Below are 144179 nucleotides of genomic sequence, written 5' to 3'. Positions count from 1 at the left end.
GGAGTTAAACAACTTCTAAGACACCTCCCAGCCAGAAAGTTTATATTCTTTGTTTACACAGAGGAAAAACCACACTGATTAGCATTATACCACATATAAATCCAGTGTTTAATTCTTTCATCAAGAAATAAGTAACTTCACCATAAAAGAAATGCAAATCAAAACAACATTGAGATATCACCTCACCCTAGTTAGAATGCTATTATCAAGAACTCTAATAACAACAGATGCTGGAGGGGATGTGGACAGAAGGGAACCTTACTACATTGTTGGTGGGAATGTAAACTTGCTCAACCACTTTGGAAAGCAGTATGGAGGATCCTCAAAAGACTTCACATAGAGCTCCCCTATGACCCAGCAATCCCACTTTTGGGCATTTACCCAAATGATCACAAATGACACCACAATAAAGCTACCAGCACAACTATGTTTATTGCAGCATTATTTACCATAGCTAAGATATGGAACTAACCCAAATGTCCCTCAGTAGATGAATGAATCAAGAAAATGTGGTATATATACACAATGGAATTCTGTGCCTCCATCAGAAAGAATGACATTGCTCCATTTGTTAGGAAATGGAAAGACTTGGAAATGGAAAGACTTCTATTAAGTGAAGTAAGCCAGGCCCAAAGAAACATAGGTCCCATGGTTTCCCTAATTTGCAATAACTAGTATATGTCTGAGTCAAGCAGAAAAGGTCAGATAAGTTGATGTTAAGGGAATGAACCCCAAGATAAGTATTTATTTTTTTTTTCATGCAATTGTTTCTAACATATTTATAATATTATTTCTATGTTGCTTTGTATGTCGCTCCCCCATGGTATAACCCCTGCTTTCAGTGTATTTGATGTTGGTATAATTAGTGGAGGGGAAGGGCAAAAACAAATTGTTTAACTAGGGATACAGGTGGACGCATTGCAACAATGAGATGTACAAGTCCTTATGTCAAAAAATGAACTTTACAACTTTGGTGGGGCGGAGAGGATCGGATGGGGGGAGGTGTTGGGGTTATGGGAAGGGGAAACAAAGAGAAGGAAACAATGCTTGATAAGAAATGTACTTGTTATCTTGCCCATGTAATTGTAACTCCTCTGTACAGCATTTTCACAATAAAAAAATAAAAATAAAATAATAAAATAAATAAAAATAAAAATAATAAAAGAAATAAGTAACTTCTTGCTTCTTAGTGTATTTCCCAAAGCAATATGGATAATGAATTCCTGTAAAACAACCTGAATGCTGGATGAATAGGAAAGCAGAGAGATGACAAATGGATTACAAGCTCTTCTTTATTTACAGTTGTAGACTCTCTTGATGGATGGTGACTTGGCTTTGGAGAAAGGCCAGTATTATTATATGTGATTATCAATACAAGGGCTTACACGTATGTGTCATTCTGTTAATTTGTGGAGATAAAACATTAAGTGTGTTAACTGACTCAGGAAACTTAAAAATGTGTAAGCAGGCATAGAGTATTTAAAAATAATCCACTCTTTTCAATAGACACTTAAGTTGTAATTTTCAAGTATAATTGGTTCATTCGATTTTTAAAAACCACTGGAAATGTCACTTCTAGGAAGGTTTCAATAAAATGAGAAACAGAAGAGGTGAGGAATAAATTTTTTAGAGAAAAGTTCCCAAGGAGTATTATTTAGGCATTTAACTTCCTACCAGTGCCGTAAGCACCCAACCTGACAAAATCTGCAGGCAAGGAAAACACTTAAAGACATTGCCAAAGGTCATGACCAGGGAAATACTTTGAGAAATGTGGTCCACAACGTAAATTTATTTGTAATCGTTAGCCTATTTTCTTTTTTCCACAACTACTACTAAGCATGCACACAGGCAGGCACCCACACATAATGCACACATACACACAACATACTACATTCCCACACACAACATATGCCCATCTACAATACCTTCCTAATACACACTCATAGAACTTTTCAGACTCTCAGTAGGCTACCAAAATAACAGAATAAGGAACATTAAACACAAGCAAAAATATCAAAAGGAAATATTTGCAATGATAATGGGATGGTAACTTGATGATATGAGATGTTTCTTTTTCCTCTGCAAGAGGAAACAATGGGAGAAACACAAAGGAAAAATGAAGCACTGAACTCATGACTCTGAAGCCCCAGCACCTTGGATCCTAGTGTAAACAATAGCTTTGCAGGAGTACTCAGCTAGCCAGTTTTTCCTAGTATCCAGAGAAAACATAGAGAAGACAGTAGGAAATTCTTCAAAGAAAGTAAAACAACGGAGTAGAATGTAGAACGTCTACATCTTATTCATGCCAAGAACAAGAGTCCTCATGTAGGAGGAGAGGAAAGCATTAGTACTTCTAAAATAAGCTTAAATAACAACGTAGTAAAGACATTGTATGTATCTGTACAACCATCACTGGAAGAAAAATTATGAAAATATTCATAATCTCAAATTCTCCCTGTAACCACTATAGATTAGACTAAACTTTATATACACAATTAGGGTGGAAGCATAATGTACTTTTTCTTTTCTTTTTTTTTTGGTCATGGGGCTTGAACTCTGGGCCTGGGCGCTGTCCCTCAGCTCTTCAGTTCAAAGCTAGCACTCTACCACTTGAGCTATAGGGCTACTTCTGGTTTTCTGGTGGTTTATTGGAGATAAGAGTCTCATGGACTTTCCTGCCTGGGCTGGCTTTGAACCTTGATCCTCAGATCTCAGCCTCCTGAGTAGCTATGATTACAGGCCTGAGCCACCAGCACCCATCTACATAGTTTCTTTTTTATGTAGCATCTTTAATTAAGTATAATTATGTTGAAAATTTCCCATGTTTTGCTATCAATATTTCCTTCCTTTTTATTGCTAAATGGTCTTTCAATTATTAATACACCATAATTTCTTTATTCACCTGTTGGTGGACATTTCGATTGCTTTTTTAAAGCTATTACTAATGCCTATTATGCACATTCAAGAGTCAGTATATAGAGACACATGCTTTCATTTATCTTGGGAAAATATTTAGGAAAATATTTATGATGATTAGGCTATCTTGTAGATATATGTTTAAGAAACTACCAAACTATTTCCCAGTGTACTTGCACAGAATGACATTTCCATCAGTAGTATACAAGCTTTCCAGTTGCTCCACATCCTTGTAAACACAGTATTGTCATTTTAACATTTTGAAGTGCTTGCTTGTAAGTGTGTAGTAGTATCTCATTACTATTTTAGTTTGCATTTTACTGTTGGCTAGTGCTGCTGAGAAAGTTGATAGGCTAGTCATATATTTACATTTTCAGTCAGATGTTTGCCAGTCATAAACTTTCTCTGGCTAAGTATCTGCTCAAATCTTTATCAATTTGTTAGCCATCCTTTCTATATTCTGAGTAAAAATGGTCAGATAATGTGATACGCAAATGATTTCTCACAGGCTATGAGTTTTGTTTCATGCCTTTAAACAAAAATAATACTTTGCACTTATTTTCAATCGCATATACTAAAATACATAAAATATAATACTTCATTATGATGCTTTCATAGGTGGATATGTTATCCAATTCAGTTCATATTTACCCCACATCGCCAGCCCTTACACCCACACCCCTCTTGCTGGTGTCCTTCCTGTCCTTCAATAGCTCACCTTCTACTTTCATGTTATTCTTTTAGAGTCCACATGTAACAGAAAGTCGATACTTAGCTTCTTGAATTCACTTACTTTTCTTGTGAAGACTATATGTAACAAAAACTTCTGAAAAGAAATTGCTTCTTTGTTTTCTTTGGTTGAAAATGGTCCTGGTGGAACCAAGGATCTTGCCTATGTTTGGCAAATATTCAACTACTGAGCTACACTCTAACCCCCTTTAAAAAAATTTTAGCCATAAATTTGCAAACTTATCCAGCTTTATCTCAAAATTCTGATAGTCTTGCCTCAGTAGAACCTCTACTCTCTCTAGTAATTGAGATTACAGGTGTGTACAACTGACTTGAAAATGTTGATTTAGTATATCTTGTCTAGTGTTTTCATTATTCCATGTACAAAAGCATATGCAAAGTCCATTCCTCCAATATGTCTAGAATTACACTTTCATTGTTTTAATACCTTAAATTTGATTGTAATAATTGGCCAATATATTGTGGTAGTATTTGGGATTGTATGTTTTCAAATAATGGGTGCTCTTCCTCAAATGACAATATCTAGAAACTCCCATTTATTTAGAACTCTAGGCCAGGATTTCAATATACTGAACTATCTGTAGAAAGAAAAAAGCACAGAAGCATTTGCCCACATATTTCCATGCCCCTAAAAATCTGATGAATCAAATACCCTGAGACTTAGTCCCATATGACTGTTATACATGGCTGCTCACTTTTTGCTTTTCTCGTCACCTGCTGAGACTCAGCATCTAGAAGTACAAACTTCAGTGAATCTTCCATTCCTAAGAAAATTCTCTCCTTCTCTTCAACCAATTTTAAATTCAGGCACACCAAGCAAGGAGAGCTCAGGAGGCTAAACATAAGAAATAATTTTCTCTAATTTGGAATTGTATGAAAAAAGATTCTACAATTGGAAAGCAAACTGTTGATAAATTACATTAGTTCTTCTTAACTTGCTTCTATTTTTCCTGACAGGAGTATTTTTCTTTAAAAAAAATTTTGTTTTATTATAAAGGTGATGTACAGAGGGGTCACAGTTACATGTCAGGTAATGAGTACATTTCTTTTAGAATAGTGTTATCCTCTTCCTCATTTTCTCTCACTTTTTCTGTTTTTAGTATATATTTTTATAGTAAAGATAGTATACAGAGGGGTTACAGTTACATGAGTATGGTAATGAGTACATTTCCTATCTAGCATTGTTATCTCCTCCTTTGTTTTTCCCCACAATCCCTTCCCTTAGTATTTTTCCTTTATTGAGATCATTTTGTCTTTTTTTCATTTCGCTCCTGTTTTTGTTTTTTAGACAAAGCCATGATCAATAAACAATTTCAAGGTAGAAGAGAGGAAGATGACTTGTCCAGGGCAGAAAGCCTCATGCTCAGCCTGCTCAGCCTGCACATGGAGCCCAGCAGTGCACCCACAGTCAATTGGCTTACTATTCCTTACAACAAATAGAATGAATCTCCATAGAAAAATAAGAAGCATCCTTCTGTTGAGAACTTTCTATTTTAAACATTTTACAGTCTCTGATATTACATGGCTGCCATTACCATGTTATTATAAGTCACAATATTTCCACTATTCATAAATTATAAATTGCAGTCATTTCATGCCAGACAATGGTATACTTTCAGATAGATCAAAAAAGTGTTCTCTATCTTTAAAAATGTTGAGTCTTTACAAACATAATCAGTTACTTGGTTACTTGACAGACCTCCTGAGTAGTACAGGCTCTATTTTTAAACTTTTTGTAACCCAAACTTTATTTTTTAGAGATTTGCAATAAAAATACTTCAAGGGCTATTTTTCTAAGGTTGGTTAGGACCAAGAAAAACTCTGGTGTTAACTTTTATTAAAACCTTCCACCATTAGGAATGAGAATTTGTATCTTTCCATCCTCATTTCCTTTCTTTTTTATATTGCATTCCAATTTATTTATTTAGTTATTTTTATTATCAAACATTGTTGCCTCTTCCTTAGTTTCCCCTTACCATTCCTGCCCTCCCAACATAACGTCTTGCACATCTCATTGTTGCAATGGGTCCACCTGTATCTCTGTTTAAACAATTTGTTTTTTCCCTTCCCCTTCCCAAATTATACCAACATCAAATACAGTGAAAACAGGGGTTATACCATGGGGGAGGAACATACAAAGCAACAAAAAAATCACCTTATAAATATGTTAGAAACAATAGCAAGAAAGAAAAACAATTTGAGTTCATATTTTGGGGGTTCATTTCACCTAACATCACCTCATTTCCTTTCTTTAAAAAGGCTTTATTGTTATTATTAAGGTGAAGTACAGAGGGATTACAATTACATAAGTCAGGTAAAGAGTACATTTCTTGCCAGGAACTGGTGGTTCATGCCTGTAATCCTTGCTACTTAGAAGGCTGAGATCTGAGCCTCTTGGTTCAGAGCCAAGCCAGGCAGGAAAGTCTGTAAGACTCTTAGCTCCATTAAACAACACAGAAAATGCTGGAAGTGGAGTGATGGCTCAAGTGGAAGAGTGTTAGCCTTGAACACAAAGCAGCTCAGGGACAGTGCCCAGGCCCTGAGTTCAAGCCCCAGGACCAGCAAAATAAATAAATAAACAAATAAACGAGTACATTTATTTTTGGACAATGCCACCTTTTCATTTGCTCTCTCACAGTTTTTTCCCTCCCATTACCACCCACAAATTATATAGTTCATTTTCAACGTAGTGTCTAGTGGGCACTGCTGTGTTTACCCTTTATCCCTCCTCTTTTGTGCCTCCTCTTGCTCTCTCAAAGACATATAAATGAACAAATTTGGAAGACCAAAAGAAAAGAAAGCAAACACAACAAATAAAAATACTCTTATTTCCATTTCCTGGAGTTCCTTTCAGTAACTATTATGCACCCAGGCCTTGTGCCTTTGTTTTCCTCTCCTAAGAGCATCTTCCTTTAGTCTCACTAAGTGTGGATGTTTAGAGTCCTGTATAATTTATCATATCATGATATATTTTAGATCTAGCTTCTGCAGATGAGAGAAAGCATGTGTCATTTGTCTAAGCTTGGCTTGACTCACCTAACATGATTTGTTCTAGGTCCATCCATTTTTCTGCAAATGGCATAATATTATTCTTTCTAATGGCTCTGTAAGCTTTCATTGTGCATAGGTACCATATTTTTTTATCTGGAGGCTATTTGGGCTGTTTCCACAATTTAGCTATTGTGAATAATGAAGACATGAACATGGAAATGCAAGTGTCTTTACGGCATCTTGGCTCATAATATGCTGGGTAGATGCCCAGGAGTGATATGGCTGAATTGCAGAGGAGATCTACATTTAATTTTTTTGAGGAACTCCAGACTGCTGTCCAGAGTGGTTGCACTACTTTACATGCCCACCAACAGTGCAATAGTGTTCCTTTTTCCCCACATCCCTGCTAACATTTTGTGTTGGAATTCAAGATGTCAGTCAAACTGGGGTAATATGTGAGTTTTTTATTTGCATTCTTTTATGGCTAGGGATGATGAGCATTTTCCTCATTTGTCTAGTTTTAATATATTTATTTTAGAGATGATATACAGAGTAGTTACAGTTATATGAGTTAGGTAATAAGTATATTTCTTTTTTGAACCATGTCTCCCCTTCCTTAACTCTGTACCAGTTTTTACCTCACATCCCCACCCACAAGATGTATAATTCATTTTCCACATCATGTCTACTGAATATATTTGTTCACCCTTTGTTCCACCTTTTCTGTGCTCCTGACCCTTCCAAAGGTAAATAAACAAACAACAAAGAAAAAAGGAAAAGACAACAGACAACAACAACAAATAAAACATCTCTTGTTTCCCTCCTCATTTTCTTTACAATCATCTCACCATGTGGACAATCACACACCTTTCAATCTTTATGTAACCAACTCTGAGCATAAGCTCCATTTATATTCTTAAAGATTAAAATCAAATTATCCTGGGATATTTAGTATTGACTATATATTCCAGGATTTTAAGAATATTTTGGTTTTTATTACACATTTCATCAATATTAACTTGCATAAAAATGCTATAACCCAGAGAAGTAACATTGCCCCTGACCTTATTCTAATGCTACCCCTAAAAAAGCAAAACTTCAACCTATGAAAATCTAGAAACTTAACCTCAAATCCACGAGAAGGGAACATACTGATTTTATTTTTATAATGGAATGAATATGCCAGAGGCTGCTGAATCCAAGGTCTGGTTTATTGGCTACCCACTCAAGTGGTTTCAGAGTTTAATTCAAATGCAGACTGTGGTGTGCAGACTTAGGCTGGGATGTCAAGGAAATATCCTGTCTAAACAAAGTTTTTAGAATGTGGCTCACATCTTTCTAACTCCTGACACTAATTTTTCTCTACTTTCTTTCTTTTTATTTTTTTAAAATTTTTTATTTTATTGTGAAAATACCGTACAGAGGGTTACAATTACATGGGCAAGGTAATGAGTACATTTCTTATCAAGCATTGTTGCCTCCTCCTTTGTTTCCCCTTCCCATCCATTCCCATCTCCCCGACCCCTAATCCCTCCTTCCCCCCTCCCCCACCCTCCAGCCAAAGTTGTAAAGTTCGTTTTGGACATAAGGCCTTATACATCTCAATGTTGCAATGAGTCCATCTGTATCCCTAGTTAAACGATTTGTTTCTGCCCTTCCCCTCCACAAATTATACCAACATCAAATACAGGGAAAACAGGGGTTATACCGTGGGGGAGGGACATACAAAGCAACAAAGAAATTATCTTATAAATGTGTTAGAAACAATCGCAAGAAAGAAAAAGAACATTTGAATCCTTTTCTTGGGGTTCATTTCGCCTAACATCAACTTATCTGACCTTTTCTGCTTGTCTCAGACATGTACTAGTTATTGCAAATAACTAGTATGGGACCTATGTTTCTTTGGGCCTGGCTTACTTCACTTAATATAATTTTTTTCCAAGTCTTCCCATTTCCTCACAAATGGGGCAATGTCATTTTTTCTGGTGAAGGCATAGAATTCTATTGTTTATGTATACTACATTTTCTTGATCCATTCATCTACTGAGGGGCATCTGGGTTGGTTCCATATCTTAGCCATGGTAAATAATGCTGCGATAAACATAGTTGTGCTGGTAGCTTTAGTATGGTCTTGTTTGTGATCATTTGGATAAATGCCCAAAAGTAGGATTGCTGGGTCACAGGGGAGTTCTATGTGGAGTCTATCTACTTTCTTTTATCTTCCTCTTGTGAAAAACTGTTGAGAATGCAGACCGCACTAGAGAACCTATCTATGGCTTTTAATCTAAACACTCTATGCTTCTCATGCTAGTATCATTTGCTTCATATACATATATTTTGAATTTTATATACTAACCAATTGTTCATACAGTATTGTGTGATAATCATTTTCTATTTTACTAAAAAGAACTTTAAATTTAATTTTTAAAAGATGCAAATATTTTTGGTATACAGAAATAACACATATTTACCTTTTTGTTTCTATTTGGAGCATCTTGCTTTTCTCCAGATACCTATTCTCAGAGCAATACAGCAATGAGTGTCTTTGATAACATATCTTTCAGTGCATATGAGTTTATTTCTAAGAGCCAAATTATTAGATATTCAACATAAAACTTTTCAGTTTCTTGATTCAAATAACCACATTTCTTTGCAGAATAGTCAAATAGAATTACATTTTTATCTTTGATATGTGAATTTTTTTCTTTCTATGTAGTTTATATTTTTGGCTTTTTTGCCCCATATAAATAGCTGAGTAGCTGCCATTTCAGGCATATGCCTCCATATCCAGTTTTTCATGTCATTTTGCTTTTTACTTCTTTTATGCAAAAGGCTCTTAAACATTGATTTATGAGCTTATTAGACATTTATAGTTCTTCTTTTGAGAACTACATATATTTTTTTTTAATTTTTTATTTACTAATGTGATTGGGCATTTTATTTTTGAACTCTTTATATAACATAATTTTCTCATTTTTTAATTTAAATTTTATTGTAAAGGTGATGTACAGAGGGCTTACAGTTATGTAAGGTAATGAGAGCACATTTCTTTTTGAACAATGTTACCCCACCCTCATTTCCTCACACTTCCCTCTCTCCCCTAGTCCCCTCTATCTCCCAAGTTGTAAAGTTCATTTCCAACATAGTGTTAATGAGTATCACCATTGAATTGGCTCACACTTTGTCCCACCATTACAGTGATTCCCCTTCCTTTCCCCAAATCAGATAAACTTATATCCAAGACAAAGGATACAGAAGTAAAAAAAAAATCCAAAACAAAACAAAATAAAACAGTGGCAACAAGAAATAAACCAACAGAAATAAAAGAAATAAAAAGAAATAACTGAAAACAGTACAATAAAAAACTATTTTCCCAGTTCTTGGAGTTCTCTTCAATTTTATTCTCTTCATTTTATTGATGCTATTGAGCCATTGTGATCCTCTCCTAAGAATATCCTCCTTTGTCTCCCTATGCAATGCTTAGATGTTTAATTTAACCAAGTCCATTTTACTATCCATTGGATTAACATGTAGATATATTCTAGTTCTCACAAATGAGGGAAACCATGCAGCCTATGGTTCTTTGGGTCTAACAGATAAAAAAAAGCTGGATAAATGGAATTGTATTAAACTGCAGAGCTTCTTCAAGTCAAAGGACATAGCTAGCAGGATAAATAGAAAACCCACAGATTGAGAGATCTTTACTATCTATATATCAGACAAGGGCCTCATATATAAAATATACTTAGAGCTCAAAAAAATCAACTCCCCCCATCAGCAAATCCTCAAAGAAACAACAACCCCATCAATAAGTGGGCTAAAGACTTAAAGAAAGACTTCTACATTGAAGAAATAAGAATGGTCCTAGACACATGAAGACATGTTCAACCTCTCTGGCCATAAAAGAAATGTAAATCAAAACAACATTGAGATTCCACTTCACCCTCATTAGAATGGCAATTATCAAGAAAACTAATGACAAATGCTAGTGGTGATGTGGCCAAAAGAGAATACTACTACATTGCTGATGGGAATGTAAACTTGTTCAACCACTCTGGAAAACAGGATGGAGGTTCTTCAAAAGACTAAACATGTTTTAGCTATGAAGCTTTTGTTTGTTGTATGCTAGTGAAGATCTTCTCTCAATCTGTGGGTTTTCTGTTGATCTTGCTAGCTTAATGTCCTTTTTCATACAGAAGCTCTGCAGTTTAATGCAATCCCATTTGTCCAAACTTTCTTTGATTTGTTGTGTTTCTGGATGTCCCTCAGTAGATGAATGGATCAAGAAAATGTGATATATATATATCTATAGATATATATATATATCTATAGATATATATATAATGGAATTCTATACCTTTATTAGAAAGAATGACACTGCCCCATTTGTTAGGGAATGGAAAGACTTGGAAAAAATTATATTGTGGAGAAAGCCAGACCCAAAGAGACATAGATCCCATGGTTTCCCTTATTTGCAATAACTAGTATATGTCTAGGATAATCTTACCAGACAAGTAGAAAAAGTCAAAAGCTATGTACATATGACCATATAAAATGATGCTAAGTGAAATGAACCCCAAGATAGGGACACAAGAGGTTTTTTTCTTTGTCACTGTTGTTTTTAATGCACTATGTGATTTTTTTTGTTTCTTTTGTGTGTTCTTCCCGCTGTGGTTTATCCCTTGTTGTCACTGTATTTAATTTTTGTACCTTGGATATTGTATATTCTTTTATCTGAATTAAGGAAGGGAATGGTAACAACAAAATGGTGAGACAACGGTCAAGGGGGGAACCAAAGCAACAGCGATACTCACAAGACAATATGTTGGAAATGATCTGTACAACTTGGGGAAAAGGGGAAAAAGTGGGAGAAAAATGAGGGAGTAACCAGTTCAACAAGAAATGTACTTATTACCTTACTTATGTAACTGTAACCCCTCTATACATTACCTTGACAATAAAAAAGGAAAGAAAGGAAAAAAAGACTAAACATAGAGCTTCCCTAGGACCGAGCAATCTCATTCCCAGGCCTTAACGCAAATGACCACAAACCAGCCTGCAATAATGTCACCAGCACAACCATGTTTGTTGCAGCATTATTTACCATAGCTAAAATATGGAACCAACCCAAATGCCCTCCAGTGAGTGAATGGATCAAGAAAATTTGGTATATATACAATTTTCTATTTTCACTTACAGTCCATCCCATGCACAGCTGGGCTAGCATGCTCAAGTAAGGCAGGCTGTGACTCAGACTCAATGCCGATAAATAAGGATTGTTTGTCAGTTGTTTGACAAATCAGAAGCTAATCAGTAAATAAATGTTTACACTGTCTAAACAATCCTTAGCTTTACTGTAAGTATTGCTAAAGATTCTTGACCACAGTAATGATTTGTGTCTCCAATGTATGCTTTGAGTTCTCTTGAGTTCATGGTACAAAGCACAGACTCAGTATTAAATTGCTAATTTCACTTGCTTTTTAACAATCTGTTTATTATTTGTGTTAAATGTTAACTGAATACTTACTCTGAACTTGTTCAGATTGATTGATGAGTACATATATATATATATATGTATGTATATATATACATATATATGAACATTTCCTAAATTAAGATTCAATACCTAAAGAGCATGCTTAAGTGAATCGTGGCTTTGCAGACAGCTGTATAGCATTACTTCTCTTGCATTTCTCTGACATTTGGGGCCATAAGTCCCCAGATGAGCATAAGTATTTCCTACTGATGAAAAATAAAGTGCAGACACTCATTAGGCAACATAAACAAGGATGCAGAATAAGTTGTGGACGAAATCAGGTCCATTCTGGAAGCACATTTTCTGAAGTCTATTCAAGCTTCTGCTCCCAAAGGCAATGACAACATGTCCATTTTGACTCATCTTCAAAACAGCCCCTATCATCCTCCTCCAACTACATTTCTTCAGCATTAAAAACTGTTTGGATTTGAATTAAAGGCATAATCAAGGACTTGTTCACCAAACAACAAATTTTAGATTTCCAAGATTTGTAAAAATATATAGATTGAATCAAAAGGAAGCCAAGAACCATAAAAGATAAGATTGGAAGATGTTCCCATTTCCTGACAACTAAAGAAGTAGAGATGCGATTGCTTTTGCTAACCCTGACATCATTTCACCACCAACCCCAATTGATGAGGATCATCTGTATGGCCATTCTGGGGGTTTCTTTAGAACTTTTATTGAGAAAAAAATAAAACAGCAGGGTTTTCTGAGTGAGAGAACGGATGACCTCAGCCCCATATTACCTCAGTGACTTCAATCAGTGAGTGTCTCCTGAACTAACAATCCCATGTTCCCATTAGATGTGAGCTTCCAGGCCCTTTCAGCCATCATATATCTGGTACATCCTTCTTATTTGACCATCACTGCGTATTTCCAAATATTACACCCACTTGTGTCCGCATTACTTCCCCTCCCCAATGGATTATTCATATGCTGATACCTTGTGATTGCTGATCACAATGCTCACTGCAAGGAGACTGGTATAGTCTCTATCTCATACTCTCGTAATTTCTCCAAGAATTAAAATGATGAGAATTGTAATAGGCTAGAAGTACAGTTGTTGAAACTTAGTCATCATAGCATTAGAAGGTGGAGGCTGATAAGATTGTAGAGTGAGCCCTCATGAACAGGATTGGTGTTTTTCTAAAAGACCACAGAAGGCCTCCCTGCCCTTTCCTCTATGTGATGCCAGCCAAGAAGTGGGCCTTCACCAGACACAAAGTCTTAGATTTCTCAGTTTCCAGAATGGGAGAAATGAATTCATGTTGCTGATAAGACACTCAGTGTAAGCTTTGGTGTTATAGCAGCTCAAGCAGATAAAGACAAGAACAAACAATACATTGGTTTAAAAAATGTACTCATTACCTGACTTTTGTAACTGTAACCCCTCTGTACAATAACTTTTTTTAAAAAACTAAAATTTTATATGTAGCTTTGATAGTTCTCAATGGCACTAGTTATGTTACAGATGTCTTTAATGACATTCAATCTTTCCTATGTAGAAATGTGTTACTTTATATAAGACCATATTCTTATAGAGGCCTGTGTATGTATTTAAAATTCTACTCACAGGAAAACTTTTCAAATATTCATGATTTGCTGGAGTTATGTTTTCTAATCTAGTCCATAAAAGTTCTTGCTAGTTAAGAAACAATTATCCTGGGAGAGAGAGCTAGGGAAGGGATGACATTGTTCAAGAAGAAATAACTTGTATAACTAACTCATCTGTACATCTCCTTTATCCTAATAATAAAAAAGAAACTAAAGAAAGAAGAAGGAATAAGCAAGGCCTGCTTCTTCTCTAAACCCCATTGGCTCAAACCCATTGTATACACTGCTGCTAGGAGGAAAGTGAAAATCTTTACCAGACAAATGACAAATCATCCTTCAGAGTGGCCTGATACTTCCCGGGCTTTCAGACTACAGTTCTCCATGAAGTTATGTAGAGATTGCTACACAGTTTCCTTAAGATGGATCGCAAGTCTTTCATCCCAGTGATATACCCCTTCCTGAACTTCGGAATTCACAAGACTCTTCCTTTACTTTCTTACCAGGATCATTCAGAATCAGGGTGAGGTTATTTTTGCCTGACTGTTGACTAAGGGAAACAAAAAAACAAAGAAACATGGATCTGACCCTTATGAAGTTATATAATACCTTAAATTCCATATCTTAACTATCATAACAACTAACAAAAATAGGGCCCCTGCTATGTCTTAGACTCTGTGCTTATCACATGGAATACTCATGTTAATATTGAAAAATCCAGAGGGGCTAGATAAATAATTAAGTAAGCTACCTGAAAGGATGCAATACATATTATAAAACAACAAAGAATGGGATTCAATGAAATACTAAATACTGAAATATTTTGTTATAAACTAAGCATGATGGTATATGCCTGTAATCCTAGCTACTTCAAGAGCAGATATCAAGAGTATCATGGTTTGAGATCCTCCCAGGCAAAAAAGTAGCAAGACCTTTTTTAATTTTTTAACAAAGAAGCTGCGTGTCGTGGTTCATGTCTGTATTTCCAGGTACTTCCATGTACTTCTTGGTACATGGAAAGCACAGGTAAAAGAAAACCTTGGTTCAAATTATCCCTAGACTAAAACTTGAAAGGGCTGAAGGCATGGATGAAATGGTAGAGCACCTGCCCAACAATGAAAAGATCTGAGTTCAAACTTCAGTGAAGTCTAATGCAAAACAAAACAACAACAATATTGTTAGAACATCAAATAAGAAATTATCAACTGTACACAGGGTGCTAACATACATTCACTGAGTATCTCCTGCTGTCCAGTCACTTTACTAAACCCTGGGAAGAACGAAGTAAGCACTGCTTTTAGTTGTATGTAGTTTGAGTCGAGCTGGAGATAAAATGCAAAGGCAACATACATTCATAAATTAAACTATAATTATAAATGACAGAATGTGTCACAAGGAAAATAACATGGCCAGTATGAAAGAAAATGAGGAGGACAATTAATTAATAAAGAGATTAGCAAGGGGATTTCAAAGAAAATGAAAAGAAGAGGAGGTATTAGTCAGTAAAGGGGTTAGGAGAGAAAGTTGCAGGCAGAGAGACAGTTTACATGAACTTAGAAAGAGGTAAAATTTTTTTGAGGGAAATCTATATGGTTTAAGCATGATAAACCAAGTTAGCAGTCGTAGGATGTAGGCCAGACAACTGAAGGTTTTCTAGGCCAGCTAAGAAGATTAAATTTCACTCTAAGGAAGGTGGGACATCATTAAAGAATTTAAAACAGGTAAAGAATAATTCCCAATAACTCTGAGTCCTTATCATATGTATAAGTAAACTTTATATAGTACTGAACACATACCCTTGACATCATTTCCAATGACTGTCTCTTATCATTGAGGATTAAAAGTCTGGCCCATCTCATTTTTTTCTTCTCTTCTTCCACACACAGTATATCCATGTCCCCAGAATTCAGTTCAGCCCCATGTTCTTCCTGCCTCATAGAATAGATGATTCTTCTAGCTTTTTGGATACTTTACTAGTATATTTTTATGATCTGTAAATTGTGGTACAAAGGAGGTACCATTTAACAGGACAGTTTGTGAATACCATGCATCTTGATCAGTGTCAACTCCTTCAAGATTCTCACCCCCACTTTGACCCACCCCTTCCCTTAGTTTTCTTAGTTTTGTAGTATATACAATGAATTTGTGACTGCATCCTCCTCCTTTTCCCCCCTTCTTTCCTCCATTCCTTCCCACTTGGCCTCAACCCCACATCTCCTGTTGGACATACAAATTTCTTGGTATTGATTGTGTTGGGCTGCCACCCTAAGGGAACTGACTTTAATTCTTACTTTCACTACCGAGTCTCCTAACACCTCTACACTAGGATGTGTCATGTGCTACATTCATGGGTGAAATTGTGGAAAAGATCAGACTTGTTGAATCTGGAAGTAACAAAGAAATAAGTGCCTTTAAGCTTACTTCTCCTTTCTATTTGGATTGAATAGATGGCATGTGCTCATTTTGGAAGAGAAATACATGAGAAAGTAGAAAAAGAGGTAAGAAGTGAAAACAAGTAGCCAGAAAGAGAGTAAGAAAAGAAATAACAGAGTGAAATAAATTTTATCCAGTCCATGTTATTTGTCTCATGAACTCAGTAGGTATTGTTATTTCCTACAAGATATTTGGTTAGGGAAAGGGAGGAGACTAAATAGTGGGAATGTCCACAAATAAGCTTCTTGTTGAACATACCTACAAAAATAATAAAGACATTGACAAGGTTATAAGCATAATGTAGGGAGTATGATCGATTCTCATAATCTCGCCATATTAGTCAGAATATTTTTATGTTATGCTATAGTGACAAACATTACAAATATGCTGTCACCAAACTTGACTTCACTGAAGGTCAAGTGAACTCAAAAACTTTCTTCTGTATGGTAACTCTACTACATCATCTCTAACATACAACCTCTTTGGTTCAGGGAAAGGGAGAAGGAAGGCTCTTTTAAGTCTATGTTCTGTGTATTTCTTCATTTTCTTTATTCCCTTATTCTTTCCACAACAGTACCTCTAGTCTCTCCAATGTTAACATCCCATGACCTTTTATCTTCTTCAGTGTTGTCCTGACAAATTGGAAAATGTTGGGAATAAACTTGATGTTCTAGGCTACATAGTAGGACCAAGTTTTCCCCCAAATTATCCTTATATTTTGTGCATATAAGCTCCATGTCTATAAAAATTCTGCTGCTACCATTATCAGGAATTATCAGAGGATCACAGACATTTTAACAAAGAAAAGTTATAAAGCCATTCCCACGGTACCAATACAAATTCCTCATTCCTTCTCTAAACTTAAAATTCATTCAAAAATACAAGATTATAAAAAGAAATAAAAACAAGTAAGCCTACTTTGTTGACACATTGTGGCTGGGATGACGTACATACAATGAGCTATATTTGGCAGAAATGTTCATTCACTTATGACTCCAGTCATTGCTCCTGGATATATTCAGTCCTTTCTTTTTCTTTTACTTCCTAATGTTCAGTCCTGGATTCAACTGGTATTTCTATCAGAGAATAGTATCTTTACTCTTCAAAGCCTTCTTTCTGGAATATCTCTGTTTGAACATATCCTTAGGCTCCACTTGTTCTAGGTCAATACTTAGAAACAATCTATACCCCTAACCCTTTTTAGAGTAACCCAAGATGGAATTAGGTATATATGAAGTATCTATCAATAAAAACCTTTTAAAGTGAACAAAATGGAGTATTGAATCAAAAGGACTTTTTGTACTGAAGATGGCTTGTGTTGACTCTTAAGGGCTGGTTGTTAGGTTCAATTTTTTTTTTCATTCATGGGATGTGAACTCTGTGCCTGGGCACTGTCCCTCAGCTCTGTAGAAATGCTCCCACTTGAGCCACAGGGCCGCTTCCGGTTTTCTGGTTGAGATAGGATCTCATGGACTTTCCTGCCCAGGCTGGCTTTGAACAGCAACCCTTAGATCTCAGCTTCCTGAGTAGCTAGGATTACAGGCGTGAGCCACCGGTGCCCAGCTGTTAGGTTCACTTTTAATGCAGAAATCGTGCAATTTGGCAAAAAGAGCCATTATAAAAAATAAAGCTATCTAAACTTACAATTATATAAACGATATTAAAATAAAGGAAATATGAACAAAAAAGTCACCATTCCTAATTACTAGACTTGTACTTGTTGCTGTTTTCTTAGGCTTATCTATATCTAGTCATCTGTATGATGGGAATCCTATATAATGATACATTACATTACTGATTTTTCTCTACTCTTCATTCAGTTCTATCAGCCATGATGAATACTTATACTAAGAAGATCAGCAAATGTTATAGATGAGAGCCCCCTCATAAAGCTATCTGCTAAACACTGACACTAACTGCAAAAGGTCGCCGTGTTTTCCACATGTAGTCAATGCAGGTAAGTATTTGAGGCAGAAGGAATATTCATAAGTACATCCGCTATTCTCAACTATTTTAAACCAGGACCCTAAATGTATCCTGAATGTATAGCTGCAAAATTGGTTCTTGTTTTCTTAAGCAAAATGGCTTATTCCAAAATTTCTGATATACCATCCAGAGTAAGTTAATGTGGGCACTGAGGCTCATTTGAAGGGGCTTTAATCTGAGTTACCAGGAAATCTTACCTGCAATCTTGTGAGAATAATAATCAACAAAGAATCATGTAGCCCCAGAAGAACTGTAATAACATTGGACTCACAAATGGAAGAAACTGCCCAAGAATGAATATAAGCTAAGAGCATAGAACCAAGAATGGTGAAATCAAAACTAGGTTCTAGACTAAGCCTTGTCTGAAAAAAAATTCTAATCTTAGACTTTATGCAAGTTCCCTTTGCCTCCACTAAGACTGATCCACTTATACAAACTAATTCCTTTGCTATATATGGTGTGAGATTTGTATCTTCAGATGAGATCATTGCAAGAAGAAAGTAAATACTCCTGACTTCTTTTCTCATGGCTTTGTGTTTCTGTGTGCCTAACGCTCAAGAAGCAGCTTCTGAAGTTTTTTTTTATTACCCACCTTTGTAACTATAAGCTAACTAACTCACCCTGTAAGTAAATAGGAGCAAGCAAAAGTGCTTAATACAAAATTTGTTTAATTGACTTTGTTTGTAAGTCAAGGAGGAATTACTCAAGTAGTGGAACAAATTCCTCTTCTTTTCTTTGTCCAAGAAAACAGCTTGAATTCATCTGTTGTTAATGTCTAAGGGGACAAGAAATGAGCCAATGTGACTTGTGAATCCAACAGTCCAGCCTCTCATCTAGAGTAGGTTCTAGTCTTCCTCTGAAATAGAGTAAAACTTAGCCTTGGTCTTCTAGCATGAACAAACACTAAGAAAATTCCTGTGAAGTTTCCTCCATAAGTAAAAAGTATGCTCTATGTTTTCAGGATATCAAATATCCTGCTTAAAATGTGCAGCCAAGATGCCTTAAAAGATCTATGCATGTGATACCGTATCCATGAAATAGTTATTTAACCATTTAACTGGACTTCTCACTGTCTGCCCAAAAACTGGGGCTGTGTATATCAATGAAAGTGTGGCAAGAGACTGTCACACTGTCACAGAATGACTTAATCCCCTGTGTGACTTAGAGGGAGACAGCTTTGGAAGCTAACAAGTCTACATGAGCAATCCTATTGAAGAAAAAAGAAATTACCCATGGAATTGTAATTATGACATGGGCTTGCTTCTTATCTATTCCCTAATTTCTTTTCTTCACATCACTGTGCATTATGCAATCTACTCTGCTTGTTTGTTTGTTTTATTTTTATGCTATTAATTTCCTTTTCATTTCCTAGAATGAAAACTCTAGGAGGGCATAGATTTTTCTCCATTGCTGCTCACTGCTGTTTATACCTAAAACAGAGCTTGATCACAACATATATTCAACAAAAACTTGAACAAATGGCTTTTAGGCTTGCCTCATGTGTCAATAAGTTCAGAAATCATAATTTAAAACTGGCTGGCAGAAAAATAGGTTCTTTTCTAAATCAAATTAAAGAAAAGATCTTGTGCTGTGCTTTAATAGCCTTCCTACAATGCCCATGACTCGCTTTACATTCTGCCCTTTCTTTCTGGAAAATTTAGGTAACTCTGAAACACTGAACATGTCAAAAGCTTGTAAGTAGCTCAGAAAAAGCAACAGCTGTAAAATATAAGGCTAAAGACTCAATACAGGAGCTCAGTATGGATGGTTTTTCATAAAATTAGGCAGTAGTGTCAATTGTCCTTTTTTTTAAATTAAGCAACCAAACTAATTCTTTTTAATTTTTAATCTTGAGCCTATTACAACTATGCATTAATCCACTCCCCATATTTCTATTGTTTCCATAAAATTTCATATATTTATTAACCAATCATTTCCAAACAAAAGTACCCTTTGTGACACGTTAAATTTGCCTCTCAAGGGAAACTTTTTAAAAATAAAAATAGGCACACTCCACAAATCCAAACTAACTGCTATTTACTTAAACCGGTAAAACAACCTTTCCCTCTCCCTTAATACCTTAACAGTAGATGAGCCTTTTTGTGTGTGGAAATTTCCCCTTCACGCTAAATTCTATTTTGCAGCTTCTCCCACTTCCAATCTTTAAAAAGAAACCCTGTGCCTTTAATAACAGAGACCTGGTGAGAGGTTTCTTTCCAAACTTGTTCCCAGACTTCCAAGAGAGGAAAACAGCTGTAACTTGAGAGCCCAGAGATCCTCAGGATATCTTTAGCCAAAGCAAAAGCTCCATATTCCCTCCCTCCCAGTCCAGGGGTTGAAACCGTATCAGAAAGCAAGCAAAAGCGCCTTGCTCTTTTTGCCACAAGCTCCATCTCCTAGGAGCAAGAGGGAACTCCCAAAAGTGTACGAGAGAGACAACCATCTGCCAGATTCCTGGATGAGTGAGCCCCCCCTCCTGGCCCCTCCGAGCTGAGACGGACTGAGAGAGAGCCAGGCAGTTCCAGCCCCAGAGCAAAGGGCCAAAGGCAGAGACAGCTGCTGCGAGGTGCATCCTCCTGCTTTGCTGCGGGGCTGTGCTACCCAGGCTCTGTTGCACAGAGCCCCATGAAGTCTGCTGGGGAGCAGGGACCCGGGTGCAGCCAGCCACTTGGGACTGAGGAGGACTCTGTTTGGGAAAGGAGGTATTGAAGCCTGAAGGGACTTGTTTTGCTTGTTCCTGGCCGGAAAAAAAAAAAAAGTCTTCTCTTGGAGAGGGAGAGTCTCTCTGGTCATCCTGAATTTCCAGAATGATGTTTCTAAAGTTGCTCTGGATAGCTTTCTTCTGCTACCTGTGTCAGGGTTATTTTGATGGCCCTCTCTACCCAGAAATGTCCAATGGGACGCTACACCATTACTTCGTTCCCGATGGGGACTACGAGGAGAATGACGACCCGGAGAAGTGCCAGCTGCTCTTCAGGGTGAGTGACCGCCGGCGCTGCTCGCAGGGGGAAGGAGGCCAGGACAGCAGCTTGCTGAGTCTCACCCTCCGAGAGGAGTTCACCGTGCTGGGTCGCCAGGTGGAGGATGCTGGGCGGGTCCTGGAGGGCATCAGCAAGAGCATCTCCTACGACCTGGATGGGGAAGAGAGCTATGGCAAGTACCTGCGGCGGGAGTCCCACCAGATTGGAGATGCCTACTCCAACTCTGACAAGTCCCTCACTGAGCTGGAAAGCAAGTTCAAGCAGGGCCAGGAGCAGGACAGTCGGCAGGAAAACAGGCTCAATGAGGATTTCTTGGGGATGCTGGTCCACACCAGATCGCTGCTGAAGGAAACACTAGACATCTCTACTGGGCTCAGAGACAAATACGAGCTGCTGGCCCTTACCATCAGGAGCCATGGGACCAGGCTAGGACGGCTGAAGAACGACTATCTGAAAGTATAATTCCCAAGGCACCGATGGGAGGCAGAAGGAACCAAATCAGTCTCCTGTTGCAAAAAGTGAAGGACAGAGAACGGGGCTAAGTTTTCCCTTCGACCAAACCTCCACCCCCTTTTTTTAAATGTCCAGATTTGCACTTTGAGAATGAAATCTGAGGTTATCTTGGGAAAAAAGGAAAGAAAAGAAAAAGTTGAGGGTCTGAGTGGTACTGATTTGTGTTTTCGTTTTGTACAATATGTACGAGGTTGTTATGACTTGAGCACTCGGAAAGAGTAGTTATCAAGGCACGCCTCCTGTCTTCCCTGGGAGGTTTGATGGTCTGCAGAGGTAACTTGTTTCAGTCACGACTCACAGGATGCATTTTTTAGGTAGACACTGATTCAAGTTTCTCCTCCTGCAGATTATGTGGAAATACCCCTAGAGCATGATGTACAACTCCATTCCACTCTTAAGAAGTCTTCTCTCTTGGGTTATAAAAGCTCAAGTGTCTGATTTTCAGCTGAGGTCCCAGGTCTTGTTCTGCTTGCGTGACAGCCCATTGCAAGTTGCTTGTTTTCTCATTTTCTTTCTTATTTATTAACCATGATCGGTGAGTTGCTTTTGCTTTTTGTACAAAGTATTGTCAAATCATTCATTGCAGGGAAATTTGCAGGATAGGTTCTCCGGGGTTTGTCTTAGCTACAGTGGCTGCATATATGAAATCTAAGCTCTTGTGGTGGCTACCAACTCTTGTGGATATGTTCACTTGTTATGTCTCATGTTGCATGTCTAGTGCCTTGTCATCTGTCAGTTACAAGGGAGCAGATTTTTGAAAACACCCCCTCAAATGCCTATGATTTAGGTTTCATAGTATTATTGCTTGGGGGGGGGTTGCTTCTTTATTGCTTATTAAAAATGTGTACTTCAAGGAGGTAATTCTTATTTTAATAACTCCTTAACTAAGCTTTATTATTCAGCCAATAAATATGTTTCCATGTAACACTGGTTTATTTCCTAATTTATGTCTTTAACTTTCATATTTCCAAATGGGGCCAATGTAATGAGAGAGGAGGATGGGGTTTCAGCCAGTTTATCTACAGCATATGCTAAAGAAGGCAGGACGAGAGTTATGTGGTTTGCCTTCCTTGCACTCACCTTTTCACAAGAAAAAAATACAAAAAAAAAAGAGATATCCTGTGTCAAAACTTTAAGTGTGATCTCTACTTGGTCTCTTTAGTACTCTATATTTCTCCAGTTTTTTTCCATAGACTCAACTGGAAAATAGATGACAAAGTTTATACCTTGTATGACCTCAAAGACACATCCATGTTCTTTAATTAATGGCATCAAGGGTAGAAATGCACTTTCTTTCATGTCTTACCCTGGCCTGTCCTCATTGTCACCTAAAAGAAGCTTTCCTTTCACACAGTCACACTCACACAAACAGGCTTACATGCATACACACACACACATATACACACACACACATACACACATATACACACTGGAAAATACATGTTCATAATCCTCTGTTCAGTGAAGAGCAAGTTTTGTTTCCTATATGTGAGGAAATCAGTTTTCTATTTCTACAAAGTGTCAAATACAATAGGGGAAACTGAGGTCCAGAAAGGCTAAAGGTCATCCTCAACCCTAGATCTTTTAGCTTTAACTATAGGACTTAACCACACTAACTCTTTTCAAGGATACAGAGATACGTGTAGCAAGAGGCCTGAACCTGTCCATGCTATTTTATTGCTTATGACCTTCCCCCAAAGTAACCTATAGAACAATAATTAAAATCAACATTTATTTTTTATTACTCAGGACCCAGAATAGCTGCCTTATAGATTTTTGTAGAAGAAAGATTTGAAGACCATGCAGTTTTCATTCTTTATTCTGAAAAAAAATGAGGACGTAATAAGAGCAGAGGCAAAAAAAAGGAATATTTTATACTCAAATAGTTGTAGTTTGGAAAAAACAAGTCCTCTTATCTCAAAAATTCTATAGTATTCAGTGTAAATCACTTAAACATAATCCATAGACAGATCAAATGCCAGCTGCTTGAATTTTGCCAGTGGTAATACGTTATTATTGGACATGTGATATGATTGAAGAACTAATATCTTCATGCATGTTAATTTCAGTCTGCTGGTGATGATTGCTTAGAGTATTATGTTAAGAAGAACTCAGAAGGCCCAGAAATAAAGAGTGCTGTCCCCAATTAGAAAACTCTCCATGAGCTGGAAAGGGAGTGGAGATACATCTGCTATAAATTTGAAAACCCTGAAATAGATTCTGTATGAGGTTCTTTCCAGAGTTAACATTCTATGATTCCTACAACCAGAACAAAATTATCTGACATTGAATCACTTCATCCAAGGGGGAAGGTACAGACAGTGATCCCATAGATGCTCATGGAAATGACCTAAAATAGCAAGTGGGAATTCCTGGGTTGGGATAGGGACAAGGAGCTCTGCTGGCCCACCATCCCAGAAGCTGGCATCAAAGGACTTTCTAACCTTCTCGAGGTAAAGAGCCAGCTTCACCCAGACCTTCCTTCTCATTCCCCCAATTATTCCACTAGATTTTGCTACTAACACAGACAAAAATTCTTCTTTAAATTAAAGTTTTTTTAAATTCTTCTTTCTCAGACAATGAAATATTTTAAGTATCTGGAGAAAACCACATACTATCCTCCCTGAGAAGTATACTTATAAATATATCCATATAATTTCCTAACTTTATTATAATTGTGGTTGTTCATATAAACTATACCAAGCACTGTGGTAAATATGTGACATTACAAAGCCTTGGAATTTCATCTACAGACCAGAAGTTTTTTTTCAATTATTTAATTTTATTGTCAAGGTGATATACAGAGGGGTTACAATCACATACATAAAGTAATGAGTACATTTCTTGTTGAACATTGTTACCCCCTCCCTTGTTTTCTCCCAAATGAACCAGAAGTTTTAAAAAGCCTTTTTGAGTTTTATTTGAAGTCAAAAGCAATTGTCATTGTTGTTACTATTTCATGAAAACAACAACAAAGCAGTTAATTTTTTGGAGAAGTTAACATTATTAAGTAAGCCAAATGCTAAGAATTGAATTACTATTGCTAAAAAGTAGAATATTAATGAAATTATGTTTCCTTCAAGAGCTATTTGCGTGGTTACAGTTCTATAGATTTCAGTGTGTGCTCCTCTGGTTGCATCACTTATGGGCCAAGAACATCATGGTAAACTGGGTATGGTGGAGCAGAGCACCTCACTTCATGACCACAGAGGAGTGGAGGGGAGGAGAGGGGATGGAAATAGACAGACAGACAGACAAACACACAGACAAGAAGAAGATATATTCCCCAAGGGCAGGATTCCATGTCCTAAATGTTCATCACCAACTAATAGCTCATCAAATTGGGAGCCAAATGATAGAGATTAATTCATGAATGAAGTCAGAGCCCAGTTGCTTCCCAAATGCCACTGTTGAATATTCCTTAGGGATCAAGCCTTTAACATGAGTCTTAAAAAGGCATTTGATATCCAAACCATAGCAGGAAGTAATATATTGTATGAAAAGAATAATACATTCACCTTGATTAGAATCGTATTTGAGATAAACTACTATGTTCATTGTTATTATTACTGATCTAATTGTTTATATAAAGGAGGGGCAGAAATACTAGGTATTTTTCTCAAGAATAAAGCCATGTGATCATTTATATGGTTCACATTTCATTCACCATTATCTAGAGAAATACATGCTTAATAAATGAGTACTGTGAACGTTTCACTGAAGCCTCTAGTATGATTCCTATAGTTGGCATTCCACTCAAGGCTAAATGCACAGCCAGTGATGTCACAGATTCTCATGGAAATGACCCAAGATGGCTAGTGGGAATTTCCAGGTAGAAAGAGGGAGAGAGGAGGGAACTGTCCTATACCTCCACACATCACTCTAGATTTACAGTTCAGACACCTATTATTATCTGACAATCAGAGATGGTTAACTCTTCTATATAATAATGTAATGCCACGTTTTGTGGGATGCATTGCTCAATACTGCAAATTCTCATCACGGTTGATGCGCATAGTATCAGATAACTATTTTGTAGGATTATAGGTATCTTTATATCTGTGATCTTTTGAAGAGAGATATCAGGCTAGGTTCAAACCAGGCCCACAGAAACTGTCAGAAGCCATCAGAAGCTAGCAGGTACATTATGCATGGCAGCACCAAGAGGCTGTCCAACAGTTCTCACACTTGGCATTGCATTGTAAACTTTTGTTTTCAACCCTGGTAAAGAAACAAGCTCATAACATGTAACAGAAGATGTGAAACTTATAGATTATGAACAATTTTAATAAATTATAAATATATCCTTGAAAATCACTAACATAGAATTATCCTAAAGGACAATGTGATCAAATTTCATTGAGACATTTTTCAAAGGCTTATTATCAAAATCTTCTTTATATAGAATATTACTTGGGTAGTAAATAGAAATGCTAATTGTGTGTTGCAAGTATTTTAACATAAAAACAAAAACAATTAAAAGCATAAGAGGTCTTGGCTACTTTAGTTTTTTCATTCTCTTGGATTCAGTATAAATGGAGAACAAGCCATTTTGACTCTAGTTAACATTTACTTTGGTGGCTTGCATATTTTACCCACACCTTTCTTTCTTGATTTTCTATGAAAAACAGAAGGTATTTTGTATGTCAACAGCTTGCTATTTATGGAAAGGAACCTGAAAGCTATGATTAAGGAGGTAATGATCTGGTGTTGGCAGTAACAGTTTGCATTTTCCAGTTGTGAAAGATTTCTGCTGCAAGCAGTTAAGGAAGTATTTTTGTGAATGTCTTGTCTCTCTTTGAACTTTGCCCAGCTCTCATCCAAAGACCAGGCAACAGGAGTGTTTCACTAGATTTTCAAAAATGTATGGGTTTTTTTGGAAACCACTCTGGGTCAGCCACAGACATTTCCCACAAGATTCTACAACAGATTAAATCATGAGGAACAGAAAACCTGATGTGATTGCTTTGCTCTGAATTGTAGTTTTGTCTAGCTAGCTATCAAGTGCCATTTTTACTTTGTCCTAGTTTCCTTCTCTCTTTTGCCTCTGCCAAGCTCTCTCTCTCTCTCTCTCTCTCTCTCTCTCTCTCTCTCTCTCTCTCTCTCTCTCTCTCTCTCTCTCTGCAGTCTATATTCACTATGAGGAGTGTGAAAAGTACAAAGAGATCTCAATTCACCCGCTTCAGTGAGAAGTCCAAGAAAATTATACAATCTTGATTTTTTTTTTGAACCTTGATCTCCTCCACCACTGAGTGGGCACATTTTAGTAGGGTTCTTGTGAAAATTAGATAAACCACATTATGGAAAGCTGTTATAATAATGCTGGGAGGAAAAGAAAAGTAACGCCACTCATCAAGAAGCTCATCTTCTTGTCAGAAGAAGGGAACACTTCATTGGTTCTTCAACTGTTAAGAAAAAGTATTTACAATAAACTATAGACTATATGTGTGTGGTTGTGTGTGTGTGTGTGTGTGTGTGTATTTCCTATGAAAATTCTTACACTGGTGTTTATACTATAGATATTTCTTCCTACTGCAGCCAGGAGACTGAGTGTTGCAGCAGGAAATAAAGAGTGCAGGATTGCTTGCCCTCTATTTCCAAATGCTAATGGTGACTTTGAAGCATGCCTTGAGCATGGTGACACACATGAAAGAAACTAAAGTATTTCCATATATGCATTTACTGTGAGACAACACCTCCAACCTCGCAATAAAACTACCAAAAACAGAGAATTAGGCTATCCATTTCTAGTACTTATTGTGCACTGGCTATATATTAACTAGGTCTTGTTCATCATGGAGAAATTGGGATTTTAGGACCATAAAACTAGAGACTCAGCCTCATTTCTGGTGACAGTTGTTAAGTGCTCTCATTGGGGAAAGCAATAAGATAACCCCAGCCGGTCACTGTGGCTGACTCCATAGTCTTCAGGATATGAATTTTCCATGGTTGATTGAACTCATTCAGGCTGTGCTTCAGCTCTGATGTAAATAGTCCTCACTGACAGTACCTGAGCACATTTACATGTGCTCTTGGTAATTCTCCAACTTGCCTGCTTCTTATTCTATATAGCCTTCTCTAAATTTCAAGCGCAGAGGTCCTATCTTAGTTGAATGAGGAGTGAGTTTAGAGCATATAGCCTCTCTGACATAACATGTGCCCAAGATATATTTGAATCTGCACCTCTTTAATGCAAAAGCAGACAATCTGCCCTAAGATATTCATACAACGATGATGATGATGATGATGATGATGATGATGATGATGATGATGATGAAGAACAGAGAGGCAAGTCTCTTCTCTAAATTAACGATGCTTTGGTTATTTAAACAACTTCTAAAATAGAACAATTTTTTAACTGTTGGCTCAAACAAAATCCCATTCAGGCTTAGAAATTGGCAAGGGCCATATTAATGATAAATGCTTATCCCATCATCACATTTTCCATAGATCATCTAATTTCCAAGAGTTTTGCCATGAAAAATAATTGCAGTGAAAACTCTGAACAGACAGTTCACATTAATGACATAATATTAATCGGATGTGAGGGTTTGCAGGCCTTTGCCACTTCCTCTGAAAAACCTGACATTAACAAAACATTTCAATCATTATTAAAAGACTATTTTTCAAAGGACGTATTAACTGATTTCTCTCGAGTCAATATTCACTGAGTTCCTAGTATGTGCAGTTTTTGTACTAGACTGAGAGAATAATGTTTTAAGAACCACAAAAGGTAACATTGTATACTATCTAATATGTTGAGGGAGCACTATTATAAGCATTTCATATATACTGAACACAGGTGTTCTGTGTGACAAGTTTTTGTTTTGTTTTTCAAAAGTTCCTCACAATGTATTCACCTACCTACCTAGAATGTCACCAGGTACCTAAGACTGCCTTTTTTTTTAACCATCCCTGATCTGCAGCTGTGCCACATTTGCAGTCCTAGCTATTAGCCTCTACTGATCTTCTCTACTCTGCAAACGTAATTCTGGAAGGACTGGAACATCTGCCAATCATGAGTGCCAGAGCATGGAGAGGTTAGCTTCAGTGATCCCAAGGGATAATTAAAACAAACTTTGAATTAAACTGAGGAGATAAGAGTGAATGCTTAAGAATCTCTAATTTCCTGAACTGAGCCAACCAACCTGAGACTGAAAGTTAAAATTTCAACATTATGTTAACCTCTGACATTCTCAGACATAATAAAACCATCCTTGCAATTGTTTCCCTAAGTAGAGATTTGGGCCCTGATAACTACTTACGCTAAGAACATGAGAGCTAGAAATAACTATAACAAACACAGATGCTGAGACATAAATAGGTGAAGAAATTTATTCTAGCATATAAATGAAATCAAAAGCCAGAGAGTGGATAAAACTACCTGATTCTCCCTCTGACATTAAACAGCCCATCAAGGAATTATGAGTTCATGCTCAAATTGATCAAATGGTGAGAGAGTTTACCTTAGGCACGCACATCCATTCAGCAAGGAATTCAAACCATAAGAAATTATTTTACATTTTATTATAAATTTAATTAACATAGAAATACATGAAAGTTGCACATATTCATGGGGTATTGCATGCTATTTGTTACATGTACATGTATGCATTGTATAGTACTCAAATTGGGTAAAATACACCTATATGTCCTCAAGTATCCCATTTCTTTATGGCAAAAACAATTTGAATCTGCATCTTTCCTATAGTTTCCTACAGTCATTCTGCTATGCAATAGCACACCAGAACTTCTAACTCCTGTGTACCTCTGACATAGGGCCCATTGCTCAACCTTTTCCCTTCCTTTCTCTCTTCTACTTTCTCAGTCTGGTAAGCACCAATCTACTCTCAACTTTCCTATCAGTCACTTAGATTCTACCTAGAAGTGAGATCATGTGGCACTTGTCTTTCTGTGCCTGGCTTATTTTTACTTTAAAGATTATCAATTCCGGGGCTTGCCTTGCATGCATGAGGCCCTGGGTTCGATTCCTCAGCACCACATAAGCAAAAAGAAAAAAGCTGGAAGTGGTGCTGTGGCTCAAGTGGTAGAGCGCTAGCCTTGAGCTGAAGAGCTGAGGGACAGCGCCCAGGCCCAGAGTTCAGGCCCCACGACCAGACCCCCCCCCCAAAAAAAAGATAATCAATTCCTTCTCAGTTGTGGGAAATGACAGGATCTCATTCTTTTCTGTGGCTGACTAGTATTCCATGATATACATGTACCACATTTTCTTCACCCATTCATTCATTGATGGACACTTGGATTCCTTTTCAATTTCTTGGATATTGTGAATAGTGGCACATCAGAAGTCAGATGTCTGTCTGACATACTTACTTCTTTTCCTTTGGATATATAACCAGTAGTGAGATGAATATGATTGCTTTGGACATTTTAAAAATATTGCTCCTTACAACCCACAATTGTAAGATGTCTTTCTAATTGTCTCTGTCTGGGACATTTTTATTTCTTTTTTTACTTCCCTTAATTGTGAACTAAAATCCTTTTTCATGTAACTTTCACCACTCAAAGGCCTACAGCCTTACTTTTCCCTTTCCCATATCAAATCAAATATCTGATAGCTCCCTTGGCCATATTCCGTACCTTTTGTTCCTCCAAGCTTTGCATGTGTGCACAACAATAACCCAGATCTCCCAGCTCTGATTTATTGCCAGAAAGAAAAGATGTGCCGTCTTTAAAAGCGCAAGCTTTGCAGATAGACAAACCCTTGGGATAAAAGGGTTTGATCATATGTTGGATTCCTTTCATGGAATCCAATATTCATGGTGCATACACACACTTTGTAAAGTTCTTGTCATAGATCAATAAATGAACCCCTACTTGTGTGCTTTGTCTGAATTCCACACTGAGTTTCCTAAAATGAAGAACTAACCCAGGGGAGATCTTGTGGGGAAGAATGTCAGAGAAAGATTCTCATGAGACCCCAAAGCTATCAGGCTAAAGAGTTTCTGGTGTGGGCCACCCTCAGCCCTTTGGGTCACCTAATGAGAATATGCTTCAGGTTCACTCCTCCTCAGTATGAGAGAAGGGCAAAGACAAGAGTCATACACACACACACAAACATGCACACACATATCCTTTTCAACTTACTCTGGATATTCTCATAAAGGTTTGACTCCATGAAAACTTGAAAGTACAAACTTATAGGTTATTTGGGGAATGAGAGAAAGTGTATTTATATCATTTTTTTCCTTCTTACGCTACAAAAATAGCTGAACAGACTTTCCTAACTCATTCCCAAACATTTCATGTTTGAGCTGAGCTCAGCCCTGGAAGTTCTCACTCTCCAGAGGGTGGCCTGAGAAAGTCATTAAAGCCAAATGAAAGTGCAGGAATGGAAGTGCAGAATGAAGATGGAAAATCAATCAGCTTTTCCTACCAGGTAATCCATCTTTCAATAACAGGAAGATGAAACCAAGAAAATCATCTCAAGGATAACATCCTTTAAATCATTTCAAGTTTAGCTTCTACTCTTTTTTCCCTCTCTCTCTTCTCTATAGAAAGGGAGAAAAATGACACGAAAAAATTTTCTAGCAATCACTTTTCAGAAGCAGTTCTTTTCTATCTTTTTGGTCAGTTGTGGGGCTTGAACTCAGGGCCTGGGTACTGTCCCTGAGCCTCTTTGTGCTCAGTGCTAGTATTCTACTACTTGAGCCACAGCTCCACATCTATCAATCACTTTTCAGTAAAACCTTTTCAAAGAGTAAAATACATGCATATTAGGAATTGAGCATGATATGAAAAGGGGTAGAAACTGGGGCTCCTGTCTGCATCCTTTAGTACATAAGACAAGTGCCCACAATGGGTAATTACCTAACCCCGTGGTGCTGAGGCTGAGAAACTGTACTAGAATATACACTATGTTAGAAAGTAGTGTCACAAGAGGGAGATTGTATTTAGACAGAGGATACTTAATATCTGTCAGGATGAGATTTCTTTTCAAAGAAATATTGTATTATTGGAGTATAGCAATATCTTCATACAAGTTCATACATTTTAGACACATATAATGTCCCCATACCTGGTTAAAAACAACCAACCCTGAAGCCCCAACCTTGCTTCAAAAAACAAAAGGCTAGATTTCTGATCTTCCCATTGATTAGGGGTTCCCTCTACAACGTGTGTAAGACAATTAAAGGGATACTCATCATCAACTTAATCAAACTCTCTGGCATGCTGGAGACAAAGCATCTGGTTGATTGATGTTTTCATTTTTTTCTCTCCGTGGTGTTAAGATGGAGGAAACATAATCATCTCTGGATGTTTACTAGTTACCAGCTGATCACAGGGTAGTTTCAACAGGTCCCAAAAGAAAAACTTACAGGCACATATCTTCAACCTAAATTTGAATGCTAAATTAAAAATGACAAACCTGAGTGTCTGCTTCATTTCTGTCTCCTTATGAATGTTCAAGTTCAAATATCCCATCTTAGCTACTTAAGTGCCTGGGAGGTGGTGGGCATGCCATCCTCCCTAAGCCAATGTGGTCTTGCTGTAGATCAGGTCTCCTTTTACATCTGTTCACAAACCTATGTACTTCTACCAGGATTCATCTACTCAGATGGACAGCATTAGATTTTTATTTCTTAACTTCATCTGTCGAGAAGGCTGACAAAAACCTTGGTTGCCCTTTTTTCCATTCCATATTCTACCCAGCTTAAGACCAGCTGATCTCACCAGTCTAACGGCTTTTCTGGAGCTCTTGTTCATGGTGATATAGTTCCAGACTATTTGTAAAGATTAGCTTACAGGATTAGGTTAAGAAGAACCATGAGGCCTTTCCAGATGATAATGGGAAAGAGTTCTGTGATCCATTAACAGTATCTTTCATAATCATTATATGAAGAGCAGTATTATGTAAACCAATTGTTTTCTTTCTTTATCCTCTCCTGACACGTATTTACACGATATACATTAACCTGATATCATTTCCTAACATATATTTTTACATCAATGCTAGACTCGAGCATAACAGTATCGAAAAACATAGACATTAGCTCTGCTTGCGTCAAAACTTAAAGTCTTCTGAAAAGGGTTATTTATTAAGCAGATACTCAGTCATCCTGAAATAAGTGTGTTGTTTGTTGTTCCACTCGTGAAGATAGGACATCTACATTTCTTCCCCTGGATCCTAAACGGCCTGTGATTTACCTTGACCAAGAGAGTGCTGTGGGGAATAACACTGGGTCAGGTTTCAACCAACACAGTAAAAGTAGAAGGCCTGCCATTTCCACTGCTATCCCCACATACTGGCAGAAGCTTGAGTTGTGAGCAGCGTTAAGTGGGACTACTGATGGAAGGGGTCATATTCAGAGACCCCTGGAAGGCAGAGGCCTTTCATGTTGAACATGCTAGAGCCAACATGGTCCCCAACTGCTACCACATGTGACGTGACCTAAGTCTTCACAGTGCAAAGCAGGAGAATCACCCGGAAGAACTAAGCCAACCCAAAGAATGGTAGAAGTCTGAATTGCTGTAATAAACCACAAACTACTTTGGGGGAGAGTCTGTTGAATAATCATTAGGTCATAGAAAGATCCTTAAATCATCAGCCTCATTCCCCTTTCTATCCCATTGTCCTATTTCATGCTATGTATAGCTCAAATTACTATCTGAAAATTCTGTTTACTTAAATTCTGTCTGTTTTTCCCTAATAGAACTGCCAGAGCAGGGACCTTATTATATTGTTTCCTGCCTACAATGTTGTTTGGCAGAAAACAGATACTCAATAAATATTCACAGAGTAAGTGAAGAGATAGGTCGATCAGATATAATTGATGCGGTAAGGGAAAAATAGATGCTGCTATGCAGTTTTGCCTATGAGTGAGGATTAGATTTGTTGAGGGAGATCAGAGAAGGGAATGCTTGTTTGAACAAAATCTGTGTTACATCTGGATGAATGTTAGGAAATGCTTTCTTTCTAGATTCTGGTCTATTGACCATTTATCTCCATTTCTCTTACCATTTATCTGTCCATTTGTCTCTCTATCTCCTGTCTCTCTGTCTCTGTCTCTGTCTGTCTCTCCCTCTCCCTCTCCTTCTCCCTCTTTCTGTCCCCTCTCTCTCTCTCTTTCTTTCACTTTCCCTCTCTCTGTGTCCCTCTCCCTCCCTCTCCCTCTCTCTCCCTCTCTCTCTCTCTGTGTCTCCCTCTCTCTCTCTCTGTCTCTCTCTTCTCTGGCAGCACTGCAGTTTGAACTCAAGGCCTGGCACTTGTCAGCCAGGTAGTCTAACACTTGAACCATCCCTCCAATTCCTTTTAAAGACTTATTTATTTTTCAGACAAGGTTTTGACATTCTTTCCACTGGGGACAGTCTTAGATTACAATCCTCCTATGCAGGCAGCTGGTATTACAGATGTGTCCTACCACACCCAGAGTGTTGGCTGAGATGAGATCTTGCCAATTCTTTTGCCTAGGCTGGAAAGGAGCCATGTTTGTCCTGATCTCTGCCTTTCGAGTTGCTGAGGTTACACCACCACCACACCCAGTATCAATTGGCCATTATTTTACAACTGATACTGTCACTTCAAACCTCCTGTGATAGCAGAGTACAATTCTGTAGTGAAGACTGGAGTGTAACTCAGTGGTAGAGCACTTATCTCATATGCAAGAGGCCTTGAGTTTAATCCCCATTACCATAGAATATTTGTAGAATAATTTGCTGAGGAACAAGCTACACATTACCTTCTTTGCCAAGTTAGAAGCCAAATCCCTGGGATTATAAAAACATTTTGCAAAAAGTCAAGCAAAGAATACAGTTCATCCATTTTTTGCCTCTGCTAGGAAACTGTATAAAATGAAAACTGCTTTCTCAATCTGAAGACCTTCTTAACAAGGATTTTTTTAAGTTCAAAAGTTTTAGTTTAAAATGCAAACTCTAAAAGGACACAATATGAACAAGTAAAGAAAAGAAAGTAAGAAAAAGAATATGAAAATGTATAGACACATTTTGGAAAAAAAAAGGAAGTTAAGGGACAGAGATGAGGAAGGAGTTTCTGAGAAATAGGTTTAGTCTTAACCAGTTGCTCTAAAATCACAGAGGAATTAAGGCACACCTAATAAAGAAAAAAATTTAATGGCTATTTCTTATTTCCAAAGCAAAGACATCAGTGGAAACTATCTTAACCAAGAGAAAGAATTCTTAACAGAGGGGACAAAGGAGAGAAAAATAGGGGAAAAAATCTCTTTTCTCCTTCCTGGGAAAGAAAAAAGCAGAAGGGGCAGAAACTCAGTGAACCCAAATCAAGCATAATATTCCATGGCTATGTGTGACTTACTGAGCAGGAAGCTGAGACACTAGCTTTGAAGCCACATATGAAGATCAGAATGAGCAAAAAATAAAACAAGAACAGAAGTCATGTCAAAGTGTGTGTGTGTGTGTGTGAGAGAGAGAGAGAGAGAGAGAGAGAGAGAGAGAGAGAGAGAGAGAGAGAGAGAGAGAAAGAAAGAGAAAGACAGAGACAGAGACAGACAGACAGACAGACATAGTAGTATCTGTGGGGAGAGTGATAGTATTAAATATTTGCATTTTCTTTCTTATATTTGTATGGACTTTTGTAAATATTTATATATACACACAAATATTCATGCATAAGTATTTACATCTTCATTTTCTGCTTTCAAATGTTTCCATAATTACTATTTTGGTCTTTGCTCTAAGCTAAGTTTCAGATAGTTTAACAAAAAGTTAGATAAATGGTTGGCATGGAAGGAATGGAAAATCATGGTTACAAAAGTCTAAGATGAATATTAATGGAAAAACACTAGTAATATGCTGTTTTTTAAAAAACCACTCTATAGAAAGAGAGAAAGCAAGAATCAGAGAACATAAGCACAGATTCTATTCATTTTGGCATTCAAATCTTTGATCCAACACTCTAGACACTGGAGACATTATCCAACTACTTATCTTTACAAAATAAATTCTCTCTGTCAGTCTAATGAATATTCATGAAGTGTCTTCTTTGCTAGATTCTGAAACTGCAGCAGAGTAGGACAGAAAACCTTTCCCTTCATAGGGTTTATTTAGGAACGGAGACAATCAAGAAAGTAAATGATAAATGAGCTAAATCAAAAAACTTTGAATTAGGGAAAACCCCTTATAACATGGTTATATTTTGTGTGTATCTCTATCTATCTATCTATCTATCTATCTATCTATCTATCTATCTATCTATCTATCTATCATCTGCATATTATCTATATATAGACATAGATAGATTAAATATATATATATATATCATGTTTATCATTTTATAAGACAATGTAAATAAAGACCCTGGTAGCAAGCTTAGCACAGTATATGTCTAGCAATTTGAGGCTTGAAACTCCCCCAACCTCTTGATCTGCAACAAGCAGAAGGTTTGTCCTAGATTTCAAAGATTGGTGAGGGCGAAGATTGTATCTGCCTATTCTTAGTTATATAGTTCTAGTGCTCACATTGGGCTAGTGATTGACCAAATTGACCCCAAAGTTTAAATATAAATTGTGTAAATGTGTAGCTTCACAGCATTGCCTAGCTTTTAAAAGCCACAATTCTGCACTCACCTTTAAATTGTATGTAGATCAGCAAAATGCTTAAGCACATACACTAAGTGCAGAGAAATTAGAAACATTAGACTGTTGGGGGAAAGAAGTCTGTTTCTGACCTCGGTATTTGCAATTTGTATGATTTCTAAGAGCCAGAATCCCTGCCTAAGTATGTACTGAAATCCTTGTTTCCCTCACAAAGTATTCAAGTGAGTTAAGAAAAGTGGAAACAAAGGAGGAAGCAACAATGCTTGATAAGAAATGTACTCATTACCTTACCCATGTAACTGTAACCCCTCTGTATGGTATTGTCACAATAAAAAAAAAAAAAGAAAAGTGGAGTTCTTAAAAACCTGCCAGACACAATGTTAAGTATAAAATATCACTATTATTAAGATATTTTCATGTTTTAACCCCCTGACATGTAGGTTCATCCAACCCTCTCTTCTCTGAGGCTTAGAAGAGTTACTTCTTAAGGACATTTGAGACATAGCAGGTAACAAAGTCAACCTGTCACCAGATGGAAATCAGATAGCTAACCAAGAGGCTTCTCTCTGCCATTTACTTGGTGAATCTAACAAAATGTTGGTTCTAACCTTCAGCCTAGCAGTACCAAAAACTAGACCTTAACTGATTTGTAGAGTGGATTCTATTTGTGATAAATCATTCTCACATGGGTATATAATCTAAAGTATCTGCTTTCTAAAAGAGAATGGATCTACTCATCTCTTTCTGTTGGACATTCTTTTCCAATGGAATAGTTGTTTGCTAGCCAGCGTATCAGAAGTTCCCCTGATAGGCAAAGAATTGGATCTTTTGTAGTCACTCTGATACATGGAATCGTTGATGAAACCAGTGTGTCTGCTTGCTTGATAAGAATACATCTGCCTGGGGAGAATGGGTGTTTCCGTATCTAATCAGGGTACTCTGTTCTCTGGCTTGTGTCTCTCTGCTTCTCCTGGCCTACATCCTTTCTGAATGACACATGCATGCTTTAGATAAAGTGAGGCCTTCCATCAGGTTTCAGTCCTTTCTTACCAGCCTGCACAATGTTCTATTTTTGACCCGTCAGACCTGGAGTGTTTGTTCTATAGTGTCAGTTTCATGTGGCTATCTGTCCCTGTTTTTCCTCTGTTCTTAGAGAGCACTGACTTTTTGCACCATCTGTCACTAACAGTAATGATTTTTCTAATTCACTTCCTAATTTAAGAGCCACTACTTGGCCATGATTCTCTTTAATCTGTGCAGCATAGCAGCATTTATCTTGCCAGCAATGGACAGGGCTAAGTATCATCTTTTCCTCCAGTAATACAATCTCCTTCTGAAAAAATACCTTCTCACATAACATTTGAACCTGGTGGAAGGGAAATTCCTAGATTACTGATACTAATTTCCACAGACAGGAGCCTAGCGAATAGCTTCTCATTCTTTCACAGCGGCACATGACTAGATAGCAGATCCTTTAGAGGTATTTGTTCACAGAGGTATTTGTTCATCCTGGATTTGTGTGTGTGTGTGTGTGTGTATGTGTGTGTGTGTGTGTGTGTGTGTGTGTGTGTGTGTGTGTGTGTGTGTGTGTGTGATTTATAGCTAGATGATGGATGGATGGATGGATGGGCACATAGGGCACATAGACAGGTAGATGATAGATAAATATATGATAGAGTGAACATTGATACAACAAATTGCCATTAAAGCAATTTGATTCACATAGAGAAGATTTAGTGCTTGATACCAAGAAGAAATTTTGTCTCCCTAAGTAGACAAAAATGGAGAAGCACACTAAAACGGGATATTTTGTTACCTCCCTCAGCTAGTGTCATATATAAAAAGGTGTTTCATAAAGATGCATTAATTGAACTGTTGAGTGTTACATATTCAGTAACTATAACTAATTTGAATTTAATTCAAATGAATTGAACAAAATTTTCCCATCACAACTATAAGCTACCATTTTACCACCATTCAGAAAATTGTGGTCACAAGATTAGATTCTGGACTCCGGACAGATAAGATTTCAGCACTCTTATTTATACTTAGCCTTGAAAAATTGTGTTTCACACTGTGTTACTAGGAGTTCTGGCAATTATCTGCAAGTGAAATGTGCCATACCGACTGACTGTGTTTGTAGGTGGCATGCCATCATGAAGTGAGCTGAAAGAGATTGCAGCATTCGTTCGGGTCTCTGAATGAACCACAGACTGAATCAACAGCAACACTGGGCTACAGAACCAGATGGAGAAATGCCTACTAAGTAGCAATTGCAGATAATAGCAGGGATTGGGTTTTTCCTTCTGAAGCTCAAGGGAAATCTACTTCCTTGCTGTGTTACTGGGTTTCTATAGTAGCCCTCTTATCCAAAGTTAGATCAGTTCTATTTGGCAGTAGTGAAAGTCTGCTTTAAAAAATAAGAGATTGCAGCAGTGTTCCTGAGAAATTCTTTCTCTTAGTTACTTAGTGAATAAAATGCCTTTTTAAAGTAGGTAAAAATTGACTTTGGCCCAAAAAAAAGTGGTCAATATTTGTGTAGCTCAAAAGTTTAGCAAAATAAGATTAGATGCTAACTTTGTCTAGTAATGATTTTACTTATTCTTGAAAAATGTAGCTATTCCTGGGGTAAAATTAAATTAGAAACTGTGAGTTACTGCTAACCACAGCAGATCTGGATTTCATCAAGAAGGCCACAGAACTCGTTGAAGACTAGTTTACCATTCTACTGGGAACATATATACCAGGCAGACAGTGACATTTCATCAGTCTTACTGATCCTCATCAAATTGGCTCTTGCTGAATTTTTCAAAGCACTCTATTCTAAATGTGCATTGCTTAGTGACGTGGACACTATGCTGAGAAATGAGGCCACTTTACCATTGTGCCAACCTCAGAGTGTTTTCACACAAACTACTAAGTCCTTAGTCGACATAATCTTACAGACCACTATTGTTTGTGTGGCCCATCATTGTAACACATGACTACAATCTTTAAAGTGACTTTTGAATGTCCTTGATAAAAACCCCACCGAGGGAGGCAACTCAAGATACACAGGCATCATCTTCAGTCACGGATTTTGTTCTTGAAGAGAGGCCTTGCTAGCATTTTTTGGCCCATTCTGACAACCTGTCAGAATTTCTTTTCTTTTCTTTTTTTTTTTTTTTTTTTTGTCAGTCGTGGGGCTTGAACTCTGGGCTTGGGCACTGTCCCTGTGTTCTTCAGCTCAAGGCTAGCGCTTTACCGCTTGGAGCCACAGCACCACTTCTGGTTTTCTAGTGGTTAATTGGAGATGAGAGTCTGACGTATTTTTCTGCCCAGACTGGCTTTGAACCATGATCCTCAGAATCTCAGCCTCCTGAGTAGCTAGGATTATAAATGTGAGCCACTAACGCCCGGCTTGTCAGAATTTGTTTACAAGTGATGTCAAGCAAACATAAGTGAATAGTTTTGCTCTAAAGAGAATTTAAGAAACAAAGTAAAATCCAACCTGTTCAGGACAATCAATCAATAAATAAACTAATAAATAACTAAAAATCAAAGTTTAATAAGGAGAGAGCCTTACCTGCCTCAGATAGAGTAATCATGTCTCCAAAATGCTGGACATTCAGTAGCTTATAAACAATAGAATTTTACTTCTTGTGATTTGGAGTCAAGACTGAAGCAGCAGCAGATTCACTGTATGGTGAAGGTCATTTCTCAATTAATATATGGTACTTCCTTGATGTTCCTTCATGCAGAAAGCAGAAGGCAGCTCCTTATAGCTTCCTTCCTAAGAACACTAATGGCTTCTTACTGACCACCCCCTCCCCTTCTAACATTGGTGATTGGACTTCAACATATGGCTGGCTCTACTTCCTGCCTATAACTTTCCTTGGCATATATTCAATGTTCCTGGCATTTCTAGCTTCCTAAAATCTCCGTTACAGCTTAAGCTTCATCCTCACAGTTTCACACATTGTCAACTCAGAGACCATTTGGAGGAACTATGACCTTGCTACACATTCCCAGGCCTCCCTACACCTTTCTTTAACTCTGGATGGAAACCTCCCACATCCTGTACCTCTGTGTTCTGCATGTCTATAAAACCAGAATCACATGGATAAGATCAAGGTCGTTCACCTGCTTGAGCAGTGACTAGACTCCCTTGGACTATGGCTGCCATTCTGCCTGAGCAGCCGGATGCAGAAAATTTAATCTTGAAAACACAACTTCCTACACAGCTTTGTGTAAGGAGGATACATTGAAGCTGCCCTCTTCAAACTGTTACAACCTTTATACTCTTGATCCACTGATGAGTAGAATCAGGCCAGTTCCTCAAATGCTCTCGAAGCCTCTTTCCTTTTGTCCCAGCATAAATAATTTGATTTCTTTATGTCACTAAACTCTTTATCAACTATGCCTTCTTTGTCCACATCTCTCAGTGAACTGGATTTCCAGACAGACTGCACATTTTTCAAATCCATCTCTGCTCTTTGGGGTTTTTTGATGCTTTTCTTTTGGTTGATCAGTTGGCTTTGGGGTTTTTTTTTGTTCATTTTCATTTTTGTTTTGTTTGTTCTGATCTTGGGTCTGACTGTATAGCTCAGACTTGCCTGTAATTCACTACGTATCCCAGGCTGACCTAGAACTTGCTAGCCATTAGCTTCAGCCTCAACAGTGCTGGGATTATAGATGTGCCACACTCTGCCGTGCTCTTTTTCCACTCTAGATTCTTGCTATATAAATCAGGCTAAAAGTATCTAGAAATAACAGCATCACAGAATGAATGCTGAGCTGTCAAGAAATTTTCTCCACCAAATTTATTAATCCATTATTTTAAAACTTAGTCTCACTCAAAAAGCTCAGGACATAGAACAAAATGTGCACAAGCATGTTGCCAGAATGTGACATAAATTGACTCTAAATCAATTCCCAGGATGGTGCTCATTCTCATCTGAAACCTCCTGAACCCATCCTTCACTGTACACATTCCTGTGTGTATTTCAGTCTTCTGAGATCCTACCAGAACCACCTAGTAAGCACCACGAAGAGCTTTTCCTAAGCCACGTCCTGAAAATTGTGCAAATTCTTACCACACATAGTTTTACAGGCTTAAGAACCACATGGTCAGTTCTCAGGTATCAATTCTCTTTATTTGTTACTTTTGCACTGACTGATCCTTTGGTCAGTTGTGACCAAAATATATAGTACAAATGACTTGAGAAGAATTTATTTTATTTTACTTTGTTTTGTTTCGGTTCATTACTTTATTTGTGATGACTCCAGGATTTGAACTCATGGCCCTGCATTTGCTAGGCCCTTTACCATTTGAATGTCACCAGCTTGGTTTTTTACTTGCTTATGCCTAGGGTGAGCCTAAACTGTCATTCTCTTATGGCTGGAAGACAGATGGACACCATCCTGCTCAGTGTTTTAATTGCTTGAGATCAAATCTCACAAATTTTAGTTTCATGGGCTGGCCTTGAACCTCAATCTTCACAATCTCTTATTCCCAAAAGTTTCACCATAAAAATAAATTACAGTGGAAAATCTCCAGAGAAAGGCCTATAGAAGACATTTCATATTCCAACCATAATGCCGGTAACTGGGACTAACCCTACGACCAAGTGGAAAAAAGAAACTTCCAAGAAATAGTTCCATTCTTATATGTTGTGTGTGCATATGTACACTGAAATTATTCAGTAATCCTAAGTCATTTACTTTGCTCTGTCCACAGCAATTTCAGAAGACAAGGTGTTATTTCTCTCATCACTCCTTTCTTCTGCATCCTGACTGGCACATGTGCTTTTCCATGTGGTCTGTGAGCCACATCAGGTCTCTCGTTTTCCTTTGCCAGCCTCTGTCTCCAGCTACACTCAGCTGACTGACACATAAGAACACTGAACAGGTGACCATTACATACTTACATATCACACAATGTAATAAGCGTAGAGAGGCTAAGTTAATAGCTAAACACCAAGAACCTATCAAAAACTCAATTTAGATTTAGACCTATATCTGTGCAATTATGTAATTCAATAAAGCTGGATTGTATGAGGAGCCCCCAAACATTCAGTGGCTTAAAACAATAGAATTTACTTTTCACCTACCTAAAGACAAAAAAGAACATTGCACCCACAAGCACGGTGACTCCTCCCTGTGGCCATACAAGGATCCAAACTCCTGCCCTAGGCCTATAACTCCCTAGATTCTCATGACTGAAGAGAACAAAACGTGAGAAAATGCCTTTTAGCGGGCAGTCTGGTCACTTCCCTCACAGTGTTCAAATATCATAGTCTAAATAATGGAGCATGGTGATTCTGTAAAAAAAAAAAAAAAAAGACAAGTGCCAAAGGTGAAAATTAAAGAATGGTAAGCCATGATCACAATGCACAGACTTTATTAGAGTACAAAGAAATCACAGCCTGATTATGCTGAGTGATTAGCTGTCCTGATTCTGCTGGAATCTGGTAATGGCTCTAATTATTATACAATTATTATACAAACTAGCTGTGGAGAAGGGCAGAATTGTGCACACGCAGTGTGTGGTCCACTGAATAAGTGTAAGGAAATAAAGAAATACGGAAATAATCATTATATTACAATGTGTGTTTTGGGTGTTGTCCAAGATCATCCTTCCAGGGCCTTGTTTCAAAAAATATTTTTTACTTCACTTTTTAAAATTTCATCTTCACTTACTCATTGATTTTACTTATTATAATCCAAAGGAGTTAAGAATAATTAATATAATTACCTGTTTCTTCAAAACCCGATCTTGTAAAAAAAAAATAAGTTTTTGCATAGTGTAGTATTTCCTATCCAATCATGTTTATGCTTAATATCAACAATTAACCAAGCATCTATTGTGTTAATACTTTATGTAGAGTATATCATTTATTCAAAATGATGTTGTGAAGTGGTTATTAAAATTCCTAGTTCTCAAATGAATCGATTGAATGTAGGTCAGACATAAGGCTCAAATCTATAATCTGAGATATTCAGGAGGTAAAGATTGGAAGGATCATGGTTCAAGTACAATTCAGGCAAAAGAAGTTAGCAAAACCTTATATACAAGCCAGTATGTCTTGTGAACATCTACAATTTTAGCCACATGAGAGGTATAGGTAAGAGGATCACAGTCTGAGGCTATCCCTGGGAAAATAATTTTCAAAAAATGTATCCCCAAAATAGCTAGAACAAAGAAATAAACACCACATTTAGAGAATTTAAATTACCTTAGGCCATTAGGAAGGACCAGGATAACTGGAGCCAAATCTCCCTGATTCTAATGTCCTATTTTTCCCCATTATAATAAGCATCCAGGAGTCTAGCTCAAATCAATTCACAATATATCAAAAAAGCAATGATCTTCGTATTTTGGTTAGAATATTTCTATTAGGAAAGCTACAGTGGGTGCAGCCTGACCTCTCAAGATGATTTTAATTTCCCTTTGATTTCTATCCACCAGAGCACAAGGTACCAGACAGCTGAATTTAGATGAAGAAGGCATTAAGATATTTCTTTTAGTTTAGCATCTTTCCACAGATGGTATCCTTAGTTTCCCATGCAACTTAAGATTGTAAGAGCATCCATGTTTAACCAAGACAGAACTTCTCTGGGAACAATGTGTGTGTTACATCTGCAGAAATAAGAACTTTCTTAGTATCATAGAAACTCCAATTTTCTATACACTGAGTAATTTTAAAAAATATTCAACAGAAACATTTCTATTTTCTTTAAACTGAAATTGATAACTGAAGTGTTACATGCCTCATATTAAAATAGACAAAAAGCAAACTGAGTGCAAGGACTCTCTGAGATTTGGTTAGAAGTGGAGTTGGCTCTTCTAACTGTAACTATGTCTTTTTTGTTTGAATCCTCTCTCCTCCAGCCCACCTCCCACAACCTCTAGCACAAAGAAAGAGAAGGTAAGAGAGCCAAAGGGTGTGAGATATGAAAAACCTCTCTCCCTGAACCAAACCATCTATTTTATCCTACGCTTAGACACTCAAGATCCTGGTTCTTGGGCTGTGGAATTGCACCAGGAATTCTACCTTTCAACCCCCACCAACACTCCAGTTCTGAGATATTTCACTTTCAAGTGATTTATTTCTGTTGCTAACAGGATATCATACAGCTCTGCTTCCAATAATTGATTCCTATGATAAAAATTCTCTCTCTCTCTGCCTCTGTCTGTCTGTCTGTCTCTCTCACACTCTCTCTCATCCTCTCTCCCTATCGTCCTTGTGGCACTGGTGTTTGAACACAGAGACCATGCTGACTGACCAGTCAATTTCTCTACCACTTGACCCGTGACCCTAGCCTCTATGATAAATCTCTTTTATAGTCTCTGTATATCTTGTTTCTTCTATTGGACAGCCCAGACTACTTTACTTCCTAAATACTTTGGAAAAACAATGTAACTGTTCGTATCACTATTTACATTCCACCTTTTAACTATAACATGCCCTGATTCTCCTGACTGCCTATAGATAAATCTTTTAATTTTTAATGTATATTTTCTTGTAAAGATACTGTACAGAGGGGGTTATAGTTACATGAATAAGGTAATGAGTACATTTTCTATGGAGCATTGTCACCTCCACCTTTTTTTTTTCCCTACCATCCCTTCCCTCCCCACCTCCCCAACTCCTCTCTCTCCACCCAAAGTTGTAAAGTTTGTTTTCAACATAGTGTCTTGTACATCTCATTGTTACAATCTCAACTATTTCAGCATTATCAGGTGAAAAATTATTCTTTTAATACCAACCATTAAAAATAGTAAATTATTATTTTTTATTATTAATAAGGTTTTTATTGTAAAAATACCATACAGAGGGGTGACAATTACATGAGCAAGGTCATGAGTACATTTCTTATCAAGCATTGTTGCCTCTTCCTTTGTTTCCCCTTACCATTCCTGCCCTCCCATCTCTGCTCCCTGCTTCCCCCCTTGCCAAAGTTGTAAAGTTCGCTTTTCAACATAACGTCTTGTACATCTCATTGTTGCAATGGGTCTACATGTATGCCTATTTAAACAATTTATGCCTCCATTAGAAAGTAAATTATTATTGTATAAAGAACTAACATCTTTATAAAATAAAAAGAAAGTGCCGGGCGTGGGTGGCTCACGCTTGTAATCCTAGCTACTCAGGAGACTGAGATCTGAAAATCATGGTTCAAAACCAACCTGGGCAGGAAAGTCCATGAGACTCTTATCTCCAATAAACCACCAGAAAGCTGGAAGTGGCGCTGTGGCTCCAGTGGTAGAGCACTCGCCTTGAGTGAAGAGCTGAGAGACAGCACGCAAGCCCAGAATTCAAGCCCTGTGACAAGAAAGAAAGACAGAAAGAAAGAAAGAAAGAAAGAAAGAAAGAAAGAAAGAAAGAAAGAAAGAAAGAAAGAAAGAAAGAAAGAAAGAAAGAAGGAAAGAAAGAAGGAAAGAAAGAAAGAAGGAAAGAAGGAAAGAAAGTCCCCAGCACAAAGAAATGGTCAATATATAAGAAGATGGAAATGTTAATTACCCTAACTGAATCATTATATATGATATACATGTATCAAATTCTCACACTGTATTCACAAGTATGTATAATTGTTAATTGTCAATGAAAAGTTTAAAAATAGCAAGGTATGCCCTGGAAGAGCTTACATCGTGTGAGGGAAATAATTACATATGCAACTGTATGCTACACTCAATTCTAATAAACATATACAAGCTGACATGAGCTTCATATATAAGTGCATGTATGCATATTTTTATGTAAGCTCATATAGACATTAAAAGTGGAAAGATTTCCCTCAACTGTTTCCATAACTATCTCTGACAAACTAGTTGAGAGGCAGGAATACAAGGAAGAGTTTGTGTACTTTATATACTTCTATATTGTTCAAATTTTTATCCTATAATAATTTATAGTAAAAGAAAGTGAGAATAATTAAATGATTTTTTTATTTTCTGGATTAAGCAGCCATATTCCACATATAAACTTATCTTATTTCCACTCTCACCAAGAAAAACAAGTATGTCCATATTATGCATCAAAATTCCTACATATCTGGCATTTATCATTAACGTTATTTAACTTACTATTGTTGAAAATAGTAAGTTATCAATACAATTAAGTGTCATGTTAATAAGTCAAACAATAATAATAGTCATTGTATTAACTAAAGAAGGATGAAATAGAGGAGAACATATTTGTGATGGGTTCATGAAAGTAAGCAAGTAACATTAATGCACAACAAATGAGTTCCAGATTTTTTTTCTGTGTTTCAAGAAGCTTTCAGTCTCAAGCCCTGTATTTATCTATTTTTAAAGCTGTAAGTAGGCCAGCCTGAATCCTTTTAACTAATTTATTAAGAGAATAAAACAATCATTCCATTGAGATGTTTTTATATTTCTGGTTTATCTGTTTAAAAGCATCTGAACGTTAAAATTCACTCCTTCATTTGCAAATCAAGTACACATGTCTGGGTGGGGCATCTTTTAGTGGCTTTGATGACCAAAATGACATAATTTTCTAAACAAGGAGAAAGTAAAAAGGATCCTGAGGAACTGAAAGTTGGCTAGACAAATAAAGAGCTAACACATCATCATTCATTGCATAAAGTGAGCCAATTTGTCCTACTGCAGCTCAGATCATGGGGCAAATACGAAGCTACTCCTTTAAGTCAACAGTGACATCAGAACCTTAGGAGCTAACTGGAAATTTATTACAAAAGAAAAACAGGGAATCTTATAAAAACTCTTTAAAGCAAAAAGCAAAGAAAAACATTGTGAATATATCCTGAAAAAGGAACATTGTGAGATTTAAGATCTACTTTCAAGGATCTACTTTTGCCTGTGCATTGAATCCTGCATGGTCTTTAGGAGATCTCACAAACAGTACTTCAATCTCAAATATATTTTCTTCCAGTCACAGTCCAAATTCATTTTTGAACAGCATGTTATCAATCCCTGAATCCAAGAATCTGTTTAAGTCTTTTATTGTGGCATTCAAAAGGATCTCTCAAATACAAATGACACATCATTTGTTAAACAACAAATCAGCCAACTGAATTGTCTATTGTTTTGGTGTGGAAATATTCCTGCTGCTTGCGGAAAGTTTATGCAGTAGATAAAAGAAAACAAGAAGAAAAATTTTCTTGAATACTACAGGATCTATCTTCTGCATCACTTTAACTCTTCATCTTGAGACTAAGAAGAAACCAGTTAGTTTCAAGACAGGCCAATACAATTTGGATTGACATGATAGTATGGGATGGGAAACTCTTGGATAAACATAGTCAAATGTACAATCATTTCACCCAATTTCTGGTGCTTGGAGCTAATCTCCTTCAAATAACAAAGTAGAATTGTAGTTCCAACCTACTGGAAGAATTATATGACCACTAATGGTAATAAGTGGAACTTATACATGTCACTTGCAGACAGGTGTCTAAATTCTAGACATCATTAGTTATGCTTACAGCCACCACACCTCCTCACACACATACCCATCCTAGCAACTGGTGATGTTCTTCAGTAACCTTGATTCCCCTAGTTCATGGAACAGATGCTCCTGACCACCCATGACAGGAATGTGATATGTATGAAAGTGTCTAGGACTGGTGAGCTCTTGCCATGTCCTAACTCATCTTGACTAATATAAAAGATGATGATATCTGGCCTGTCCTCTGATGAGATCAAGTTTTATTTAACTTAGAGCTATCTCAGAATCATCACTATAAAACAAGATCATTGGGTCAGAAAATGGCTAAAGACTTTCCCCATCACAAATTATACTTCTAAACTTACTGGTAATTTTCCTGAGCTCTCTCTTTAAGTTGGTGCACATATTGATGAATCTGTTTTTGTTTAGGAATAGGTCCAATTAATAATTTCAAGCAGAATTTGCTATTCATTGTTAAACTTTATTGAATTATCCAAATAAGACAGAAAATGTCATTCTGAGTCTTTTAAAAAATATTTTTGCAGTAACGATACTGTACAGGGGGTTACGGTTACATGAGTAAGGTAATGAGTATGTTTCCTATCGAGCATTGTTACCCCTCCTTTGTTTTTCCCCTACTATCCGTTCCCTCTAGACCTCCCCAATTCCCCCCACCCAATATAATTCGTTTTCAACATGGTGTCTTGTACGTCTCAATGCATCAACCTGTATCCTTGTTTCAACATTTTGTTATTTCTCTGTCCCCCCACCCAAATTAGAAAAATGTATTTACAAGATGAAGGGCATCTGAATCAAATACAGTGACAACAGGGGTTATACCACAGGGGGGAGAACATACAAAGAAACAAAAAAATCACATAGTATATTAAAAACAACAGCAACAAAGAAAAATCTCTTGTGTCTGTATCTTGGGGTTCATTTTGTGTAGCGTCATCTTATATGGTCATATGTACATAGCTTTTGACCTTTACTGCTTGTCTGGTAAGATTATCCTAGACCTATCCTAGATATTGCAACTAAGGGAAACCATGGGATCTATGTTTCTTTGGGTCTGGCTTACTTCACTTCATACAATTTTTTCCAAGTCTTTCCATCTCCATCAGAAAGACTCCATCCTGGGTCTTTCACACTTTGTTATGTCTTCCATGTCTTTTGTGAGAACTCAGAACATTCCTCACTGAGAACAGATGGAAACCAAATCTCAAGTATTAATTCAAAGCCATTTTTCTTTCCCCTATTCTATGGTATAAAATAGAGCTGAGAAGAAAGTCAGAGCATAAGACTTCCCTAATTTATGCTCAGGTACCAAACATACAGTCAAATGGAAATTTGACCGAATATTCTAAAATGAGTAACAGTACATTGTGTGTGTGTGTGTGTGTGTGTGTGTGTGTGTGTGTGTGTGTGTGTGTGTGTGTGTGTGTGGTGTGAGTGGTATTCCCTAGAGAGCTTTATGCAAATGAGATATCTACCACAAAAGCTTATAAGAAAATCCCCAAGATACATGGTCATTTGGCTTGACCTAAAGACAACTGCATAGAATGTCAAGGACTATGGTATGTGGTTTCCATGACCCTCTCGTTCAGTCATGATCCTTAGAAAATATATATCAATGCATAGGTGAATGTCTTGCATAAAGTCACACAACTAATAGGACTTTTGTTGGTACAAAGTTTTCATTAAATATCTCCTGGCACTTTTCTATGCACTGAGGCTCTAAAAGGCTTGAGAGAGCATCTTTTTCCAAATTTACGTTCTGTTATGTTTTACTGAAGATTTTGACCACACTAAATGCAAATATTACAATCAAGTGGATGTTTGCTTGTATTTGTTTGTCCTCCAGTAGCCTGTTGTTAAGCATTTACTAGCAAGGCACTATTTATAAACCCTGATTTTGAGTATTGTCTTCCAAACCTGGAAATGAATACCTTCATACTTTCATAATAACCTGAATGGCAAGTTTGAATTTCGCCTCAGGTTTCTTATTGTTCCTCATCATAATTTAGAGAAGAGAAAAATGACACCTCGAACTCAACACTCAGACTGCACCCTTGAAGCTCTAATTTCTTCCACTTCTCATCCATCCTCTCTCTTCATGCTCTGGGGGGAGTTTGTGTGACTAATGTGAATGGTCCAGCATACCTGTATAAGCATCATCTGCCTGTACACCACATCAACATGTAAAGGCACCCCTAGACCCTACCCGTAGGCCCAATGATTCAGGATAGCTCTGATGGGCAGGATGTGAAGGAAACATACACAATCCTTAGAAGCAGATATAAATCTTCAGAGGTCTGAAAAGTCTTGGACTGTAACAGTATCTCAAACAGAGCAATAGTAGAGGGTCCAGTCACTTTGATCCCATAGAGAAATCACCTTATGATGGGGGAGGGCCAGACTAGAGCACTCTAGCACAGGGCCCAAGGTAGCATTCCCTACTGATTGATCTAAGGGGAGTGCCAATACAGGACTTCCAAAGCACTTAGGGACCCCTGTTCCACTGAGAAATGATCTAAAGTAAGTCATTTTAATGATCAGATTATCTATTCTCAGCCTCTCTGTTCAACCTAAGTTAAAAAATATACTTAGTTACAATTTATTGACAGGTTGCAGAACATGGCTGTTAATTACTCAAATAATTACCAATAATTATTTTTTTAAAGCTGCTGTCATTGGCAAGGCTCAGGGCAGCTCTCTATTCATCTTCTTTGCACGTCTCAGGTGTGTATTCTTTTGTGAATTCTGGACTATCCTTGCCCATTGCTGAGAGTTCTGTCATCACCTTTTAAGTGACAATTATAGATGTATTGGCAAATTCCCAACAACACAGGCTCTGGAACCAATTTGTCCTGGCACCATGTATGGAATTCATGAGCCACTATGGTCTCCTTTCCTCCATCTGAAATCTAAAATGTTAATTTTGTTTGCTGCTTCTGGAATGAGTGTACTCTGAGAGTCATGTGTGAAATCAAGCTAAGATTGAAAGGACAAATGCAGGGAGGACAGAAGAGCCTTTTGGGAAATGCTGACTTACGCTTTACATCTAAAGGAGACGTCATCATTTACTTATATAATTATTTACTCTAATTAGCATATAATTTAAAATAAATAGTCACTATGTTTGCTCCCTATTTCTTTGATTAACACTCCTTGGTCCACCCACCCTACCTCAAATTTCAGTACCTGGCAAACACCATTATAGTCTCTGCTTTTATGAGTTTCATTTTTTTTTTCAGATTTCACATATGAGATCATACAGTGTTCACCTTTCTGATCCCAGATTATTTCATTTAACACAAAGCTTTCATGGTTCATGTATGATGCTGCAAATGATTAAATTTCCTCCTCTTTAAGCTGAATTCTATTCTGTTAAATGTATATGTGTGTGTCACATTTTCTTTATCCATTCATCTGTTGATACACATTTAGATTGATTCTCTAACTTAGACATTGTGAGTAACATTTCAATGGCATAGACTTTGACATTTTTTTGTATAAAACCACAAAGCTAGGTAATCAAAACAAGAAGGGATGAATGAGATTGCATCACACTAAAACGTTTCTGCATAGACAAGGATATAATCAACAACATATGGAATGGGATAAAATTCATGCAGACTATGACTAACAAAAAGATAGTCCCCAAAACATCTATACCCCAACTCTAACAAGAAAACCAATAGCCTGCTTTTTTAAAAATGGGGAAAGACTTGAAAAGAAATTTCTGAAAAGGAAGATATACAATTGATAATAGAAATATGAATAATGCCAAAATATCATCATTATCAGGGCAGGGAACATTCAAACTAAAATGAAATGTCTTTTTGCACTGCTATCCAGACGACAAGACAAAAGGTAAATACTGGAAAAGATATGGAATAAAGGGATCCCTTGCACCTAGCTAATGGGAATGTAAATTAATGTGGCCATTATGGAAAGCAACGTAGAGTCTCCTCTAAAACTTCTGTATGAGCTGGGCGCTGATGGCTCACACCTATAATCCTAGCTACTCAGGAGGCTGAGATCTGAGAATCACAGTTCAAAACCAGCCAGGGTAGGAAAGCCTGTGAGACTCTTGTCTCCAATAAACCCCTCAGAAAACCAGAAGTGGCGCTGTGGCTCAGGTGGTAGAACGCTCACCTTGAGCTAAAGAGCTGAGGGACAGCGCCCAGGCCCAGAGTTCAAGACCCACAACCGACAAAAGAAAAAATAAAAACCTACTCTATGCCCCACCGTACCACTCTTAGTTATAGCGATGCAAAGAATATGAAATCAGTGTGTTGAAAGGAAATCTACACTCCCTGTTCACTTAACAGTCCTCTTCCAGTGAAGACCAGAATTTCATTCTCCTGTTTGTTTTTATTTGTGTGTCTATTTGTTAGTAGGGCTTAATTCTTTATTTGCATTTTTTTACATCTTAAATATTGATAAATATATATATTGTTTTTCTCCATTTGCTCATTCTATTAGAAAACAGACATACAAAACACAGTTTTTTAACAAAAGCCAGAACAAAAATGTACAGGACAATAATTGTTAGTAGAACATAAGAAGAGAACTTAAAAAAAAAGTAACTGTGCACATTTCTACTATGTCACATCATGCATTATTAAGTATAATTAACTGATTACTTCTGGTGTACTTGTAACTTCAGTTGATGGAGGTATAATATGTTAGCCACATTTATGAGGGTGTCTCCCATGCACACGCCCCTCTCACACATGGGAAACTAAACCTGCTGTTGTTTTTCCTGGATGCTGGGTGTCAGTAATTTGATGGAGAGACTTGGGGAGAGAAGGAATGCGCAGAGGAGGTGACCACAGATGCAGAGACCCAGGTAACTTTACCTTGAAATAAACTGACAGAAAGAAAATTATTAAGGAGGGGACATCACAATTCTGGGAAGAAGAGTGTAAGAAATCATGAAAGAGTTCACTGAAAGGCAGAGTTGAGACTGCCTTTTCTCCCTGTTGAGTTAGCGCTTTCATTTCCATTTGAGTCTCACAGCCATTGGAGTCCTTTGGGCAAGAAGCAACGAGTAGTACATGAGGCTGTTTTGTGTGTCTTCTTGACCAGGGTGGTGCCAGTGAGAGGAGGATAGAGGGCTAGTGATCAGTTTCATAGAATTTCTTGACACCTGAAGACTGTCTTTTAATATAATAGTGACCTTGTTAAGAACTGGATCTTGGGCTCTGTCCAACAAGCCCTCTGTCTGCACTGGGCACTCCCCTAGTAAATGTCTAGCAGCCAAGTTCTGAATCCCTGGCATGTTGCCCACCCTGGCCTTTCCCTTTTGTCTCCCTAAGGGCTGTGTGTTGTGAGTCCAATCACAGAGCAAACAAGTGTCTTTGGGGTGCCTGGGCTCTCTGGCAACTGATTTTTAATCCAACCAAAACTGCAAAGGAAAAGATGGCATGAGTCTAAGAGAAACTAATCCCAGCCATTCTACAACTAATCTGTTCTCTTCAAAGAGGTTTGTGTTGTAACCATCTATGAACAACCAGATGCCACCTCTCTGCTCAGGTGAGAGGTAGGTGACGCCTCCTTGCATGCCTCAATGTTTCTTCTCCCAGTGAGTTTTGCAATCAAAGAGCTGTCTCAGTGAGCAGTGAGAAAGAGGTAGAAGAGCTTGTTCACTTACTCTTGCTTCTGCTGCTGGCCCAGGGGCAAAAGACTGATAGGTGAGAAATGTTCTTCCTTCTAAACAGAGCCAATGGTCTATTTGCATTTGTTGGGGAGGGGTTTATGGTTTTAGTGTGGTGAAAGTACTTTGTCTTGATAGCTGCTTCACCTCCTGGTTGTAAAATCGTTTAACTTTCTTTTCTGTCTTTTTTAAACCTCCAAGTGCCTTTCAGACAGGGCTGCACCTTCAGATTGAGACATCCTTCCTCATTTGCAAACCTCAGTTGTGTCTGGGGGCAGGGCCAAGACAGAACTGCCAGGAGCACAAAAGCTTCTAAAGAAAAGTTCTAACAGCAAGCTAGGAGCTAGGGGCAGATCAGTCCTGGAATGTGACAGGCACCAGAAGGCTCGGTTCTTCCAAAAGTCATCTAGGACCAAAGCTGACCTTTTCTTTACTTGGTAAGTTTTGTGTGGCTTACTGGTGGACGCATAGCTGAGAACAGGTGTGACTGAGTTCGCCTTTCTCTTCGCTGTGGATTCAGGTCTGTGAGTTGGGGGTGGGGTGGGGAGGACATCCAATATGAACTCCAGTCACATAGAGCTCACAGCCTGGGGCTGCGATGGGGAGAGTCCACCAGGCATCTGGAATAGACTTGATTTCGGAATGTAGTGGATCTGATTGCTTTTTGGCAGCTTCCCTCTTCCAATTATGTTGGGCTTAGTCTGGTTGTCAAACTACTTTGCAGTCCCTAAACAGATCCAGAAAATATATTGAAGAGACAGAGAGAACACTGTCTAAAATGCAAAATGGGTATGAGAAGAGTGTTCTGGCAATATTTTTTTTAAATGTTGTCTGAATGATGCACAACCCAGCTCAAAGAAAGGTGACTGCCTCTTATTCCCTGGCCCATTGGTCAGTCTCAAAAGCCAAGTACAATATGCACCTTTAAAGTTCAGGTCAATTAAAACTATTATGCATATTTTAATTTTGCTCTCCTTACAAAGCTCAGGCTTTTTTTTAAAAAAAATTGATTATAAGCTTCACTATTTGTCATGATCAAACAAATTTAGAAAGTGCCCAGTAACTTTCCTGGTATCAGTTAGAGTTCCTATTTGAAATTGGTAATTCCACCAGAGCAAAACTAACATTTTCTCTTTTATAATATATAAAGAAAGTTTTGCTATGAAATCTGATACTTTAAATCATATGTGAGGCAAGATGATGAACCTCAAGAGGTGAACTGGTTTCGCTAGTGATTCTGTAGGTGCACTATTTACGTAAGAGAAGTAATTATGTACCCCAGTCACTTACTAAATCAAGTTAAAGCTAAGTATAAAATTAAAAGCCTTCAGAATAAGACCATTCCATGGGTTAGAACAGGTATGCATTCCAATGATATTAAAATTTAGGCACTATAAATATAGCCTGGTAAACTTCTACCTTTCCAAGTCGATATTATTTGAGTTTTATGGTTTAAAGATTAGTTCAGTTTAAAAGAATAGTAATATTTTTTTTGCAAAGATTTATTTTATGGTAGCAGGGTTAAAGGAGGGAGAAATACGAAAAGAGAAACATTTCCTGCCCCTAAAGCAAGAAATGAGAGTCAAAGATTCCAGATAGTAATATTTTTTAGCCTTTATGGCTTAATGTCTGGAAAACTAGTTCTTCCTGCCTTCTCCCTCTGGAGCTGAAATGTCAGAGGGTAAAGTTAACTAATAACTAAAGGTCTTTGAGTTTGAGCTCTGATTTTAATGGCTCCATTTTGCTATGTTAAAATTATATCCTGGAAATTATTCAACCATAATCTTTGCATCATGAAGAGTATATGAAAATTCTTATTTCCTCTGCTGTCAAGTCAAGCCCAAGTTTACCTCTCCAAGGTCAAGATCACCTCTAAGATAGAGGTAATAGTGCTAACCCTCAGAGAGTTTTCTAGAACATTAAATGGGGTTGTTGTAGAGAAAACCTCAACTGAGTATTTAAGAACATAGTAACTGCTGAATAAATCTTTTTATGTTCAAACCTCTGTCATTCACACACACATACACACACACACACACACACACACACACACATACACACACACTAACATTCACATACAAATGCTATATGTTCATTTTAATCATTTCTGATCCTACTACCTACTACCTACTAGTAGCATTTGGTTGCCAATCATATGACTGATAGCAGGACTGACAACTTACTCTGAGGAAGAAAAGATGGAAATTGATAGACACTAACACTTGAAGGGTTTATTATATTCTTGTTTTTCATAATGAAAAACACCAAAGAAATGACAGTCTTTTACTTTGGTTAATTAGTAATCTAGTAGATGAATCTACCTTTTCACACACATGCTATTATTCCACAATTTTAATTTTGTGCAGAGAAACCATGAACTTCCTACAACAATTTCTTGTAAATCATTTCCCAAACCTATAATTTAAATTGGTTCTAAATAATATTTGAGAAATTTTCATGTACTCTTTCATTAGAGCTAGAAAATGTTCTCCCCCTTCTCTGTGTGTTCACTGGGCTGATAAACCTAGGTTTGAGGCAATCCTGCTCACTAACAATCAAAGTAGGTCTGTATGAATTGCACTGAACATTGCTGAGCTGGGTTTTTCTCCCCTGATTATCTGGTAAAGGTACTGAAATCAATAATAACAGAGATTGCTTCTTTCTGGCTCTAAGAATTCTGTTTCTGCATTACTTTTATTTCCAAGAACAATGCACAAAATAACTTTTAGAGCTACTCTCATGATTTTCCAAACAGGATTGGAAAAGTTGGATGACAAAAATAAAAGAAGACAAAACCCACAACCATCCCCCAAACAGGATAATCTCTAACAGAATTTAGTTATACCAAACAGAAATCCCACATAAAACCTACAGCCCTAAAGAGAAAAATTATGGTTAGTGATAGGGAAGGAAAGCAAACACACCTTTCTCTCTCTCTCTCTCTCTCTCTCTCTCTCTCTCTCTCTCTCTCTCTCTCTCTCTCTCTCTCTCTCTCTCTCTCTCTCTCTCTCTCTTTCTGTCTCTGTCTCTGTCTCTCTCTCTCATACACACACACACACACACACACACACACACACACACACACACACACACACACACACACACATTTTAAAGTTTCAAAGACAACCATCCAATCAGATATGAAGCTGCCAAATTCTACGAGCTGTTTTTATATGACAGGCAAACTACTCCTCCTCACCAAAACTACCATTTGGTTTCATAAACTAAATAATAATTTTAGTAAGAAGCAAAATTAGTTATACATATTTTATGAGTTATTTAGCTTATCAAAGAAATCTTATCAAAAAAATTGTCACATATATCCATGATTCCCTACTTTTTTTCTTTTCCACAGGGGGAATTAAAAAAAATCACAGTAACTTGCCAACTTATTAAATTGCCATCATGTTCCCATTCAATCCTAAATCAGGTTAGAAACAATTTGCAACTAATTACAGTAATGTGCAAGCCTACGGATATTCAGAGTCAATTTGCTTTTAAATCCTGATGATCCTTAACTTTTTATCTTTTTGTAAAAAATTTTTATTGTGAAAATACCATACAGAGGGGCTACAATTATATGGGCAAGGTAATGAGTACATTTCTTATCAAGCATTGTTGCCTCCTCCTTTGTTTCCCCTTCCCATCCCTTCCTATGGAAAGACTTGGAAAAAATGATATTAAGTGAAGTAAGCCAGGCCCAAAGAAACATAGGTCCCATGTTTTCCCTTATTTGCAAGAACTAGTATATGTCTGAGACAGGCAGAAAAGGTTGATAAGTTGGTATTAGGTGAAATGAACCTCAAGATAAAGACTCAAATGTTTTTTCTTTCTTGCGATTGTTTCTAACATATTTATAAGATGATTTCTTTGTTGCTTTGTATGTCCCTCCCCCACAGTATAAGCACAGTTTTCATTGTATTTGATGTTGGTATAATTTGTGGAGGGAAAGGGAAAAAACAAATCATTTAAATAGGGATACAGGTGGACCCATTGCAACAATGAGATGTACAAGTCGTTACTTCAAAAAACTTTTTATCTTTTTATATTTTCATCATATTTGCCCCAGTAAAGTTTAAATAAGCCAAAAAAAGTTGTAGAAAATGATTTCCCTCTTTCTCATATTTTTGTTTTGATTACCATTCATATTTGTCATAAAATTCAAAGAAAGATTCTGAAGACTTAGAAATTACCTGCCAAGTTCCAACATAGATATCCAAATAATTCAATGTCAGCAACATCCAAGTCTTTCCCATTCCACCCCACACTCCACGTGACTACAGCAGCCTCTGATCAGCACCATCATGACTTCCTATTTGGTTAGGAGGGTGGGGGGCAAGTCTTAGGTATCCTGGTGACTAGAAATGTGTTTTTTCCTAAGTGTTAGGCACAAGAACTTAAAGAGAAACAGAAAAAGATCTCTGAGCAGTCTAGAATACTTTAGAATGTGATTTGTGTTTGTGTTGGTGCATCTGAGTGATCAGGTCTTTATAGGATTATGTTCATCATGGTGCATAATGCATCCCTCAAATGATGGCTCCATTAAGGACTGATGTTTCAAATTTCAAGATTCATAGAAATCCCTTCAACCCAAAATAACCAAATGTAGTAATGAATATATAATTGAAAAACAATTGTATGTCAATGCACATGGATCCTTGATGATTAAAAATGAAGGGAATGGCATAAAGAAATCATTCAGTATACATAAACTATTAATTCTATGATTATTATTTTATTATTAATTATTTAATTTTTATTTAGTTATTTTACTATTAATTCAACAATTAGTCCTATTAATAATTATTAATTCTACTATTACTTATTACTAGTACTTATCATAGTAGAATTAATACTACTAGCAATTGTTAATAACTATAATTATAATTATTAATAGATACTATTTGTATGTTATGTGGTATTATAATGTAATGTAATAATTAATATACTCAATAATATAATTGTAATTATTAATAATTACAAATATAATTACATTCTAGTATTGATTCTAGTATACTATTTTACTATTGTTGGAATTACTACTGTGATATCTAATGTTATTAAAACTGATATTCTTTAATTTTATCATTCTCAGTCACTAAAAGTTAAACAAGAAATATTAATTAAATAAAAAAGTACATATTTGTGACAATCAATGTGATGCCTTGATATATGTATCAATTGTGGATTTGTTGTCACAATCATAAGACTTAATGTGCCTACCACATCACATAGTCATCATTTTGTGTATATGTAGTGACAACACTTACAATCTATTTTCTAATAATATTTCTAGTATTCAATCCAGAATTAACCATCATTATCATGCCGTATTAGATCTCCAGATTTTACTCATCCTGCAAAACTTAAATATTGCATCCTATGACAGTATCTCCCCATTTTCCTGTTTCCTACACTAGCAATCTCCATTCTATTCTCTTTTCCTACTAGGTCAACTTTTTTGGAGTTCTAAGTGAGCTCAAAGTACTTGTCTGTTTGTGTCTGTTCCATTTCACTCAGTTCAACACTTTCCAGATTTACCTACATTGTTAAAATGACAGAATCACCTTCTTTTCTATGTCTAAGTAAGATTCTATCATGTATTGGCATGTGTATATTTGTGTTTATGAGTATCTCACATTTTGTTTTTTGTTTTTTTGTTTTTGTCAGTCATGGGGCTTGAACTCAGTGCCTGAGTGCTGTCCCTGAGCTTTTACACTCAAGGCTAGTGCTCTACCACCTCGAGCCATAGCACTATTTGTGGCTTTCTGGTAGTTAATTGGAGATAGATTCTCATGCACTTTACTGCCCTGGCTGGCTTTAAACCCTGATACTCAGATCTCAGCCTCTTAAGTAGATAGGATTACAGGTGAGAGCTACCAGCACCTAGCATCTCACATTTTCTTTATCTATCCATGATCTGTGGACACTTAAGTTGATTATGTGTCATGCTTGTAAATGAAGTTGCCATCAATATGGAATACATTGATTTCATTTCCTTTGAGTGCCAAGCAGTAAGCAATGATAGTTCTGTTCTGAAATTTTAGAGGAGGCTCTGTACAGTTTTCTATAAATTCTATCTCAGTTAACATTCTCCCCCTAAAACATACAAGTGTTTCCTATTTTCCATCTTTAACAGCCCTTAATGATTTTTTTAAACCCCATAACATTTGTGAGCTGGTGTCTCATAGTGGTTTTAGTTTATGTTTCTCTGATGATAACTGATCATTTCTTACAGACCTGTAGAAAACCTTTCTTTGAGAAAATGTCTACTTATGTCCTGTTCCAATTTCCCTTTCTATTGAGTTTTTAAGTTCCATATGTATGTATATATAGATATACATGTAAATACATATATATCTAGACAGACAGACAGACAGACAGAGAGATAGATAGATAGATAGGTAGATAGATAGATAGATAGATAGATAGATAGATAGATAGATAGATAGATAGATAGATAGATAGATAGATAGATAGAGGATCATTTACCCTGTTTTTAATAGGATTTCTTTTGTGTGTGAAAATACCATACAGAGGGGTTACAATTACATGAGCAAAGTAATGAGGTAATGAGTGCATTTCTTATCAAGCATTGTTGTCTCCTCCTTTGTTTCTCCTTACCATCCCTTCCCATCTTACCTTCCTCACCCCCCCCAAGAGTTTTATAATTTCTGGCTTTGCATGTATGTCTTTAGTCTATTTTGTGCTGATTTTCATTTGTACTGTGGGAGAAAGCCTCAGTATTATTTAAAAATAATTTTATGTAAAGATGTACAGAAGGATTACAGTTACCTGAGTAAGGCAAAGAATACATTTCTTCTTGAGTGTTGTTACCCCTTCCTTGTTGTTCTCCCACTATCCATTCCCTCCCTCACCTTCTTCACTGCCCCCCTCCCCGCTGGAGTTGTAAAGTTTATTTTCAATATACTGTCTTGTGGGAATCATTGTTGCGATGGATCATCCTGTGTCCTTGCTTCAGCATTTTGTTATTCCCCTTCCCCTCCCCAAATTAGATAACTGTATATACAAGGAACAGGGAACCAAAATCAAGTACAGTGACAACAGGGGATATACATAGGGGGAAGAACATACAAAGGAAACAAAAAAATCACATAGTACATTAAAAGCAACAACAACAGAGAAAAACCTCTTGTGTTGGTATCTTGGGGTTCATTTCACTTAGCGTCATCTTATATGGTCATAGGTACATAGCTTGTGAGCTATTCTGCTCATCTGATAAAATTATCCTAGATATATACTAATTATTACAACTGAGGGTAACCATGGGATCGACCAATATTTCTTTAGGTCTGGCTTACTTCACTTATTATTAATTTTTCTATATCTTTCCATTTGCTAACAAGTGGGCAAATGGGACAGTATCATTCTTTATGATTGAAGCATAGAATTCCACTATATATATCTCACATTTTCTTGATCCATTCATCTACTGAGGGGGCATCTGCATCTGGATTGGTTCCATATCTTAGCGATGATGAATCTTAGCTAATATTCACCATAGTTGTGCTGGTAGCTTTAGCATGGCCTTGATCATCTGGGGGCAAATGCTCAGAAGTGAGATTGCTGAGTCCTAGGGGAGATGGAGGAACCTCCATACTTCTTCTCAGAATGGTTGAACAAGTTTACACTCCCACCAACAGTGCAGTAAGGTTCCCTTTTGGCCACATCCCATCCCACATTTGTTGTTATTAGATTTCTTGATTGTAGCCATTCTAACTGGGGTGAGGTGGTATTTCAATGTTGTTTTGATTTGCATTTCTTTTATGGCTAGAGAAGTTTAGCATTTCTTCATGTGTCTATTGGCCATTCTTATTTCCTCTTCAGAGAACTCTCTCTTTAAGTTTTTAGCCTACTTATTAATGGGGCAGTTGTTTCTTTGAGGATTTGTTTTTGAGGGATTTATTTTTTGATTTCCAAGTATATTTTAGATATGAGGCACTTCTCTGTTGTATAGCTAGTGAAGATCTTCTCCAAGTCCGTGGGCTTTCTATTGATCTTACTAGGTATGTCCTTTGCCATGAAGAAGCTCTGGAGTTTCATGCAATCCCATTTGTCCAAGCTTTCTTTAACTTGTTGTTATTAAGTCATTATTAAGAAAATTTCAGCCTGTGCCAAGGAGCCCTAGAGTTTCTCCTATTCCTTCCTGTAATGTTTTCAGGTTGTCTGCTTTGAAATCGAGGTCATTGATCCATTTGGAGTTGATTTTGGTGCAGGTTGATATATAAGGATCTAATTTTAGTTTTCTACAGCTGTTTAACCGATTTTGCCAGCACCATTTACTGAAGAGGCTGTCCTTCTTCCATTCTATATTTTTGGATACCTTATTGGAAACAGGTGGCTATAGGTCTGTGGATTCATTTCTGGGTCTTCAGTTCTATTCCGTTAGTCTTCAGATCTGTTCTTGTGCCAGTACCAAGCTTTTTTTATTATGATGCTTTGTAGTAGAGTTTGAAGTTGGTATTTATATTCCTCCAACACTATTTTTTCTGCTAAGGGTTGTTTTTGTTATTGTACCATATGAATTTTTTATTGCTTCTTCTATTTCATTGAATAAAGAGGTTGGGATATTGATGGGTATTGCATTGAATTTGTAGAGAGCCTTTGGCAGTATTGTCATTTTCACGATGTTCATCCTCCCAAGCCAGGAGCATAGGAGGTTTTTCCACTTCCTTTGATCTGCTTTAGTTTCATTTTTCAGGTTTTCAAAATTTTCATCCGAGAGACCCTTCACTTCTTTAGTTATCTCCTAGGTATTTTATTTCTTGTAAGGCTATTACAAAAGGAGTTGCTTTTCTGATTTGAGCTTTACTCTTCTCATTATTGGCATGCAGGAAAGCCATAAAGTTCATTTTTCCACAAAACATCTTGTATATCTCATTGTTGCAATGGGTCCACCTGTATGCCCATTTAAACAATTTGTTTTTTCCCTTCCCCTCCACAAATTATACCAACATCAAATACAGTGAAAGCAGGGGTTATACTGTGGGGGAAGGACATACAAAGCAACAAAGAAATCATCTTATAAATGATACCACAATTTCTTGACCCATTCAAATACTGAGGGGCATCTAGGTTGGTTCCATATCTTAGCTATGGTAAATAATGCTGTAATTAACATAGTTGTGCTGGTAGCTTTAGTATGGTCTTGTTTGTGATCATTTGGGTAAATGCCCAAAAGTGGGATTGCTGGGTCATAGGGGAGCTCTATGTGGAGTCTTTTGAGGAACCTCCATACTACCTTCCAAAGTGGTTGAACAAGTTTACACTCCCACCAACAATGTAGTAAGGTTCCCTTCCAGCATGTGTTGTTATTAGAGTTCTTGATTATAGCCATTCTTACTGGGGTGAGATGGTATCTCAATGTTGTTTTGATTTGCATTTCTTTTATGGCTAGGGAGGTTGAACATTTCATATGTCTATTGGCCATCCTTCTTTCCTCTTCAGAGTTTCTCTTTAAGTCTTTAGCCCACTTATTTATTGCCAGTTGTTTCTTTCAGGATTTGTTGTTGGAGGATTTAATTTTTTGAGTTCCAGGTATATTTTAGATATGAGATCCTTGTCCCTTGTATGGCTAGTGAAGATCTTCTCCCAATCTGTGGGCTTTCTATTGATCTTGCTAGCTATGTCCTTAGCCATGCAGAAGCTCTGCAATTTCATGCAATCCCATTTGTCCAACCTTTCTTTGGTTTGCTGTTTCTTGGTCTCTTTTAAGAAAATTTCAGCCTGTGCCAAGGAGACCTAGAGTTTCTCCTATTCTATCCTGTAATGTTTTCAGAGTGTCTGCTTTGACTCCGGGGTCTTTGATCCATTTGAAGTTGATTCTGGTGCAGGGTGATATATAAGGATCTAGCTTTAGTTTTCTACAAGCACCATTTACTGAAGATGCTGTCTTTCTTCCATTCTATTTTTTTAGCTCCCTTATCGAAGATTAGATGGCTATAGGTCTGTAGGTTCATTTCTGGGTTTTCAGTTCTATTCCATTGGTCCTGAGGTCTGTTCTTGTGCCAGTACCAAACTGTTTTGATTACTATGGCTTTATTGTAGAGTTTGAAATTTGGTATTGATATTCCTCCAGCAGTGTTCTTTCTGTTGAGGATCGTTTTTGCTATTTAGGGTCTTTTATTGTTCCATATGAATTTTTGGATTGCCTCTTCTATTTCCTTGAAGAATGAGGTTGGAATATTGGTAGGTATCACATTGAATTTGTAGGCAGCCTTGGGAAATATTGCCATTTTCATGATGTTGATCCTTCTAATCCAGGAGCATGGGAGGTTTTGCCACTTTCTAAATTCTGTTTTGATTTCTTTTTCAGGATTTTAAAGTTTTCATCATAGAGGTCCTTCACTTCTTTGGTTAATTCCTAGGTATTTTATTTTTTCTGGGGCTATTATGAGTAGAGTTGCTTTCCTGATTTCAGCCACGCTTTTCTCATTGTTGGCTTACAGAAAAGCCATTAATTTTTGAGGATTAATTTTATACCCTGCTACTTTGCCCAAGTTTCAAAACAGCTCGAATAATTTGGGGGTGGAGTCTGTGGGATTCTTTAAATACATGATCATGTCATCTGCAAGGAGGGAGAGTTTTACTTCATCTTTCCCTATTTGGATCCCTTTTATGTTTGCATGTTGTCTTATTGTTGTAGCTAGGCATTCTAATACTAAACTGAAGAGAAGTGGAGAGAATGGACATCTTTGATCATTCCTGAGTTAAGAGGAAATGGCTTTAGTTTTTCACCATTAAGTATAATGCTGGCTGTAGGTTTGTCATATACAGCCTTTATTGTATTGAGGAACGTTCCCTGGATTCCTAATTTTTCCAGAACCTTCTTCATCATAAACGGGTGTTGAATCTTGTCAAATGCTTTTTCTGCATCTATGGAGATAACCATATGGTTCTTATCCTTGCTCTTGTTGTTGTGATGAATTATATTAATTGATTTGTGTATATTGAACCAGCTTTGCATCCCTGAAATGAATCCTGTTTGATCGTGATGTCTGATTTTTTGGATGAATTGTTGAAGTCAATTGGCCAAAAGTTTGTTGACAAGTTTTGCACCAACGTCCATCAAAGAAAAGGGTCTTTCTGCAATGAGTCCCTGCCTGGTTTTGGGATTAGAGTTATGATGGCTTCATAGAAACTTTCAGTCATTGAAGAGTTGGAGGAGTATTGGTCTGAGTTCTGCTTTGAAGGCCTTGTAAAATTAAACTGTGAACCAATCTGATCCTGGGCTTTTCTTGGATGGGAGATCTCTTATTGCTGTTTCTATTTTGATGCTTCATATGGTCTGTTAAGTTGGTTTAAATCATCTTGGTTTAGTTTGGGCATTGCTTACAAACTTATTAGCATAAAGGTTTGAAAAGTACTCTCTTATAATGTTCTGAATCTTGGTTTTTTTCTGTGGTGATGTTTCCATTCTCATCTCTGAGTTTGTTTATTTGGTGTGTTCTCTTCTTTTTCTGGTAAGATTTGCTAAGGGTCTGTGAACTGTGTTAATTTTTTCGGAGAATCAACTCTTTGTTTTGTTGATTCTTTCTATAGTTTTTTGACTCTAATTCGTTTAATTCTGATTTAATTTTAATTATTCGTTTCTGTCTATTGGATTGAGGTTTGGCTTATTGCTCTTTTTCAAAGCACTTCAGGTGCATCGTTAAATTGTTGGTTTCAGATCTCTCCAATTTGTTGATGGAGGAACTCAGAGCTATAAATTTTCCTCTGAGTACTGCCTTTGCTGTGTCCCAGAGGAGCTGGTGCTTTGTATGTTCATTTTTGTTAAAATGAACATTTGAATTTCCTTTCTAATTTCTTCCATGACCCATTGGAAGTTCAACAGTGTGTGTTCAGCCTTTGTGTGTTACAGGATTTTCTTTGGTGGCTTTTGGTGTTGAATTCTAATTTTATTCCCTTGTGATCTGAGTGAATGCAGGGCATAATTTCATTGTTTCTGTATTTGGCCAGATTTTCTTTGTGACCTAAAATGTGGTCTATTTTGGAAAATGTTCCATGTGCTGTTAAGAAAAACATGTATTCTGTTGCAGCTGGGTGAAATATTTTGTAGATATCTGTTAAGTCTAGTTGATCTATGCAGTTGTTTAGATCTAAGGTTTCTCTATTGAGTTTTGCCAGATTGATCTATACAGCGGGGAGAGTAGTATGTTAAAGTTCCCAAAAATTAATGTCTTCGGATCTATATGAGATTTTAGGGAAAGTAGCGTTTCTTGGATAAATTTGGGTGTTCCAGTATTTGGTGAATAGATATTTAGAATTGCAATATCCTCCTGTAGGAGAGATCCCATTATTAGTATGTAATGTCCTTCTTTATCTCTTCTCCCTAATTTTAATTTGAAGTCTATTTTATCTGATATTAGGATTGCAACTCCTGCCTGTTTATGGAGGCCATTTGCTTGGTAGATTGTATTCCAGCCTTTCACTTACAGAATATGTTTGTTTTTGTGGTCAAGGTGTGTCTCTTGAAGGCAGAAGATAGAAGGGCCTTGCTTTTTGATCCAACTAGACAATCTGTGTTGCTTAATTGGAGACTTAAGTCCATTAAAATTGAGTGTTAGGATTGAGAGGTGTTTGGTAGTACCTGCCATGTTATCCACTTTCTTGGAGGCTGTGCCTACTGCCTCATACTATGCTTACCTGATATTTTCGGGGCTGTTTCTCTGCCTTCATGATGTTCTTGTTGGTTTTCTGTGTATAGGACATCTTTAAGTACCTTTTATAATACTAGTTTGGTAGAGATATATTGTTTGACTTTTTCTTTGCTGTGGAGGGTTTTTCTTTGTCCCTCTGTTATGAAGGATAATTTAGTGGAGTACAGTATTCTTGGTTGATAGTTGTTTGTCTTTAGGGCATGGCATACATTATTCCAGGCTTTTCTTGCTTTCATGCTCTATGCTGATAAATTTGTAGCTATTCTGATTTGTTTACCTTTATAGGTGATTGATGTTTTCTCCCTGACAGCTTTAAGGATCCTTTCCTTGGCCTTTATTGATCCTGTGTGGATTATGATGTGACAGTGGGATGTCCTGTCTGGTCTGGTCTATTTGGGATCCTAAAGGTTTCTTGTATCTGAATGTGCCTATCTTTTTGTATGTTTGGGAAGTTCTCTGCTATGATTCTGTTAAATAAATTTCCCAGACTTTTAGTTTCCATCTCTTGGCCCTCCTCTAACCCCATTACCCTTAAATTAGGCCTTCTGATTGAATGAATCTATCATATTTCCTGGATTTGTCTTGAATACTTGTCTGTTCTTTCTCTATAATGTCTAGGCTGTCTTCAATCCCAGAGATTTGATCTTCTGCATGGTCTAACTACTGTCAATACTCTTTGTTTTGTTTTTTTTTATTTCCTTTCTTCTAATTGATTTGATAATCTCAATTTCTTTGTTGGAGCTTTGTTTTAGCTCTTGTGTGGACTTCTTTACCTCTTTGCTTTGGTTTTCAGTGTTTACTCTCAACTCCTTTAGTAGAGTAATTATATTTCCTTGGACTCCCTTTCCTTCTGTTGAAATTCATTCAACTTTCTCTTTGTGGCCTCCATGGATTCCTCCAGTTTTGTATTTGTGGATTCCATGAATCCCTCTATTAATCTTTGGTTATTCTCATCATGTTCATGCAATTCCTCTATTAATCTTTGCTTAGCCACATCATTCTCATACAGTTCCTCTTTTAATCCTTGGTTAGCTTCATCATGCTCACACATTGCCCTATCACGGTCACACAAAGTCCTCTGCAAGCTTTCAATATTTTCATTCACCATGTTTCCCAATAGTGTTTGTAGAGCATTTTGAGGACTCTTCTCTGGATTATTCATTAACTTCTCTGTTGACTGTTTATCATGAAGTTGCTTGACTTACCATTTTTCTAGTGTTTCTAAGACTCATTCTGCCCATTTGACTATGAAAGCACAACCAATTCTGAGCTAGAACACTATTTTAAGACAATCATCAGCCCAGAGCCCTGTAGTTTTACAGATTTTTTTGACACAGTCAAAATGAGTACAGATACAATCTAGTTCAACAACAGACCACTAAGGATCAATGAGCTAATAAAATCAAAGAAGGGGTCAGGGATCCAGAAATTAATAATTATAGGGAGAACTGTGAGGAGAAAATAAGATTAGAACAATGTAGGGAGAGAAAAGAAGAGAGGGAAGATATTTAATACCTAAATTCAGAGGGAGGAAAAAGAAAGGAGAAGAAACAAAAAGAAAAAGGAAAAAATTAAAATTAAAAAATGAAAAATGAAAAACAAAAATTATATAAGTATAATGAAATAATACTGCAATTAAAGGAATTAAGGTTGATAACTTGTGAATTAAGTAATCAATATCTGGATTGTTTGCATACAATGAAGGATAAGGTCTAATAACCAAAGATGGGTACATACCAGTGATTAAGTAGAGAAAATAAAAGGACCAAAGGGAAAAGGGAAAAAGAAAAAGGGAAAATGAAGAAAAGAAAAAGAAAAAAAGGAAGAAAAAGAATAAGGAAAGAGTAGAAAAAATTTAAGTAGAAAAAATAATTTGATTTATTTTGGGGATCTTGTGTCTCCCCTGTGTCCATATGGAGTCTCTTGGTAGAGTCTCTGGTTTGTTTGTGGTGTTTGGTTTTCCTGTTGCTTAGTAGGTTTCTTATACTGTTTTTTGTGCAAATATCCAGTTTTGTGCAAATATCCAGATATCCAGTTTTCTTCACACTATTTATTGAGGGAACTATCCTTTCATCATTTCCTTTCTTGGAAACTTTGTCAGAAGACCAAGTAACATTGAATGCATTGATTTACTCCTCATCTCAATGCTCTATTCCATTGGTTTGTGTGTCTGTTTTAGGTCAGCAACAGGCTTCATTTATTACCACTACTAGTTTATACTGCTACTGTGTAATGTGTTTTGAGATCAGTTAGTGTGAAGCTTCCAAGTGTTTTTTTTTTCTTTCTATGGTTACTTTGGCTCCTAAGTATTGCTCTGTGACTTTATGAAAAATGTGTGGCTGTTTCCTTCTGTTTCTCTGAATCATCTCACTGGAATTTTGATATAAATTTGTAAGTCACATTGACGTAAGGTTTATTTTGACTCTTATTTCTCCTAATCCATAAGTTTGGTGTATCATTCCATTAACCTATATCTTTCATCAGTTCACTTAATTCTTGTCTTACAGTTTATAGGATATAGATATTTTATCTCCTTGGTACATTGAATATTAAATTCCCATGATAGTGCTATAAATGTGATTATAGTCTCATAGAATATTATTATTATATAGAAATGATATAGATGATTGTGTGCTGATTTTGTGTCTTACAAACTTGCTAAATTTTTGTTAGTTTTTAAAGTTTGGGTTTTGGAGTCTTTAGGGCTTCTGCATATAATACCATGTCATAAACTGAGAGAGATAGTTTTCCTTCTTTCCTTAAGGTTTAGATGCTTTTTATTTCTTTTTCACCCCTCATTGCTCTGACTAGGATTCCTAATACTGTACTTCAAGGCACAAAAATCTCAGAGAACAAACAAAACAAGTTCTTTGCAGAACCTAAACATTTATTTTTATTTTATTGAGAATATAAGTTTAAATAAAAAGTAAATGCTAGAACCAAAATAGCATTGTGTTCTGAGTTAGAGCACTCCTTCAAATAAAATAAAGTGCATTAGTATTCCTTCCTCAGAACAAACTTACTACTCTTGTATCCTAGAAGCTTTTTTGTTTTAAAAGCCATCAATAATTGGCATCAGTTAAAATTTCAGAGGAAATTTTAGTTGGTGGAGCTTGTTATTTTCTCCCTTAAACATTCCAGAACTTGTATGCAAGAACATTTATGAAAGTATGTATGTCATTGGTTCTGGCTTTATCTAAAATTTCTGGGAGGAAAAACAAAGAATTCTTTTCATCTGGATCCTGATGCAGCATTTTTATCTTATTTGCTTTTAGCCACAATGTTTCTGTTTACAGCATGTGAAATTCTCTACCCAGAGCAAAGGTCCTGGCATTGATAAGTCAAACCACAGCCCCAGAAGCCGAATCAAAAGCAGAGGCCAGAGGCCACTTAAACTGTTCATTCTTAGAGGTTAATTCAGATTCAATTTCCCTGTCTATTGCTTTTAACACTGATTTGTCATACTAGGTGGTTGACGAGATTTATCCCCAGACACCAGAAACATGCACTGCTTCATCCAAAAGGCAGAACCACTGGATGGGGCTCATTTGATGCAGATCTTTTGGCATGATGGGACGGAGTCCCTCTACCCGGCTGTGTGGCTGAGAGACAACTGCCAGTGCTCTGAATGTTATCTGGATTCTGCCAAAGCTCGGAAATTGCTCCTGGAAGCTCTTGATGTGAACATTAGTATTAAATGCTTGGTGTTTGACAGAAAAAAGGTAATCACCTTTAAGTTTTCTCCTCCTTCTCTTTCACATTAGCTAAAAGGACTTGTTTTCAATCATTTTAAATAACTTTTTTATCATTTGGTTGGATATGTAACTATTTGTACATTCATGTTTATAAAGTGCTTTGAACAAATTATGCATGCTCAGCCAATGGGAGCAAATGTTCTAATTAGTACTACTACAAGATTGCTCATTATTCTTTCAGTGAGTGGCAGCTTGCTTCTGGGACTCCATTTATTCACCTGTAAAATCGGTGAAGGTACTAACATAGTTTACTTATGGAGAGTTATTCGGGATTCAATGAGATAAAAATGTTTATCATAGGGCTTGGCATATAGACAGCACTCAAAGAATACTACTAGTTCATATTTAATCAAGTTTATCCATAGATAGATGTGCATGGCTTACCCTAAATGTACTGTTCTCAAAAGCCATCCAGATGTAGCCACTATTCCTCTTTTCTCTTTTCCAGATTTCCTCCAGTTCTTATCCAAAGAGCAAATGTAACCAGAAAAACTCTTGTCCTCCTCCCAACTTAAGGACTTTATTTCCAGTTCGCACTATTAATATTAGCACCTTATCATGAGAAGTTTTGGGTATACAGATTTAGAGGATATGGAATAAGAACTTCTAAATTCCATTTCTTACATGTATTTTATTGGCCTCAGATACAGCCCCTTGACTTGCTCCCAGCAGGGAGGATAAAAAGGTTAAATTTCAGTCCTGGATTAACTTAAATTATACTTAGAAACTGAACAATAGTAGAGAACCAAAACAGATAGTAGCATAAGATACAAGTAGGTGACATTTCCTCTCTGTTTTATAAGGTTTACATCACTTGGCCCAATGAGCATCAGAGTGAATTTGAAGCTGATTGGTTGAAGAAAAGATGCTTCTCCCAACAGGCTAGAGCAAAACTCCAAGAAGAATTGTTTTTGCCAGGTAATCCTGCTGTGGTCTTCAATATCTTTTAAAATGTTGATAATAAGAATCTTTTTAAAAATTTACTATTAGTTTAATTTCACATACTTTGGCTATGGTATAAATTTTTACTACATGTATATACTGTGTATCAAATCTGGATAATTCCATCTCTTTTGTATGTTGTAAGGCATTTACAGTAAGAATTGAGCTTAGCCACAAAATCAAACTTTTATGTTTTGGTTAAAATAATAATTTTAAATGCTGCCAATACAGATCATTTGGGTAAACAATGAAAAGGACAGAGCAGTTCTCGAAGTACTAAAGAAGTAGGTATAAAGCAAGTGCAGCACCCAAGGACAGCACTGGGCCCTGAGTTCAAGCCCCTAGACTAGCACAAAAATTAAAAATAATAAAAATGTAAATGCAACAGACTTATATCTCAATCACCTAGGGTTAACTCTTATACTCCACAAATATTCCATAAACCCATCCCTACAAAGGGGCAGAGTTTCCCTTCTTAACAAGATGTCTAAGGCAAGAACAACACAAAGTTCAATCCCTAACCTGGTATCTAAAGATGGAATGTTATGATTATTGTGCCCATGAAAAGGAAAACACAGCATTGCATATGAGAGTGTGTGTATTCTTCTACCAGCACAAGCACATTTCCTGTGGAAAGTTTCTATGAGTCTTCAGGCCATCTGTAGCCAATAATAATGTTCAAGAAAACATTACAAATGATAGATGGTGGGGTGGGAGCAGGGGTGGGATGTGGAGGCAGGACAAAGAAAATTTTAGTTTTGAACTAAGACAAAAAAAATACTTAGACATTTTAAATACAATTTTGGGGATAAAAAATAATAGAGCCCAAGTTGTATCAATGGCAATCATGAGAAGAGTTAAGGTTCTCTCTCTCTCTCTCTCTCTCTCTCTCTCTCTCTCTCTCTCTCTCTCTCTCTCTCTCTCTCTCTCTCTCTCTCTCTCTGTGTCTCTCTCTCTGTGCCTCTTAGTCTTGCTCTCTCTCTCAGTATATGTGTGATCTGGTAAATTGTAGCTGGATAGTCCATGGGTTAAAGAACTTTAACAAACTCTCTTCTGTTATTATTGTTTCTGTAAAGATGATGTTCAGAGGGTTACAATTACCTAAGTCAGGTAATGAGTATATTTTCTTAAGTGTCACCTCTTCCCTCATTTTTTTCAGTTTTTCCCTCATATGTAATGATTGTTAAGTATTTGTTAGAACTTCGACTTCTGCAAAGTTTACCTAAATGTTTTTTAACTGCTGTTAAATCATTGAATCATATCAACAAGTGACCATTTTGTTGAATTCTATAACACTTCTGCTGGGAACTTAAAGTTACACACTAACCAGATATTTCACCTTACTACTGTCCAATCTGGAATTCTCAAACATCTATGAGAACTCAGCAGTGTACTGATGAGTAAGAGGTTTTGCTCATTCAACAATTTGAATTACATAATTTCAACACTTCCTATACGGATCAGTCAGAGACTGATATACTGATATACTGGTAGTATATCCCCTTCTGTCTTTAAGCATACACCAATTTCATCAAGTACTGAATTCCTCTATTTACTACATTTCACTGTTCTGACAACTGACCTCGTTTTGTTCTAGGATTTTGTGTGTAAACTGTCATTACCCACTGCTAGCTGATTGAATACATCTATAAGTAGTTAGAGGAAACAGAGGTTTTTTTCTGCTTTCTTCCAAAGAATGTGCTGCTAGATTCTTCCCATTACATAACTTCATAACAATTATCTGGGTCAAATTGCACTCTCTTGATTATGTGTTTTTTTAACATTTATTTTAGAACTATTTTGGCACCCCTAATGTTTTTTCCCTTAATTCTGTCTTGATTTTATAATCTTGTTAGGTTTTACTTTTATTTACTTCAGATTCTTTTTTAGGTGATTTTAGGATGTAAAAGCCAACATTTTGTTATTATCACTTAAGACTTTAAGCAGTGTAAAAGGATACAGCCACATCCCTCCATTAATATCATATGACAAGTAAAGTTTTAGAGCTTGTTTGCTCAGTATCATCAGTCAGTAGCAAAATGGAAATTATAGTAAACTCAGTTAAGTAGTGGGAAAAAAATAATCACAATGACAGCCATAATCATGAATAATAGGATAGCTGGCTGTTGTGTAGACACTGGAAAATACTTCAATGGTTTAAAACAAAATCAGATTTTTAAAATGTATTTTCAAGCTGTGCAGTTGATGGATAAAAGAAGACATTAATGGGCCATTTTGAGGGATATTGGTTCTTTGGCTTTTTGCTTATGGAATTTGATACCTATTTTACTGTTGTTGGGTTATTTTTGAACAACAATATACCCCAGAACATACAAATAATGTGGGTTATATTTGTGAAAGGATTTTGAATTTTAATCCTCACTGTGAGGCTCCTTTTCTAATCTTTCCTTAATGAGGACACAAGACATTTCAAGGTACAGAGTACTTTCCTTTATCTTCTGGCCTGGGAATTGAGAGCAAATAAGAAAAGACAAATGCTCATCAGTCATGGCACTGATCATGAGACAGTCACTAGAGAGATTACTTCACAGCTGAAAGTAAGATATGGTGAATAATCATTCCTCATAAATATTTATGCAGCTGTATGTATACTGGGTACTTTTGTAGTAGGGACTCTGTAAGGACATTATAAGGAAGGTTAAAAATGGTATGAACTCTGTCTTTGAACATTTAAGTCTAGTGAAGTATAATCGTAAAAACAAGTGTAATATATTAAGTACATTAAGACTGCATTAAAAGTTCATGATACCATAGAAGAAGGGACTTCGAGAAAAAAAAGGAAATGTTACTGGAGATGGGTTTTGAAAATCTGATCAATTTGGCTAGGAAAAGAAACAAAGTAAAATTCTGCACAAGTAGAAAAATTATTAAAAGATAAAATAGGTTTTGGAACCTTCAATTAGTTTACCATTGGTATTGTTAAAATTGTTAGGCAACAGAGAAGGGAAGAGACAAACTCAGACATAGTTCAAGAGCTATTCTTGGTCCTTAACCGTTAGGCAAGAAAGTCCTCTCAGCAAAAAGTTCAATTAAAACATTTCATATATCTCCCAGGTCAGCATTTTACAAATCAGAGAAATGAATTCACAGGTTTTAGACAATTATAGCCATAATTTTTATTCAATGTTTTAAATTGTGTAGAGTCACAATTGATTTGATTCAAATGAATATATTTTTAATTGACAAGTCTATAAATATAATCCCAACACCTTGTTTCTTATTGTAGTCTCCCCTCTCTGAGTGCTCCTTTGGCCCTGGGTTTTGCATTTATCTGACAAAGAGAACAAAAGAGTCAGCTTATATGGTATAATGGTCTTGGGCTAGGAATGGTCTAATTGTAGACAATGAAAATTTAACAAAGAGGGGGGACATAAAGGGGTAGAATTCATATCAACAGAATATACTTATAGGGCTGGGAAGGTGGCTCAGTGGTAGAGCGCTTGCCTTGCATGCATGAGGCCCTGGGTTCCATTCCTCAGCACCACATAAGCAAAAAGAAAAAAGCCGGAAGTGGTGCTGTGGCTCAAGTGGTAGAGTGCTAGCCTTGAGCTAAAGAGCTGAGGGACAGCGCCCAGGCCCAGCGTTCTGGCCCCACAACCGGACCCAAAAAATATATATATATAAATATATATATATATATATATTCTTTTATAGAAACAATTTCAAAGCTAACTATTGAAAGCCAGAATATGAGCATTTCCAGTCATAGAAAGCTGAAGCCTTTAATACAACATGAGAAACATGAAGGTGGTTTTTAAAATAAATTACCTTTTAGCTTCCCTGTAAAATTTGGGCATAGTTATACTCATTGTTGTAACTGAGATGTAAAACTGCTAATAGCTAATTGACATAACTAAAATGAGAAAATTACTCTGTAGAATGTTTATACAAAATAATCTAATTAGTAACTTAATAAATTTATATCTGCAATTCACATACATCTCTAAGTGTTTATATTTAAATTTTCATTCTTTTTATTAATACTTAGTGTCAAAGCGAGTGAATACTTGTTTTCTATGTCATTTTGTAATTTGTAATTGGTTCTAAAATATTTTCTATTAACATCTGATTTCAATATTATTTGTTGTGGAGAACAAATTGAAAAAGTTGTCATTTGAAGAAAATCTTATTTTCATTGAGTCATCATTCTCCATTTTCTCAGCAATCCAGAACTGATTACATGGTATGACCAAGAAGGATTATTACTTTTTCAGTCCTATAAAACTGTCTTCTAGGAGAGCCATTCTTTACCATCCACTTAAGTAGATTACAGCCCTTCAGTATATAACCATAATCTTTCCTCCTTTCTAAAGAGCTTGCTATGAGAAGTGAAAAGCCTCAAGTAACTGTTAGGCCCTCCAAAATATATTTGCATTGCACACAGGAAAAGAAAAGTTATACAAAGTTCTCCTTTCTTAATTTGAACTATGCTTACTTGTAGATGGAGATTTTTCTTATAGAGCAAAGAACACTTAGTTTGCTTCAAGACCATTTTCAAAGACCTTTATCAAAATGCAAAAATCACATGTATGTGTGGTTTTCGCCTTAATTCGCATATATAATAAATCCACCAAACCTCCTGTGATATTGTACCCTCATTTCTATGCCCAGCTATTCTTGAACACCTTCTTTCTGAGATACAAGTCACTAGAACCTTGAAAAACTTACAGAATTCATTGGACAAGAAGTAAAAGAGTACTTTAAAAAAACAGCATCCCCATAGGGAGGAAAAGAGATCTGTTTCTTTCCTCTTAGTTTCCTTTCCCTTTTTAGGGACCAGATTTGGGGGTTAATGAGGCCCAAAGACTATGTTTATATATAGAAACAGGGTAAGATTGGCTGATGCCCTGCAGATTAGATAAACTATTTCAAAGCTCAATTAAGTACAGTTGGATAAAAGATCCTTACCTCTTGAAATAACACATTGAAAATCATCATACTCCATTCATGAAGCTAAAGAACCCCTTTGTGTCTTTTTGCTTCTGAGCTCAGGACTCTGGAATGTGCTTAACCCTCAGAAGGATATCATGTACAAATGGTTCCTTGAAAGCCAGTATGAAGCTTGTGCATAAGTTTTATGATGTGTGAAGTTCATGTTCAAGGAAGTATTTATTAGAAAGACCATAAGTTAAATTAGGAAGGCCAGCTCATACCTTAAACCTTCCATCATTTTCCATTCTTTTTATGTATCTAGACCCAAATGTGTAAATTTATTTTTAAGGTAGGCTCCTGACAAAAGATTTAATCTAGTCAAATGTATTTTCTTTTAGTGCCCCAATAGTTATTTTTGCAATTGTAGGGCAAATGTTTTTAAATTGTTCTCTTGATGTTAAAATTTAATTCTGTACAGATATCACATATTGACTTCCCACGTGGATTTAAGGAAATATGGTGCTATATCTCCTGAAAATTAGAGTATTTTACATTCAAAACAAGATGATGATCTTGGCAAGTAACTAATCATAGCACTGTCCTTGAAATTCGCAATTCTTGATAAGAAATGTACTCATTACGTTGCTCATGTGACTGTAACCCCTCTATACAGTATTTTTACAATAAAAACCTACAAAAAAAAGAAGTATGTGAAGACTTTATGTGTGGTCACAGGTTCTGTGATAAGCTGGGGCTCTTCATTTCTGATGTGAGCAAAACTCTTTCCAGGGTACTCCAAAATGAAAATTATGGTAAAGAAAACAATTGTAAACTCTGAAGATTTTTTTAAAATCATTGTAAACAGGCTAAAGGTATCAAAAATGGATAGATAGATAGATAGATAGATAGATAGATAGATAGATAGATAGATAGATAATTATAATCATAGTCTGAGAGTAGAAACTTGAATATTATTTGTAGCCTTGAGTATGCTGTGTATTATGTTGATGGCCTTGCTTTTACTAGAGTCTCTGAAAATGGCTTATTTTCTACGTGTGTGTGTGTGTGTGTGTGTGTATGTGTGTGTGTGTGTGTGTGTGTATAGAGAGAGTAATATTTGTTTCAAGGATCTACAGCTTTTGCATCATTAAAAGAAGCAAGATAGTAAATTTTCATTAAAATGTGCTGTAAAGATATATGTTTCCTAAATAGATCCCTCTTGAATGCAGAAATTTCTCATAATACAAACTCAGACTCAAACATAACTCAAGAACAAACTCCACAAACACAAACTCAAAGTTTTAAAAATATTAGCATCTTGTAAGAATGTTTTTAGTCCCTGTTTATCTCCCCAGCACCTAGTCACTCAAATTGCCTGAAAAGTGATACTGTCCTGAAGTTTAAAAGGTCTGGACCACTGACTGGATTGGCATAAATTAAAGAAGAAAGGCTTGTTGAATTTAAACCTTGCAAGAGCTCAGTTCATTTCACAGATGATGACTAGTCATGTTGTTGCAGTCTTGTGCAATGAACCCTACTCCTTATATTTTCTCTGAATTAAAAAGCCTTACTAGCAGCCAACACTTATCTTTAAATGCCTACACTTGAACAAGTTCTGACAAAGTATTCCTCATTGTGACTTGTCCTGCTTTCCTTTATAAAGGGCAGAATAAGCTATGGACATCCGGATGCAGGATCTTTTAAATCAGTATTTTAAATCATCAAATGTTTGTATACTGGTACATATACAAACTGATTTGAGCCACTGTAGATTTGTGTACTGGGAACCACTCTCCTATATTTGGCTAACTAGCTTTGGAAATTATTGATATATAACTCAAACCTCTGTTCCATTCTTTACAAAATTGCAATGCTAAAGTTATCTATTCCATATTCTTGCCATCAAGATTAGAAACACAGTTAGTCCCTGTGCCTGAGACCTAAAAAGTTTTCAACAAATATTAGCTATCATTCCTAATGTTACTATGGGTATACTGTGTGCCAGGCACTACATGAAGCCTTTGTATAATCACACTGCATGGTCACAAATGACTTCAGGATAACTATAATTGTCTTTGTTTTTGTTTTGTTTAATAGACAACTGAGAGAAGAGTCCAAGAAACTAGCTGGTAAAAGCAATGGATCAAACCAGTCCTCCTCTCCATGCATGTTTTGTCTAATACATACCAGTCAGTTTAAATTAATAAAATTTTAAAAATGACCTGAATTTCTCAGTTCGACCATCTAGAAGTCAAGTTTCAATAGCTGTAATATTACTAGTAGTTATGATCCACCGAAAATTTCCATCACCACAGTTACATTGAACAGCATTGAAGTCTACACCATAGTTTCTCTGTTATGTTTTATTCTCAATAGAAAACAGTAATGTCTTACAAAAGATATAGTAGATGTCTATTGATAAATTACTAAATCTCTATGATAAAGAAAAGGCCTTTGATATAAATAACCATGTCAATAAGAATAGCTAATTTCCTTGTCTTTTCCTTTCTTTCTCTTCTACTCAAGATTGCTCTCAAGATTTCTCTCTTACTAGGCAAGTACTTCACCACTAGAGCCACATGCCCCAGTCTTCTGTTTTTCAGAATCTGGTACCTTTGTCTAGGCTGACCTTAAGCCATTCTTCCTTCTACCTTCTCCTGAATAATTGGGATTATAGACATGTGCTATTATGTCTGGCTAGCCATAGCTGATTCTATCCAACAGAATGGAGAAAAGCATAGTATGGATAACATGCCCTTGTATATATTATCAAAGTGTCCCCAAATTAGAAGAATCCTCACCTGTAGTCTAGGTAACATGTCTTCAAAAATAAGAACTAATGTTAAAAAAATCTTAAAATTAATATGAAATAGCCAATTAATTCTCTAACATTTCTTCTACTTCTCGTATTCTGTGTCCTTGATCTCCATCTGAGGCTCAATATACTGAAAACTGTTTTCAATATTTCTTTTAGGTTTCTGAATATACTGAATTTAGGAGTATGCTTTTAAAATAGAAGATGATAATTTCTTCTTTATGCTTGTCATACTTACTATTTGACCTCAGAAAAATTTCTCCTAACTGGGAATAAAATGAGCTTTCTAAATATGTAATAATTATGACATGAATTTTGTTGTTGTTTTGTTGTTTTGGCTTGGTTTGTTTTTTGTGCCAATCCTGGAGCTTAAACTCAGAGCCTGACTCTGTCCCTGATCATTTTTGATCAAGGCTAATACTCTACCAATTGAGCCACAGCTCCACTTCTGGCTATTTTTCTTGTTAATTGAAGATGACCATCTCATGGACTTTCCTGCCCAAGCTGGTTTCGAATGGTGATCCTCAGATCTCAGCCTCCTGAATAGCTAGAACTACAGGCAAGACCACCAGCTGTAATCATCTTCTTTTGGATTATTCCAATCCAAATAATTACAATCTGGGGGTTTTAAAATATAATGATCAAATGAGAGTGCAAAGAAAATAGGCAGAGAATTCAATATTCAAAACAAGCCTAAGTAGACCACTTCTCTGAAGTGTCACTTTCATATAAAGCTAACTCTTGTTCTAGAAGAAATATATGAAGCTGGAGGAATTAGACTTGGAGAACATTGTTCATGTGAAAGAGTAAGTTGAGCATCATGAAAAAAACATTAGATAGAGATTAAAAGGTCAAATGCCTTGAACATATTTCAATCATATCACATGTCATGGTATTTTACTCAACAACTTTCTTGTCTAAATCCCCTATAGAAGTCTTTGAAATCTACTGTCCAGCAATAGTGCCTTGTGGACATAGTCTAATTCTGGATTTATTGCGAAGATAAATCAACACATAATTTCTGAGTAGCTGATACATTCCAATACAAAGAACGTATATACAACACTACCCCTCTTCTTCCCCAAAACCAGTTACAATAGCTTAACTATCCTGAAACCTTCATTATTTATTATTGCTTCAGGTAATTTTCTCTGATCTTAACTCAACATGCCCCATGTTCTACCACGCTTCCCTTTGCCAAGGTAACCTAGTTACCATTGTCCCTCGTCCCACCAGGGACAAAGGAATTGAAACTCAAAATTAAGAAACCCTCTGGATAGCAGTTTGACTTCCTGAGGCAATATAGTCAAACACTAAGAATGTAGAATGTGTTTAATACTCCAAAATGTTAGCATTGTTTAAGCCTATCAACACAGCTAGAAGGAAGATGTAAATTATAGTTTGCAGTTTAATTTGGAAATTCTAGCTCTTGTGGAAGCTGTTATTTTTAATCAACCAGAAATTTTGGCAATACAGGCATCAATAGCCTAATTATGTCTTATAAATACACACTCCTACTTGCTACTGAAAATTTCCTCAGCCAACTACCTGGTGGGAGAGTAAGAAATGGCTCTCTGTCTCTAAATTCATCTTATCATGACTTATGCTAATATCTCACAACTAAAAAAAAAATTCTATCCTGGGCTGACAACAGAAGAAATGATTTCCAGTCCACACATACTGCAAGAAACACTGACACCATAATTCACTCTTACCCTGGAGGCTTTGGGGTGAGTTTCCATAAGATGGGATATTCCCCAGTTAGAAAAGTAAAGCCTTGTTCAAGATGATATTGACTATATATTCTTATTCTGACACTTGTTAGAAAGGTTTGCTGACTTGACAACTTCCTTCCCAAGACAGGAAGGAATCAAATAAAGCAGCTAGTGTTATCTGTCTCCTGGACACAGTTGTTAGCATCTGCCTTGTTTCCCTTAGAAATTACTATTTCCCCGTGGCGCCAAAGTTTTAAAGTTCATTTTTCAACATAACATCTTGGGGTAGAGGTGGGGGGGACAGGAGTGGGGCAGGGGGATGGGAAGGGATGGGAAGGGGAAACAAAGGAGGAGGCAACAATGCTTGATAAGAAATGTACTCATTACCTTGCCCATGTAATTGTAACCCCGCTGTATGGTATTTTCACAATAAAAAAGAAAAAAGAAAATTACTATTTCCTCAATGTTATACTCCTTTTAGGAGATCCTAATTTGCAAGCCAATTATACTTTGCACTTGTTTTCTGTTTTCTCATGTGAATATTTTTGTGAGCATTTAGAAATCTAGAATGAGAGAGCTAAGGGAAGACATTTGACCTTTTCTCTTTCTGCACTTCCATTTAAGGGTATATGTATCCAAGAAACATATTCTTATATTTCCTTCCTATGGCTAGGAACAGCTTCATCTCCAATATAGCCTCTAAATCAGGTGAAATAAAAAGAACTGTGACTTCCCTTCTCCCCAGGATAAGAATATTCTGTTTTAGTCAAACATTTTAATTGGAGTTGGACAAACAGATAGTATTAAATCTGATATCTCAGGGCTAAGGTTTTAGGCAAAGAAATCTTACAAATCAAGAGCCATTTAAAAGCTAAAAACCATTCCCACAATAAATGGTACATACGGGGAAAACAGTTATAGACCAGACACATATTTGGGTTAGAGGCATAGATGTATGGATCCAAGATGTCAGGCATGCCTGAAATGACTAGCACTTAGTTAACTCACTGATAGATCAATGATTAGCTCTAATGAATTAAACCCTTTGCGAAGGCTATTGCTTTGTGTAAAAACAACATAACCCCATCTGTTTATTATTTCATCCACAGAATGCCAGTATTGGAGCTCAGAGTTCCAACTGCCTACTTTGAATTTTGAAGACGTCTTGAAAAATGATAAGCAAGCATACCATTGGCTCTCCAGCCTCAAGAAAGTAGGCATTGTACGACTCATTGGAGCAGCTGACAAGCAAGGAGAAATTATGAAACTTGGGAAAAGGATTGGATTCCTCTATCTCACATTTTATGGGTGAGTCACCTGATGGCTTATGTCCCATCACAGTCACAGTTTCTTATATTTCCCAGAGAGAGGTCCTCTTTGGACTGAAGGTGCAGAAATGTCCATGATGTCTTTAGTGAAAGCCACATGGAAAAGGGAGTCTAAAAATGGTGTTTGAGAATACACAGACCTTTTTTTTTAATCTTTAAGTAGTTGTATAAAGGAGTTGCCATTCTACAAAGCAGTTTACGAATACAGTGCATCTCAATCAATGTCACCCCATTCATCATTGTCCTCCACCCCTCCCAATCCCACCTTTTCCTTCAATTGGCTTAATTTTGTAGAATATGTGTTGAATTTTAGGACTGTTTTTCTCCTCCACTCCTTCTCTGCTGAGAATTTTTGGATCTGGCTAGTTACAAGTGGTACATTAGGCTGCTCAGGCTGTCAAGATAAAATGATACACAATGTTTTATTTTCTCATAGACTTTGTAAACTGGGAGTCCAACATCAGGGTGACATTTGTTTCCTAGCTTAAAGTAACTGCCTTCAAATGTACCTATACAGTCATCTCTCTGTGTGCAGCAAACTGCCATCTCTTCCTCTTCCTGTTCTTGTTGAATTAGGATCCCACCTTTTAAACTTCATTTACCATTAACTACTGCTTTAAAGGACCTGTTCGCAAACACACGAGGGTTAATTTTGCTCATCGCAGATAAGATAGAAGATTCTGTTGCTTTAACAGTCTTTAAAAGCATGTCTTGAGGTTTATTTTAAGTTTTATTTCTCAAGAGTTAACACAAAGTTAGATTCTGGTGAATTAAAACTAGCCACAAGATGTGTTAAGATAAATGTGTAGACATTTGAGCCTGTGAGCTTTACTAATGGGAAATATAATTAATTTTTACTATGCAAAAATAGTTTTATAAAGTTTCCTAGGAAATAGCATTCGAAATCCACATTATTAGCAACAGAGAACATTTTTCTTGAAGTGAGGGGTACAACTGAATTTCTCATCACTAAGGTGATGTGCCTCATGAAAGGTGGATCCAATTACCAGCAAATACAGGAATTGAAAAGGACCATCAAAATCTAAAGTTTGCACATGAGCTGGTGGCACATGAGCTGTTCTGAGATGTCTTTGCTTTGGCTCACATAATGTTGAAAGAAAATGGAATTCTTTGTCAGCACTTAAAAACTGTGAGATTTTAAACTTATATGGATTTTCTTTTTCTTGAAAACTCAAGACTTACAACAACTGAATAGCTGGCCTAAAACCTAGCATGTCAAATATTTGTTAGACATAAGGATAGGAGTGCCTTAAAGTGTTTGTCTAAGTCCTCTTCTCAACCCCAAAACTGCAAGGATCTTGTGAACATTTGAGTTTGCCATCCCTAATCTAGCATAAGACCTTGTCATAGATAAACAAAAATCAAGAATGTTCAATTACTTGCCCTCAATAGTTTGCACACTTTTTTATTTGTTTGTTTTTGTTTTTCTTTTTTCATGTCAGAAGATTTAGACCTGGACAATTCAATCCTCACCCCCTCCCTAAGAATTTACTTATACCATACTTAACATATTTGCTTTCCAGAAAAAGTATGTCCTTCCAGAAAAAAGTATGTTTGCAAGAAGTAGTGGTGCTTGAGAATTTATAACAATAAATAAATAGAAGGGAAATAATTGAAATTATTAATAGCCAGGGTGTAATATGTGTTAATTCTTTTAAGATCTCTGAAATAGATTTTAACCTCCAGTTCATTAAAGAATCGCAAGCCTAATGAATTTATTTGCAACTCAAGTTCTGGCAAATATTAATAATGGAATTAAAATATATAAATCCAGGCTTGCCTGTCACTATTTCACATTTTACTATCAAAAATGAGAAGTACCTGAAAAGATGCTTTCAGATACTGGAATTAAAAATTAAATTCCTCTAAATTGTTTTATAGCTTTCATACACCAGTAATAAACTTTTAGCATCTATTCTAGATACTTCACAATTTCAAAACAGTGATCAATCTTGAAAGCTCTTTTGGGAAGTTTCCTAACTCCGCCCACCTACCCACTCATCTTACTTTCTGGATCCTAATCCAAAATTATGATTTGTCTTGTATTTGTTTTGTTTCTGCAAGTCCCATAAAAGGGTTTACTAACTTGGCCACTGATCTAGTATTGTGACATTTATTGCAATCAATACTGAAGTTCTGTTGTCAAAACAAACCAAAACCTACTAATACATATCCACTTCTTTTATCCAAGACCTTTCCCATCTAAGTGAAGTTGTTTCTACCCTATCTTGCTTGCCTCAAAAAAATCACATTTTTTCCAGAATCTCACAAATGATATATGTCAAGAAATACATTTTTGACATCTGACCTCTATTTTCACCAAAAATTCCTTCATGTGTTTATCCATATTTAATCCTCTACTTTGAAGACTTGAAGAAAAGAATTTGACAGTGATTGCTGTTGTTTTGAGCTAAATAAATATTTTCTCTGAAGTCCTCTCTCTTTTCTACTTTTCCTCTCACAAATGTGAGAGTGTGATATTAATGGTTGGGTGATGTGAAAGTTAAAGGAATATTCAGGAGTATCCTCTCCTATTCAAAAGAACACTTACAAAAACACATCACAATTTGGGTTGCACATTGGAATAAGATATTTTAAAATATATAGACATCTAGGTGTTTTCTTCGGAGATGTTTCTTTAATAGAAATTGTAAATGACCTGAGCAGCAGGACTTCAAACCTGGCAAGTGAGTCTCATAAGCAGCCAAAGTTGAGAACCACTGGTTTAGAGGAAAGACTACTTCAACACGAGCTGATTTCAATTTCAGTAGAACTTGGGTGATTAAAAGCTTCAGAACTCTCATAAATACATACATTTTTAGAACTTTGTTCCTCTTTCTATGTTTTTATGTCTGGATCTGACTTTTCTTCAAAAGAGAAACAGTAGCTACCTTAAGCCATGTCCCTATCTTTCTGATTACTATTTTTCCATTAACAATGTGTCTTTCTCCTGTTTGAAAAATAATGGATGAATGAGTAAAATGAGTAAAGACAGACAATAAATAATGGAGGGGGATTTCCAAAAATGCAAGAGGAATAGGGAAAGAAAACTGTTGACAAGTTAAACTCTATTTTTTATTAAGATTTGTCAAGGAATTTTGCAGAGGATCTTGCTTCCACATCAAAATCAAGAATAGTTTGTTGGTGGTACCACTTCAGAGTGGTGGTACCCCTCTCTGGAAATGAATACCTACTAAACCAGCACTTTTCCCCTCACATAAAGCTTCTAATTTGGAAAATTTTAAATGAATGTATCTAAAATAAGAAATAAGAATATCTATGCTCATTTATTAGTTGTCATATCAATGGTTAAGTGGTTGGTTGGAAGAACAAAACACAATAAATTCCAACAATTCATGCAGTCTTCATAGATAGTAGAAAGGAATAAATGTTTAATGACTAAATTCATGTCTAGATTTTCTTAAAGACAAACAGCAGACATTATTATTATGACATTTCATAATTATAAACTTATGTTTAACTAAATCAAAATGGTAATCAACTTGGGGAGAAACGTACACGTCATTTTCCACATCTACATTTTTTCAGATACTTGTCATTATTTTGTCAGCACATCGTCTACACAGTTTGTTGTTGTTGTTGTCATTGTTATTGTTGTACGTGTGTGTGTGTGTGTGTGTGTGTGTGTGTGTGTGTGTGTGTGCTCAGACATGAGAAATGCTCAGTAAGCTTAATGCATTGATGATGAAAGCTAAGGATGGAAAAAATAAAACACCACTGGACCTGCAATTTTACCAAATATATATACATACATATTTATATGCATACATATGTATATATATATAGAGAGAGAGGGGGGGAGAGAGAGAGAAAGGAGAGAGATAGAAAACAAGATGTAACAAGATGAACTTTTTAGCATGATATTAACCTTTGAATGAAGCCAAAGAGATACATTCTTCTCTCACCAAATAGTAATAGCAATAGTAGTGGTGGTAGTAGTAGTAGTAGTAGCAGTAACAATGGTAATTAGTAGTGAAATAACTTGCTGGAACCCTTTAAGGAAAGGTGATAATGTTGAATAAATTATCAGAATTTTATGACCTGGTTTCATTCAATGAGAAAAAGTCATTGTAAGCTATGCCTGCATATTGCTATTTGCAATGATGACACCCCATTGGAATGTTTTCAAGTATGTATTCTACAGAATAAATCCCAAAGAAACTACAATTGCTCCCAATAAAAGAACATGTCAAAATTGAATATCAGTATTACAAGGCACTCTGCCTAGCATTTTGTTCTACACTGACTTGAGATTCTATTTTACAGGGAATTATCTTTAATGACTGGTATATATGGATGAATATGAATACATAAAAGTCAGTTTCCTCTCAATAAGCTAGACCAATAAAAAAAATTGCATTAAAATCCAGGAGCAGAGTAAACACAAACCACAGATATTTGACATTACAAGTGGAGTAACAGAGTAATCAACAACTGCCATCTATAATTCAAAGGGCCTGAGTGCTCTTCCAACATAGTACAAAGTATAGTCAAATGGGATCATGTGCACCTATAAATTGACCTTTAGTAGAACCAATTCCAATCCCTCTAAATTTATATATGCTACATAATGCAAGAAGTTATGACATGAATAATATTTTTAGTTAAGATTCTGAAATGCCCTATTTGCTATCTCAAGCTAAACCATTTTTACTACATACCATTCTTCTCCATTCACAGCATGAGTTAGTGAAACTGAAACTCATTGTCCTTTGTGCTAATGAGCTCCTTTTTGGTAAAAAAAAAAAAAAAAAATTGTAGCCAACACAGGATTATATCTGCAGTACTAGCTCATCCAAAGAGAGCCCCCATGAGACAACTCTATATAATCCCTTTCAAGGTTGTTTAGTCAGGACTGACTCATCTCTTCCTATATCCCCTTTTATCTGCATGCATCTCCCTTGCTTTTTTATCTCCTAACTTTTTATTCTGTTGACAGGCAATACATATTAAATCTTTCTATGTTTGTGGCTGTTTTTATGGCCTTTCTTGCCTTGCTCAATTGATTCTTAACCTTGTTCTTATTTCCACCCCCTGCTTCCTCCTCCCTCAATCTGACAGCCTCTGTGACTCCAGAGACCTACTTTCTGTCCCCACTTCTGCTCTGGGTGGTCTCTAATAATACTTCATCCTATAATAGAAAATCAGGCAATTTCTGTATCATTGTTGAAAGTTCTCATTGCTGTGGGGAAACAGAAAACACCCTTGTAAGGTGTAAGATACTGTTTGTTTACTAGGTTGAAGTCTTTTAAGACTATAAGTTTCATAAGATAATATTGAGACATTCAAATGATCTTACAAAAGGCAAAATCCATGCCCTGAAATTTTCTTCTCTTATTAGTTGGGAGAACAAGTAAACTGGATAGGTCAAGATTCTATTATGGTCATATACTCAATTACCAAAGTGACAGAAAAACAGAGAAAGTGATAGTTGGAGAAGAGGGATTTAGTGTGTTTTTTTTTAAGTTATCTATCACCGTGTTGTAAACTATCTGCTTGTTATACATGGAACTAAACTAGTCATGCCAACATTTGAAGCATATGCATCTCATCATTGACAGGTTGAGTTCCTTGCTGGCCAAAATGGTGGTCTAGCTCAGTGCTAGACTCTCTATAATTTGTAAGAAAATTGTAGTGAAATAAAATGTATGCAAAGATATTAAATACCTTCATTAGGTCAACATCAGAATGAATTTTTTAGCATTCTTGATATATACCAGTTTTTAGTTTAAATTTTTAACCACATAAGCAACCTGAAGTGACATTTCATCAGAACGTAAAAGATAACAAAACTTTTAACCTTAGCTAGCAAGACTATTATATGTCCAGAACTGAGTCCAGATGTTCAGGGCTTGTTTGTTTGCTTTTGCTACAAATGCTTTTGTTTCTTGTAGAATAACAGGAGTTAGACGGGTAAGAGTAATGAACTAAAAATGAATACCTTGTTTCTAAAATATTAAATTTAGGAATAAAGTAAAGAAGGTGAGAGGCTATAAGGAAAACTACTAATAAAAGAAAATAAGCAGAAACCTTGATAGTTATCAAATTTTATCATATGGAATATTTTTGGAAGATGTATAATTGCTGAATAACACTTGGAAGGCCACAAGTTGTATTAGAAAAATATAAATAAATGTGTGATGAACTTTTTTCCCAAAAGTTTTAGGAAAAATTGGAGGCCTGAACACCCCATAGTATCTGTATTGCATTATTGTTCAGAGTCGTCCATTGAATCAACAAGAACACCAGTTTTAATCATGGCTTTGCTCTGGGCTCTTTGTAGGTGAGACATTAACCTAAGCTTTAAAAAAATATGTTTTTTATTGTAAAAATAGTGTACAAAGAGGTTATACTTACATGAGTAAGGTAATGAGTACATTATCCTATAGAGCATTCTTACCTTCCCCTTTGTTTGTCCCTACCATCCCTTCCCTCCCACCTCCCCAACTCTTCCCTCCCTCCCCCATCACAAGTTATAAAGTTCATTGTACATCTCATTATTACAATGTGACCTAGGCTTTTCATATAACTTCCTCCTAGATCTCTCTGAGGCTCTGCCATCCTCTTTCTTCAGGAGTTCTTTAATACCTTTTATGCCCCGAGGCCCTGGGGCAAAAGTTTGATGGAAAAAAAATAAAATGTTGCTACCTGCTGCTTAGTTTTGCATCTGCAAGAATACCTTGCATTCAGACTTCATGGGATGAACAAAATAGTTTCTAGTGAGCTGTTTGTCAAGTTCACCAGCCAGAACAGTAAACAGTGGTATTGAAAAGGCCTCTAGGGAGTTCAACTCTATAGCCTTCCCAGCATTCAATGGATTTCTGTAAGAATTTCTCAAAGACATTTGTAAATCAGTTCAACAGCATTTCACACATTCATTCCTATTAGGGTCTGGATAAGTGAAAAACACCCTTAGTCTTTGGCAACTGGCCCCTTAGAAATTGCTCCCACCATTATTAGCACTGCCTCCAAATCTAACTGAAACAACTACTGCTTTGATTTATGTGTTACCAGAAAACATTTCTGAACTGTGGGGATGGAACAAGGAGAGAGAAAACAAGTTTATTCATTTTGTTGAACATTCTAGCCAAGAAATTGCTTAAGAAAACCACACAGCCTTCCTTGAGTAAAATTGACTTGTTGGTTATGGAAAATAAAAAAAATAGAAGCAATTCATAGTTGGGAGGAAAACAAAGAAATCCTGTCTAAGTTCTGAATTTTGTTGAAATCCTATCCTACTTTGTAAAAAGCCCATGCTGGGACTTCTTAATGAGTTGTTTTAAATATAGTACTGACATGGAGTGTTAGAGAAGGGGGAGAAAGCCTTTAGAATATGTGTACAAGAATCATATTAGGGTTTTCTAAGTAGGGTAACAAGCTACGTTCCTAGAACCATTTGAACCCATTTATGTTACCAGCCAGAAACCAGTCCCTGAGGTTGCCTTCGTGGTATTGAGTTTCATAGTAATTAGTGCTACTGCCAGCAAAACCACTTGAGTATGAGGTCATCTCATGAATGGAAGGAAAAGTAAGTTCTGGGTCTCAGACTTCTCTAGAAACCACTTGAGGTAACTATTCAAGCAGTTACTTGTCCATAGGTCCATCCATGTAACCTCTTGGGTTACATTTTGGAGCCAAAACAAACCACTGTCATTGGGACAGAAGAAATAATGTTACAGGCTGTATTCAGCTCAGTTCTTTACAGGTATTATCTTGAAATATCTGATAAGAATTATGATCACTATCTGACAGGTAAGGAACTGAGGTAAGGAGATCTAAGATGAAACCCAAAGTTCTTTGACTCAAGAGCCTGTGACCTTCCCATTTTGACAATGAATTTCACTCAGTGTATCCATAATGAATAGACTCCTTTTGGAGAGAATTTTTCTAACTCTTGATTGTGTGCTTTTAGGTAAGGGATAGTTGACATCTTGCTAGTCCTACTTGTCTTCATTAAGAATTTAAAAAAACTACAGCAACACCTTTTATTCAATTGTACTTTTTCCCAGATGATTGACAAAAAATTTATTTCGAGACAGTATGTAATCTGATGTTTTTGTAAGTAAATATGTTATGAAATTGTAAGAATCCATCCCAGCCACTCCAGGGGACCACTCACAGACAGGCATGTGCAGGGCAAGAAGGATTCTAAGGTTTATTAGTGGGGCCATATTGCCCACAGAAGAGAAGTATGGGGTCTGCCCCTATCCAGGTGGTAGCTCTCGGGCTAGAGGTAAAGGAGGTACTCTGTGTGAACAGGTAGGTCTGGATGGAGTGTGGAAGTGGCCAGCTATCCTGGCAGGAACTCTAGGGCAGGATGTGGATGGAGTTAGGGGCTACAGGGTGCCCCAGGAAAGGTAGTGGGAGTAGCTGAGGTCCTGAGGTGGGAAGAATGCCAAAAGAAATGATTAACATTCAAAACAAGTTAGCATACCATTAACTCAGGCTTACCATGGGTGTGGGTGTATGCATGCACACACACTGAGGACACTTGTAGTTACACTCTCTCTTAGCCAAGTTCAAGTGTGCAGTCCATCATTATAAATCAATTATTGCGATCTTTCATATCATGAATATATGAGCTATATGAATACATAAAAATTTTATATCTGTTGACCCAGATCTACCTTTTTCCTCCATTGTATTTAATAGTTACCAACCATTCTACTCTCTGTTCTTGTGTTCTCATGGTGAAATTTAATACAGACACAGAAAAATCGCATAAAGTTAAAGTATCACTTGATAAGTTATTATAAAAGCAAAAACTTTTAACCATTCAAATCAAGAAATGCAGTATTGGCAGCCACTCTTAATATCCATATATGTGTCCCAACTCAAAAGAAGCCCCAAATGCAATGTCTGCCATTTGCTTCTTCACTGTACTGGTTTACTGTATCAGCACCCACCTATGCATCTTACAACACTTCAATTTGCATTTCTTCTTTTCTTAACCTTTTCTTTTTTCTCTCCTTGATGATTAGTTTCAGTAAATATAAATTTACTCCTCGGCACAAATCCTGTGTTAATAGATTTCTATTCATTTGGCTATCTGACACCCATGCCCTTGTAAATTTCTCAGGAAGGGTTCATGGGGACAATATTCCCTGAATTCTGAAATGTTGACAGCATTTTAAGTGCTTTATTTACACTTGAAAATTGGCTTACTTAAATAGAGCATTTTTAGCTCATACTATCTTTACTACTTCTACAAGGCTTTGATGACTTTTCTTTACAAGTAGTTTGGTATTTCTCCCAGATGCAAGATCATTTTCCTTGATTATGTCATATGTTGGTTGTTTGTTCTGAGGCAGTATTTTTTTTCAGGGAGGATATAGTTTGGTCTTTCAATGTGTCCTTTTTTGTTTGTTTGATTGTTGAATATCAAGTAATCTTTCTTCCCAAACACCGTTTCATACCTATAATCTAGCTTCTCAGGAGGCTGAGATATGGAGGATTACTGTTTGAAGACAGCTTAGTCAGAAAAGTCTATGAGACTACTTCCCCATAATAACTAACCAAAAGCTGGAATGGAGGCATAGCTCAAGTGGTAGAGCACAAACTGAGCAAACAGCAAACCATCCAAGCAAACAAACATGAGTCTCTAAGTTCAGACCTAGGTACCAACAAAAAATATAGGGGTTTTAAGTGTTATTTTTTAACTTTTTATTTGCAAAATTGTATTTTTATTATATTTATGTAGTTGTACAAAGGGGTTGGTGTTCAATATGTCAGTTTTTTAGTACAATGCATCTTGTAGGCTTTTTTAAAGTACTTATTCTGTTCTTTTGTTTTGGATTCATTCTCTTAGGTCTTCTATTATGCATACATTAAATCTTTGCCTGCTCTCTTGTATCTTTCTCATTAATCTTCTTTACATACATTTACAGTTTTACACATTGTATCTCCTTTAGTCTTCATTTATTTTCAAATTTTTGAGTTGCTACTGAGTGTAAGTCATTCCTCATACATTGTGCCATTCCTAAAACACTTTTGTATTTATTAAAAGTACATATAAATAAGAAACAGAGGTTAACAATAAAGAAGGATAGTATTTTTCATCTTGTGGGGGATATTTGCTGAGACAGTTATTGTCTATAGACATGGTATTTTGCTACTTACATTATATTTTCCTTAAAATAATTTTAAGTTTACATAGTAATACTTCTGTTGCTAATTTTTGTGCTGTTATTTTTACTATTAAGAAGAGACAGGAACCAGAAACCTTTTCAAATTTAGGTTTTTCAGCTCTCACTCTGCATGCTTCTACTTCGTTGTTGTCTTTCTGCTTTGTTTTCATTGACAATGTTTATTTGGTATGGAGTTTTCTTCATCAAGAGGCAGCATTATTACAACAGGAAACTTTGTTTTATTTAGTTTCTAGAAATAGTTAAGGGTGAGAATTCATGAGATCAGAATATGCTGATCCCATACCAAAGATACCCCATACTCAGCTGTTCAGAATTGTGTATTGCTGCCATCCTCAAAATGCCCTATTGTCCTCACTGGTGAGTGTGTGTCTGGGAATTTTTCACGTATTCATGAACACCATTGCTTCCTTCAATTTCCTCCTTTACAGATAATGATATGATACCACAGAGCTCTGTGGTTTTACAATGTGTTTTTTTTCAACCCACGTTTATTTTAAGGCTCATGGGAAAATCTTGTCAGATATTGTCCACAAGGTTAGGTAGGAATTAGATGTTCCATAAGGCAAATTCAGGAAAAAATATTAAGAAGTATCTTATATCCATAACCCTAGAATCTTCATTATATATATATATGTATACATATGTATATATCCATATATATATATATATATATATATATATATATATATATATATATATATCACAGAGATTTCCACACTCAATGAATTAAGAAAAATTCCAGGTATCTGGAAAGTGATTTTATTTTTGTTCATCTAGATTTGAATGATGGCTACCAACCTTCATTTTAAAAATGGAATGAAGCCCTCATTTCAGAAGTGAATCAGTGTGAATTACTGACTGTAATAATTAGGTGACCTTTTAAAATACAAGTTTAGAAATTTTGCTAACTACTGATTACAAACAAAAGCTGCAAAATAAAATGCTCCAGAAAAAGGACATTAATTGCAAACAAAATTATTTGTGGTTTTGAAGAATACATGTTATAGATTTTAAAATGCCATTAATAGACAATCAAGAAAAATACTACAATTTATTATTTTAGCATACATATCTCTACCAAACAACATAGTTGGGGAGTGATTTAAAAGCTACCAGAAAGGAATACATTTGGATTCAGTTTCCTAAAATAACAAACTGCTTTTGTAAGATTTCACAAGACAATAAGGGAAAAAGAAATCTGGAGCGAAGCCAAGAACAGCCATAGAGGAAAAAAAAAGTGTCCCCACCCCAGCTCATGTTGGACATCAGTCACTTGTTCTCCTAGGCAACATTCTCTCTCCACTAAGACTCCCCACTTATTTCTCCTCTTGGAATGACCCTTACCACTCTCTTTACCTGGTAAAAGCCCATTCAATCTTCACTTATTAATTAAATCTCCATTCAGTCTTTATATCTTCAATCACTTTAAACTTGATATTTTGGCAGATAAAGCACAACATTTTGCTTGTTTTTTTGTTGTTGTTGCTGTAGGATGTTATTTCCATGTAATACAAGCACTGTGTCTATTTTCACTTCCAAATCCTCAGTTCCTATGCCCTGGTATATAGTAACAATGGAAAAATACATAGTGAGAGCTCTTGTGAATGATTGTACTCAGTAATTCCCATGTGGAAAGATCACAATTGTAACTAGTAAGCAATAGTAATTCCTTCAGATTATAAGCTAAAAATATGGTTTGTTCTAGCTAGGAAATTGTTTTCCAGTTTGGAATTTTAAAAATAAAGCTTGTATCTGGGCATTTTGCTCAGAGTCCAATGTGATGAGTAATAATGCTGAAAATAAGGCACTCTTGTGTAATCTGATGAGAAGAGTTTGTAGTAGGCTGATTGGAGGTTGTCTCTGCTGTTGATAATAAATCCAGTTTTATGCACATAGGAAAGTTTTTCATATACAAAGTATCACAAAACAGGAATGATTACAAATTAATCAGCATGATTTCCTAAGTATGAATACTAATCAAAAGAATGTAAAATCTATTACTAAAGGTCAAATAGCTAAAACAATTGAAAATGGACACAAAGATTGACTATATAATGAACCCAAAAATTATATTCCAAATTTTTATAAGCAATAAAAGATTCATTTTTGTCATTACATACTACCAATATCACTAATGTCTGATACTAGTCTTATAGGTCTTGATAAATATGGCTAACCAACATTCCAAGCAATCCAACAAAATATTTTCAAAATTATTAATTTGAAGAATATTGGATTTTAACAAAACTTTTGAATAAATAAATATAAGGGAATGTCCTAATGAAATGTTGAATAAGGCATGACTAGCTGAGTGAGGATACTTACTTTTGTTTAAAAGAGTACCTTTGGTGAAAGCAAAACATTTCTACTTACAATTACCTGCATTGCTGTAAGTAAGTCTGTACCATTGTATTAAGACGTGTTGCGTTTAGATCTTCAGTATTAGGAGCATATGGTCCCAAACTTCCACTTCATCAAGGTAGTTCTTGGCAATCTTCTTGGATTATTGCCTTTCTTAGAATAACAACATCAAATCAATCTCTACATGAATATATACCATCTCATTAAGACCTCACAACAGTACTTTAAAAAATAGTTTCTACATAAGCCAATGAACTACGCTTCGATTTATTTCTACCATATTTCCATGGAAGATTGGATTTGGGGTGGGCAAATAAATATTTAAAGTCATAAGGAATCAATAGCAGCCTTCTTGGCACACTGATTTTTATAAGTGAAGAAAGTGAAGGCTAGATTACATTTTTAGGATTTTCCTAAACTGTTATTATAACCATAAGGACAATATTTCTTTATTGGAGTTGGTTAGCTCCCTTCTTGTGATACATTATACTGTGTAAGCATAGATATTTAGGTTATATATCCTATACTACACTGAAAAGTGGTAGAAAAATAAAATCCCTGCTAGTCATTGCTAAGGACACCAAGCCACAAGCCTCCAATTTGTAGAATCCACTCAATGTCTAGAAAACAAATCATTTTTTCTCTGACTAATGTGTGTACTTGAATCTCACTCAGCAAAACTTGTTTGATTTACTCTATATCATATGAGAAACCAAGGGGGTAGGATAGGGAAATATAGATAGACAAATGCAAAACCATCATAACTTTTTTTATTGGTCGTGGGGTTTGAACTCAGGGCCTCGGTGCTGTTCTGAGCTCTTTTGCTACCACTTTGAGTGGTTAATTTGAGACAGAAGTCTCATGGGAACTTTTCTGCCTGGACCTTTTCTGCCATGATCCTCAGATCTCAACCTCCTGAGTAGTTAGAATTGCAGGTGTAAGCCACTGGTGCCAAAATTTCCATCATTATTTTTAAGAAAATTCTAAAAATGGTCATTTCCTACTGACAGTGTCAACAGTGCCTTGTCTTCTTAGCTGTAAAAATTATTGTATGTGCTATACTTTCACGAAATTACTTTTATGATCTCCTTAGATCTGGTCCTTTATGTTAATTATTTTTGAAATGCCAAGGTTGACCAGAGTTTGGATGTGTATTTTATATGGGCTGTGGAGTTGCACGAACTTCATAGAGAACATGAATGTCTTAGCCACAATCATTTCCATATAGTAGACAGCCTAAGCTTTCTTGAAATGGGTGTCAACAGGCTATATATACTTCTCTTTCCTTTTTACCCAGTCTCTTTCCAATTCATAGCCACATATGGATGGCTGTTTGACCTGTAGTGAAATATACACTCTACTTATTTTAATTTTAAATGTAAATATACACTCTACTCATTCTAATTTTAAATGTGAAAAGCAGAACAAAATAACTAGTTTTATTCCCAAGCTCAGATAACTTGTTTAAAAAGAAAACTCTAACAATGCTTGATAAGAAATGCACTCATTACCTTGCCCATTTGTAACCCCTTTCTATGGTATTTTCACAATAGAAAGAAAAGAAAAGAAAACTCTACTTTTGCCCATTAGGAAAACAAATCCTAAATCTATGAAGAGACTTTAGGTTATACTCTGGAAGGATGTGTTTACTGAAGTGTTGTATTTCTTCCCACCCTCCGGAAGCTACCATGCTCTACTCTACCCCGTGTCCTATGAAGTCAGATGCCCAGAAAAGTCACCATTCTTTGGCTTTTCATGCAGTATTTATTGGTTTAGCCTTGGAATTGGATTGGATCTTAGGAAAAGAACAAGACTATTCTGAATTGAAGGAGTTTTCACTTCAGAAGAGGAAGCAGGATTATATATGTATATATGTAAATGAAATCTTTAGAAATTGAGCTCTTTAAAAATTGTAACTATGGCCACAAAACACATATTTCAGTTCCAATGAATAATACTAGTAAAATGTGCTCAGGAGTTGTCAGTAGAGGAATGAGATAGCAAAGAGACTAAGAAAGAGAAAAAGGCAGACAAGCACTGGTGGCTTGCACCTGTAATGCTAGCTACTCAGGAGGGTGAGATCTGAGAACTGCAGTTCAAAGCCAACCTGGGAAGGAAAGTCCATGAGACTCTTATTTCCAATTATCCACCCAAAAACCAGAAATGGATCTGTGGCTCAAAGTGATACAACACTAGTCTGGAGGACAAAAGCTCAGGGACAGTGCTCAGGTCTTGAATTCAAGCCCCAGTACTGGAACACACACACACACACACACACACACACACACACACACACACACACACACCAGAGAGAGAGAGAGAGAGAGAGAGAGAGAGAGAGAGAGAGAGAGAGAGGAGGGAGGGAGGGGGAGAGGGGAGGGAGGGAGAGGGAGAGGGAGAGAGGGAGAGGGAGAGAGACAGAAAGATAAAAAGTCCTAATGAACATTTTCTGTGTATAAGACATAGGCCTTGCATTTTTGTTATAGCAACTCTACATTAATATCAGTTTCCACTTTACAAGTATATAAGTTGAGACTCAAAAAGAATAAATCACCCAGATTTACATAGCTAGTCAATGACGTATCCAGAATTTGAAACCAGTCCAGTTTAAATCTAAGAACATACTGAAGACTCCAGATTGTAAATGAGCTGGGCTTTTACTAGTGGGTGAAGGCAGAAATAGATAATGCGGGGAGGGGTTGGGGAAAGGGGGACAAGGAACCAGAGAAAATGCAGAAACGCACAAGCCAATCCAAACGTAATGTACTAAGATCAACATTGTTCCAGTGATTAATTTACACATGAAAATAGTGGGCAAAGATAGAAAATAGCATCGTGTCCTTCACTTCTAAGTCAGTGGCTTTAACCGTTTTTTAAGCTAATAAAAGCTTTTCGTGGAGAAATGTCAAGGTAGACATGACATGCTGGGGAGGTTTGTCAGGTGTGATGTATTGCTTGTGGTAAATACAAGGGGTAGATGCCATTCAGAGGAAAGCTAAATCATCCAAACAAAGCACTTCTTTTCAAAATCATTTGGCTATCTGTGAATGAAGGCTTTTAAAAGCATACCAAATAGTTAAATTAGTTATATCAAAATGACTGTACAGTAAGTTCTTTGCTTTATCTTCATGTACCTCCTCAAAAAAGTTAGAATGGGAACTGATTCCTCAACTAGATAGTGAATTTTGATCTTGTGAATCTCAGTAAATGTCCAGTTCTCTACATGGTTTCTCCAACTGGAAGCCTTGGTGCCATTCTGGATTTCATTTAGGTTCTACATCCAATTTGCCTCAGAACCCTATTAACTCTACCATTAACCTTCAAAGCTGACTGTTCTCTGTGATGGCTGCCAGTCCAGTCTCCATTAATGCTCTTTCTTCCCACTATTTCCAAGTATCTTCTACCTACTCTTCAGAAACTAAAGCAAGAAAACTACAACTAGAGCAAAATTGCCAGTGATTCACACCTGTAATCCTAGCTACTCAGGAGATCTGAAGGACATGGTTCAAAGTTATCCTGGACAATAAAAAAGAATCAAAAAAATAAAAAAGTAAAAAGAATTAAAAAATAAAAAATAGAATTTAAAAAACTAGCCTGGGGAAGGAACAGCCATTCAAGATTCTAATCTCCAATTAACCACCAAAAACTCTGTATTGGAGTTATGGCTTGAGTGGTAGAGTACAAGCCTTAAGTATAAAAAACACAGGGGCAGCTCCCAGGCCCTTAGTTCAAGTGCCAGGACCAGCATGAGCGCATGCACATGCACACACACACACACACACACACACACACACACACACACACACACACACACACACACACACACACACACACACACACACACACACACACACACACACACACACACACCCTACAAGTACATAATTTACACAATTGAAATGCCCCAGTGGCTTCTCACCACACAGAGTAAAATCTCAAGTCCTAATCCTAGTCCAAACCCTTCAGGATCTGACTTCCATCTGGGAATTGCTGAATCCTACTCCTTTTTAAACATTTGTAACACTGATTTCTATTAGGTCTGATAATTACTCTTTTGCTTATTTTTCTTCCTAGCTCTAATTCTGTATTGAATATTGGAATAGAATTACTGTTAAGCATATTTTTATTAAAAAATGATTGAAAGCTTGACTCATGACTATTATTCCAGCTACTCGGGAGGTAGACATAGGTAGGGAGATTTCAATTTGAGGCCAGGGAAGAAAAACTATAGCACGAAACCTTACCTGAAAATATGACTAAACCAAAAAGGACTGAGGGTGTGGCTTAAGTGAAAGAGCCCATCCTAGCTGGCATGAGGCTCTAAGTTCAAATCTTACTACCACAAAAAAAAACAAATATTTTCCTATGCAAGATTCAACAGCTAGTGTTGAAGGATGCCCAATTGGGTGATAAAGCTACAAAGAAATGCAGGAAATGATCATTATAGAAGTTACCAACCTATCGTAGTTACCATTACTTTGGAAATAAGAGATTTCTCCTGGACCAGGGCATCTGTAAGAGCTTAAAGTTTTATTTCTTGATAAAATAAAAACTGAAACTTCAAGGGTAAAACTAAAAATTCAAAGTGTTTTCCTAAGAGTAGGAATAAGACAAACATGTTAGCTTTTGCCATCACTATTGAACATTGTCTTCAAATAAGGGTCAGCCAGAGAAATTCACAAGAAATAGGAATGAAATCTAAATGAGAAAGAAAAAATAAATCTCTCTACTCCCAAATAGGATGATTTTATGTATTAAAAACTCAATAGAATCGAGTGAGCAAAAAATGAATCTAGCAAAGTTGCAGTACTAGGAGACAAAAATTAGTTGTTTATATAGGCCAGCAAGAACAATATGAAAAGGAAATTAAGTCAACAAATTTTGTTTACCACAACATGCAGAAGAGTAAAATATCTGGGAATAAATTTGATGGTTAAAAAATAGTACAGTGAGAATTATAAAATCTTGCAAATTAAAAGTAATAAATGAATAAGTAAATAAGCAAGTAAAAGTGCACCTATGTGCTTGAGTTAGGAGATATGATATTGCTAAGATACCAATACTCCCCAATGCAGTTTACAGATTCAGTGCAAAATTATGATAACTTTTTTCCTTAAAAATACAAAGACTTTTCCTCAAATCCATATAAAATTGTGACTGGTTCCAAGCAGACAAAATTCATCTATGGTAATCAGAATAGTATGTTACTGGCATAAGGCTGGACACTGAAGAACAGTAGAATTGTTGGATATCTAGATATAAACCCAGATATTATGGACAACTGATGCTCAACAAAAATCCCAAGACTACACAATATAGAAAGAAGAGTCTCTTCAACAAAGAAAGATGGGCTAACTGAGTATTCTCATGCAAAGAAATGAAACTAGACATACAAAATTAAATTAAACATACAAAGTTAAATTAAAATTAAAAATATGGCATGTGAATTTTGCCCCAATAGCTCATATCAATGCATTAAGCTCTACTAAAAAAAAGATAATCTACACCACCTAGACTTCTTTAATAACTGTAGGCTAGATCAGTATGTGAATGCATTGTTTTATGTATCAAGAGAGAAAATGAAACACTGTTATTTCTGAAATATTCACTTTAGACAAAAAAAACTAGGACTCTTCCTGCCTTCTCATCCATATGTTAATAACTTCATAAAATTAAAAGTTCCCATCTTCTGCCACATATTAAATTCTTTCTAGCCCGTTGCCTCTGACTTTGTGACAACCTGTTTATACATGTGCTTCTTGTCTTTTACAGACACACTTGGCAAGTTCAAGACAAGATAGATGCAAACAATGTGGCCTACACCACTGGGAAGCTCAGTTTTCACACTGATTATCCAGCCCTCCGTCACCCACCTGGGGTAAGGTGAGCTTCAGCATACTTTCCACAGGGCAGGCCAAACACCAATAACCTCATTCTTTTGAGCCTAGAAGATGAAATTTGGCCAACTGATTTATCTTATGTAAAGCTTCTTTCTCCAAACACAACACTCCAAAAAATTGTCAGTTCTTAAATTGTGAATACCTTTACACTTCTAATAGGACATTTTCATACATCTTTTAAAAATTGTTTCTTTATGGAAATAAGTCTTAGGATCTTTTGCTGCATCGTGGCAGATTTTAAAACAGAACTGCATCTAGAAGTCTTTTTGTAAAAATTTTACTCCAAGAGCTAAAAGAGAAATTGAAATCTGGGAACATAATGTGAAGTTGCACCCCAAAGTTACATGGCCATTTTGCTGCATAACAAAATCCCTAGATTCAGGAACTGAGGAAGTAAAAACCTCATAGGAAAATCTGCAAGAATGTATTACAAAAGCTACAAACATTGGGAAGAGATGACCATGCTATCTTTGGAAAACATGTCTTGTCCTAGGAAAAGATGCTCTATGTAGAGCAAAAAAATTCCTCAGAGCATGGCACTGGTGGCTCCAACTTGTAATACTAGCTACTCAGGAGGCTGAGATCTGAGGACGGTGGGTTGGAAGACTGTCTGGGTAGAAAAGTCCATGAGACTCTTATCTCCAATAAACTACCTAGAAAATGCTGGAAGTGGTGCTGTGGCTCAAGTGGTACAGCACTAGCCTTGGGCACACAAAGGCTCAGGGACAGCATCCAGGCCCTGATTCAAGGCCCCAGGACCAGAAAAAAAGTCCTGAGTACAATTTCTGATGAGACATTCTCCTCCATCTCTAAAAATTTCTCCTTTTCCTAAACCAAATACAATTTTGCAAAACCATCCCTTTACCAAAACAAAAACAAAAAAAATCTATAACCAATAGTTAGAAGACCATCTTTTAAGAGATTTTTGGCTCTATGTTTTGAGCTAAATTTAACTAAATGAAACAATCACATACAAATTTGCATCTTTACACATAGAGCTCCCCTATGACCCAGAAGTCCCACTTTGGGGCATTTACCAAAACTATCACAAAAAAGACCATATTAAAGCTACCAGCACAACTATGTTTATTGAAGCATTATTTACCACAGATACCCTTGAGTAGATGAATGGATCAAGAAGATGTGATACACACACACACACACACACACACACACACACACACACATGCATTCACACACACAATTGAATTCTATGCCTCCATCAGAAAGCATGACACTGCCCCATTTGTTAAGAAATGGAAAGACTTGGAAAAAATTGTATTAAGTGAAGTAAGCCAGGCCCAAAGAAACATAGGTCCCATGGTTTCCCTTATTTGCAATAACTAGTATACATCTAGGATAATCTTACCAGACAAGTAGAAAATGTCAAAAGCTATGTACAAACGACCATATAAGATAATGCTAAGCAAAATGAACCCCAAGATAGGGACACAAGAGATTTTTTCTTTGTGGCTGTTGTTTTTAATGTACTATGTGATTTTTTTCTTTTGTATATTCTTCTCCCATGGTATAACCCCTGTTGTCACTGTATTTGATTCGGGTGCCCTTCATCTTGTATATACATTTTTCTAATTTGGGGAGGGGAAGGGAAATAACAAAATGCTGAAACAAGTACACAGGTTGAACCAATGTAACAATGAGATGTACAAGACACTATGTTGAAAAGGAACTTTACAACTTCCTGTGGGGCAGGGGTGGGTAAAGGGGGTAGGGAAGAGTTGGGGAGGTAGGAAGGGAAGGGATGGTAGATAAAAATCAAAGGAGGGGGTAACAATGCTTGATAGGAAATGTACTCATTACCTTGCTCATGTAACTGTACCCCCTCTGTACAGTATCTTTACAATAATATATATATATAATATTAAAGACAAATTGGGGGCAATTCTCATGTTAAAGAAAGAGAAAGGGGCCAAAATAAAAATGAATCTTTTTTAATCATCATCTTGACTGAACATGTTTACTTTGTGCTACGTGGTTAATCATTGTTCTTGCCAGTATTAGCTAAGTCTAGTATTTGACTTCACATGTTTTAAATTATTCTGTTGAGTGTAAAACACCACATGATTTCTTTGAACTAATTGATGACAGGAAAATGACTCCTATAGTCACCTTTTTGGATGATAGTCAAGAGAGAATCCATACAAGTGTGATTTATTCTAAATGTGGTTCAGTTATTTTCTAAAACCCTAATTTTAAAAGCCAAACTCATCAAGTCAGTTCAAAAAAAATGCATGGAGAGATTGGATAGAATAAAATGAAGGAGATCAGAAAACTAAAGGTCCTATTTGAATTTTTAATTATCTTCTTTGTATAAGTTTACATTTAGTTATGAAGTTAAAATTGAAAGCCAAGAGAAAGATGACACTATGACTTCAGAAATATTTCTGGCGTGTAATATCATGTTAGATATTTTCATAGCATTTTATGCTTTTCAAAGTATTTTTGCCTGTATTACTTTACATGATTTCCTTTAATATTTCGTAAAGGTAGACAGGAATGATCATGTCCTGATTGATGGAAAACTTATACTTCATCCTAAGCCTCTGACTAGTTTTTCCGCACATCATAATGGTCCTGAACTTGGATTGCTATTTTCATAATTAACATAATATGATAAATTATTCATAAACATTGTCATACTTTACAAAGTCTTCAAAGTCAGGAATAGAATCATGTGTCTCTATATCTTAAAACTTAATACAATACCTTGTACATTATATAGACATAGTTTATGCTATAAAGAAATAAAGATATACAACAACATTTTACCTGTCTCCATCAGCAGAGGAAATACCAAAAGCTAAATGCCTTGATAGATTTTTTTTTAAGTAACAGAGTCCTAAAATCCTTCAAGTCCATTAGAAGAATAAAATAAAAGCACACATTTGTACTGTTGTTCGAGATTCCACTCTGAACTATTCAAATTATTTCAAGCTTTTCTGACAAACAGAAGAGTCGATATTGTTCACACTATAGATGAAATTATCTGGAAAATGAGTTACCCTTTAATTCAATGAATTTAGTTTAAATTTAAGATTAAATTAAATGTAAAATCAAATTTGTTAGTCACACCAGTTATATATCAAATGTATCAACTATGTATTAAGTGCACCATGGCTAAGGGAAGCTAGTGATTACTGTATTCGTCATCACTGCAGGAAGTTCTGATGGCCAGCACTGGGGTAGCCCACCCAGGGAGCAAAGCCACACAAATGAGTATTTGTTCCATACATACTGACTCGGGCATTTAAAGATATTTGCTGCTTCCATTCTATAAGAATTCAATCAGACAATGACTGCTTTTAGCTTATGTCACTCAGTAAAAATGAAGTTTGTACTACTGAATGGTATGTTTGCTTCTACAGCTCGATGTTCTTAAATCATCCATACCAAAACCCATGAAAAACTCTCACTCAAAATAATTTTAAATTATACTCTGTTTTGCTTTCCAAGATGATATAATGTATAACATTTTCTCCTGAAATTGAGAAAAGTTAATTAACATTGACTCACTGTTGGTTTCCCATTTCCAGTGTTTCTTTGGTTAATTCATCCCTCCTAGCCCTACCCTACCCCATTTCCTTCTTTTCCTTACACCTGGACTAGCACATTAAACTCTCAAGTCTGGCCTGTTTCCCCTCAAATACAGTGAAGCCACTGAACTAAATACTAAGCTAAATACTAAAATACAGTTCAGTGAAACCACTATACTAATATTCTTCAACTCAGCCTGACTAGGTTACTTCATGGTGATTCCCCTCCATGTAGAATAAAAAGTTTAAGAATCCATCTGACATTTCAGTCTCTCTAGGAAGAAGTCCTAATAACCCTCACTGCTACATAGCCAAACTTTTTGTTACTTTTTTGTAAATTGGCTATGTTTTCAGACCTATCAACATTGTCACCTATTTACAATCTCACTCTCTTCCATCTGTCCTAAACACCTTCCATCATCCTTTGTCCTGTTTATACACAGCTGCCCCTGTTGGCTTCCCTGACTACTTTCTCATCAAGTGCTCATTCTTTGCAACCCTTCTGACTTGTGCTGTTTGTTTAGTAGTAAGCACTATAATGCCTCTTCTATGTCTTCAACTGAAACAGGTTTGAACCTTGTAGAATGAATTATTTTTTAAGTCCATTTATAATATCCCAGATCCAAAAGAGACTCCAAAGGGATACAGGTGGACCTATTGCAACAATGAGAAAAATGAACTTTACAACTTTGGTGCGCAGGGAGGGGGGGGAGCGGGGATGATTGGGAGGGGGGGGCCAGGGAAGGACAGGAAGGGATGGGAAGGGGAAACAAAGGAGGAGGCTACAATGCTTGATAAGAAATGTACTCATTATCTTGCCCATGTAATTATAACTCCTCTGTACAGAATTTTCACAATAAAAAATAAAAATTAAAAACAAAAGAGACTCCAAGACATCCAGTTAAAGGAACTAGAAACTTTATTACATTGCCACGGGGTCTGCTTCCTACTACTCGGATAGTAGGAGAATGGCCTTGAGCTCAGGGTAGGCTGGGTTTTTATAGGGGTAGGTTACACAGAGTTACATAGATGAGCCAGGCAAAGCAGGCTTCGCACATTTTCATTGGTTATGGTTATATGACCTTTAAACTCATTTGTTCTTTACAGTAAATAGCCTACGTAATTATTTGCAATAGTCCACCCATAGTGAGACCATTTGGTGGTGGTCTTCAATTGGAGGACAATGGTGATATCACCTGTGGGCTTAAGGCCTTGCTACTGAGAGAAGTCAGCAAGGTTACAGAAGCAAAAACACAGCATTGAGTCATAGGAGCCTAGGCAAAACATAATCTTGACTTGGCCAGAATGACGATACTATCACTGTTATTGACACTATTACAGAGATGAGTTTTATTACAAGTTCCTAACTAATACAGCACCTCAGTGCAGCTGGTGATAAGCCTCAAGGTTGTCAGTAGCCTTCTGCAAAGTTGCCAACTTGGTAAACTTGAGTGAGGGAGAGATGTTCTTTTGCTTTTGAGCAAGGATGGAAAAGGGACAAAGGCTGACCTTTGTCTGGGGTTTTTCTTTACCAAGAGGTTTTGCCCTTTATCAATAATTTTGTTCTGTTTTCTGATTTCACATTTTTGTTCTCATGGATATCCTTCTTTATCCAATGAAAAGAGGGCTCACTGGGGGGGAGGGAGGTAACTTTCCAGCAGCAGGAGGGGCTGAGGCCAGACCATAGGAAGACCTTTCTGCCAGTGAGTAGCAACTCAGATCTCACACATTCCTACTTTTGGAATCAATAACAAAATAACCAAAAGAGAAACCAGTAAGTGCTAGTATTTTTAAATCAATTTCTCCATTTTCTCCATTTCTTCTTCCAGGTTCAGCTTCTGCACTGCATAAAACAAACAGTCACAGGAGGTGATTCTGAAATTGTGGATGGTTTTCACGTGTGTCAAAAGCTCAAAGAAAAAAATCCTCAGGCATTCCAGATTCTGTCTTCTACCTATGTAGACTTTACAGACATTGGAGTGGATTACTGTGATTTTTCTGTACAGTCTAAACACAAAATCATAGAGTAAGTACTCTTTAGATATTTTCCATAGTAGTAAAACAATTAACAGCAAAACTTTTATTACCTTATCTTGAGGTTCAGTGTTTTTTTTCTTTCTTGCTATTGTTTCTAACATATTTATAAGGTGCCATATAATTTTTTTTTGCTTTGTATGTCCCTCCCCCATAGTATACTCCTGTTTTCAGTGTATTTGATGTTGATATAATTTGGGGAGGGGAAGGGATACAGGTGGACCCATTGCAACAATGAGATGTACAAGATACTATGTTGAAAAATGAACTTGACAATTTAGGCAGGGGAGGGAGGAGGATGGAGAAGGGACGGGGAGTGTAGTTTTGGAGATGGGAGAGAAGGGATGGTAGGGGAAAAGCAAAAGAGGAGGCAACAATGCTTGATAAGAAATGTACTCATTACCTTGCTCATGTAACTGTAACCCCTCTGTACAGTATTTTCACAATCAAATACTTATTTTAAAAAAACTTTTATTACCCTAAATTTTAACCAACAGAAATATCCTGTGTACTCCATAGTTTTACTTTTTACTTTAGAAAAAAACAGGAAAAAGTATATTCACCCTAATCAAAACTCTTTACCAAATTACATTAAGTCTGTCCTTAATATTTAAAGAAAAAAGTAACTTCATGTAAACTTTGTTTTTAAAACCCTATTGGTTATAAGTTCATCCAATGAATTCAAATCCTTTCTAACCAGCTGTTTGTTCCCTTATTCAATGACTTGCCCTTGCTGATCCACAGCTTGTTTTTTTCAGGATAAGTTTTAATAACTCCTTTTTGCAATTTAAATGGTAATATAGAGTTAATCTATGAATGCCCCTACCACAGTGCTAGGCTTAGAAAATTCCTTTCTACCATATCCATAAACATCAATTGTTTACTGGTGATAGATTGCTATTTCAGTTCTAAGTTTCTAGAAACCAACACAAAAGGACAACAGAATCAGTTCCAAGATCTAAGATGCTCCTAAAATCTGAAATAAATTTCTCTTTGGATCCTCATAAAACAAGATGCAGTAGGCAAGACCGGTATTTCCACACAAATTCAAGTCCCATAAAACATTGCACCACTTAGTGAGACATGCTATTTCAACTAGTAAGAAATATTTTCAACAACAGCTCTGTAGGAAAATAATATCTGTTTTATTTTTAACTATTTGTCTTTTACACATTACGAACAGCTACATGCATAGCCAGTTATTTACATCTCATAGCTTTTCCCTCTTCCTCAATATGAAAACGTGCATTCGACTTTTCATTTTATTGTCTTGTTATGTACAGGAATTTCCTGCTTGCTAAGATACAATTTGGGACTTAAGAGAGTGGTAGGGTGCATACCTAACGTGTGAAAAGGCCTGGGTTCAATTTCTAACACCATCAAAGAAGAAGGAAGGAAGGAAGGAAGGAAGGAAGGAAGGAAGGAAGGAAGGAAGGAAGGAAGGAAGGAAGGAAGGAAGGAAGGAAGGAAGGAAGGAAGGAAGGAAGGAAGCAAGGAAGGAAGCAAGGAAGGAAGCAAGGAGGGAAGCAAGGAAGGAAGCAAGGAAGGAAGCAAGGAAGGAAGGAAACGAACTTGTCTTTTGTTTTCTAAGAGAGTAAAGACAAGGTAATAAGAAAGAGAATGTATTACACTATTACATTAAAAACATTCAGTTTTTTCTATCTATCTGAAGTGTGTGTGTTACTGGAAATTGAACCCTGGGCCTGGAAAGCAAGCATTCTTTCACTTTAGACCACTTGTTTGTATTTTGTTTCTACAATCAGTTCTACTAATGGCCAAAAAAAAAACCCAAAAACATTACTTAAGACCTTGTATATTAAATGCTTTCTAAAGCAATTGACCTATGAACTTGTAACATAAAAAGGATTTTACTATTAAAAAAACCCAGAATGAATTTTACTAACAACACCTTTTTAACTTGAAACTTTCTGTGACACCTGTTTTAAGTTAAGTTGAATCCTCCTGACATGTAGGAAGTTTTCAAAAAACATATGATGAATGGAAGGGTGAAAATTAGCATATTATACCACAGGTAACCATATGATATGATGTCCACATGTTTTGATTCTTGAATTACCAGAATAAGATGTATCTTCCAAGGAACCTTAACCCTTACAAATACAGATGAATATTTTGGAAAGTGCATATTAACTATTTCTCTTAAATAAAACAGGTTAGATGATAAAGGCCAAGTGATTCGCATCAACTTCAATAATGCAACTAGAGACACAATATTTGATGTGCCTGTTGAAAGAATCCAGCCCTTTTATGCTGCTCTAAAGGAGTTTGTTGACCTTATGAACAGCAAAGAATATAAGTTTACCTTCAAGATGAATCCAGGTGAGTGAAGGCATTTTCTCACACAAGTGGAAAGGATGAGCTTATTTGTTTGTTATTTTTTTTGTTTCAATCTTTCCCATCTGGAATCTTGGTCAGTTGTTAATTTGCCTAAATAACAGATTCCTGACCCCCGTCTCTGCTCAGTTGACTCCCCAGACTTGAGATTAATCCCTTGAGATTATTCCCAAAGAAGTTCATAAGCATTCCAAAATATAAGATACTCCAACCTGAATAACAAATACTTGAAATAGAAGCTGTAGGCCACATGAAATCCTCTGTTTGATGCTAAGACTCAGGTTTTGTGTATTCTATCTTGACAGCCCTATCAAAACAAACTGAGAGTTGTATTTAATTCTCTTAATGAGCTGAACAAAATTTTTCTTAGTTCTCCCACTAAAATATGTAATATTTATTCATAAAATTTGCTGGCAAAGATAGTAATATTCCAAATAAAGTAGAAGTTGGCATATTCTAGCTACTTGATAAACCATCTCTACTAACTGAAGTACCATGAAATTTAGGCCTTGATAATTTTTAATTTATTTTTATAATGGACAAATAAAATTATTTATATTTCAGGATAGGAAGGTGGCTCAGTGGTAGAGTGCTTGCCTCACATGCATGAAGCCCTGGCTGGGTTCAATTCCTCAGTACCACATAAACAGAAAAAGCCAGAAGTGGTGCTATGGTTCAAGTGGTAGAGTGCTAGCCTTGAGCAGAAGGAGCTCAGGGAACAGTGTCCAGGCCCTGAGTTCAAGCCTCAGGACTGGCAAAAGAAAATTATGCATATTTAACATATACATCCTGTTTTGACATATGCATATATTATGAAATAGTTAAATTAAGCTAATTAATGTGTGAATTTTTAAAATAATTACCAATTTTATAGTGGGAACATATAAAATCTACCTTTTATCAACTTTCCAGAATGTAGTACATTGTTATATATATATACTCACCATATTATAAAATAGATCTCTTCCATAAAAGTACTTTGTTTCCTATACAAAAATGCACAATTTCTCTCTGCTATTGATTGTTTCACTGGAAGATTCTTTTTACTTGCAATTGCTTTTCTTTTTTGGGGGGAGGGAGAGGGGTCCGGTCGTGGGGCCTGAACTCTGGACCTGGGCGCTGTCCCTCAGCTGTTTAGCTCAAAGCTAGAGCTCTACCACTTGAGCCACAGCTTTTTTCTTTTTGCTTATGGATGCTGAGGAATCAAACCCAGGGCATGCAAGGCAAGCGCTCTACCACTGAGCCACCTTCCCAGGCAATTGCTTTTCTTCCTTTTGCTTTTTTACCTTAATAATTTTTGGGGGGGCTGGGTCGGTCGTAGGGCTTGAACTCTGGACTTGGACACTGTCCCTCAGCTCTTCAGTTCAAGGCAAGCTCTCTACCACTTGAGCCACAGCACCACTTCTGGTTTCCTGGTGGTTTCTTGGAGATAAGAGTTTCATGGACTTTTCTGCCCAGGCTGGCTTTGAGCCGTGATCCTCAAATCTCAGCCTCCTCAGTAGCTAGGATTACAGCGTGAGCCACCGGCGCCCGGCTTAATATTCTTTCTTTTGTTTTCTTGAGGGGAAAAGTTTTATAATGCTGGTCTCAAACAATTCTGGGCTTAAACCATCCTTTTACCTTAGCCTGGGACTACAGACACACACACCACACTCAACTGAAATTGCTTTAGAATTAATTGGCATAGTAAAGTAACACTAAAACTGTGATAAATTTACTGGTGTAAAGGAACAGCAGGTTGATTTTAAGCATGGCAGCACGCACCATTAAAGCACCATAAGGGAAAAAATGCAAAAATAGAAGACAGGATCCAAGCTCCCGCATTTAGTGATAGCATAGCTTTGGACAAGTTTCCCAACTTGAGAAAGCGCAGTTTCTCACATTTTTTCCCAGTGTTTCTTAAAAATAAAAGCATTAGGAATGTAAATACATATAAATAAAAGTGCTAGGTATGTAAATAAAACAAAAGTAAATAAATATACAACAAATATAGAATACCAACCAAGTTGTTTCTACCCTTATAATCATAGAAAGCTGTTAAACATGTCTAATTAAGCAACGATCAGTAAGATAATAAGGAAGTTTTTCACAGAGAAAATATTTTATGTAGGAATTATTTTAAAATGAACCACCCAGGAGCCCACCATGCTAGGTAGTTTAAAATACCATAATGCCTACAGCATTTCACATCCATGAACTCATTTGTGTTAAAAATGAAATAGATATATTTTTTATAAAGGAATACATGTGTGCTGTCTCTTGATGTGAACCGAGTAGCACATTTTGAATGCTACATGTTCTAGCTTTGTAAATCATTTAAACACGAATTACTAATATTTAAAACCTCCCCTAGGTGATGTGATTACTTTTGACAACTGGCGCCTACTTCATGGTCGGCGTAGCTATGAGGCAGGAACTGAGATATCCCGCCATCTCGAAGGAGCATATGCTGACTGGGACGTGGTCATGTCCAGGCTTCGCATCCTAAGGCAGAAAGTCAAGAATGGGAACTGAATTTCGTGTCTTCTCATTTTAGCAAGAGACTAATGACTGTATTTCTGGGGCTATGGCATAGTTCTTCACTACGGTGACTTGTCTCATTTGAATATTAATTTCTTTGTCTTTAAGCTTGTAACTGCTGTCTCTGCACTTTTCCTGTAGTCATACTTCAGTGTAAACTAGTTACCTGTTTAAAGCAGTGTGCTTCTTCCCCAATAGAGCAATCCTTCTGTTCTGTTATATATGTGTTCTAATTTCCTTTGCCAACACAGAAAAGCCTGCAAAGTCCCTACACGTAGTTTTTGTATCAACTAAAAATTTTCTTCAGATAAAGATTTTTTGTATATAAGTTTATCTGATTTGGGGATGGGAAAAGGAATGACAGAAATGGTGAGACAGAGGGCAAAGTGTGAAGCAGTACCACAGTGATATTCACAAGACAATATGGTAGTGGAAGGGGAGTAGTGGGGAAGGGAAAGCAGGAGAAAAATGAAGGAAGGGGTAACAACGCTCAACAAGAATTGTACTCATTTCCTTACTTATGTAACTATAACCTGTCTATATATCACCTTTACAATAAAAAAAAGAATAGCACGTTGTTTTAAATAAAGTTTTCCATTCAAATAAAACTTGTTTCATAACATAGTTCTACTTTGTGACCTTACAGAGACACATAGCTGTCACACAGGCCTGTGAAAAGACTTCATATTTTCAAAGATCTATTTTATTTACTCTTGTTATAAAATTCTAAAACACAAGTTTCTAGACCTTACTAACTTGACCACCTTAACATTTTTGGTACTATCTAAATAATGAAAGCCAACGCAAGCAAACAAAAATTATAAGAAAATCTAGTCTTCCTAAAATTCTCTTGTACCACCACCCCAAAAACAATATTCCCATGGTATGCCACCCCCCCTGCTTACACCTGTTGATGGATCCTTTTTTTTTCTTGTTTCTTGCCTTGAGCCAACATCTGAAAGAGAAAACCCAAGATACCTACGGCACTCATGAATGGACAGATCTTTGCTAACCTGGACAGCGTCAGCTGCTGGTCTCAGCTCTCTCAAGGATACTTCCCCAGCTCAGTGGCAGAACGGGTGTCAGAAACAGTCACAGAGGTGCCCATGGCAAAAGGAAAGGTTTAGGATTACTATTTGCATATATCCTAGTGTACATAGATACTTTAGTCTGTAGAATTTTAGACTTAACACCCTGTTTCTTAAAGTCATAATCACTGACACCACTGCATAGTTCTAGCTTTTCCCTTAAGATCACATTTAAATGTTACTTGCATTCATGATTTACCACATGTTTCACACTTGAATTTTCTATAACTGGGAATCTGTATCAAGATCATCTTTATCCCATGCCAAGAAGCCCTTATGACATGCTGAACTCTGGCATTAAGTCCACATCTCCAGTCTAAACTTCTTCCCTTATAACATTGTCACTTTCTTGGACTTTCGTTGTCCTTTCCTGTCATCTGTAGTATATGACATGTTTGATTCCCTTGAACTTGAAAAGGAATTCCTCCAAGTCTTTCCATTTCCTAACAAATGAGGTGATATTCTTTCTGATGGAGGCAGAGAATTCCATTGTTTGATACTATATTTTCTTGATCCAGTCATCTACTGAGGTGCATCTGGGTTGGTTCCATATCTTAGCTATAGTAAATAATGCTGTGATAAACATAGTTGTGCTGGTAGCTTTAGTATGGTTTTGTTTGTGATCATTAGGGTAAATGCCCAAAAGTGGGATTGCTGGGTCATAGGGGAGCTCTATGTGGAGTCTTTTGAGGAACCTCCATACTACTTTCCAAAGTGGTTGAACAAGTTTACACTCCCACCAACAATGCAGTAGGGTTCCCTTCTGGCCACATCCCCTCTAGCATCTGTTGTTTATTAGAGTTCTTGATTATAGACATCCTAACTGGGGTGAGGTTGAATCTCAATGTTGTTTTGATTTGCATTTTTGGGGGGCAGAGAAGTTAAGCATTTCTTCATGTGTCTATTGGCCATTATTTCTTCTTCAGTGAAGTTTCTCTTTAAGTCGTTAGCCCACTTAATTATTGGGCAGTTGTTTCTTTGAGTATTTGTTGTTGAGGGATTTTTTTGAGTTCCAAATATATTTTAGATATAAGGCACTTGTCTGTTGTATAGCTAGTGAAGATCTTCTCCAAGTCCATGGGCTTTCTATTGATCTTACTGGGTATATCCTTTGCCATGCAGAAGCTCTGCAGCTTCATGCAATCCCATTTGTCCAATCTTTCTTTGATTTGTTGTGTTTCTGGGTCACTATTAAGAAAATTATATTAAGTGAAGTAAGCCAGGTCCAAAGAAACACAGGTCCCATAGTTTCCCTTATTTGCAATAACTATTATATTTGTAGGACAAGTAGAAAAGGTCAAAAGCTATGTACATATGACCAGATAAGATGATGTTAAGCTGAAATGAGCCCCAAGATAGGGACACAATTTTTTTCTTTCTTGATACTGTTTATAACATATTTATCATGTACCATGTGATTTTTTTGTTTCTTTGTATGTTCCTCCCCCATGGTATAACTCCTGTTTTCACTGTATCTGATGTCAGTTTCCTGCATCTTGTATATAAACTTCTCTAATTCAGGAAGAGGAAGGGAAAAATGCTTAAATGGGGATACAGGTTGACCCATTGTAACAAGGTTGAAAACAAACTTTACAACTTTGGTGGTGGGGTGGGGTGGGAGGAAGAAAAGGGGTAGTTGTGGAGGTGGGAAGGAAGGGATGGTAGTGGAAAACAAAGGAGAGGCAACAATGCTTGATAGGAAATGTACTCATTACCTTGCTCATGTAACTGTAACCCCTCTGTACAGTATTTTTACAAAAATTTACAAAAAAGGGTTCTTAATCTCTCTAAAATGTTCCTAGAATAAAAAAATAAAATAAGTGAGTTTCATAGAGACATGGCATGTTTCAAACTGACAGCATTCAACACTTTTAAAAAATTATTGCAATAACTGGGCACTAGTGGCTCACACTTGTAATCCTAGCTACTCAGGAGGCTGAGACCTGAAGATCACAATTTCTAAGCCAGCACTGGCAGGAAAGTCCATAAAACTCGTATCTCCAATTAACCACCAGAAAACCAGAAGTGGCATTCTGGCTCAAAGTAGTAGAGCATTATCCTTAAGCAAAAGTGCTCAGGGACAACACCCAGGCCCTGAGTTCAAGCCCCATGGCCAACTCCCTAAAAGAAGACAATTACTGGAATAATACCAGATCTATCTATTCATCACATCTAAACTCTGGGTAATTTCCAGGCTAAAGTCATATCATATTTTTATTTGCCAGATATTTATCACACATCTTGTGTGTGTCAATCACTCTGATAGATTAAGGATTTAGAAGGACTTGGAAAGAAGTAATATGCTCCCTTATAGTCTATAAGGCAAATAGATGGGGTTGTAAGTAATGATGTACCATGTTTACAGAATGGTTCACAGGAAGGTGCCCAAACCAAACCGAAGATGCTAAGGAAAAGTTTCATTCTGATTTGCATTATGAGGACTAGGAGTAGTTTTCCAGGCATAGTTCAGGAAAAAAATACCTTTACACATTAAAGAAAAGAAGTGAGAGTGAAGGGAACATAGGGCATATTTTTAGTTACAAGATGGAAAAAATAGACCCTGGCAGTGTTACAAATTATAGAGTCAGATGCCAAGGTTCAAATCATATATAATGACAGTTAACTATGTGTCTTTGGATAAATAGCTTTTCCTAGGAAGGTTGGTTTGTTTCTTCTCTATCTATAAATAAGATTAATAACAGCTTTTATTTCATTAAATTTTTCTTAGGATTACATGAAGGTTTCTGTAGTGTTTTCTCCAATTTCTCAGATAACGAATTACACCAGTGGAGCTTTAAAAAAAATGTGGTTTCCCAGATAATTCCCTAAAGATTGTGATTCAATAAGTCTGGGATACAGACCAGCAATTGTATTTTTAGCAAGGATCCCAGATGATATGCATCATTAGTAAAGTTTGGAAGATACTGAGATAACTATTAGCATACTTCCAGGCACAGGGTAAGTACTTAAGAGTTGTTAACTATTATTACTTAGAATAGCAAAGGCTGAAGAGGAAAAGTGTTCTAGTGAGAAGAGACAAACGAGACAGGAGAGGGAGTCAGAGCCAAGTTATGAAGTAATTAAATGCATGCTGTATTACATAGTTGGTATTTAATCTCAAAAGCTTGGGGATGCCTTTTAATGGTTTTTTAAAGCAGTGAATTGCCTTAATCAGACATTAATTTCAAACATCAGTGTGGTTTTATTGAAGAAGGGATTCTAAGTGAGCAGGACTAAAAACTACAAATCTATTAAGGAGGTTATTGTAAGAAGCCAGATGGAAGGATAAGAAGGATTGAATTAGACAATGGAAAGAGCCTGGATCAATGCTTAAAAGGCTAAATCTAGAGACTTGATCTATTTCAGGTAAAGAAGGAGGGATGTGTCTAGGATTTCTCTCAGGTCTTGTTAGGGAAATGGGTTGTATAAAGGGAAAGAAGTCATGACAGAAAAATCATGGCGACTATTCAAATAGAAAACAATTTGGTTTTGAACAAACTGAACTTGAGTTGTCATTGCACAAGTCTGTTTGGCAGTCAGACATATCTGTATATAGAGCTCAAACAGAGATCTGACTTAGAGACCTACATTTGGAATGCCTACAGAAGGTAGATTCAATAATCACTTATTTACTTTGGGCATTTAGTGATATGCCCAGAGTCACAGCCCTAATGATTTGATGATAAAGTAATGATACTGGCCTAACTCATGGAATCTGCTGAACTGTAGAACACAGAGAATTAATGGGAACTTGTATCCAAAATTCAGATCAACTTCTTACATATCTATTCCAGGCCACATCTCCATATCCTTGCTGTTCCCCTCACGACTGCAAATATTTCTGCCTTGGAAAGGATACAGGAATATTGCATGCTATTACAACAATTTCTGAAGTGTTATACGTGACATGACATGTTATGGGCTAGGGCAGCTGGTGCTGACTAAACATAATTCATGTAAAGAACTGGTTTCTCCCTCTGCCACCCCCAAAGTCATAATAGATCTGATGTAATGTGGATTTGAATTTACCTCTATTGGCAGTACAGATGCTTACTGCCTTCCATTTCTCTGATTTGACTTGGATAATGTGAGCTGCTTGGCTAGTTAATTGGAGTAACTCCACATGTAACCATTATTTCTCCTTCCAGCCAGTCAATAAAAGGTAGGTGAATGAATATTCATAGATGGCATTGAGGCAAAAGAAACTCCATAAAGAAAAAAAAATGTGACCCTGAGGGTGACTTCTCTTTGAGAGTTTACACTATGGAACAAAAGATATTTTACAAACAAATACATTCTTTATGTTAAATATCATTTGGAAGGTAGTTTGAAGCAAAGTAATTGCAATGAAAAAGGTGATCTCTTTAGACTTTATAAGCTTCGTAAACACTTCCAAGACTCTAAACAGTTTCCTCCAGATGTCTTTACTACCTTTTATGCCTGAAAATTTCTCCTTCAAGACTGGCCAACAAGATTGTGCATAGAACCCTCCACTCATTTTCCCCAACATCAATAATAAAACTTGTCAGCCATACATAAACTTTTGTGGAAACAGCTCCATCATGACATGGACTGAAATAAAGCCCTGTTTGGCTTTGTCCTACCAAAAGTACCAACTGCCAGAGAGTCAAGTATAACTCAATCCTCTTCCCTCAGACAACAGGTCTGTCAAACTAGGGCCCACCTGAGCACTCTGAAATGGCTGCTGACTTAATCCAGATGCTTCCAGCCATAGTCTGTGGATATTTCTGTGCTCACAGGGACCAAATAGAGAGCACACTTGCTGAAGGCACCCTTGCCAATGACCCCAGCAGAGACAGACTTGCCTACCTTGCTCCCACTGGAAATCCTGAAAAGATCCTACACTCAGCTCTAGCCACTAGGCCAAGAATAGTCCTGCCTGCCCAACCACCCACCAGGAGAGGTGGTCTCTCATGGTCCTGAAGTTGACCTGCCAATGCTCAGTCAGAATGCAATATCCTGAAGCTGCTCTAGAATATAACTATCAGGATCCTAACAGGAGAAACATGGAACATAGATGCACCACCGCCTCAGATGTAGACTCTGAAGTTGCCCTGTAACTCCATTCTGGTCCTGCTTAGAAACCACCCCACCCCCACCCCACAGCTGTGAGGACCACAGCTCACTGTGAACCCAGGAACAAACCTACTCACTATGAATCCACTTGAAGACTATGAAATAACCCCTTTTTCACATCCAACCTTACTGGTACATATCCCTGAGGGCAGTCTAGTCTACCCAGGAGCCAAGCTAGATCTCTGTCTGCTGAGCCTTTGGTGGCATGCCAGCCATCTAGAAAACCCATTGTAGACCCAGAAGCTACAAACTACAAGCCCACATATTATCCCAAAGGATATCCAGAAAGACACAAAAAGAGAAGTCTTTGCTTTAAAACAGTCTATAAGGCCAGAGCCTTTACTCATACAAGTGCACAGATGCAAACACAAATGATTCAGATCTCAAATGATGAGGCAAACGCAACTCTACCAATGAAATATACAAAAGTTCCTGTAACTACTTCCTAAGAAATGGGACTCTGTGAATTACCTGAAGAATAATTCAAAAGAAGCATCTTAAAGAAGTTTAATGAGAAGGCAGAAAATAGCACAGAGAACAAAATCAGAAGACAATACATGAAGAAAATGAGAAGCTTAATTAAAAAAAAAAAGAATCCATAAGCAGAGAGAGAAATTGTGAGTCAGAAGACCAATGATAGACTGAAAAAGCAATAGAAAGTAGATTTAGTCATAAAGAAGAAACAACCAGCACACTTGAAGACAAGCCATTTGCAATTATGCCCCTCCCTCTTTTTATTTCCCAGCAGCACTAGGAATTTGAACGCAAGGCCTTCCGCTTGTTACCTGGCATACCACTTAGTGACACCACTTAGTGACACCGGTTATTTTAGGGTAAGTTCTCTTTTTCTTTCCACACACACTTGAGCCATGATCCACCTTCCATAAGCTTCCCATTATCTCTGGAATCAGAGGCACCTGGCCGCTTCCATCTTCCCTTCAGTGGAGATAGCACCTTGCAAATTTTTGTGCCCAGCCTGGCCTCTCAATCTCTGCCTCCATGTAGCTTGGAATAAGATGGTGACCACCAGTGTGTCCAGTTATGGGTTCAGAAAAGGTCTCATTCTTTTTTTTTACCTGGACTAGCTTTGAACTGTGATCCTTCCATTCTCAGTCTTCTAAATAGCTAGGATAACAGGCATGAGCTACTAATGCCTTGAAAACTTTACAATGGGGGGGGGCAGGAGGGGTTGGGGAGGTGGGGAGGGAAGGGATGGTAGGGGAAAAACAAAGGAGGAGGTAACAATGCTCAATAGGAAATGTACTCGTTACCCTATTCATGTAACTGTAACAGTATCTTTACAATAAAAATATATATTAAAATTTTTAAAAAGAAAAATAAATTAAAACAAAGAGAGTAACACATACAGAACCTACAGGATTCCACCAAGAAAACAAGCAGATGGACTATGGGATTTCAGAAAGAGAAGAGAGAATAGCAGGAAATTTTTTAACAGACTGAGGTCTTAGAATGTCATAAACCTTGAAAAAGATATGAGCATTCTGAGGCACAAACTTCAAAGGAACACAAGCAAGGAATATTATATTTTATGAGATCCATTATACTCACACTGTCAAAAGTTCAAGGCAAAGAGAAAGTTTATCACCAACAGATGGAGAAGAAATGTTAACTGAATTTCATTGAATGGAAATGAAAGAACAAAATAACATCATGGAGGAAACATTCTATATATTTGTGTACGTAGTGTATACCACACACATTTTTTGTGAGTCAAAGCTTTATAAGAGATGCTTTAAAACTGGGTTTGGGGGGCTGGGAATGTGGCTCAGTGGTAGAGCACTTGCTTTGCATGCATGAGGCCCTGGGTTCGATTCCTCAGCACCACATAAGCAAAAAGAAAAAAGCCGGAAGTGGTGCTATGGCTCAAGTGGTAGAGCGCTAGCCTTGAGCTGAAGAGCTGAGGGACAGCACCCAGGCCCAGGGTTCAGGCCCCACGACCGGACCCCAAAAAAAACAACTTGGTTTGGTTTGGGGTCTTAATTTTTCACCCATTGATTTTTGAAAGTGCTGTAAGCCATTCTCTCTACAATCACTTTGTAATCACCATGGAAGGAAGGACAAGACATCATTTAGATCACTATGCTTAAGGAACAATAGCGCCTTCTCAGGATAGAACACCCCCAACAAAGATATCCTGACTATGATAGTGGTAACTAGTTCCCCCAAACCATCCCCAAACAGACTGAAGTTATCATCAATCAGGCTATACTTTGACCAGATGTGATCAATAATCATATATGCCTCTCTCCTCTTGCCCTTCAGTTCTTTGTTTATGAAATTTAAAGCTCACGTCTATACAACAGGACATCTGGAGCTAGGCACAGTCCTTCCCTGGCATGCTCAGGCCATGTGATATGTCTCCTTTCTCTGTCCTTAACTATTTCTCTTTATTTGATATATAGTAGGGACTGGCCAGACCTGATTTATAAAATTCTTGTTATTTGTATCTAGAGTTAAAAGGTTAAGTTTCAGAATCATAAGTTCATTAGATTTTCATATGGGGCCAGCATTCTCAGTCAAAAATTAAGAAATCATTCTTTCAAGCTTCTCGTTGAGACTTGAGAGAATCAATATCTTATTTATTTGTCTAAGCTTTTAGGTTTTTATCCTTTTTCAGCTTTAAATTTTGCTACAATGCTTATTTTCTCAAAAGGAACCCCTAAAGAAGAAAAAGGTGTCTATCATTTTCCCAGAGAAGAAAAAAATTTTTCATTTCATTTGTAACACCACACCCAAATGAGATGAGTTTATGTTCATCTTATTTTTTCTTTTTTTCTTTCTTTTTTTTTCGGGGGGGGGGCGCTCTTGAACTCTGGGCCTGGGCACTATCCTTAAGCTCTTCAGCTATCTCAAGGCTAGTGCTCTACACTTGAGCCACAGCACCACTTCCGGCTTTTTCTGTTTATGTGGTGTTGAGGAACTGAACCTAGGGCCTCATGCATGCGAGTCAAGCACTCTACCACTGAGCCACCTTCCCACCTCCTGTGCTCATCTTTAATACTTCTAGTGAACAAGGAAATAAATCATTCTTAAAGGTAGTTGCTATTATTTACAAAAGTCAGGGCTGATTATCCTTTCTTCCTACTGAAGAAACCCAGTATTTTGCTGTTATGTACAGGGATCCGCACTGAATTCTGGGGATCATGACTGGGGCAAGTCTTTCTGGAAGCCGCCCCCATTTTGCCTTAAAAATAAGTAATATGAATCGGAGAGTGTGAGCTGTGTTACATCAGGAAACGTTTTAAATGTGTCCTTCAAGAGGATACTTATCTCAAGTTCATCACCATAAACACTCCTCAACATTTTTCCCAACCCTACCACTCAGTTTCCTAAAGAAAACACAATTTGTTGCAGCATGAGCTGACAGGGAATTAAATTTTTGGTAAAACTATGTTTTTCTAGTTTGAAGGAAAAGGACTATGTACAACTGCCCTCACTTCTGAAAGATTAAAAAGTTCTAAACATCTGAGCATTGGTTGTCCATGCTTATAATCCTACTCAGGAGGTTGAGCTCTGAGTATCTCTGTCCAAAGCAAACCTGGTCAGAAAGGGCTGTAAGATTCTTATCTCCAATAAACTACTCAGAAAAAGCCAGAAGTTGTGGCTCCATTGGTAGAGTATTAGCCTTGAGCAAAAGAGTATCAGGGACAGTGCCCAGGCCCTGATTTAAAGCTTCAGGACTGGCAAATTAAAAAAAAAAAAGTTTCAAACTCTTCCTCAACAGGCAGAGATAGGAAAATGAAACCCTTATCTTGGGAAAAGCAGCCCTAGAACTCATCTATGTTTCCGGTGTTTACATAGACCCAGACACACTTCTGTATTTTAGGATTAAAAATAGCACCCATTTTGGCCATCCAGAAATATTGTTGGCTTAGGGGTTTCTTGATGAATGAGCACATGTGTTCTCCCAGCTCAGAAAACATAAAAGCTATAAACAGGATTCACCATTTTGAGTCTTTAATATCATTTCCTGTGTGGGGAGCAGGAAACATATATTTCTATTGCCATTCCTTCCTACTTTATCCTGTGGCACTAAAATAAGTACTTGCTAAAACTAAAAAAAAAAAATGACAAAAGAAACAGATGAGTTTGTTTTTTTTCACAACTTTTATTATGGAATTTCTGCCTAATATTTACCCATTTGATTTTTCAGAAACTATTTAATAAGTTTGGACTCCCTTTCCCTTTCCAGAAATAATGAAATGATCTTTTTGTATGTCGCTCCAATAAGTCCTTAGCACTATAAATTAAAAGGTTGTCTTACATGTCAGTGAATTTATTATCTCACAAAGTATAATAAAAAATACCATTACCACCAGATGAGATTATTTTAGAGCTTCAGAGATAAACTTTGTAAAAAATTAACTATTTTATATTTTATATTTATAATTTATCATAGTAAGTGATGTTGATTTCTTATGGAAATCATGTAAGGTAGCTTTTCAATTTCAACTTAAGTAACTATTAAAAGAAAAATATTACTAAAAATAAAGGTGTCACTTTTTTGTTTTTATTGGTACAAACCAATTGTATAAAAGGGTTTCATTTTTATGTTTCCATATATATTCATATATATTGTTCTTTGATCAAGTTTACTTACTTTATTACTCTTTTTTAGTTCTCCTCTCCAAGTGTTACTATTTTGAAAAAGTTCCATTGTCTGAAATTTGGAAAATTTGATCCTTTTATGAACAAGCACACAGCATCACAAAGAAGAAATTACTTTCCATGGCCACAAGTAGTAAATGACATAGCCAGAATTCAAACATAAGGTTTGATGTCCAGTTTGTGAGGATTTCAATTTCATATGGAATTAGGTTAGTTCCTTTGCTATTTCCAGATGTCTGACCAACGGCCCACTTTAAATTACCTGGAAAGCAATTCTGGAGTTGACTCAACAATAAACATGTAAGACATGTATTTTGGTGACCTAATAATCATGAACTTTTTAAATAGGAAAAAAATTCTCAAGTTAGAAAGTCCATTAGAATCACCTTGGAAGATTATTTTAAAATGCTGAGCTTCTAACCCACTGTCACTCTGATTTGGCTGGCCTCTGTTTAGAAATAGGCGCATTTGACTACAATCCCAGAAATTTGGCATAGGTGGTTCTTGAACTATACTTTTAGAAACAGTACTCTGATCATTTGGCATTTTCATGAAGCACTCATGAAAGCTAGCAGTGAACAATCCCTGGAAAGTCCTTTACTCTTCTTGGCTACAACTGAAAATATTAACAGTGATGAGTAATGTATCTTTTTCTCCCAGGAATCAAAGGAAGACCTGATCTCTAGCTTAAAGAAACCCATACCTATAGCCAACGCTAAGTAGTTTCCCACAGGAGTTAGTTGCCAAATAACCAAATCAAGATCGAGCTCTAAAATGCTTATCAAAATTCTAGTTATGAACTGATATGTTCATTGAAACTCCTTTATACAACCAATTAAAAATAATAAATAAAGGGGCTGGGAAGGTGGCTTTGTGGTAGAGTGCTTGCCTTGCATGCATGAGGCCCTGGGTTTGATTCCTCAGTACCATATAAGCAGAAAAAGTCATCTGTGGCTCAAGTGGTGAGTGCTAGCCTTGAGCTAAAGAGCTGAGGGACAGTGCCCAGGCCCAGAGTTCAGGCCCCACAACCGACAAATAATAATAATATGTTTAAATCAAAGTATACATTTTACAGGAATAGGAAAATAATATTTGGGGGGGGGGGTCCGGTCATGGGGCTTGAACTCTGGGCCTGGGCGCTGTCCCTTAGCTCTTCAGCTCAAGGCTAGCATTCTAGCCCTTGAGCCACAGCACCACTTCTGGCTTTTTTTTCTTTTTGCTTATGTGGTGCTGGGGAATCGAACCCAGGACCTCATGCATGCAAGGCAAGCGCTCTACCACTGAGCCACCTTCCCAGCCTGGAAAGTAATATTAAAATGCAGCACAAGCACAACCATGACAAAAATAAATGAGCATGACTGAAAAAAAAAAACTGAAAAACTTTTGCACAGCCAAAGAAACAGTACAGAGAACTAAAATGCAATCTTTGTCATAGGAGAAAATATGTGCAAACTTTATTGTGATAGTTATGTCTGAAATATATAAGTAATGCATTCAGCTCAAAAAAATCCAATTTGAAAATGTGCAAAGGACCTAAATAAATATTCTTTTAATATGTAAGTGTCCAACAGATACATGATAGGAGCTAGATGTCAGCTTATCATCAGGAAAACATAAATCAAGTGGTAATGATATATCACTTCACAGCTGCCAGGCAGTTCTCAAAAAAAAAAAAAAAAGACAACAACAAAGATGTGGAGAAAAAAAAAACCCTTGTATTGGCACATCATTATGGAAGATAATATGGGAGTTCCTTGAAGCATTAAAAATAGAACCATTCAACCACTTTGGAAAGCAGTATGGAGGTTCCTCAAAAGACTTCACATAGAACTCCCTTATGACCCAGCAATCCCACTTTTGGGCATTTACCCAAATGTTTACAAACAAGACCACACTAAAGCTACCAGCACAACTATGTTTATTGCAGCATTATTTACCATAGCTAAGATATGGAACCAACCCAGATGCCCCTCAGTAGATGAATGGATCAAGAAAATGTGGTATATATACACAATGGAATTCTATGACTCCATAAGAAAGAATGACATTTTGTATGTCCCTCCCCCACAGTATAACCCCTGCTTTCACTATATTTGATGTCAGTATAACTTGTGGAGGAGATGGGGAAAAACCAGTTGTTTAAGGATACAGGTGGACCTGTTGCAACAATGAGAAGTACAAGTTGTCATGTCCAAAACGAGCTTTACAACGTCGGTGGGGGGGGGGGGAGGAATAGGATTGGCTGGGAAGGGATGTGAAGGGTAAACAAAGGAGGAGGCTGCAATGCTTGGTAAGAAATGTATGCATTATCCTGCCCATGTAATTGTAACTCCTCTGTACAGTAGGTTCACAAATAAAATTAAATTAAATTAAAAAAAAAAGAAAGAATGACATTGCCCCATTTGTTAGGAAATGGAAAAACTTGGAAAAAATTATATTAAGTGAAGTAAGCCAGGCCCAAAGAAACATAGGTCCCATGGTTTCCCTTATTTGTAATATCTAGTATATGTAGGAGTCAAGCGGAAAAGGTCAGATAATGTGATGTCAGGAAAATGAACCCTTAGATATGTATTTTAATGTTTTTTCTTTCATGCATGTGTTTCTAACGCATTTATAAGATTATCTCTTTGTTGCTTTGTATGTCCCTCCCCCACAGTATAACCCCTGCTTTCACTATATTTGATGTCAGTATAACTTGTGGAAGAGATGGGGGAAAACCAGTTGTTTAAGGATACAGGTGGACCTGTTGCAACAATGAGAAGTACAAGTTGTAATGTCCAAAAGGAGCTTTACAACGTCGGTGCGGGAGGGGGGAAGGGGGGGAAGGGGGGGAAGGAGAAGGATTGGGATTTGGGGGGAGGGGGGAGGCTGGGAAGGGATATGAAGGGTAAACAAAGGAGGAGGCTGCAATGCTTGGTAAGAAATGTATGCATTATCCTGCCCATGTAATTGTAACTCCTCTGTACAGTATGTTCACAAATAAAATAAAATAAAATTTAAAAAATAAAAATAATAAAAATAAAAATAGAACCACTATACAACCCAACAAGTCTATTTCTGGGTGTATCCAAAAGAAATAACCAATGCCTCAAAGAGATCCCTGCATGTGCCAAGTTCATGGTAGTGTGGTCCACAATATCCAAGGTATGAAAAGAACCTATAATGGACCCCTTAACAATTGCATCTAACCCCAATCTACTTCCAAAGGCCCCACACCTAAATACCAGTCAGGTAAAGTTTCTAACCTTTTGATACCATTTGTATATGACTTTAAGGACTAAACTCCTCTATGAGTTTAGGATAGCAAACATATTTAAGCCTTAGCTTTCCATCCTGCTCCCCCAAAACTTATGTCCTTTTCAACACAAAACAACTCCATTCAAATAGTCCCAAGGTCCTAGCAGTCATTCAAAAGTCCAAAGTTTCAACTGAGATTTGGGTCAAACTTTTTCCATGGTAAGTCTCTAAAATCAAAAGGCAAGTAGTTAGGTTGTTTGTTTGTTTGACTGATTGATTTTTCAATACTAGTTACAGTTATAGGATAAAAATTTCTATCCCATAAAGAAAATAGATAAGTACAAAGGAACAATCAGCTCACAAGAAGACCAAACGCCAGCAGGACACATGCTAACCACAGAAGCTCCAAACCCAGCATCCTGGGCACAGTGCAGTACAGGTGAGTCCCTCAGAGCTTAAGTAGCCTTGCCCATACAGCTGTGATGTTTTTGTCCACATGGCCACGATCTCAGAGACTACACCTTGATAATGGCAGCTTTCCTAGGTGGACATTACTTGTTGGTGCCTTTATGTTCCTGGTGCCTAATCACAGCGGGGAGGGGGGGGAAGGGGGGAAAAGGGGGAAGGGGAAGCACGCACTCCCTAATTTAATAAGGATATTAGCTGTTGACATCTTGCAGTCAAATATCATTATCCATTAAAAAAAAAAAAAAAACTAGAGATTCCAGGAAAAGTGGATGAATGACTCAAGACCATTAAACCATTAAAAAGGATGATTTCAGAACCAGAGGGAATGCACAGAATAAGCTATAATAAAGAAGGGAAAGAGGGAAAGGAGAAAAATGTGGAAAGAGGAAAAAATGAGGGAGGGAGAGAAGGAGGAACATGATTAATCAGATCGTGTCAAAACAACACAGCTTGAAGGGGATTCTACTGACCAAATACAGAATACATACAAACCAAATACATTTATTTGATGTGAGCATCAAATAAATGACTATAGCCAGGTGCTGGTTGCTTACACCTGCAAATGCCAGCTGCCCAGGAGGCTGAGATCTAAGAATCACAGTTCAAAGCCACCCCGTGAAGGAAAATCCCTGAGACTCTTATCTCCAATTAACCATCAGAAAGCCAGAAGTGACACTGTGGCTCAAAGTGGTAAAGTGTTAGCCTTGAGCAAAAAAAATTCAGGGGCACTATGTTGGAAATGAACTTTACAACTTGGAGGAAAGGGAAGGATAGGGAAAGGAGTGGAAAGCAGGAGGAAATGAGGGAGAGGTAACATTGTTCAAAAATAAATGTATGGGCTGAGAAGACGGCTCAGTGGTAGAGTGCTTGCCTTGCATGCATGAGGCCCTGGGTTCAATTCCTCAGCACCACATAAAGAGAAAAAGCTGGAAGTAGCACTGTGGCTCAAATGGTAGAGTGCTAGCTTTGAGCTGAAGAGCTGAGGGACAGCACCCAGGCCCAGAGTTCAGGCCCCACAACCAACAATAACAACAAAAATAGAAATATACTCATTACCTTATGTATGCAACTGTAACCCCTCTGTACATCATCTTTACAATTAGAAAAAAAACCTCAAGGACAGTGCCCAAGCCCTGTTCAAGCCTCACAACCAAATAAATAAATAAATAAACAAACAAATAAATAAATAAATAAATAACTGTGCCAATTGATAGCGTAAGTAGTGATTCTTAAGCCCATACTAATACAAATAAATATATCTAAATGGCAAGTTTTACCTTTCAGATTGAATGTTAATGAATGAGGTACTTGGAAAAAATGGAACTAAAAATTACCATTAAAGTAATAACTGATTCAAATAAAAACAACCTAAGAGGTGAAAGTGGTTGAAAAACAATTTTTACACAATGTCGAATTAGCTCCTTTTATAACATTTATCAATGGAAGTGGTGCTGTGGCTCAAGTGGTAGAGCACTGGCCTTGAGCTGAAGAGCTCAGAGACAGTGCCCAGGCCCAGAATTCAAACCCCAAAATGGACTCTGTGTGTGTGTGTCTGTGTGTCTGTGTGTGTGTGTGTGTGTGTGTGTGTGTGTGTATAAAACAACATTTATCAAATCACTTATTAAAATAGTCAAAAGAGGATTTTACTACAGAATGTCTTATAGACATCATATTAACCACATAATAAAATCAGCACCTAAAATGATAGTTCAGATATGTACCACACAAGTGCTTTATAAATAGTTTACCTGTGTTTTCCAAAAAAGGTCAAGGTCATGAATGACAAGGGAAATAAATGAGAACTTTCTCCAGATGTAAGGAGAATAAAAATCCATGACAAATGAATGCAATAAATGATCATAGACTCAACCTTAGAGACAAACAAAAGGATGATGTTTACTAAGGACATTCCTGGAGCAGTTGTCAATGTTTAAGTCTAGTATGGGCTGGAATAGTAAATATTACATTTGTGTTACTTCATTATGATGGTTTATAGTAGACAGTCTTGAAGCACAGGAATCATAAAGCATTCTACTTTCAACTTATTCTCTAAAAGGTAATATTATTTATAAAAGGTAAATTATATTATTCATAAAAGATAATATTTTAATATATATTTTTATTGTAAAGGTACTGTACAAAAGGGTTACAATTACATGAGTAAGGTAATGAGTATATTTCCTATCGAGCATTGTTACCTTCTCCTTTGTTTTTCCTCTACCATTTCTTACCTCCCAACCTCCCCAACTTCTCCCTCTTCTCCCGCCTCCAAAGCTGTAAAGTTCATTTTCAACATAGTGTCTTGTACATCTCATTGTTATAATGGGTCAACTTGTATCCTTGTTTCAGCATTTCGTTATTGCCCTTCCCCTCCCCAAATCAGAATATATAAGATGCAGGGCACTGGAATCAAATACAGTGAAAACAGGGGTTATACCATGGGGGAAGAAAATACAAAAGAAACCAAAAAAATCACATAATACATTTAAGTACATTAAAAACAACAGCAAGAAAGATAAAAAAAACCTCTTGTGTTTTGGGGGGTTCATTTTGCTTAGCATCATCTTATATGATCATATGTGCATAGCTTTTGACCTTCAGGAAAGGTAATATTATGATAAATAATATAAATTAAATAAAAAATACACATTGAGAAAAAATTAAGAGGCAATATAGTAAAAACATTTATTTTGGGGAAATCTTAGTTAAGTTTATACAAGATTCCTTTTACTACTATTGTAACATTTTAGACAATTTGAAAACTCAATAAGGAAAAGAATATTTAAATAGAGAAATACCATCCATATTTACAAATTCAAGGATGTAAAAAGGTGCTTCGTGTTGTAGTTGCAACCCTAAGATAAATGTTATATAACTTAAAAGTCTTACTACATACCCATGCATTGATTCTAATAGAATTTTGGAAAGGTTTTCTAACAAGTTTTGACTTCTCTTTAACTTGTAAGACTATTGAATTATGCACGAATATTTTATGTACTAAGTCTGTAAAAAAAAATGTTTACTTGTGAAAAGTAATAACTCTATTGATAGCTCCTTACATTCATATAGAGGTTATTTTTCAAATACTACCTCATTGAATACACATAATGACCTTGTGCATAGTTAAAATGTCTACTCCTGTTTTATAGATGAGAAATTGAAAACAAGAAATCGAAGTATTTCGCTGCCAATAACTGGTGGGTAACAATCCCATATTTTGATAATCAAAATCTAATACTTCTACTCACACTTAATATTACCATCTTATTTGACATTTATAGAAATATACATAATTTGAACAAATTGAGGTAGTATGGAAGAACCAGTTAGAACAACATAAAAGAAAACTTGGAAGACGCAAACTAAAGCTTACTAAAAGTATGTCAGATTTAGACCAAAAAGGGGGATAAAGAAGGAAAGGAAAAAAGGAAGTGACAAAAAAGAAAATCTAATTTTATTAAAAGATCTAAGCAAATACAGAGAAAAATCCAGAGATATACCATGGTCTTGGACAAAAAAATGTTCAGTGTTATAAAAATGTCTGTTCTCTTCCAATTCATTTATATTGCAATGAAATTAGAACCATTCTTCCCGTTGGAAATTGGAACCATAATTCCAATCATGACAAGCTGATGGTAAAACTCATATAAAAAGTAAAATGCACACGACTCGCCAAGAACATTAAAAACAAAGAGAAGCAAGAACAAGGGGCGGGTGCTCTACCAGATGTCGAAGCCAACCATGTCATACTATCGAGAGCTGTGGTATTGGCATGGGAACTGATGACTCTTCCATGACACAGGAGAGAGTCCAGAAACATGTCCATAATTTGATTGATGATAAAAGTGAAATTTCATATCAATGGGGAAAAGATGTTCTTTTCCAGTGAATAACTGGCCATCCATTTTGAAATCATTAAAGTTAGATCTCTAGCTCATGGCCATAAACAAAAATAAACTTCAGATAGATTATAAACCTGAGGTAAGAACTTAAAATATATATAACAAAGTCTAAAAGAAATATCTTATAGTCAGGAAGTAGAGAAGATGTCTCCAGACTAGACACACAATCTAGAAAATAATTAAAGACTGGTCCTCACCAAAATGTAAGATTTCTTTTTCAATATTATGATCTTTAAGTCGTTGTACAAAGAAGATAATAGTTCCACATGTAAATTTATGAGTCCAGTGCATTTTGATCAATTTTACCCCTTCCACTGTAAGACTTCTATTTAACAACAAAAAAATGATGATAGATTGAAAGAAAATACTTGCAAAATATTTAACAAGTGATATAGGGAAAATATAAAGAGCTATAAATAAATTTTTCAGTAATGAGAACAAATGGTTAAAAGACATAATAGTCACACAGAGAAGAGTGACCAGTTAATAAGTATTTGAGAAGACAGTAATATTAACTGAGAAATTATAAACTGAAGTAACATTGAGATTTTAAAAAAAACAAACAAACTTTAAATAAAAGACCAATACCAAATAATGAGACAGGAAGAGGGGGGAAGAGAAAATATTGGAATCCAGAGATATCTAGGAGGAAAGGAGAAAAAGTAGAAGCTGTAAAATGAGAAGAGGGACATAAAATTGGTTGCTCCCCTTTTCCTGAAACAAGGTCAAAATAACTAACATAAGGAAGAACCCTCATATATAAGTAAAACTTAGATTCTTTATGAGTTGAAACCAAACATTGTAATTATAAGACTGAGATGTTATTTCATGACTTGATATGACGGGAAAAACTAAATGTGACTTCATCATGTGCAGAGGAAAAACCATCTCCCTCAGAGAGACTTGGAGGTACAGCCAGAAACAAAAAGTACTTATCTTGTACCTACAGGAAAGTAGCTGAAGGGAAAGAGAAAAAAAGAAAACTCTAAAGAAAGTTAACACTATGCTCAGAGCAATCAACCATGGCAACAACTCTGACTATTGTCCCCCCTATAACAAAAGGGGAACTTGAGGTATAAGATGACATACATACTTGCCTCAGGTCACATGACTGGCGAGTGGCAGGACTGAAATATAAATGTGGAGCCTCGGACTCCACATTCAACACGATTGCATATACATTATAGTCATCTACCTAAATAAAGGCACCATGAAGTTCAGGCACTAAAAGCCAGCTGGCCTTATCCTCTTCTCTTCCTTCGAATAGCATTCCTCAACATCTTCTGTTGATGGATGGTGAAAAGAAAGAGAAGGTGGCCTAGGCCAGAACTCTAGAGAATACCAACAGTGAGTCTCTAAGTGAACACTGGAGTCTACAAGTGAACACTGACTAGAGAGTACTTGCAGGAACTAGAGGATCACCTCTCCAGGAGCTTTAATAGAAGTAAACGGCAGGAACATATTTCCTTATCACAGTGCCTAAAATCTTTCCTGGGGAGAAAGAAATCAAAGCTACCTAAAGAAACAAGCAAATGACTCCTAGGAGCTTAAAACTGGAGTTTGTAACCTATCATGCAGCTTGACTTTTTCAAGGATCACAGCCATGTTTGCTTTTTTATAATGGTAATGATCAATATTTACAATAGAGATGTAGCTCTGTTGGATCCATACAGCCTTATATATTTAATACTGTCAGATCTTTATAAGAAGAGTTTGCCAGCCCTAGGTAGAAGCATTGTTATACAAGAAAAAGTATATATGCCTTGGATATTTGTATCCCAGTTTGTTTCAGGACCCAAATAGATAAGATTGGTATGGGGCTGGGAAGAAGGGAAAGAATACTATGGGGAGATCCGATGTGATTCAAGGTAAAGAGTTCCGTGTGACTGAAAAAGGATCAGAAAGAACACATATCACAGGTTAATATATTCTAGATAAAATTCCATTCTTAACACAAGAAGAATTCAGGCGCCTTCTCAGAGGTGGGAAGGGAAGAAATAATAACCACAGAACTGAGGTTAGTCTCTTTTTCCAGATGGCATGGTCTTCTATTTAATCTATTTCTACATCTCTTTGTCTATCTCCTCCTTTCTCCTCTTTTTCCTCAGCCCCCACCTCCTTTTCTATATCCATCTTCATTTTTTCCTTTCCTCCTTTCTCTCCATTCTGCTTTCCTTTTTAGCAAAACTTAACAAGTAACCATAGTTCTAGTTGTATATGAATTAGTAACTTCAAGGCCCCAAAGCAATTAACCCTTGTTTCTGTAGCAGACCCCAATTCCTGGAAGAACCAAATTCTCCTTCATTCACGCAGATGTCCACAAATTTGCTCATCCTGTATCTGGTTGCCCTTCTGTGCTCTGTTGTCCAGGGCACGGTGCCTGTAGAAAGTGTTTCTCCCTGTTATCTGGCCTCTGGTGAATTCAACAAATGGGGTCATGAATGGGAGACCAGAAAGGCAGTAAAATGGAAAGCCATGTTTGTGTTGTTCTTTCCCCTGTAGTATGTCAGGTAGAAAAAGATAGAGGACATGTCTTCCCATGGTCTAGTTCTTACAGTTGTCTTTCTGTGGTTCAAGTCTCTGCCTGTTAGTTGTTAGGCTCAGATAACAACAGCTATTTCTTTGATTGCCTTCCAGCCTCAGAATAACAATGACTTACAGCTATTCTGAAGATCTGATTTGCTCGGCTGCTCTCTTAGCCTTCATAGCTCTTCCATTCCTTAGGTACTAATTATACTAATTATCTCCATCACATTGCATGTATTCTAGACACATCATTTTATTTATCCTGGCCAATCCTGATCAAATCACTCTTGTTCAGTCAGCTGAGATGGTAAAATTGTCCTTTGCCCAGACTTTGACAAGATGTGGAGAAGAAAAGATGTGGCAGTAACCTCTGCTTCTGATGCAAGGAATACAGAAGCTAAACAGAAGCTGGATCACTAGCCAGTATTGAGGACACAGTTGACAAATGTCTTTGTCCCCCAGTTTTCTTTCAGCCACCTTCGCTTGACCAGTCCATCAAGGAGGGATTCTTAGGCTATGCTGTGTCAAGCTTTCTCCAGGCTAATGTAAGTTAGCTCAATTTTTCATCCGGCTGAGCTAGAAAACAAGTCATTCTTTGTCAAACGCTAAGCTCTTGTTTGCTTATACACCGAAAGGGAATCAGGCCAAAGTCTGTGAATTGTCAATCAACCTATATATCTCAAATCTGAAGCTTTATTTGATGGAAATGTTAAAATATTTATGAGTTTCTATCATTAAATTGATTTTGTCTATACTATATTTCAATATAGAATGTTTTATTTGCAGAGTAAATGCACACCTGCTCCTAGTAATTCTCACAATAAAAATTGGTCCTTGCTCATATGCTTCAACTATAAAACAACCCATTCTAGTCAGAAAAACCCAATTACACATCAAGAACAAAAGAGGTTAGCTACCTCCAAATTTATCTGAGTGACTGGGGATTTTTTTTTTATATTCCAAATCCCAAACTTTGAAAATTACCCTTGAATGTATGCAAGGTTTATTTTTTTCAAGAGTCAAAGAACTCTTGAAAGAGTAGGCAGCACTTAAATGTCAAGAAACTGCTAGTGAAGATGAAACTGGCCATTCTGGCAGTTAGAGGAAAATGGATTGGAGCATTTAAAAACATCCCTTGGGTTGTATAAGTATAATGAACCCTGGGGTTCAAATGATGTGACTCATTTTGAGGACAACTTCTGAGTAAGAAAATAGACAACTCCTGAGAAGTTAGAAGGAGTATGCTCCACAACAAGCGTTTTTGCACAGTGGTGTTTGTTGCACCTGATGTCCCAATTCACAATTTTGCAGCTGGAAGTGGCAACTCAGTGGCAGACAAGCGCCTGAAGCTTCCACTGTGTTCTTTAGGCAAGCCCTCCATCTAGTGGTCTCCCCTGGAAATTAACTGAAAGCTTTTATTCAACACACACATGCCTGCACAATTTCCTTTCAGAAAATTTGGGGAAATAACAATAAGGGAGCTTTCTTGAATTGATTGGCAGAGAGAAATCTTCCTCCTGAACACATTCAATCTTGTTTCTCCATTACCAAGAACAGCAGAGTTCTTCACATCTTGAGTTCACCATCTACATTCTCTACTCATGCTAGGTCTCCTATGCAGTGGTTGTCATCTCCAACAACCAAAAAGCTCTGTGTGTGTGTGTGTGTGTGTGTGTGTGTGTGTGTGTGTGTGTGTGTGTGTGTGTGTGTGGTGTTGAGTTGTGTATTCTGAAAGTGTTTAGTTGTTGAATAGGAAGAACAGTGAAAATTGGTGACTTGGTGACAGTAAGGACAGATAAAATATATCAGTAAGATCAACTGGAGAACAAATGGATGTTTTTCAAAGACTTGCAAAGGAGAAACAACTTCAGAGGAGCAGCAGAAGAACATGGCCAAAAATGAGACAAATATCATGAGGAGTATATATAGCCCTAAGCTAACTTGGGTCTAAGAGTTCTCTTATTCTTGACAGCATGTGACTTAGAATAAGTCCTTGGTCCTGTGCCATTTGAAGTTTGTTGGCTTGGGGGGGGGGTTGTTTTGGGTGGGGTTTTTGTGGTACTGGAATTGGAACTCAGAGCCTCACACTTGCTTTGCTGCCACTCTACCCCTAAGCCACACTTCCAACCCTGGATGGTTGTTCATCATTGTATCTTTAAAGTGTTTTTGGCCTCATAACTTCTGCAGGTCTGATGAGCACTATGGATTTTCTCCCAGACCCATTCATGAATAATTGCTGGCATCATTGTGATAAGTTAAGAAGAGCCCCAAACTCTTGCTTGATTTCTAAATTCATTACTGTGTAGGAAAAGACTAGAGATGCTTCCTCCCATTGATGTCATGGTCCCCCTTCTTCAGTGTTATGGTGCTTCTACTTTTAAATGATTTACAGTGTCTTCTTCCTGTGTTTGCACACATCGTTCAGGACCATGGGCTTTCTGTTTTCTTTATTAGTGTTTATTTTTTTCCCTAAATTCTTCCATTATTAACTGTCTTTTTGCTGGGCGTCAGTAGCTCACGCCTGAAATCCTAGCTACTCAGGAAGCTGAGATCTGAGGACTGCTGTTCAAAGCCAGCCCGGGCAGGAAAGGCTATGAGATTCTTATCTCCAATAAACCATTCCAAAAACCGTAAGTGGCACTGTGGCTCAAGTGGTAGAGCGCTAGCTTTGAGCTGAAGAGCTGAGGGACAGAGCCCAGGCCCAGAGTTCAAGCCGCACCCCCATCCCCCCAAAAACCTGTCTTTTCTCTCTATCTCTATACTCGCTCTCTTTACTTAGTGTTTCCTTTCAGCCATGCTGAGAACTAGCAGTATGTTTAATGAAAATCTTTATGCCCAGCAAGAGAACTTTTAAAAAAATAAATTAATTTAATTTAATTTAATTTAAAGAAAACAAGCATGACAGAAAGCGGAAGAGTGCCTGTGGGTAGGAAAGAAATGACAAGAAGCCAGGCAGTATAAAATCCAAAAGAAATAGAGAAAGAAACCAGATGAAAGAATTATTTGATTGTAGGGCAGCAGCTGTGAATTTTTTGTGTGTTTACAGCACATTTTCAACTGCTGAAAACTTTGGTAGCATAGATGAGTTTGGGGCAGAACATTTTCCCCCAAAGAAAACCAAAACAGTCCCTCTTAGTCCACAAGCGTGACTTAGCATTCCACTCACAGAGAGGTAAATCATGTCCTTCCCAACCCCTTGAATTCAAATGGATCCATGTCTCATTTATAACCAACAGATGGCAGCTGAAGTAAATTCCAAAGCTAGCCAGAAGAGGTAAGATCCATTTGCCTTGCCCAGTGGAAGGCCTGTATATGGGCCTTTGGTTACCATGACAACAGTTCAAATGCTCTGAGATTTCCATGTTGGGAGAAAGTCTTACCAGTTCATGTTAGTACACCACAGAGACATGTCTGAAGATGCATAAAGGAGAAATATGAGGGATATTAGTTGGTCACTAGCTGCAGCCACCCATGTCTAAACCAATGTCCATAACCATCACCAGATTCTTGCCTTACTTTAATAACCTGCAGAAAACAAGAGAAAATTAAACAATCATTGTCACTAGAAAAGATGAAGCTTTGGGACAATTCATTATATAGCCATAGTTGGGATACAATGGAAGACTTAACATACTTCTAAGCAAGCCAGGAATCATTAGAATATAATGCAATCATTTTTGTCTCCCATTGTCTATATAAACATCCCCAAATTTTTCCATGATCCTCTTTCCCAGGATTCTTTTGGGGGAGAATAATCGAGCTCTGATGAATGCTTTCATTGTATTCCCCTGGCTTCATGTCATTGTCCTAGACCTTGTATTGTAGTACCTCTCTGTCTATTTCAATTCAATGATTCACATATCTGCTAAACTTAATCATATCTGCTAAACCTGGTGGCTTACTAGACCTCATCTCAGTTTCTAATACTGTTCCACAAAGAAAGGAACCAGGATTTCTTAAGAAAATGTCCGAGGTGGAGCCAGAAAAATACAAGGTAAGGCTGGGAATGTTTCAATTCCATAAAGAAAGAAAGCACTAAAAATTAAAATGACTACAACCTGAAAGAGTTCCCAATGGTCATATCTGAAACATTTTGACCTAAAGTGCATATAAATGTACATAACTGCCTCTTTCATACATAACAGTTACATAATTATAATTAATAACAATAATTGATTACATATGTCACTTCCTATGTGATAGAGTCTTCTATAAACACTTTGTACATATTAACTCATTTAATTCTTTTTTTTTTTTTTTTGTCCATCGTGGGGCTTGAACTCTTTAGCACAAGGCTAGCATTCTACCATTTGAGACATAACACCACTTCCGGTTTTCTGATGGTTAATTGAAGATAAGAGTCTCATGGACTTTCCTGCCTGGGCTGGCTATGAACCACAATCCTCAGATCTCAGCCTCCTGAGTAGCTAGGATTACAGGCGTGAACCACCAACACCTGGCTAACTCGTTTAATTCTTATAACATTCTATAAGGTAGATACAGGACATGAAGTTTGTTGTGACAAGGCATAAAAATCAAAGAATGTCATTTTTACACCTCATAGAAACTGGATGGTCTAAGAAATCTTCAGTGGTGCTTGGTGCAGGCCAGTTTAAGTCCTATCCAATCACCCAAGTGTTGAATGCATTAGTGAATTGTTTTAAGGCACAGAAGCTCTGATGCTTTTCTCAATATTCTACAGTCATGAATCCAAATTTTATCTATTGCCAAAATTTGACCTTTTGAGCTCTCTCTCTGTCCAAAAATCAAAACAGTACATTGCAGCCCTAGAAACAATTATATTAAAATTATTCAATCACAGTAAGTTTCAATATACAATCTCAGAACTTTAATAAAGACTTTCTTGGTGTCCTGAGGAAAATATCCTTGGTAACCAGTTCAGTAAAAAACAAATAGCATACCTACCCAAGCAAGAGACCCAGAAGCAACCAGCTCAATGGAGAACTACAGCAAAACCTCTCAGGCAAAACCCAGTAACCTGAACTATCTGTTCCAAGAATTTTAGCTGAGTTCCACTTCTAGGAAAAGAAACGCACGAGGGAACAAGGTGACCTAAAGCACAACAACATCCAGGAGTTCTCTGGGGTCAGAACAAACTCAAAGTCCAGCCTCCAGCCCTCCTGCCACATGTTATTAGAACAAAGAATATTTATTGGCAGAGAGAATATTGGACTCTACAATGCACCTGCTATGTGCTAAGAACTGTGCAGGCAACTATCCAACATTGTTTCCATGCTTTTTCATATCATTTGAGAGAAGCATTACTATCTCCCTTTCACAAGGCTCAGTAACCTACCTAAGGTCACAGCTAATAAATAACAAAGACATTTGACTCCAACTGTGGCTGGCTTCAAAACCTCTGAATCTTTTTTTTTTAACTTAAACCACAAACAACTAAAGGTAAGTAGTTAAAGGTAAAGGGAGACCCCTGAGCTAGAGAAGGCTAGTCCCTAAAGACAGATTAGGAAAGATTTCATAATATCAATATCCCAGACTCCATGTTTGTAAGTAAGGTTCAATAAAAAAAAATAAAAATGAAAAGCACATTTTTTTTCTAACAAGAGATGAATAAAACAACAAGAAACAGGTAAATAGGAATACCTCAGGACATCAGTCACAGAGGTATGGGTGACACAAACCAGTCCACTTATGAAGCAGGTGGGGCTTCATAGGAACAGAGAATAAGTTTCACTGACACATTCTCTAATTCTCCCCCAATAATAAGTTAATCTTTCCTGAGTTTAATTATGGTGTGAATATGTCCCCAAAGATTGATTACTGGAAATAATTCCTAATACAATTCTGTAAGGTCTTTAGGGAGATGTTTTGTACTAGAGACTCTCTCCTTAATGAATGGATACGATCTCCCCAAGAAAAGAGACAGTAATCTTTCTTCTGGTCTTCTGCCATGCAAGGATACTCTATTCCTTCTTTCTAGAATACCCAGCAACAAGTATCTTGGAACCAGAACCATTTTGTTTTGTTTTTGGCAAAGCAAGATCTCATAATGTAGCCCAGGTTGGCCTCAAATTCAATGCCTTCTTCCCTCAGCCTCCGAGAGTTAGGATTGCAGGTATGCACCACCACATGTAGATGGGATACACATGTCTAATGTCATGAAACCTCTGATAACATTATTAACCTCATGACATCTCTGACATTGAAACTCATCTAAAAATCACTGCAGACCAGGCAATAGTTATAGTCAGTTGTTTGGCTTTTCATGTGCCAATACAACAGGGTACAAAACTGCCAGAATAGGCAGGTGTTAACAGAGAAGAAAGTCCCAGTAACAGCAATGGAATGCCTTCTTAACCCCCTAAGAACCAAATCATTGTGGGAGTTGACAAAGAAGCATTTCATATTTCCTGTGTGATCAAAAGTAAGCAACTTCTACAGGCTCAAGAGACCAAGAGCCAGTGATTTTTCAATTTTGAGCCAGTGATTTTTCAATTTTCTACAAATTCACTTAGGAACTGCTGTTTCTTGAATATTCTCAACCATGTTATATGAAAATGTATGATATTAATACCTCTGAGTTTCTTTTAAAGCCTCTCAAAAAATGAGTCTAAAAGAGAATTTTTAGCAATACTGAAAGAAAAATCATGTCACAATTATCATTATATTTATTTTATTTATTTATTATATTTATTTTATATGCTGTGTAATTATATGTGCAGTTTGGTATAAAAAATGGTCTTTGAGAACTCAAATAGTGTAATTCTTTAGAAAGGCAAAGTGTAAGTTCAACAAAATAAACACCAGGAAGTGGGTACTTAAAGGGGGTGGATTGGGGTCAAGGGGAAAGGTGTAGATGAATAAGGAGGAGAAGAGGGGGAGAATTCAGTCAAGAATTCAACATATATCCTAGAAAATTGAGAAAAGTGAAGCTAAATTATTTACCATAGCTAAGATATGGAAACAACCCAGATGCCCCTCAGTAGATGAATGGATCAAGAAAATGTGGTATATATACACAATGGAATTCTATGCCTCCATCAAAAAGAATGACATTGCCCCATTTGTTAGGAAATGGAAAGGCTTGGGAAAAATTATATTAAGTGAAGTAAGCCAGGAACAAAGAAACATAGGTCCCATGGTTTCCCTTATTTGTAATATCTAGTACATGTATGAGTCAAGCAGAAAAGGTCAGATAATGTGATGTTAGGAAAATGAACCCTTAGATATGTATTTAAATGTTTTTTTCCTTTCATGCATTTGTTTCTAACTCATTTATAAGATTATTACTTTGTTGCTTTGTATGTCCTTCCCCCACAGTATAACCCCTGCTTTCACTATATTTGATGTCGGTATAATTTGTGGAGGAGATGGGAGAAAACAAGTCGTTTAAGGATACAGGTGGACCCGTTGCAACAATGAGAAGTACAAGTTGTCATGTCGAAAACGAACTGTACAACTTTGGTGCGGGGGGGGGGGGGGGGGGAGGGGAGAGTTAGGTGGGGGGGGCAGGGGGAGGCTGGGAAGGGATGTGAAGGGTAAACAAAGGAGGAGGCTGCAATACTTGATAAGAAATGAACTCATTATCTTGCCCATGTAATTGTAACCCCTCTGTACAGTATGATCACAAAAAAGAAAAAGAAAAAAATTAAAAAAAAGAAAAGTGAAGCTAAGGGTATATTGGGAGGAAGAGGAGAGAATGTTGAAAGGGTGGCATTGATCATGATGCATTGTATTTATAAACTGCTTTGTTAAATGGCAACTCCATTATACAACTAGTTAAAAATAATTTTAGATGGTAGGGAAAAATAAAGAAGGGGGTAACAATGCTTGATAGGAAATGGACTCATTACCTTACTCATGTAACTGTAACCCCTCTGTACAGGATCTTTACAATAAAAAAAATTAAGAAAAAATAATTTTAAAAATGTTCTTTGAGAAAATGTAAAAATGCTAAGTGACAAGAAACTCCTGTGTTTATAATTTAACTAGCTGGTTATTTTTATTTTGTTTTGGTTTTTCATTTCTTCTGGGTGTATATGAATTAAGGCATATCTTGAACCAGTGGTATCTGTAAGTAGAATAAAAACAATAGGACCACTTGATTCTCTTAATCTCTCTGATGTTCAACTTGTATGCATTCTGTTCTATTCTTCCCCATGGGGCATTTTCCTCTCTCATTAAGATTGGTTCTTAAGCTAGGCATTTGTAGCTCATATGTGCAATCTTAGCAAGTCAGAAGGCTGAGATCTAAGGATCACAGTTCAAAACCAGCCAGTATAAAAGTCCTTGAGACACTTATCTCCAATTAGCCAGCAAAAAGCTGAAAGTAGAGCTAGCCTTGGGTACAAAAGCCAAACAAGAGAGTAAGACTCTGTGTTTATGTGTTCAAGCCCCAGTATCAGAACAAAGGGGAAAAAATAAAAATAAAGGAAGGGGAGAAAGAAAAGGAAGGAAGGAAAGAGAAGTGGCCGGGAGAAAAGTGTTTCTTTACTTCAAATCACATGAATTTCCCTCATTTTGTACTTACACAACATCCCATATATTCAACTATCATAAAATTACCCTTGACTGTAACAGCTTGTTTAATTTTCTGTCTCCCTCACAGGTGCTCACAGACTATAAACTCCTTGAAAACAGGGAACTTGTTTGCTTTGATTACATCATGCCTGGCACAGTTGGCTCAGTAAATATCTACTCACCTAGAAATAAATTAATGGACTAAGAGTCTCCAAGGCCTGGCATATAAATAAGCTCATTCAACTGTAAATGGAAACATATAGCAGTAATTTTTTTCTCACAGACAAGTCAACTGAAGGTCCCATGTAACAGTTGTGATATTTCATATATATGCAGCACTGACTAGGTATCCTTACCATGGCATATGGACAGTCTCAATTATTATCTTATTACTAGATCCTCATTTTATGAGATGAAAATATTTTAATTTTTATAACAGAACAAACTTAGTAAATGATGCATCTTAGATACAAACCCAGACAAATTCAAGAATCTCCTAACAATCACATCATGGCAGATGCTGATAAATTAAGTCCAGATAGTTAGCAATAGTAAATGCTATTAGTTATTAGCAGATCATTTGTTAAGAATCCGTTTTCAGCCAGGAGCTGGTGGCTCATGCTTGTAATCCTAGTTACTCAGGAAGCTGAGATTTGAAGACTACAGTTTGAAGGCAGCCCATGCAGGGAAGTCCATGGGACTTTTCTCTCCTATTAACAAGCAATAAGCTAGAACTGAAGGTGTGCCTCAAGTAGTAATTGTGCCAGCCTTGAGTGGAAAAAGTACCCTGCATTCCACACAACACCTCATTTTCCAAAAGATTACAAACCAAGAATCAGTAAAGCCAGCAACACAATCATGTTGTTGATAGCAGCACTATTCACCACATCCAAGGTATAGAATCAACCCAAATGCCCCTCAGTGAACAAATGGATGAATGTGGTATATATGGTATATATACACAATGGAAATTTAGTCATCCATTAGAAAGAATGATATTGTACCATCTATAAAGAAGACTTAGAAAAATTATGCTAAGTGAAGTAAGTCAGGCCTAGAGAGACAAACGATTCATGTTTTCTCTAATATGTAGAAACTAGATTTAGCTTACAAACTCTTAAGTAAATATGTTTGGTGGCATTCAGGTGTATATAAATATATTGATGGAAAATAGTACATTTAAGGGAGAACTTAGTATAAGTTCTTTAGAAAGGAAAAGTTCAACAAAATAAATATCAGAAATGGAGTATTTTAAATGGGTGGGTTGGGGTCAAGGGGAAAGAGAGAGATGAAGAGGGAAAATTTAGTCAAGAATTCAATGTATAGCCTACAAAATTAAGAAAAGTTAAGAAAGGGGAGGGTAAGAGTGGAAGGTTGAGAATGTTGAAAGGGGTGACATTGATCAAGATGCACTGAATTAATAAACTAATTTTTAAGTGACATTGCTTAGTTCAACTTTAATACAAAAATTTTTTCAAAAAAAAAAAAAGAATGTGTTTTCAAGATGATCCAAGACAAAAAATAGCTTCCTTTGTTGGGTATTGACATGAACAAATAAAAAAATTGAGATCAATATAGTTGACACAGCACAATCACAGCAATTAGAAAGCTGTGGGCTCTTTCAGTATCTGTATCATCCCAAGTGAATCATGTTACTCCCCTAAGTTCAATTCCTTAACTAGTTAAAAAAGAGGTGAGGTCATGAAAAAGAAATCTTAAAACCCTTTGATAGTGTCTTTCACTTTATCTCAAAGCAATTAACAGATACACCAAGTGTGGAAAAAAAAAACACCTATGCCAAATATTGAATTTGAGGATGTAACTTAAACTCCAGTGTTTGTTTTACACAATTCAAATAATGTTTGGCAAGGCAAAGGGCTCTTGATCCTCCACCTAAAAGCAAAGGTTTTTTCCAAATCCCAGCCATCAACATTTTTTCCTTTCACTCTGTTGACAGTATTTACCTTTCTGGGGAGAGGGAAGCCCAGACTTGTGTTGACAGAGTTTGACTGTTGGAGAAAAGTACATACCTGGAGGGAGAATAGTATTTAACAAGAAGCAAGGCATCAGTCTGCACCTGACTCATTCTAAGCTGGGCCTCCACCATTGCTTTGTTCCAACACTAGATCAGAGGCTCGTGTGGAAACTTGCCGAAGTCAAACACTATCATAAAAAAAAACAACTCTAGCACAGCTATAGCAGCTACAGTGAAGAGCAAAACAAGATTCTTGCCAGATGAATGTTGGAGTCAAAGCTACAGAGAAGAGCTGGAAGGTTCCAAGCAGGAACCACCCCAGCCCTGGTGCCAAACTGTTTCTCATTCTTCATGGTCACAGGACTGTTGCAATGATTCTTATTTATCCACCTTTGTGCAGGATTGTTTTTCTACTAGGTGATGGTACACATTTTGTCTTCTTGACTTTGAAGGAATTAAAAGGTATACGTTAGCCTTTTACTGGGCCTCCAAAGGTATTTTCCCCATTGCAAGGCATCAAATATTTTCAGTCTTCATGATTATAGTTAGAACTACATGAAGGGAAAAGTAATTGGCTCCACTTCTTCAAGGTAAGTCCTCTCATTTGTAAAAGGGAAATAACAATCCCATGATTGATGATTCCAAGAAGCAATAAGAACATACACCATGTGTTCTTCCATGATTCCTTTCATGAAGTTCAACTCAGGTCAATCATTTTAGACTTTCAACAACCAACTAAATGTCAGCAGGATGTTCCTATCCTAACAACTTGTCTACAAGATTGATTTTTCTATGTCTTAGAACAGCTCTTCATGTAATTAGGATTTTAAAAAAAATGTTACTAGATACATACTAAACAGATACATTGCAGCCCCAGTTATGTAAGGATTTATTCAGCGAATATATTTAAACACCAGACTTGGAATGTAGTATTTTTTAAAGGCCACTTTTCACAGCACTTTTAATTTCCAATGTTGTTTTTCTTCTCATAAACAGTTATTCATTTGACAGGAGAGAATTGGGAAGAAGCGGACTAGTGACAGCTGGGGACCATGGGCAAGGGTCCTCACGGACATTTTACTTCTTATCTGTGGGAGTGAGGATCACATGAGCAGCACATAAGCACTGAGTTCTATAAGAGCATAGTCCTTGGTATCCAGCCTAGGTGTGAGACCTGGTTGATACCACCTACATCTTGAGAAAATTGCCTTTTCATATCTCACTTTTCTCACCCATGTTTTAGAAATGGTATCTTTATCTCATGGAGTTATTATAAAGATTGAATTACAGAAAACCTTATAAGGAACATACGACACATACTAACATTCAATTTGGTATTACAGTTAGTGATCATCAGGATCATTGGTAACTTTAATTAAGATCATAGAGCTTAAAATAGCAGAATAGGGACTAAATCTTTTGTTTACTCACTTCCAGAACAATAGTTTCTGACATTCTAATAGTGTTCCAATATTTGGAAGCTTACAAATCCCTCTTTGAGGAAATTATTGGTTTGTTTGTTTGTAGACAGATCCTTTCCTTCCCAGTAGCCCAGGCTTCCTTGAACTAGCACTCCTCCTACTGTACAGTAGTGTACTGCCATGCCCACCTAGGAAGCAATATAACCACATGACGCATTAGTATGTAACACAAGAAAATGGCTCTTATTTTTGGAGGGCCTACAAAGCCCCCTGTTCACCCTGCTTCCCACAGCCACAGAAAAAGGTCTCCCCACATCCTCATTTCCATTTGCTACAACTGCCACAGCCTGAGATTCACTAGGGACTAGATCTCAATAAGTTAAGATGATGGTAGGACAACAATGCTTCCATTTCGTACCATGTCCAACTCATCTTTCCAGGCTCCTTATTTTCTTTGTGAGGAAATCTATTGGTCGTTTGTGTAGGCACCATTTCTAGCTCTTAAATTCCATCAATGTTATCATCAGTTCCTTCCTATGTTTTAGAATCTGGTTCATGGAAGGTCACCTACTCCTCATCTACCACTGCCTGTAGATAAAGAAAAGTTTCCACCCTTCTTGAGGTCATGCAAATTTCTGCTACCCCCACCACAGCTCTCTTCTCTTTAAAAATAGCACTGCTGAAGTGATAGATGAAAAGTATTGATCATTTGTCATGTCACATTTTCTTTAGGGCAAGATCATTGTGTGTTAAAGGTACAAATCCATATGTCATATCTTCCCCCATGTGGGCAGGATTATAAAACCAGGCCAATCGAAATCATATTCCCATATGCATGCTTGAACAAGGTAGGTTTTGCCTTCCTATACAGTTGAGCTGGCTAGAAAGGTTTACTTTCCAGTTCTTTTAATTGCATTTTTCTTATTGTTAAGTAGTTGTACAAAAGGGTTACCATTCGACAAATCAGTTTATAAGTACATTGTATCTTGTTTGATATCATCCCTTTCATCTTTCTCCCTTGT

The 144179-nt window shown here is 36.7% G+C and overlaps 2 protein-coding genes across 8 annotated transcripts; both read left to right on the top strand.

The window, feature by feature from the left end:
• Window positions 1-20384: 20384 nt before the first annotated feature.
• On the top strand, window positions 20385-22585 carry Fibin (fin bud initiation factor homolog). Its single transcript, XM_070032706.1, has one exon. The coding sequence runs from the start codon at window positions 20974-20976 to the stop codon at window positions 21607-21609; it is 636 nt and encodes a 211-aa protein (XP_069888807.1). The 5' UTR covers window positions 20385-20973; the 3' UTR covers window positions 21610-22585.
• Window positions 22586-52449: 29864 nt separating this feature from the next.
• Window positions 52450-110927, top strand: Bbox1 (gamma-butyrobetaine hydroxylase 1). Of its 7 annotated transcripts, XM_070032700.1 has the most exons (9): window positions 53018-53159; window positions 53475-53710; window positions 69422-69675; window positions 70512-70626; window positions 81183-81381; window positions 99725-99830; window positions 105236-105432; window positions 107614-107780; window positions 110149-110927. In XM_070032700.1, the coding sequence occupies exons 3-9, from the start codon at window positions 69457-69459 to the stop codon at window positions 110307-110309; spliced, it is 1164 nt and encodes a 387-aa protein (XP_069888801.1). In that variant the 5' UTR covers window positions 53018-53159; window positions 53475-53710; window positions 69422-69456; the 3' UTR covers window positions 110310-110927. The 7 variants fall into 7 exon arrangements, with proteins under 7 accessions (XP_069888806.1, XP_069888801.1, XP_069888804.1 ...); XM_070032705.1 differs by lacking the exons at window positions 53018-53159; window positions 53475-53710 and adding an exon at window positions 52450-52466; XM_070032703.1 differs by lacking the exon at window positions 53475-53710 and having other exon boundaries at window positions 53018-53152.
• The last annotated feature ends 33252 nt before the right edge of the window (window positions 110928-144179 follow it).

Source organism: Dipodomys merriami, unplaced genomic scaffold (assembly GCF_024711535.1).
Source record: "Dipodomys merriami isolate MVZ:Mamm:240054 unplaced genomic scaffold, mDipMer1.0.p SCAF_21, whole genome shotgun sequence".
Classification (NCBI taxonomy): domain Eukaryota; kingdom Metazoa; phylum Chordata; class Mammalia; order Rodentia; family Heteromyidae; genus Dipodomys; species Dipodomys merriami.
The sequence above is the reverse complement of the archived record's forward strand: the minus strand, read 5'-3'. Positions and strand labels throughout refer to the sequence as shown.

Coding starts and splice junctions, on each gene's coding strand:
- Bbox1 (XM_070032705.1), top strand. CDS start 69,457: ATGCACTGCTTCATCCAAAAGGCAGAACCACTGGATGGGGCTCATTTG. Junction 69,676..70,511: donor TGGTGTTTGACAGAAAAAAG/GTAATCACCTTT, acceptor CTGTTTTATAAG/GTTTACATCACTTGGCCCAA. Junction 105,433..107,613: donor TCTAAACACAAAATCATAGA/GTAAGTACTCTT, acceptor TAAATAAAACAG/GTTAGATGATAAAGGCCAAG.
- Fibin (XM_070032706.1), top strand. CDS start 20,974: ATGATGTTTCTAAAGTTGCTCTGGATAGCTTTCTTCTGCTACCTGTGT.